Below are 144,179 nucleotides of genomic sequence, written 5' to 3' on the forward strand. Positions count from 1 at the left end.
TCTGCAATGCATGGGACAGGTCCACTTCCCCAAAAAAGAATTATCCAATGCAGAATGTCAGCAGTGCTGTTTCTAAACCTCAGCATTATTACATTAAATATGTATAATCTTAACTATTTAGAACTCAGTTGATTACTTAGAAGAAGCAGGATTACAAAACAGGCAGCCTGAAGTTTGGGCAGCAAATCATATACATCCTTAACCAGAAACCCTTCAAGCAATGACCTGGAACCCACAGCCTGAGGCGCATTCATCTATGATGCAGATTCACTGAAAGGAAGAGGGAAGAACCATGACACACAATGGAAGTCAAAAAGATATAGTTAATGGCCTGCTATGTGAGGGAAGAAGAAGAAGATATAAAAAGAGCCACAGTGAGCGCTGGCTGTGCCAGTCATGTGGATGGAAACAGTTCCTGGGACAGGAAAGATGGCAGCTGCAAGACATACGGACTCCAAGCCCAGGCCACCAATGACAACTAGTACATCTCATATTATGGATCTTTTGCAATTTTTTTTTTTTTAAAGACTCGAGACTGTCAGCTGAAGGAGACAATGAATATGGGAAGTGTGGAGAGAATCTGTCCTGTGACTTTTCCAGCATAAACGGTAGAAAAACCAAGTGAGTTTAAATGGCTTAATTCCGATGAATGGGTTCAGGAGGCAGGAAGCTGACCTGAGTATTTTTGCTTTATTCCATCTAATAAACATTTTATTTATATAAAAGACAAACAATGCATAGAATGAAAATAAGTGCTTGAGACATTTGATATAAGAAGAGTATATAGCATTCACATTCCTATTTTAATACATGAGTACTGCTGAAGTGTTCCATAAAAGAATAAAACTTTCCCTTTCTTTATAGTAGTAAAAAAAAAAAATCAGTATTTTTAGGAACTACAGAATGTTATTCCTTGGTCTTTTTCTTGACACAGAAAAAAGAAAGAAAACAAGCCACAGTATCATCTGACACTACATTCCAGTTTATGCTGATGACCACCCAGAAGTGATAAAGCTCTTTTGAATTTTGGAAAATCCCATTAATGCGCCAGTATTCTAGAAATTCACCACTAGAGGTCGATGAGCAACAGCTATTGGGACAGCATTAGCGAGCCCTAAGGTGCATGGAACTTCCGGGCACTTCCAGGGTATTGCTGGCAAGCTGTCCCGAACTCTCTCAGCTCACGCCCACTGAGCACGGTGCCTCCAAGGTTCACCTAATCCCAAATCTCCGCATACTTGCTAAAACCTCAATGAGATGAGATCTTCCAAAATCCAAATGGAACTCATCTACTTACTCATTGCCAGTCCTCTCTTGTATTCCTATTTGGCTGAAAATAGGTAGCTTTGAAAACATTTTAGAAAAAGAGTTTTTTGTTTTTTGTTTTTTGTTTTTGCAACATTAACACTTCTTTGTGGATTAACAAGTTCCTATGGATTATTAAAGCTCATTCTTTGTTCTTGCCCACATGGACACAGACTTCCTAACTGCAAATGGGACTCCTGTGTCCCACATTCAAGTCCTTATGGGCAAATCCTGCAAAGGGATGGTATGGTGGAGAGAAAGATAACCGTGGCAAAAGCTTCTCGATAAGAGCTTCCCTCCCTAATGAGGGGGGAGGGGCAAAGCTCTTAATATATAGACAAAAATAGATTTGGCTTACGTGGGACCGCTTAGAGGGGGTCCCCTTCAGTCTGAAAAAAGACCAACTTCAAATCTAACACCAGACCAGGAAGAGGGAGGGACTCAAGCTCATAGAGCCAGAGAAGGACTGAAGGAAAGTACATTTCTTACAAGAAGCCTTGGTTTGGGGGTGGGTTTAATATCCAGATGGGGGTGGGCAGTGGAAAAGGCAAATGTTTATATCAAGAAGTAAAGCAGCTTTATAAGTGTGTCTACACCTTCATTTTGTGAATGATGTGGACTGGGGAATCGTGGAAACCATCTGCTGTCTATCCTCACTTGCGAGATCCAGATTTTTTTTTTTTTTTCAAAATCTCCAAATATTTAAAAAAGTGGCTCGATTTTGTCAAATGCCATGCTGGCCAAAAAAAACACATGTTCAGAGTGCCTGAGGAAACACTTCTGACCATGGCAATGCTGTGCGGCTCAAATCCTCGTGACAAGGCCAAAATGTACCTGAGCATTCAGGAGTCCAGACAGATGGAACCCATGGGTGTTTGCATAGAAAGCTAGAGACTCGAACCAAGCCTGGTGAAAAACCAAACACAATGAACCCCAAGGGGGGAGATTTGTTCTCTTTAAGGAAAGGGAACAAATTTTTATAGTAGCACGGCAATATAGTAGCATAGGTATGGGGGCAGGGGGTAGGGGGTAGGGGGTAGAGGGTGGGGCTTAAAGAAAAGAAAGAATGATCTCTCCTTAGTAGAATACGTGATAATTTCCTAAGTGGGGAAATTTGTCCTGATTTTTATGCCTGTGACGCCTGCGAAGGTGAAAAACTGGGCTCGCAATTTTCAACTTTCAAAGATGGGATAGGGTTTCTGAGCTGGTTGAGGAAAGTGGCTCACAAACCAGATGTGGGCTTGAAGCTCAAGTGAAAAGTCCAGGAACATGCAGGGGCACACAGGAACCCCAGGATCTGGTCCCCAAACAGTGGGACACTAATTGGCTCCATAGCCAGAAAAGAACCGCCGCGCAGGGAATGACTATTTTGCAAAAGCCAGTGTGGCGTGGCCACGGTGGGCTCTGAGACTCGGAGCTCCTATCCTAAGGCAGAGCCCCCAACTCGTGCAGGCCAAACACCAGCGCCCACGTTGATTGTCAAGTGCTAATGCTGTCACGGATCCCTTCCTTCTGTGCCTGGTTCCAGAGCTCTCTAAACAAACCAGTCCTGGGATATTTGATTTTATTTTCCTTGTCTCCTTCCAGAGTATGGCTGTATATATATAGATATAGACATATATAGATATATATAAAACATAGCTATTCCATATTTATATACAGGCATTAATAAAGTGCAAATGTTATTGGCTATCTCATTTCCTGAGGAAGTGCTAACACAGCTTATCCTATGACAAAGTCAAAGGCATAGAATGCTTCATGTCACCCACTCCCCGCTGCTGGTGGTTCTGCTCAGCCCCACCAGCTTATAGGGAGGGCAGTGACCCCCCGGGCTTCCAGGAAGCATTGGTTCAGGTTCAGGGACAGCCTCCTGCTGCCTCTTGTTCTTTGGTGACAGGGGCAGCCTCTTCAGACGTAGGCCAGCCTGCCCCAAGAAGAGCTATTTGGTAGTGTTCAGTGAGCCATCTTCCGGAATCTTCTCCTCGGAGCAGCTCCTCCCTGAGAGCCTGTCCAGGTACTCCAGTTCGCTGAAGCGCTCCGCCACGCACTGGGCAGTGAGCCGGGCCTCGGGGTCGTGGTCCCAGCACTCGGTCAGAGTCTCACACACCGTCTGGATGCCCTGTGGTTGGGAGAGAAGGCGCAGACACCTTGAGCTGCTGTACCCATTTGCTCCCAGGCACCATCTGATCACGGCAGGTCATGAAATGGAGAACCAGCACGTTTGATCGCGACAAGGCCTCTCCTGGAGGCTTCTGGGGTACAGAAGCATCCCAATGCTGGAAAACTCCCCTGAAGAACGGCCCTCAATATCCTGTCACCCTTATCTCTTTTTTAGGGCACTTTGGGCTTTTTTGTTTCAGGTAGTTTTCAGTTCACAGCAAAATCGAGCGGAAAGCACAGAGGGTGTGCACATACCTCCTCCCCCACCACGGACATCTCGCATCCATGTGGTGTATTTGTTCCAATCAATGAACCAACACAGACACATCCCTACCAACCACAGTCCACAGTTTGTAGTGGGGAACGTGTTAGGGGTCCTGACAAACGTGCGATGACATGCATGTGCCGTTACCGTATCCCAGAGAGTAAGTTCCCTGCCCTAAAAATCATCTGTGCCCCCACCACCCCTTCCTCCCTCCCTGAGCCCCTGGAGACCATGGATCTTAATGTCTCTGTGGTTTTACCTTTCTAGAGTACCTTATGGTTGGAATCCTAGACACATTTCTGTTTAAAACAGCACTGAATACCGCAATCAGAGTCAAGTCTAGGCTTTAGTCTGGTTTCACCTTGGAAAGTCACAGGTTCTGTGGACAGCTTCCAACAGCTGCCAAGGATGGTCCCCTGGGCCCCACGTCCCCTCCCCCCAACCCCCCAGCAACATCAGGCTGCACTGTAGAAGCAGCTGTCTTGTAGGTCAGCTGGGCTAGATTCTAGGCTATGTCAGAGGGTTTTGTCCAACCCCACGAAGGTCCCATTCAAAGGCCCATCAAGAAAATGCTGCCCAGTATGGTGGCAAGGGTTTTCTCTCACGGCTGTCATTTTTATTTTGCATTGCAAATACTTTTTATCATTTCAAGCCCTTTTCTGACAATAAAACAGGCAGGGGTTAAATTGATGGGAAGAACTAGAGCCCGCTCCCAGCAGGTAGAGGCTGGTCTGGTCACTGGTAATCTTTCCCCAGAGTGGCCTGGCAGACCGGATACATCCCAGCACTTTTCCATCCAACATCTACTACCAATAACTTTCCCAGCATACCTAGGAGCCTCTCCCTCCCTTCCCAACCTGTGAGTGAATTCATGATGTTGAATTAATTGTATAATTCACCTAATTGACGGTATTGATTGATGGCCTGTTAAGAGTGGAGTGGTATTGTTGGTACACAAGTAACATTTATTTTACTCTGGCACTGTAATTACAGGCAGTAAATTAAATTAAATATTAAGCATTAACTTGAAATCAATAGGGCAACAAATCTCATTAAGAGAAAAAATGTATTATGCAAATTCTTTCCAGAATTTTATCATCATGAATAATGGCTTCATTACTAGAACTGTATGGCGGAGGAGGCAACAGAATCTGAGAGAAATAACACCGGTGCCTTCTGATTTCAGAGGTAACACAGAACAGCCTTGCCTTTTCAGTCAGAGAGGCTTTGCCCAAAACCCCAGGGGAAGCCCTGGGCCGCAATGGCCTGGTTCACGCTCTCTCCGCTGACTTGATTAGGGTCTGTCTGCTGAAGTGGCTCCAGGCCAGGATTGGCACAGACCGGGCTTCCTGCTCCATCTGTCTTCCTGATTGCGCGTGATTTGTTGTTTCTGTTTCTTATCTCAATTTGCCTGGCCCTGAGGAAAACCTAAGACTTCGCCCCAGCCTTCACTGGATAAGGGAATTCTTCCCAAGGAGGCAGTAAAACTCTTTACTCCATAGAAAGATCAGCTCTGTCGGTGAGACGGGAGTGCACTGTTCTCTCTCATTCCTCCTTCACGCTCTCCTGGGCATGTTACAGGGCCCTCTCAGCCCTCTCAGCCCTGCCACCCGCCACTTTCTTCTTTTTCTCTGACCACTGCCCTCCTCGAAATGCCCCCAAACAAAGAATCTGGATAGTTCTCTCTCCCTCGTCCTGTTAAGCCCAGAGCTGCTATCCTTCCAGAAATGGCCTAACCTACCATCTCTTGAAAGCAAAAAAAGCAGCAGCCAGGAAGATGTTCTCCACAGACACATTTCCTGTTTGTTCACTTGCACTTTCTTAATTCTCTTGGCTCTCTTCTTTCCTGAACTGGCCTCGTCTTTGCAAACTCTGTGCACCCAGCCCAATATGGCCCTGACCACAAGGCAATGGGCTCCCCCCACCCCAAGTCCAGCCAGCTCACAGACTCTGCTTACTTCTTACTCGCTAAGTATTTCTTTCTAGAGCTGAAGATTCCCAAGAGAAAATATCTGGAACCCAGAAGGCAACAAATCATAAACACTCTATGTAAAGTCTTAGCGGTGAGGGGCAGAGCCTACAAACAAAATATTTCAACCCAGAAACAAGCGGGCTTGCTAAGTGGGACAGATACCCCTCAAATGATTATCTGAGAGCAGTCTTTGAATGCCGTGTCTACCTGCTGCTTGGAACCCAGAACAACAAGTCCACACCATTTGACTGAAATTTTCCTTATAAACAAAACCCAACAGGACCCTAGAACACAAAGGGACCCAGATTAAAGCTCAATATCTTACAATCCTCTCCTCCCTTAGAGGCTACTTCAGAGAAATCTTATTCTCCCCTCCTAACAGCCGTTCCTTACCTGGTGGTTGAGCCAGGAGCTGGGAATTTCTGGTCGCCCTCGGTCTCTCAGCACGTTGTCTTTCATGCTCTCAACACAGGGATGCTCCCGCACCTTGGAACCAAATGGAGGCTCATAATCTTTCACTTCTGTTAAAGAGAACAGGTGAACACGGGGCCATTGAGAAAGGTGTGTGCAGCTGGGGACCTGAGCAGGTTGAGAGCTCTGGCTGAGTAGCCTGAGGCACTGAGCATCAAAATATATCTCTGATTACTCTGAGAGCAATTTTTAAGAACGGTCGATTAAAATAAGAAGGAAGGAGTGGTTGTGGAAAGAGCTTGAGAGATATTCAACAGATAATCATCGAGGGCCTCTTATGAGCTAGGTACTGTGCTAACAGATGTGGACAGTGAAGAACAAGACCAACAAGGTCACTGAGCTTTCATTTCATTTATTTCTTAAATTAATTAATTGATTATTTTAGACATAGTGAGAGTGAGAGAAACAGCACAAGTGGGGGTAGGAGCAGAGGGAGTGGGACAAGAAGACTCCATGTTGAGCTCAAAGCCAGCCTGGGGCCCGATCCCACAACCCTGAGATCACGAACTGAGCGGAAATGAAGACTTAGATGCTCAACTGAGTTGAGTCTGAGTCAACTCAGGCCCCCCATGAGGTTACATTTTAATGCAAGCTTTCTCAGTGGGGTGATATTGCTCCAAGGGGGACAAAACTGGTTCTTGGGAGGTAGAAAAATCCTACACATTAGTAGCCTAGTGAAGGTCCCAGTATATAAACAGGTTTAATATATGGTGGTAAACTTCATGGGGATATCTAGCTGAAAAGGGAATGAAATTGACACGACACAACATGGATGAACCTTAAGAATGTTATGTTGAGTGAGATAAGGCAGTCACAACAGGACAAATACTGCATGATTCCGTTTATGAGGTACCTGAAATAGATGAATTCATAGAGACAGAAAGTGGAATAGTGGTTGCCAGGGATTGGGGGATGAAGAGATGGAAGGCTGTTGTTTAATGGATACAGAGTTTCAGTTGGAGGGGAGATGAGAAAGCTCTGGAAATAGATAATGGTGATGGTTACACAACATTGTGAATGTACATAATGCGAGTGAATTCTACACTTAAAAATGGTTGAAAGAGTGAATTTTAGATTCACTCTTTAGATTAGTGTATTTTTGTATTTTGTATTAGCGTATTGTATTTTGTATTTTGTATTTTTGTATTTTGTATTAGTGTATTTTTGTATTTTGTATTAGTGTATTAGTGTATTTTTCCACGATGGGAGAAAAAAAATTGCTATGGAGTATTGATTAGAGAAAAAAAAAAATGTCAGGGCACCGGGCTGGCTCAGTCGGGGGTGGGGGGGGAAGAAAAGAAAGTAAAAGAAAAACAAACAAACAAACAAACAAAGAAAACAAGGTCTGTAAAGGCTCTTTACTACAACAATGATGACACAAATGTTGAGCAATGCTGTTTACTGGGATGATGGAGGAGAGCAATTAACAACACATCAACAAACAAAATTTAAAAAGGAATTTTCCTTTAGTGATCCATGGGACAAAGAAGAGAAGAGAAGAGAGGATGATATACCCCTTGCCTAGGGCTTCAGGTTTCTGCTAAAGTCAATCTCTTCACAGAAACTTCCTTGAATATCCCCAAGCCATTCCTGGCCAAAGGTCCCGGGCAGAGCTCTAGTTTAGCCTATCCCATATTGTGACAGGATCGCATGTTTATTTGTCTCATCTAACAAGATTGTGAATATCTGAGGGCAGGTTCCGACTCCCTTTAGTCATTCTTGAATCCCTAGCATCCTTGACAGAACCTCCTATACAAGAGGCTCTCAACACATGCTTTATTGAGGAATGAATGGATGGATGGATGGATAGATGGATGGATGAATGAATTTTAGATCTGGTCCTAAGTGGCAATGCCTCAATTCTAGTTGAATATTAAAACAACACACTAACATAAGTGGGGGGATCAATACACACGTCACGGCGGCACAGGATAACCTAAAAGATAGAAAACACGCCTGTATTAAAACGTGTCTGCGATGGAAAAGGGGGGGTGGGCTGGATCCAATATACTTCTCAGAAAGGAGGACCTTCCCTTAGCAAAATAATCTTGTATAATGAGTAAAACTTTCAGCAATTTGCCCTTCTAAGCTAAGAAGTGAAAAAGTTTTCAAGGCACTTTTTGAAAAGGGATGGCCTACTCTTCTTGGTTTATTTGTTTTCTCCCCTTTCCCAGAACCCCCCTTTGCATATTCATCTTCTGTGATACTCCCATTCCCACGCCCAAGTATAAGAGCGACCAGGATATCGTCTTTTCTCAGGAGATTTGAGATGAAGGCCTCCCATCACACTGAGACAAGCACAAACCATCCTTCCTTCTGTGTGTCTACTTTTGTCCTCGAGTGCCATAATGCTTCCTCCTCACTGTTCTAGGGGTGAGAGTGGAACTTTGATCAGCATAATATTCTTCTTTCTTTCTTCCATTTCCTTATCTTCTATAGACTTTAAATTTGTAAGGTCCAAGGCAGAGGCTGAGTCTAGGGTCTTTCAATTCTCCACTCAGTGCTTAAAACTGTGCCATATACATTGCAGGCATTCACTAGATAGGAGTTGGGTTGAATCCAAACAAAAGCAGAGGACTGGCAATCAGAGCTGGTTCTCAGTACAGCTGACTCCGACCTAACCCGTCTCTTCTATAAACGGAAGGGGCTGAATTGGATGACCTCCATATTCCTCTCCAGACTTATCTTGTAATCCAGTCTAATCGAACAATATGATGACCTCTTAGTACACTGACTTGAGGTATGTATATTCTAATACAGTATAATGGGATAGGATTTGTATAGGATATAAAGTGCTCTTTAGATAATCTATCAGTCCACAGAGTGTCCATTTCCAGCTGTTTTGGCTGCCATAGCTGGTGTCACTGGCTCTCTGCCTAGATCCCTTTACCCGGCCAGTAGCGCCAGAACCTAGCTGCCACAGGTGTTGAGTTCTGAAGGCTCACACCTTTGTCCTCTCTAGAGGACTGCTGCTGGGCCTGGAGATTTCCAGAAAGTCTCATCCCTACAGACACCCTGCAGCCAACAATAAATTTATGTGGGTGTTTTCATAGTCTAACCCTTTGCCTCTGCAGGGAGATAACTGTGGGGCAATTCATCCTCTAGAGTTCCCCCATGAGATCAGGCCGAGGCTAGAACTCTTGAAACTACAGGTTTGCTGAGCTTCTCCCATTCCTGCTTCTCTTACTCCCTTCCTCTGAGACCTATCCTCAATGAACCATTGCACAAAAATCTTTGTGTCAGGGGCGTCTGGGTGGCTCAGTGGGTTAAAGCCTCTGCTTTCAGCTCAGGTCATGGTCTCAAGGTCCTGGGATCGAGCCCCACATCTGGCTCTCTGCTCAGCGGGGAGACTGCTTCCCCCTCTCTCTCCCTACTTGTCATCTCTCTCTGTCAAAATAAATAAATAAAATTAAAAAAAAAAAATCTTTGTGTCAGACTAGTTCTAGTAAAGCTGGCCTAAGACAGCTGCCAAGGAAGTGCTTTCTCTTTAGGTCAATCTCTCAGCAAAACTGCCCCCTCTGTCCCTAGTTGCAAAGCCACCCTGAAGAAGACTTGCTAGGACTTCTTCTTGAGAAACTGAATGTACTAACCCATCAACGATCCTCACAGCACAGTGCTCAGAAAGGGGCAGGGGATGACCATGGTCAGGGAAGGAAAATGGCAGGATAGGAATCAATCCCAGGTGTCGATCTCATGGCTGAGATTCCTTCACAACAAAGGAAACCATCTAGTTGAGGTTATAACCCAGGGCCAATTTATTTCATTTCTAGACTTAATCTTCAAAGTCACATAAACCACAGTATCTAAGTTTGTAAGTTCTGTGGAGACCAAAGCAGGTTTCCATGGGGAATGGGAGAGAGTGCTCAAGAGATGCACAGGGCAACAGGGATGGGCTTGTTTTCTGGGTAAAGGAAAAGTCATGAACACTCCTTTGGAAAAGAAGACAAAGACGGCAGTCCTTCACCAGAGCAAAGAGAATTTTAACTGGATTACTTCCTATTTTCCTAAAACCTTGGAAAGTTGTGAGATTCTCTAGTATCCCTAAGGGGTATGAGGCCTGTTTCCATTATGTGACTTGTGGGAGAGTTCATAGGGAAGGGAGGTCAAGGACAGCCTGAAAGCAGCTGGCCCTGAGCCAAGCTGGGAGAACGTGAATCCATGAGTCTCTTTCTAAGTTCAAATTAGACAAGTCTGGGTGAACATCATGTGGCCCAAACAGGCACACCCCAATTCCTGAACAGTGCAGTAGTCTTTCAGGTGAGGAACCAAGATAGAGACTTCAAGCGCATGCATGTTTAAAAAAAGTAAAAAGAGAAAAAGAGGGGTGCCTGGGTAGTTCAGTAGGTCAAGCGTCCAACTCTTGATTTCGGCCCAAGTCATGACTCAGGTTCCTGAGATAGAGCCCCACGTTGAGCACTATGCTGGGCATGGCACCTGATTATGATTCTCTCTCTCCCTCTCCCTCTTCCACTCCCTCTCCTGTGCTCTTTCTCTTTCTTAAAAATAAATAAATAAATAAATAAATAAATAAATAAAATAAAACATATGCGTGTTTTAAGCTGACCTTTCTTCAACTCCCTGCGGATGTCATACTTATACGTATTTTCCAAGACAGCTAATTTTTGTCTTTTTTTGGTCTTACTATGGATTTTTACAATTCCTCTTTCTTTGCTCTTTGCCCACAGTTTAAGCATACTGTTCCCACCTATTTTTTTAGTCATGTTCTAGAATGATGACCTACGCTTGGCAGTGCCTCTCCATCACCAGCTTTAATATCTGATTGTGGCAGCATGAAAACCACCGTCAGCCAGTAATGTCTTTTTTTTTTTTTTCTCTTTTTTCCCCCCTTTCTGGCTGTGAAGGCAATGTCATTCTCAGACCTCCACCCCAATGCAGAGGGTAACTGCTGACAGACATTATGCTGGAGGGCTCTTCTTCCTGGAGGGCCTTGTGCTAACTGTTCCTCAGGTCTACCCAGAGGCCCTCAGGATACAGAGCACATCTGCCTCCAGCGGAAGGAGGTGGCCACAGACACCTGGGTGGAGGCCTTAATTCCGGGGCAGGGGTTTGAGGGCAGGAAGTCTCTGCCAGCCAGGTGGGCACCGATGGTCTTCCCTGGGACGGGATATCAAGCGCAGATACCCGGATGGTCCTGAGGTATCGAGCAGAGCGAGTTACCCGCCAAACCAGGGGCTAGTTTTAGCTCTCACTTTCTCCCATGGTTTCAAGCATTTAGAGGCTGAGATGCTTGAACTACTCTGGCAAAACTGCTGGGTCCCGATTCCATATCTTTTATCCCTACTTATCCATGGTCCTTATCTATTTATTTTTCATGTTGGTGCTTGAAGTATTTTTATTTTAGAAAATGCACGTGAGGGGCACCTGGGTTGCTCAGTCGGTTAAGCACCTGCCTTTGGCTCAGGTGGTGATCCTGGGGTCCTGGGATCAAGCCCGGCATTGGACTCCCTGCTCAGCGGGATGCTGCTTCTCCCTCTCCTCTTGGCATGTTCTCTGCTCTCTCTCTCACTATCTCTATCTCCCTCTCTTTCAAATAAATAAATGAAATATTTTTTAGAAAAACAAAAGGAAAAAAGTGCATGTGATTAAAACTCCAAAATTACTAAATAGACAGATACGGTAAAAGCAAATCTTTCTCCCACTCCTCATCCCTAGTTGCACAAAACTGGCTTAGGTTGAATGCTAGGATTAAAGGTGACTTAAATTTTCCCCTTACTGTTTACGATGAGCACTTCTCAATCTGCATTTTTATAAAAGATGAAGTGTTTTGCTCCCCAGTTCACTGAAGACTGAAGCTTGAGTAAAACACTGTGGAAACAAATCACAAGGCAAATGAAAGCTACTCGGGTGTTATGGGCAACACCAAATTGCTCTTAAAGTCACAAAACACCCGCTCTGTCCTCATCATATCACAAAGCCGGAACGACCCATCCCAGAACCAGCACCTTCCATGGAACAGGCTTAGAGTGGCACTGCTGTAAATGTTTTTGCAAGGAAGAAATAGGAGTTGCATCTTGACAGAGGAAGTGAATACAAGTTATTAAGCACACTTGAAGCATTTTAAATGAGTCAGACAGGGAATGTCGAAGAAGAGTCTCAGAAGATGTGATCCAACACTTCATTTTACAGTTGAGAAAAGAGAGGCCAGTGCACTGGATTCCGGGAAGAACACTCAGAATTGCACGCTAGATTACTGGTAACTCTGAAAATGGTTTTGCCTTTTTAGGAAGCCTTGCATGCTTTCTCCTCTCTCCTCAAGCATTGCAGTGAGCTCTTTCTTCCCAAGCCAGAGCAAGCCCAGCTGGGGCAGCCCCAGGTGGGAACATGCCTGTCACAGATGTGACAAATGTGTCCCTCCCTGCCTTGGCCAGCCTTGCACACCGCGTGACTCTGAGAAGGGGAAGCTTATGGAACCTAGGGGGTGGTGATGGTTTGTAATTTCTAAGAGTTATGCAAAAAAAGCACTGATTACTAAGAGCAGCCCTCTCCTTAAGTACTATTATTTACCGACATTAAACCCAAACAGTCGTCCATTTTGGGTTTAGGGAAACAAGTGGGATGGTGTGGGTGGGGGAAAAATGAGCCTCTCACAACTTGGGCTGCGAGCACCAGATCAGGACAGGGTTGGCAAAGGAGTTCGTGCATGGTTATCTAGAGTCCTCTTTGTGCATGTGATCAAACAAGGCCCAGGTTCAGGCCTCCCTTCTATGAAGAGCTGGAGAGCAAGCCAATTAAGGGGTGAGTGGGCTCCCCAACATTACTCAGTCTACTCCCAGAAGACCGCTGGCCACACAACTTTTCATGCCTGCTGGCCCGACTCCCTGTGGGACAGGCTGGGCAGCTTGTGTTCACCCTCCGAAACTACCCTAGGAGCTGCCCTCCACCCAAGATGGAGGGGGCTTGGAAGGTGAGCCCCCAGCTTCCTCGTGAGTCAGGTGAGGTGGTGTGATGCCGAGTTCAAGGTGTGTGTCTGCACCCGGGGTCCCTGGCAGGACTGAGCTCCAGCAGCCTGCAGTGGTGTCCTGCTGGATAACAGGCCATTTCTTGGCCTCCTTCCCTTTCCTGACTCACTTCCCGTTCCCTTACTAGCATTTCCTGAGATCACTTCCTGAATAAACTACTGAGGCTCAATTCTTTGTTCCAGGGCCCGAGGCATCCAACCCAAGGCAGATGCTCACACAACAGAATTCTTCAATCAAACCAAGTCTCTGTCCCGCCCTCAGGCTGCTTTCCAGGCCAGGCACACCAAGGCCCACCACCGAGCAATCCTCGCCGCCCCCCGCCCACCACCACCCTGACTGCCTCAAATAACCTCTTTTCTAAGAAATGCCTTTATTGGGAACAACTTGATCTTCTTTCCAGCTCCCCTTCTGCCGCCTTTCCCCAGTCTTCTCACTGGTGGAAGCCAGCCTGCACTCCCAGACCCTTGCAGCGTTTTTTAAGTTGTCTGGAAGGTTCTGAAGAGAAGCCATGCTTGCCTCTCTCCACCCACCACCCCTCCCCAGTTCTGTGCACGCAGAGGGCAAGGCCCTGGGACGCAGCGCCGTCCCTCTGGAAGTCAGCATCTGGAACACAGCTGTTGTTCTGATGTGGTGCCAACCCCACAGAGCAGCAAAGCCGTTGACACTTCTCTGAGAAGCAGCGCCCCTGAGTTTTAGATCTGCTTCCAGATTTGACTCCCCTGAAATCCAGGACAGCAAAGCCCTTCTCTCCTGTCTCTCTTCAGCCCTTCTCCCCGACCCCTGTTTGTTGCTGTCCTTGCTTTGGGTCTCTTTCCTTTCTTTTTGATTCCTGCGTTCTTCCTGTCTGTTCTGCAAGGCGGTGGCAAGCTGACAGTCCGCTCAGGGCCTGCGTTTCTCCTCTGGTTAGACGCTTGCTCTGCGGGCTGCTGTGTGTCAGTTTCTATTCAGAAGCCAAATGGCCAGGGATTTGGAAGTCAGTTTGCTTGTGGGCCTGTTTAGGCTGGGGTTTTGGCTGGGAATGATGTGAATATTGTGCCTGCTGTGCTGGCCACAGGGGGCCTTGAAAGGGTCCCCGCCTCCATCCGCCTCCCACACCACAGACACTTGCATGAACACCAAACAAACCGAGAGCTGAGAGCCGGACAGAGATTTCTTTGTAAGACAGAGCCAGGCTTTGCGTCTGTCCTTGCTGAGTGACGACTACATGACCTTCCTCCTTCTTTATAAGACAGGAACAGACCAATCACCTCCTTCTTCCAATGGCTCTGAGAGACCTGTTTTCTTCACTTTTATATTCTGTCAGGCGATCCAAGTGTCTGAAGTTAGGCCCTCTGTCGTAATCTGTCTCTAACTCTTTATTTTTTCTTCCTAAAATCATCATATTCGCCTCGTCCCACCGCTGGTATTGTATCATGTATCCGTTTGTTCACCACTTGTCTTTCTAGAATATTTGCTCTTCAGAGACAACTTGTCCCTTGAGGACAGAGACTGATTTTTGTTTTGTTTTGTTTTGGTTTTAATTTTTTCACTGCTGTGCCTTCAGCATTTTGAATGTGCCTGCCATTTAACTGGTACTCAATAAATATTTGTTGAGGGAAGGAATGAATAAATAAATAGATCTTCAGAGAAAAAAGGGTAAGAAAGTTATCTCAGACTATCAGGTGCTGAGCCCATAACATGCTTAGAAAGGAAAAGCTTTGGGATTCTGCTAAAAGAGATGCACCCAGAGGAGACGGCCTTGTCAGTCTCTGGAGACTTTCATGAGGGAGGCCGTCACCGAACGTTTTCGCCAGCTACTTCCAGAGAGGCACTCAATTAAAGGCCAGGATGCACAAGGTTGCACTGGCTGCCCAATCCGTAATGATAACAATAGTGAGAGCAGCTGTCCCTTACTTGAGATGTCCTTCGCTGGTCAGACCGGCGGTGTCCTAGGAAGGCCAGGGCCAGTGGGCTAGATTCAGACAGCAGGGCTCTGATCCCTGGCCACACAGCTTGCTCAACTCCTGGCACCTCAGTTTTCCCATCTGTAAAATGCAGCCAGTAACAGTGCTCTCTTCAGGGTCCTTGGTAGATTGGAGGAGTGGACCCTTGAGGCAAGTGCACAGTCACGGCGGCTACTCCTCTGAAGCTCTCATCATGATCACACCTGCATCCACCAGGAGGCCTTCCCCTTTTGACCGCCCTCTTCAATTATGACAGCTCATCGCTTGAGCTCCTGGGTGCGAATGGCGCTGGACCAGCTGGTTTCAGAAGAGTGTTATGACCCTCTGTTTTCATTTTCTCATCTGATAAGAGAGACTTCTCCAGTGTGGTGCTCTATCTTTCTCTGTTTCCCCCTGAGCTGTTCTGCACAGAGGAGAGGCTGATCAAGAAGGAACTCAAGGGGACACTCCTGAGTCTTCCCCTTCCTTCCAGAGCTGACCTAACCCCCTTGTGCCTGACCCTACTGTCGCACTCCCCTCAGCTGTCGTGGGCTTTCAGTGCCCTGCCTTACCTTCCTGCAGCACGGGTCACAACAGAATTGCACTTGCCTGTTCAAAAGTCTACTTCAGTTCCCGTTAATAGCATAAGACAAAGCCTAGTATTGGGACCTAAAAGACATTCATAGAAGACCTGCTGTGTGGTACGATGGTTCCTGGGGAGACGAGCCTAGAAAGGTGAGCGGGGGGTCAGATTTAGGATCCATGTGAGGAGTCTGGGCTCAACCACAAAAACAGAATGGAGTCACTTAAGGCCAGGAAAGCTGGGGTTTCTCATTCCCTGAAAGACAGTCCCTTGATGCTTGGTATCCTACTGTATTCAGTTCGATGTTTTGCTACGTAGAATAAAGCTGGAGGGAATATTAGCTGTCTTACATTGCAAAATAAAAATCTCAATCTACAAGTCATCAGACTAAGTTAAGCTTCATTTTTCACCATTTCCCTTTTCGAAATGAGACGGTCAGTGAAAAATGGTAATTACACACGTTTTATCTGAGATTGCAGAAAAGAAGGCTTAAGCTTCACGAAAACCTTTTTATATCCTGTTCTCTTTCTTAGACCTTCAGAATTAAAGCCTAACATTACCTGAAGGGAATTATTATACATTTTGCTTTTAAGGTAAGAGATGTGTCTGCATGCGTAAGGTTTTCTTTACTTTTTAAAAGTAAAAAAAAAAAAAGAAGTCCATCTCATCAGTAGGCTACAAACATCCTGAAGGCAAAACCTGTCCTTCTACCCCTGTTGGGAGGCAATGCATCTATCTGCAGGCTTTATGTTGTTTCCACGAGACTCCTAAAATACAGAAGAAAAGTTTCTGAAACCAAGACTAGGCTAAGAATCTGTCTTTAATATTTTTAAGATAGATCCCTCCTCAAACAAACAAAAACAAAAACGCACATACAAAAAAACAAAAAATGAAACAAAAACAACAAACAACAAAAACCAAAACAAAACCAAAACAAAAAAATCCCTAAACTAAAAAACAATGTTTTCCAAAGAAGGTTAACGAAAGGACTTAATCTGTGAGTTCACGTAATCAATCAACTGAAGGGCTTTCAGTGGGACTGAAGTGAGTGCAGATATATAACTTGGGTTTCTGCAGCATGAGTGGAGATGGGAGAAAAAGGACTGTGGGCTTAAGATCAAACAAAATGAGAAACGGGATGGCCTATTTCCGGTTCCCCAAAAGCTGTCTGTTCTTATCCTAAAGGTTATGAAAGGTTTTTTGAGCAAATGAGATCCTGTTCCTTCCTTGGGAAAACTTGTTGATACTGTATCCGTTTTTAGACCTTGTAAAAGTTGGTGAACTCAGTTCTTCCCCATGAGCCCGAATTCTTCCACACTCAGCAAATATCAACAGGAAAAGGCTTCAGTCATTGATAACAATGAGAGCAGGGAGCTCACACAGGGCCTTAATAAGCTGGCTGCGCCGACAGAGGGAAAGACAGAGGCACAATCTCCAGCTCATGTTTATGAATAGTGGGTTTGAAAAGAGAGAAAAGATACCGAAACCTAGGTAAATTTATTCTGACAGTGACAACAGCATCATCTCTTACACAATGCATACCGGTCTGAAGATTCATTTTGCAACTGTCAAAGCTTTTAAGCAGAAAATTATCCTCAGTGGCTAAAACTTGGTTAAACAAATTTCACTGTGCAAGGAAAAACCAAGTTAGTTTTGGAAGTACTATTGAGGAAGAAACTCAGCAAGACAGCCAGATAGGAAGTGCCATCCCTATGCAGGAACCCAGCCAAATAGGTGACGGGACAGTAAGCTTTCCAGTGGAAAAGAGTGATCTGGACCCATTCTGGAGGATCAGCTAAGGAAGTTCTAAACAGGATGAAGACTCAGAGCCAGCATGGTGCCAACCAGAGCCACCATGTTTTACCAATGGGTAGTGTGGCCCCGTGATCAAAGCTCTGATGATCTGAGCAACAAAATAAATTTTGATGATATTAGATACTCATAGAATAAAATAAATATTCATAGCTCCAGACCGATATAAATGCATAATGGAAAGAATAAATACTGGGGGTGGTGAGGGAAAAGACGGATCTCCCTTATAGCAGAAGACCTACTACCACATGTAGGAAGGCTAAGAAAACAGAAAATCACTGATAGGCAAACATTACAATAATAATTGTTGCCAACAAGGATGACTGATGGAACCTAAAATCAGCAGGTAAATTTATGATAAGAAACAGGTCTTGTATCTTTATGAATTAGGTATTGAGTACTTCTGAAACAGGTTAAGGTAGCTTCTTATAAGATATGTATTAACCACAAATGGAAAAAAATAGTATCTTTACAGGGGAGAAACCAGGCAGGTACCACCCCAACCCAGGGACCAAACTGAACAGGCACCCTGACGTCTTGTGCCCCCTCCCTGAGCTGCCGAGGAGGGCACAGCATCACTGCTGTATTCTTCATGCCCCAAAAGCACAATCTCAATCTAACCATGAGAAAACATCAGAGAAACCCAAAGTTGAGAGACCGTCTATGAAAGAACTAGTCTAACTTCTTCCTGGGTGTCAAGGTCAGGAAAGACATACAGAATGAGGAAGTGTCACAAGTTGACCAAGAAGCCATGGACGTTAACTGGAATATAGGATCCTGAACTGAATTCTGCTCCAGAAAAGGACATTGCTGGGAACTCAGAGACATGAATAACTTGTACGGACTAATTAAGGTATTGTGCCAATGTCAATGACCTGTGTTCAATAGCTGTGCTGTGGTTTAGGTAAGGTGTTAACAGTAGGGGAAGCTGGCAAAGAGTATATGGGAACTCCCTATCCTACTTTTGCAACTTCTCTGTAAGTCTAAAAATATTACAAAACAAAGAGTTAAAAATAAAACTAGAGTTGGCTTGACTTGACTTAGCCACCAGCCAAGACCAAGCTGAGATGCGTAAGTTTCTTAGGTGAGAGCTCAGTCATGGAAACTACTGAGAAGAATGCAAAAAGGATAAAAATGTAGACCTGAGCCATTCTCATGTCCATGGAGATCAGGATAATGCTTTCTAAAACAGCGGCATCCCTTCTACACCCCTGAAGAATACCATAGCATTCCTTAAAAACTTCTCTACTAGAGTTTTACAAATCTAAACAAATATACCAAATCGTTCCACTTGTTTTGCCCAAAAAAGTAAAGTCATCCCATAAAAATAAACTTTGAGCTAAATCCACTACATAGACCTTATGATTCTTAAGATTTAAAAAAAAAAAAAACCCTTAAAATAGAAAATGAAACAAAAATCAGATGTTTTCCACTGGATATTTTTATAATATAAATGTTTTTATAATATATATAAATAATATTTTCCATTGGATAAATAGAACTAATTCTATGAATTGTATTCATGTTCCTCTCTTGCCAGATATTTAAATATCTGGTGAGACGCATTAAAAGAAAAGTAATCATACTTCAGAAAGGGGAATAGAAAGCTTTATGCTCCAAACATGGCTTTCAGCTTAAAAATCTAGCCGTTATTAGCACAATTCCCAATCCTCTTGGAATGGCTGTGTACTAACAGATCTCATCTAGCTCCAACTGTGGGGTTAACACTATTATACCCCTGGAATCATGCCTGAAGTAAGCGGCATGACATCATTTTGAAGACGCATCAAGCCCTGCCCCATGATAGCGGTCCATACATACCTCCCACTGCGTTACAGCGAGATGTCATTTCCCAGAGTACCAGAGCCATGGAGTAGACATCCGTCTGCTTAAAGGATTCAACGTTCTCCAAATTCATCCTGGACTCTAGGACTTCTGGAGCCATGTATCTTGCAGTTCCCACCTAAAGCAATAAAAGACATTGAGGCCCATCATGTAATTCCAGCTGCATCTTTATTTTAAAAATATAACTGATGTTTGTCCTCTACACATGCAGATGATCTCTGAAAAGTGCAGTGCTCTTTTAAATTATGAGACAGGCAAAGAAAGTTAACAGCTTATGAAATTATTTTTAAAAATAGGTTTTCTCTCCCTGAAAACACTTTCAAAAATATAAACAAAGCATACCAAAATAAGGAAGTGCCAAACCCCAGAGCTGCTTTATCTAGTTTCATGATATATGTCATCGTATTATACAATAACATCCTCACAGATAACTGGGGAGACAATGTCTGTTCTACTTTAGATCTTTATTTTTGCTTCTGCAAATTAACTGTTTTTCTCATTCCTCAAACACCAAGATTTATGGGGAAAATAAGAATCATTGTCATTAGTTTCGGTCACTTAAGGACTGTCTTAATCTTCTTTGTTTACTCTATGATACATTCCAGTGTGCCAAGAATGTAGTATAATTTCATAAAATCTCTAGTAAAATAAGCTGCATGAAAGTATTTCTATAATAAAAGACTAAATCTAGACCATTTTATAATTTTGATGGCCATGCCATGTAGTTTTGTTTGGACTATGATAATGTGAAAAGACTGGCATACATAGGGAAAAAGAAAGATATTTTTAGGGAAGAGATCACTTAAACATTTGGTTTTATAGCATGTGTGGCTTCACTAAATAACAGTGAAGTCCTACCTTCTCAAGAAGCTAAGGAAGGTCAGGTAAATTGATATTATTGTCCCAAGGAATGTTTCGTAATGGTATGTAACAGAAGAAAGTTTTCTTCTTAATAGGTCACTGCATGACTCATTACCCTGTCATATTACTCCATCCATGTTTCACTCGATATATTTATTTGAACATTGGTTGTGCAGCCATGGACCCAAGAGGCCAGACTGAGCAGTAACCAAATGGTTCAAAAGCACACCGACCTACTTAGAGGAAACAATGGTGCTTTCCAGACTCTACTGTAATCTACATCAAGCTTCCAGTGTGTGAAAAGATGGGGCGCTCTTATTCATAAAGGGTGGCTTGGTACTTTCTAGTGACCTTCCAATATCTCCTTACCCAAAAAGATTTTTATTTTCATCTGTGAGATGCTTCAAAGGAACTACAGAATTGTGTGTTCACTCAGTCTGTCAACTCAACTCAAATATTGATTGGTCACTTTCGCTGTTCAAGGCATTGTGCTAGATGGGAGCAAAAATGCAAGTGGATTTGGGCTCGAAGGAGACTGCTTTCTAGAAAGGTAAAAAGAAAGCAAGGTAGCCACCAATAGTTCAGAGTAGGAAGGGCTGAATAGAAGCAGAAGAGAGGAAAAAGACAGAACCAAGCACGAATGGGGTTGTTCAAAGCAATGAAAAGTCATTTGCAAATGCGAGAGAGATGAAGGCTGACTTAAGGAGAAGAATATCTGTCCTGAATTAGATGGGCTTGGCAGAAACCAGAGGGGAAACGTTGTTCATTAGAAAAGCATGCCGGCAGGACAGAGTGGGGCATGCCCAGGGGCATGTCTAGGCAGGTGTCCATTAGCATCAGGCTGTTTGAGACAAAAGACATGAGAGATGGGTGGAGAGGTGGTGTAGGCCCCCTACAAGTAAGGCGATCCAGGTCTAACTTACCTGCCCACTGTTGGCCAGGTCATCCACAGACAGAGTTGGGTCAAGGCGCAGGGAAAGCCCAAAGTCACAGAGGCAGCAGGTCAGGTCATTCTTCACGAGGATATTGGAGCTCTTGAGGTCCCTGTGCACGATGGGCATCTTGGGCCTCCCGCACAGGGTGTGGTCGCTGTGCAGGTGAGCAATGCCCCGGGCGAGGGAGCTGCCCAGCTTGCGCAGGTCCTCCCAGCTGATGACGTGCCGTGTGAGGTACTCCTGTAGGTTGCCCTTGGCATGGAAGGCGGTGATCAGCCAATACTGCTTCCCCAGCTCGGTCTTCCTCTCCTCGGCAGTCAGGAACTGCAGGATGTTCTCATGCTTCAGGTTGATGTCTGAGAAGATGTCCTTCTCCGTCTTCCAGGAGGCATACTCCTCATAAGGGAAGATCTTGACTGCCACAGTCTCGAACTGCTCTGAAGTGTTCTGCTTCAGCTTGGCCTTGTAGACCTCAGCGAAGCGACCTTTCCCCACCAGGGTGTCCAGCTCAATGGGCAGTAGCTCTGTGTTGTGGTTGATGTTGTTGGCGCAGGTAGAGCTGATGTCAGAGCGGTCGTCTTCCAGAATGATGGCCAGGTGCTCGCTGAACTCCATGAGCTTCCTCGGCTTGCTGGTCTCCCAGGACGGGCTCAGCTTTTGCTGCCGGTGAACACGGTAGCAGTAGAAGGTTATGATGACGGCTATGGCAATTCCCAGTGGTGGCAGGAGGCTGACGCCTGTCACTTGGAATATGACTAACAACAGGTCAGGGTTGTTGGTGGCATATTCTGATGTGGAAACAAAAGGAAGAAGAGAAGAAATTGGGTTCAGTGGGTATGGACGGTCAGAGAATGGGTCCATATCTCCAGCACCTAGACGTTTTAACATCTGCATAGATTTTGTGGGTAATAAATTGTGACTTTTTATTCCACGGATGGATGCATATGTCCAGACTTCCTTGCCCCTGGCCACCTACTCAAGGTCTCCTAGTCTTCCCTCAAAGTTCAGCTTCAATGTCACTCTCTAAAGGAGATCCAGGAAAATGTGGGAAAGTGTTGTATTTTATATATTATCATAACATTCTACTTTTTCCTATATGACAACTTGGCACAATTTGAATTAAATCACTATGAGTCCAGTTATGGGGTCTTTCCCTATTTTTCCTACTTATCCCACCCTCAAAGGACTGACAACTCCATGCTGCCATGGGCCACGTCTTCCTTTTTTACTACTGGAAACAGCACTGAGCCCACATCAGGTCCTCAGTAAGTGTTGGATAAATGGATGAAGCAATTATGGAGTGTTAACTAAACCCCGCGCGTTACAAGAGGCTTTGGGAATAAAGAAAGAATGACAGCTCCTGCCTCCAAAAAGCTTGTATGGATGGCACAGGGTAAAAATGAGGAGACTGGCACAGTTCTATCGTCATCTTTGTGCTTTTCTATACTCCAGCTTGTCCTATTCTGACCGACACCCAGGCCACCCTTAAGCAGGTGGTAGGAAGAGAGTGGGGAGAGGAGTCTGTGCAAAAGGGTCTCTTTGGAAGTCACTTACCTCATATCACCCAATATCCCTCTTTTTCCCCCCAAAGGTATTATTTTTTCATTTGGGAAAGAGAGTGAGAGAGAGAACGCATGACAAAAGGGAGGGAGAAAGGGAGAATCAGGCTCCCGAGTGAGCAGGGAGCCTAATGCAGGCCTCGATCCTGGGACCCTGGGATCATGACCTGAGCTGAAAGCAGACATTTAACCGACTGAGCCACCCAGGTGCCCAACATCCCTCTTTTCAAAGTGCATGTGATCTGAAGTTTCGTAGAACAGGAAATCTTACTGGCAACAGTGGAAATATTACTACAAAGGTGAGAAGAGTAAAAAGAAGGACATGTAGCCAGTTTTCTAATTGGGACCACTGAGGCAGACCTGTGCAGTGATGGAGGAGAGTCCTTAGCCCCAGCCATCTGACCACACATAGTGTTGTGTATGTCAAACTTTACTTCATGCGCTGGCCTTGGCTGACTCTGGTCACATGGTTTTCCTTTAGGGAAGAAAAACACGAATGCAAACAGCGGCAAGAAACAGTGAAAGGCAGTTATGGTTCAGTGAGAGCTTTGTGGTGGGCTATCTCCACTGGGCAAGAATGCCAGAATCCTATTGCTTTTATGTGTCATTCATTTTCCCTCACAGGTACCTACTAACAAGGAGACCTCATGATCAGATGCTAGATTCGCTCATTCAACGTAGCGCTGTTGGGTGCCTACTATGGGTATGGCCCTGCCCTCAAAGAGGTTACAACACAAGGAGAGGATTAGGACACGCACACAGATGCATAGTAACACAGGGACACCTGGGACAGGCGGGGAATGTGTGCTGCAGTCTACACGCATTGGTGGAATGTAGAAAAGCTTAGAGAGACAGGGAACCACCGTGGCAAGGACTGTCTCTGAGGCGGTCAGTGGAAGATGGGAAAAAGTCAGTGATGGCTAGAAGGAATGTTAGGTTAGAAACTGCGAATATATGATCTGCTTGAGGAAGAGCAATTTTCCCAAACTGTCAACTCTAGCAAGGGAACTGAAAGGAAAAATGTGGGTGAAGGAACTGGACATCATGTCAGAGAAAGTATCTGTAATTGTTCAATAGGCAGTCTTCACCTACTGTAGGTGTTTGATGAGGATACAGTAGTAAGAATATAGTCCAGGTGAAAGGCAGAGAACCATAGCCTCTTGAAGAGGACCCATTACCTAGATCGTATTTGCTATCATCACTTAACAAAGCACAGTGAGAAATGAAGCTTGTGCTTTGCTGGTTTGGGGTGCTTGGGTTTTTATTTTAAGGGGCTATTTAGGTTTCACTTGACGCCCTGCCTGGTCTTAAGAACAGTTCTAAGTGGAAACACCAACTTCCACTGCCTATATATTCTAGATGAAAACCTTAGCTCTTATGTCTATCTGATGGCATTAAAAAAGTCCTGGAAAAGTAACCCCAGAACATCTGAATTTCAGCAAACAATAGGACAAAACAATTACTATTATGGGGAAAGATCTATTAGTGCATGAAAAAGAACAGGAAAGGGGAAACAATATGGCAACTGACTGAAAACCCAAACTCTTGCTCACACTGGGAGGCATGAATGGGACAAAGGACAGGTGGTGAGAGTGGGGGGTGGAAGTGACAAGGGGACAAGGCAATGACAGAGGGAACTGGAACTGCAAAAGTAGAAACAGTTCATGTGGACAAGTACGGACTGTCCCCATTGTTCAGCAGAGTATGAGCCTGGAGAGCAAGGGTAAGGGGCCAGATGAAGGAGGTGTCCAAGTGGGAAACGATGTTCCCCCTCAGTAACTCTGCCTCTATTTTCTGAAGGATCTCATGGATGGGTCTGCTTCAAGCACCCACTTGTCTGCCTCCACACAAGATGCCTTATCATCATAAATCGGCTTGATTCCGGTGTTGCTTGTTTCCCCCAAGAGGAAGCGTGCTCTATAGGGTAAATCTACACGTACTGATCACCACGCTATACCCAGCACCTGGTTCAGAATGGGTACCTACACCGAGTGAATGTTGGTCACAGAAGCTGAATGGATGATGACTTCCACAGGACAAGAGCCCTCACATGTGTTTCTGTTCTAGAGCAGAGCTGGCAAACCATGGCCCCAGGGACTATTTTGTAAAGTCCCATACGTTACAAATGTTTGTTTGTATCTTGAAGAGTTGATTAGAAAAAGAAAGAGACTAAGAAGTTCGTGCAGCAGAGACGATACCTGGCCCAGAAAGCCTAAAATATTGACTACCTGGGCCTTCCTAAACAAAGTTTGCTGGCCCTTCTTCTATAGATGTTATTTCTTTTAACAACCCCTAAGGCATTGGCAGAATGTAGGGAGACTTCACTTTGGTCCAAGATGAATATTCTCTTTCACATATGGGGCAATGACAGAACTAGAAAATTAAAAAAAAAAAAAATTAATGGCATAATTACTTGGCTGTGTCTTCAATGGGTTAAAGAGCACAACACATTCAAATGAACTGTTCACTTATTGCTGCTAATTTTATTTGTAATTCCTGGCCATAGATGAAAAGGATCTTCCTTGCTAACTGCTATTCTTTTTCAGGCTAAGGGAAACACAAAAACAGAAATCCCCTGATATTTATGTGTGAAGAAGATTCTAGAAATCACCCCCGCCCCTGTTCAATATCAGAAACCAAAGTTTTACTTTCCCCTCAAATTTCCTGTGATTTCTTTTTGAAAACCTACATGTAAAAATTTGGTGGGACAGGAATTACTGAATAACATCTGTCAATCTTGAAACTTCAAAGAGGTGGTGAAAACCCCTAACAATAGCAAACCTGGTTAAAAGGGAGGTTTGGGATGTGGTTTTGTCTAAACAGGAGCCACCCACACCCTCTTACAGTATTAACCCTTGGGCTGCTACTAGAAAACCAACAGCTGTAAGTATATGCACAAGTTGGCATCTCCTTCACTCAGAAACTAATAGGAGACATTTCTTTCGGCCAACCCCCCAAGTACACAAAAGCCCAGAAATCAAATACTCAGTATGAGCCTGGCTGTGTGCTAAGAGTTTTCTAGAATATTTGTATTTAATCGACAGACAAGCTCTATGAGGTAGATATGACTATGATTGTATGCCCCATTTCACAGACAGGAAAGCTAAGAGCTGGACAGATCAAATGATTTCTCAAGATCATCCATTTAGGTAATAGCAAAGCTGACACTTGAAATGAATTGCCTGATTGGAGACAGATAATTAATTAATCTTGCTCTTAAACCCATGCCATGTTGTCTCTACACTTCACACTGGTAACAGCCAATTAAGAATGACTTTATAAAACTCTCAACTTGGGGCACCTGGATGGCTCAGTAGGTTAAGCATTTGCCTTCACCTCGGGTCATGATCCCAGGCCCCACATCAGGTTCCCAGCTCAGCTGGGAGCCTGCTTCTCCCTCTGCTTGCTGCTCTGCCTACCTGTTCTCTCTCTGTAAAATAAATAAATTAAATCTTAAAATAAATAAATAAAACCTCTCAATTTGCTAAATTGGTTGTCTTCACTGAGGCCTAGGCTACGTGATTTTTGGCCATCGATTTAGTGATATTGGCTATTCTTAGAGAACGCATCCCAAAGGGCATGTTCTAGGTGAGTGGACCATTCTCTTTGGCTTCTAACCAAGAACCGCTATTGAGTAGTGTCCCTGCAAATATGTGTCTTTTCCCTGCCTGAGTAGAAAAAAGTCTTACGCGAGGAAGAACCCTAAAATCTCTTTTGTCAGAGTCTACCCCAGGGCCTATAATATAAGATGCTCGATTCAATTCAAATCCACTGGAATTTTTACATATACTGTTTCCTGGATGTCAGGCAACTAGCGCTCAAGACTTGACCTTCACATTATGCTCCCTTGTGACGTCACATCGAGTCAGACACAGGTATTCTCCACTTGTTAGACGTTCCTGTTATGCCACTCGCTCTTACAAAAGACTTACATTAATACCTGATTTTGCTAAGGGTAAGAAATCCAAAGAGGCCTGTCCCTTCCACGGAAGGAGGCAAGAAGAGAAAACAGCAGTCAGTGTCTGTTTTGCAGCAAGCTGTTACAGAGGGGGCTTCCGTCCCAGCAGCAAGACTGGCCCTACCAAGCTCCTTCCCTGAGGACTGCACTGGGCATCTCAACGTCCAGCCACCATAGCTTTGAAGTCTGTGAACATCTGTGCTTTATCTCGATTTATTTTGGGCATCCGTTAACCAGATGTGTCCCACAGTATCAGAAAATCCTCAAAGTGGTTATTTTGGGGGGGGTCTGGGAATGCTCAAAAAATGTTTCCAAATAAATTAATGGTAACTGCTTCCTTGCTTTATGCCATTTGGCTTGCAGAAAGTTTCATAGGAACATTCTCTTTTTGGATAGTGGGGGACACCTGTAAAGTTCTGGGAGGGAATGATTACAAAGAAGAGTAGAATTTCTCTAAGAGTCATAAAAAGTAAAGCTCTCCAGGGTAATAGCAAAAGTTATTAGCTGAACTCCATGGGCAGAATTCAGATAATCTGTGAATATAAATGGGCAAAAATCACATCTTTTTGTTTTTCCAGCCATTAGCTAAAATTTAACATTTCCCATTAGCATCTGTAGCTACAACTTTGTCACCAATAGGAACCACAGATATTTTCATGCCATGTTGCATTCATGGCAGATGTCTTGTTGTATCATTTATACTCATCACTGAGACATTTCGGTACCTTAGATCTGATGCTAGATCCTGTCATTTCAAACATAATTACAGAAGCACATGTTACTGTATTACAAATTTATTTTTAAAAATATTGGACAAGTATTTCTCAATATCAGTAAGTTTCTTTGAAACCCCATGTATTATATTTTAGGCATCTAAAAAACATCCCTTTGAGAAGGGGTCCACAGGGTTCACCAGACTTCCAAGAAGTCCATGGCACATGCACAAAAAAAGCGAAGAACCCTTGGCAGAGGGAAGGCACTGGAACTCGTCTCTGCCAGGATTTCCTAGAGCAGAGATTTTGAGATTCGGCTGTCTCTGGGAAGTTACTAAGGCAGGAAGCTTGTGCCAATGGCAGATCCTTCTGGCATGATGTGTTCTGTCCCCCAAGGGCAACTCTGAATTCTCTCAGAGCTTCTGTCCCTTCTGTCCTGCAAGCAGGGAGGTCTGCAATGGAAAATGGTGGGAAGGCTTCCTTTGAAATCCCAACAATAATAAAGATAACTAACATACAATGTGCTTTAGGGAACTAGGCAATTCCTTTTATAAGCATCATCTCACTTTATTTCTCTAACAACCAAGTCAGGTTCTATTAATAGCTCTGTTTTCTAGAGAAGGATATTGAGCCTGGGTGGATTCTACAACATTCTTATTTACTTAGCTTACTTAGGAAACGAAATAAATGTTGCCCTAGTATCAGTTTTCCTGCCAATTTTCCTTGGCGCAGCCAAAGTAGAATTGTAGTTGTTAAAGAGATAGTTTTTGTTTATCATCGTAACGCTCAGAATTTAGCACATAAATAAGGAGACAAGTCAAATTTATTGAGTGGATGAAGGAATAGATTTGATGAATCAATCTGATGAGGAATCATTCTGCAGAGCTGAGCCCCACTCCTCCAAAGGCCAAATTCCACGGATGAGCCAGGCTCTCTCTTCTCTCTGCTTGGTAAGTGCATGCTTCATAGCAAACCAGTTTCCCTGTAAGTTGCATATAGCACATGGGAACTATAAGCATGAGTACTTGGGATGTGGTGTGAAGGAAGAAACCCTAGACTGGAAACCAGGAGACTGAGATCTTATTCCTGTAACTGTAATTAATCGCCATAAAATCCGAGGGAAGTCATTTAACCTCACTGTGACTCAGTTTCCTATAAATGTTTATGGTTCTTGGTTCCACTTGAAGGAAAGAAAAAAAAAATCCTCATCAATAGAATACTTCCAAAGAAGAAATCAGAGCTTCTTGGCAAAATGGCCAATTCTAGGTCTGGGGCTAGCAATAATGAGTTTGGAATATTTTGTTATGCCACGTAATAGGAAGTGATCAAAGACTACTAAGGTCATGATGAGAAGACCCAGAAGCTACCTTGAAGGGATTCTCATTGGCCAAGACAGGATAGTTTGAAATTTAATGAAGATTTTAAAAAAGGAACACACTGGGATCTTAATGGATCCATTAAGATCCATTAATGGATCCATCCATTCTTAAGCTTATGATATCAGAATGATTTAAAAATAACAAGATGGGAACAAGAAATGTTGGTGAGGATATGGAGAAAGTGGCACCCTCTTACACTGTTGGGAATTCAATCTGGTGCAGCCACTCTGGAAAACAGCATGGAGGTTCCTCAAGATGTTAAAAATAGAGTTACCCTAGGACCCAGAAATTGTGCTACTGGGAACTTACCCCAAATATACAGATGTAGTGAAAAGAAGGGGCACATGGACCCCAGTATTCATAGGAGCAATGTCCATAATTCCCAAACTGTGGAAAGAGCAAAGATGCCCTTCAACAGACAAATGGATAAAGATGTCCATATACACAACGGAATATTACTCAGTCACCAGAAAGGATGAATACCCACCATTTGCTTCAATATGGATGGAAATGGAGGGGATTATGCTGAGTGAAATAAGTCAAGCAGAGAAAGACAGTTATCATAAGGTTTCACTCATATGTGAACATAAGGAATAGCGAGGAGGACCACAGGGGAAGGAAGGGAATTCTGAATGGGAAGGAATCGGAGAAGGAGATAAACCATATGAGACTCTTGACTCTTGGAAACAGACTGAGGATTGCAGAAGGGGGTGGGGGGATGGGGTAACGGGGTGGTGGGCATTAAGGAGGGCATGGGATGTGATGAGCACTGGGTTTCATGCAACTAACGAATCACTGCATACTACATCAGAAACTAATGATGTACTATATGCTGGCTAACTGAATTTAAGTAAAAAAAAAATAAAAACTTCTTAAAAAAGGAAAAAACAATACACCAAATCTGCTGGTACTTTGCTATTAGACTTCCCAACCTCAAGTACTATGAGAAATAAATGTTGTTTTAGCCAAAACAAACAAACAAAACCTCCCAAAACAACAACAAAAACCAAACCAAACCAAACCAATTTATCAACTTTTGAGGATAACAGGATGTCAGTTCATTACACTGAAAACTAGAAAATGAAGAGAAACATCAAGCATGCATCCTGACTTTTTCAGTGGAACCATAGCACAGGGTGACCAGAGACTTGAAGAAAGCATCACCTTATTAAATGATTCCAGCTAACAAATGAAAATTAGCTGATAGAAATTTTTAACCCTTAATTAATTAAATGGATCTAGGCAGCAAGCATCCATGCCAACTTATATCACAAAACAAGATAGTCAGACCTAATTATCTTTGATGGAGGAGCAGAACCCAACCTATAGACTTGCCAAAGAGATCTAAACTGAGTCTGGTAAAGCCTCCAATCCAGCTGCCAATTTGCAAACAATACAGGGAACACAGAAATGCAGCGAATTGCACGATGAATGCAATCAGCAAAATCCAGACTCTAAAGTAGTACAGATTAAAGGGGTTATGATGTGCTATAAGGGGCAAAAAAGGAATTGGGGAGGGCAGTAGATTAACAGAAACTGTAGGTATACCAAATTACCAAAATAATAATAATAATAATAATAATAATAAAAGTAGTAGTAGTAGTAGTAGTAGTAGGACAAGCTAGTGTCTACAGATGCAAGCTTGGATGATAAAGCCTTTTTTTTTTTGTTTAAGACTTTATTTATTTGTCAGAGAGAGAGAGAGAGGAGCAAGAGTGAGCACAGGCAGACAGAGTGGCAGGCAGAGGCAGAGGGAGAAGCAGACTCCCTACCAAGCAAGGAGCCCGATGTGGGACTCGATCCCAGGATGCTGGGATCATGACCTGAGCCGAAGGCAGCTGCTTAACCAACTGAGCCACCCAGGCGCCCCAGATGATAAAGCCTTTTAAGGAAACAATGGAAGTGATAATTACAAAAGAAAAATAGTGGTAACTCCGGAGGGAAGGAGAGCTTTGTGACTGAGTTGAGGAACATGCAAGAACTTCTGGGATATCTGGTAAAGTGATACTCTTTGGGCCTGGGCAGGGGTTACAAGAACATTAACATTACTCACTAAGTAGGACATTTGTTTTATGTGCTTTTCTGTACTTCTATTTTATTTTGGAATGTAAAGAGGTCTTTTTTCAAAAGAGAAATCACAAGAATAATTACAGAAGCCATACCTTGCTACTGGGCTAAGTATATTATTTTGGATGCTCTTGGGGGAAAAGGAAAGGGGAGATAAAACTAACTTTATTTTGGAGCACCTACTATGTGCCAGACATTTCAAATATGTAATCTCATTTGATATTCAGAACACCCCTTCAAGTATTTATCCTATTTTAGGGGTTAAGAAATTAATTTCCTTGTCTGAATACACAAGAACCACTACCGGTTCTTTCAAAGGTCCAACTGATGCTGCAAGACATGTTCTTGAAATGTGGAAGGAAAGGCAGAAGGGAGGCAGGGAGAGAAGGAGAGAGGAAGGAAGAAAGGGAAATTGAGAGTTTGATAAATCACTCAAGGGCAAATAGGGGAGCATGTTTCCCCCAAATTTGAGCAAATCCAAAGCCTTTGTTCTTTCCATACCACCAAGCTGTCTCCCTAGCAATGAACGCCAAAGTCTATTTAGTAATTCTGAAACTCTCCAGCCAAATGTGCCCCACATGCAGAGGCCAGACCTAGTTGCAAATAAGAAACACTTTGCAAATGTCAGAGCCTTGATAAATAAATATTTTTTAAAGACAAATGTCAAAGATAAATGTTAGTATGCCATAAAAAAAAAATACAAACTGGCAGAAAGCCTCAAGGGGAAATTTCATGGTATACATTCCTTTGGAGCCATTTAAAAGTAAACAAGTTGCCTAGTAACACACGCACACACACGCGCGCACGCAAATGACCATAAAAACAGGTTGTTCTCAGCCTCTTCCAAGTCCCTTTTTATACCCAAATCCAACACTGGTTGCTAAATGGAACTTCAAACTGAACCTCTATAATTCAGTTTCAAAAAAAAAAAAACCAACTATCTATCCATCTATCATCTATCTATCTATTTGTAAATATTTTTAAATTGTAAATATTGTAAAAAAGACAATAAATGTAAAAAAGACAATAAATGAAGATCAACATAGGAAAAAAGCCACAGGTGGGTCAGTTAATGTGTTTTGATAAAAGCTACATCAACATAGGTGAATTTGAGAGATGGGCTCCTTCTTTTAGTATTTGCAGTAGTTTTGGAAATCCCTCTACTTAATGAAGGAATTTGGGGCACAAATTTACCAAGATATTAATTCATCCAAGCAATAGAAAGGGATAGGGATGATTGGCTCCTGTATGCTTTAGTGCGTGGGTAAATAAACACCACATAACAGCCCAGAGATTCTTGAAGATAACAGTGACAGTCTAACCACTAAGCTTTCACACGCCAATACCATCTAAAGCAACAGGATATATATGCAACTGGCTGCGATCCAAAGAAGGAAACCATGCTTGAGAGAGAGGTTGTTGGGGAGGGGGTGGGGGGAGGGGAGTAGGGAGAACTTCCTGTCTCAAGTTATTCTGTTCATTATAATGTCAAAAAGCACAGCACTCATTTACTGAGCACTGACTTCATGCCAAACACTGTGTTTCGCATGGATTATTTTGAAATCTTACAGCCACACTGCTAGATATGTATTATTTGTTCCCATGTCCTAGAAATGGAAACTGGGAAATGTACATGAAGTGAGCTGAGGTCTGAGCAGGGGAGAATTGTGGTGTAGGTAGTGACACAGACAAAGGGGTGGGGCTTCGCTGAAGAGAGATGCTTATGGCGGCTATCAGGACCGTCAGCCAGCACAGGATTCAACGTAGAAAAGAAGACAGAGAAGAGGACAAGAGCCTTGGAAAGCAGCCAAGACTAGAGAGCTAAAGAAAAATAGAAGGAAGGAGATGGTAAAGATAAAAGTTGAAATCGGGGAGATAGAAAACAAAGACACAAGGTGGGGGGGCAACAAAACCCCAAACAATAAAGCAAAGGCACAGAGACGCATCATCACAGATACAGCAAAGATTCAAAGCATCATGACAACTTTTTGCTAATAAATTTAAAAACTTGACAATAATCTCTGAAGTCCTAAAAATATATATGTGTAACTTACCAAAACTGACCCAGGAAAATCTATGAAACTTGAATAATCTCATAAATGTTAAAGAAATTGAGTAATAAAACATTTCCCTAATATCTCAATTTTTTTTTTATCTTTCTCTCCCTCTCTCTTGTTTTGAGCCTTTTACTGTCAAATTAGGGTCTTTGGTATTAACATGTCTGAACACACATCTCAGAATTTGAAATTTGCAGAACTGTCAACCCCCCCTGCCAGATTTTCCTAAAATAAAAACACCAGTAGAATCCTTACAAAAATGTTAAGTCTGAATCTAATCAATCTGAGGGAAATGAAATCACTTCTCCAAAGAGATAGATGCATACCCATGTTCACTATAGCATTATTTACAGTAGCCAAGACATGGAAACAACTTAAGTATCCACTGATGGAAGAATGGATAAAGAAAATTTTATATATATATATATATATATATATATATATACACACACACACACACACAATAGGATACTATTAAGCCAGAAAAAGAAGGAAATCCTGACATTTATGACAACATAGATGGACCTTGAGTGAATTATGCTAGGCAAAATAAGTCACACAGATGAAGACTAATAATTTATCATCTATATGTGGAATCTAAAACAAAACAAAACAAAACAAAAACTAAATGTGTAGATTTGGAGAACAGACTGGTGGTTGCCACGGGCGGGGGTTAAAGGTAGGAGAAATGCATGAAGGTAGTCAAAAGGTACAAGCTTCCAGTTATAAGATACGTCTGGAGGATATAAAGTACAACCTAGTGATTCTAAAAATCCTGTACTTCATCTTTGAAAGTTGTTAAGAGAGTAAATTTTAAAGTTCTCATTATAAGAAAAAAATGTTTGTAACCATGTGTGGTGACAGATGTTAACTAGACTTATTGTGGTGATCGTTTTGCAATTTATACATACAAGGAATCTTATGCTGTACACCTGAAACTGATGTAAGGTCAGACGTCAATTACATCTCAATAAGCAAAAAGAATCTCATTAAGCAGAGCTGGCCTGTTCCAAGCCAATGTCATGAAAAACAAGAAACACACAGATGAGGCAAAACAACCCCAGGCAGCCGCTGGTCCTTGACTGGATTCTGAATTTAAACATCAGTGACCCCACAGCTTTGGGGACTTTTGAGTACTGACCATAATCTACACAGACACATGCTCACACACACAGAGGCACATAAAGAGAAACAAGGGTGTAGTAAAATGTTAACACGGTAAATATTGAGAAAGGGAAAGTATACAAAGGTACCTGCTGTACATGATCCTTTCAACTTCTCTACAAGTTTAAAATGCTTTTAAATAAAAAGTGGGGAAGAAGGTAACCCAAAACACTTGAGCAACAGTGTTCCCCCAAAAGCCCCAAACACATACCAGTCCCAGATGAAGCTGAGAGCTACCCAACTTGCAGGGAACCGGTCATTTCAATTTTATACAAACTTTCAGAAAGAAGAAAAAAAATGTACCATGGCTCAATGCACTTTATGAAAATAAGTACAACCAAGTGCAGACAAGAAAAGTATGAGCAAAGAACATTACTGAACAATGTCACTCATGTACAGTGATTTTAATGATTTAAAAAAAAATTCTAACTAAATAGCAAGCCAAATCCATCAGACCACATAAAACAAAGATAAACCAAGAAAGCATCTCTTAGTGCCAAAAACAAACAAAACAACCCACTATTTTTTTTTACCACATTAATAAATTAAAGCAGAAAAACTACATGATCAATTCAGTGGACACAGAGAAAGTATATGATGATGCTAAACACCTTGATGATATATACCAATGATCTTCAACAAAACTTATCCTAATGGGGAAATGTCAGATGCATTTTCTTTTTTAAAAAAAGATTTATTGGGGTGCCTGGGTGACTCAGTGTGTTAAGCCTCTGCCTTCAGCTCAGGTCATGGTCTCAGGGTCCTGGGATCGAGCCCCACGTCGGGCTCTCTGCTCAGCAGGGAGTCTGCTTCCCCCCCCCCCCCCCCCCGCCTGCCTCTCTGCCTACTTGTAATCTCCATCTGTCAAATAAATAAATAAAATCTTTAAAAAAATTATTTATTTATTTGAGATGGAGAGGGAGAGAGAGGGCGGGAGAGGTGGAGGGGCACAGAGGGAATCTCAAGCCAACTCCACGCCAAGTTGCAGAGCCTGATGCGGGGCTCGATTTCACAACTCTGACTTCATGACCTAAACTGAAACCAAGAGTCAGAAGCTCAAACCGCGTGAGCCAACCAGGTGCCCCTAGGTGCATTTCTCTTAAAAATAGGAACAGGAGGCCAACCAGAGCTATCTCTGCTGAATATGAATTGGAGATCCTAATCAGTAGAGTGAAACAAAATGCAAGCATCTGCATTACGATAGAAAGAATTTTTATACCTCGACAGTTTCATCTAGCTTAGTCTTTTACACCTGTTCTCAGTGACTCTTGGTGTCCGAATGTCCCTGTGCTGGCTCCTCTGCTATATTCCAGATTCACTGACATGGGGCTTCTTTTCTGATGAAATAATATGTTTGTAAAAGATGATACAGGTATGAGGAAGGACAAGAAGTTCATGTCGTGAGAAGTACTCTTGTTTTCAGTCAAGGAACTATTATTTCCAAACAGACCAACACTAAGTACATTTTGTTGAAACAGCTTATTCAAGGATTTTTATCCCAAGTCTCCCAATATAACCCAGTTATCTTTCTTCACCACGCTGTTTTGTTTGCTGCCTGGGATTTAAGGTCCCTTTACTTTGCTTAAACTATTTCGCACAATATTCTGCAGCAGCCACTATGTTTAAAGCCCTGAAGTCTGGGCTGCTCTTGGAAGAAGAGTTCCCTCGATTGTTCCAGGACTAAGTGATGTACTAATATTTCATGCTACTTCACCTCCCCACCACAGTGTGGGGGACACCACATTGAGCCAAGATCCAGTTTCATGACTTTTTCAGTGCACATCGAGAAGCTGACTTTTTTGGCAATTTGCGGGGAAATTTAAAAAACAAAACAAAACAAAAAACAAAACAAAGCAAAAACCTAACTCTAGATTCAAACTAGTAACATTTTATCAGGCAATAGGAATCTCCCAAAATAAAGTAGATCCTGAGATTAAAAACTTTACAGAAACAGTCCTGTGTACTTAGAAGCAGTATAACTTGGTTTAAACAAACAAACAAACAAAAACTTTGGAATCTGATTTTTAGATCTAGCTTTGTTTTTTTCTCCTTCCTCATCTGCATAATGAAGACAACCAGGGACCAGCCCCACTGGGGTTTTTATAAGGCTTGTAAGAGATCTTTGCCAAGCTCTTAAGTATTTGTCAAGTTCTCGAAGGTAGGGCAGAAGACACTCAAGAAATGCTTGTATTATTTTGTGATGAACCCTAACAAAAAACAATTCTAAATAATAACATATTATACAGATTTCCAACCAGGGGAAAAAAAAAAAATCCTGGTCTGGTAAAGAAACATTAAAATATCACGAAGTATGTGGTTTGATCGATGTCTTGTTGGCCTCTCTTGTGTCATGCTGAATGATAATGCAGCTTTTAGAGAACCTATCTTCCCCATGACCAAATGAGCTACAAGATTCTCTTTCCTGAAAAAGTGAAATAAGTCAGAAATAAGTTTAAGATAACATATATTTTGAGAGTTTGACGTGAAATAGCCATTCTAAAGTAGAAGGTTCATTTAGGAAAGTCAGGAGGTCATCTGGCTGTCCTGGGAAAATGGAGGCATGTGATTTTGGTTTGGATGTCATCCTCTGAGGGATATAACTCAGCTCGATCATATGCCTAATGAAGCTGGACCCAGCTACAATAAAGAAAATGATGAAAGTGAACCACAGATACCGCCATACATTTACTGAATATGTTTCACATAGATTCATTCAACATGCAAAGAAAGCATTATGGATCCACAGACCTCTTTAGGGACAGACACACTGGGATCCCCAGACAGCGAGATAAAGGATTTCATACGAAGCACAACAAACTGTCTCTCTTGATTCTGTTATATCCCAGTTTTCTTTTGTTTTTGTCCCACCACACACGCATACAAACACACCAAGCCTCCATATTTTACACACACACACACACACACACACACACTTCCCAACTTGGTAGTTCTAATATCTTACCAACATTTTCTGCATTTTTATAAAAAATTTTGGTGGTGAGAAAGCTCCATAGTTCAGTGGTTAGAGCATGGGTGTTGTAAACATTTTGGTGGCATGATAGAGAAAGAATCTCTTGGCAAACCTGCTGCTCACAGTTCCTCAGTTGTATGCTGGAAACTAATGTAACACTGTGTATCAACTATACTCAAATTAAAAAATATATATATATAGAAAACAAAGCGTTCCCTAGACTAACAACCTCAGCAGGCATTACATGGGCACTCATTTGAAATGCAGAATCTCAGCTCTCTCCTAAATTCCTAAGTCAGAATCTGCATGTTACCAAGTTCCCTGGTTGCTTCATTTTCACAGTCCAATTTGAGAAGCGGGGCTTTAGCAAACAGGGGCCAAGTTCCTTGGTGCTCCGCCATAGAGATGGACCTGTTTGCAAAGCCCTAGTAGAACTGCACTGAGTTCTAGCCAGTGAGAAAATGGTCCATTAGAATTTACGAAATCAACCGCTGCAGGAGTGCGGAGTGAGATAGGATTTCTCATCCATCGTCCCAACAAAAAGCAAACAACTAAATTCAGGCAAACAACAAGAAGAATGATTTTAACTAAACAACAGAAGGACAGTGAGCTCACTGGGCATACAAGATTGAATTTAGCTTCCAGAATATTGACAGAACAGTCTGACATTCTGGACAGACTCTGAGGATAATTTTTCCCAATATAATGGAAAATGTCTTCCCTCTTGTCCTTGTGATTGCTTTATTCCAATTACACGTAGTTTACACATTCCCTAGCCTGTGCATCCTATTCCATTGTCTACCTTACATTAGTTCCTTCCTACCTTTCTCCCCAACAAAAGTACCTTACAGGTGGTCCAGTCTGGTATGACAACCTCTTCTGGAATATTCCTGAGATCAAAACTCTGGTGGAAACATTACAACAGAGGGACCACACTTCTCTGTAAATCATCCCATAATCTAATCTCAATAGGTCTAGCTACAGATCTATTAGGATAAAGTCTAAACACTGGGATATTTACAAATTTATTAAGTCAAATGTGGCCTTCCTACTCATCTACTTACTGATTTTTATGCTATTCTTTAAAGCAAAAGACAACAAAATGGCTTCTTGTTCTGTGGGATGGAGGTCAGCTCTTGAACCCTTGGTGAGCATTTCATCTGTTTCCCTAAATCACTTATTTTTCAGGTTGCACATCTCTGTTTCTTTCGATCGCTCTTCAAAAGACTTATACACCAGACTCTGAAGTCTGTCTGCCCAGCACACAGCAGACCCCCACTAAATGCCAGGTCCTTTTTGAAAGTGTAAAGTGATCTATTCTCTGAAATCATTCTTGCTATTCCAGATTCTCCATGTTTCACTAGACCCAACTACAATACTTAGAATGTGATCTGTTTAGCAAAGATTACATTGGGACTCTTGCTGGCCCTTTGGAGGAGGGCAGTTGAAGACTACTGTTGGTCGGTCAGTTGGTTCTCTTGTTTTGTTTTGACACTCTCTGCCAGATCCCCTGAATTAAAAATGACCTTCACTCACTTGTAAACCCCTGGGTCTTTATCACATGAGCAGATGCCAAGCTTCTTTTGATGAGCTACTGTTCTGCAATCAATTGCCTAAAACTATATGCTCAATTTTCCATGAATCTGTTAAGTTTCATATCCCTGGTCATTCCAGGCCATTAAAACCCTGATTCTGGGGACACCTGGGTGGCTCAGTTAGTTAAGCGGCTGCCTTTGGCTCAGGATCACATAGCTCAGGTCATGATCCCAGCGTCCTGGGATGGAGTCCCACATCGGGCTCCTTGCTTAGTGGGGAGCCTGCTTCTCCCTCTGCCTCTGCCTACCACTCTGTCTGCCTGTGCTCGCTTGCTCTCTCTCTAACAAATAAATAAATTAAACAAAACAAAACAAAACAACAACAAAAAACAAACCCTGATTCAGTTTCTGCTGTGGTAGGCCTTCCTTTCATTGCACTTACCATCTTTCATATCCTCCTCGGAATACAGATTTTTTGCTACTTTCATCGCTGTGGCTTTGGGAGGGCAACCAACATAACAGAGAGCCTAAACCAAGCCAGGCTTCATCGGAGAAATGATCACATGTCTTACGCATGCTTATTTCACCACCAACAGAGCCGTAGCTTGACCACTTCGCTTGGATTTTGTTAGGCCTCCACCACCTGCCTTGATTCTTCTGTTCTTTTTTGGGCTGCCTACCTGGATGTCATCTTCTACTCTGTCTAGGGGTCCTTCATGCTCTCAGAAAACTTGAAAGCAGAAGTACAGTAAGTTATTTCAATATCTTCTCCAACAGGGAGACCAGCCCATTTTGGAAAACATGTTAATTATTCCCACTATCGATCCCCCTTTGGCCACTTGCAACACATCCTCATTTCTCCTCTGGCCTTTCAGGGGAACCATAGCTTGTTACAGATCCTCCTACCCAAGGATCTTCACCTCCTACCATCACGTACACCGCCTCCCCTCATTTGTCTTTGCCAAAGCAGTGATACCCCAAATATGCCATCCAACTTTCTAGTCACAGTTTGGGGTTAACATATGCCTGCTCTGATGTATGATTTCATCAGTTCTAAAACCTCAGATGCCTCCATTCAGTGAGGCACTTGTTTGGAAGCAATTGCTTCTAAGTTATGGAAAGCATGAGATTACCGTATAATAAAGAATCCTATTATTCCTCAAGGATATGATAATATAGGGTTGGTTGTTTTTGTTTGTTTGTTTGTTTGTTTGTTTTTGGTTGTTCTTCTTTTCCTCCTCTAACCTGGAAGGCTGAATTTCAGCTACTTCCTGTGGTGGTTGCCATTCTTTAATTGTTACCATCCTTTCCAGGTTAATGTGAGGAACATGATGAAAAATTTAAAAATATTTGGCAGAACAAACTGTCTTGAGTTCAGTGGTTCCCAACCTTAGCTGCATATTAGAATATCTTGGGGAGTTTTTTTTTTTTCTAATCCTGATACCAGACCTCAGACCAATTAAATCTGAAACTGCAGGGCTAAGACCCAGTTAATGAATAGTGTTTTTTTTTGTTTTGTTTTTTAGATTTTATTTATTTATTTGACAGAGAGAGATCACAAGTAGGCAGAGAGGCAGGCAGACAGAAGTGGGGGGAAGCAGGCTCCCTGCTGAGCAGAGAGCCCGATATGGGGCTCGATCCCAGGACTTTGGGATCATGACCTGAGCTGAAGGCAGACGCTTAACCGACTGAGCCACCCAGGTGCCCCTAATGAATAGTTTTTAAAGATTCTCAGGTGTTTCCAAAGTGAAGCCAAGGCAGAGAACAATGACTTCAGCTGGATGGGAGAAATAGGTATTCTGAATAAGATGGGACCTGAAAAAAGAAGGAATGGGAGGAATTTTAATGCCTACATTTAGGATCCATTCTTCTTGACACTGGAACCAGCTATATCCTCATGAGGCAACACGAGGTATATTTTTTTAAAGTAAAAATATGAATTATGTCCTTGAAATGATGAAAGGTAACAACAGAGAGATCCCATTCCTCTGTAAATCATTCTGTAATCTAATCACAAGAGATCTAGCTGTAGATCAATGAGGATAAGGTCTAAACACTGGGTTATTTAAAAATTTCCTCTTTACATTAAGTCCAGGTGGCCTTCCTATACATCCACTTACTGGTTTTCATGCTGTTTTCTAAAGCCAAAGATAAACAAAATGGTTCCCTCCTAATGACTCTATAATGATGGCTGGTAAAATTGATATTTTGCATAATTAGCACCACGCAGGAGTGATTTCAGGATCAGAAAAGGTTTTACAAAAGCATGTCCGCCAGATGTCTGAGCAGTGGTAAATACAGCCTCTGGAGTTCAGTATGAGCGGAAATGAAAGTCAATTTCATGGTGGTTAGCTAGCGCGCTGGTGTTTTTCCACTGGTGGGACCCTGGGACACTTGTAAAGCAGCAAAAGGGTCTCCGTGGACCCTTTTGGCCATCACCCACCCATGTGTTGTTTGTGGAACACGAGGAGGTGGTCACAGGGGTGAGGCGAGATGGCAGACGTACCACCTGATCAGACCAACTGTTTAGCTGGTCACTCACATCTAGTGGCTGGGATTCCAGACAGATCGTGTCCTGACTGGATTCCGCTTGGCCATGATTCACATCAAAATGAGGTTCCAGAGTGGAAAGAATCACAACGGGCAACCACATCTGGCCTCAGAGCTTCTTCGTTTACTATGCTACTTAGGGAAGAAAAAAAAAAAAATCTACAGAAAAGAGGTGCTTTGTCCAGAGATGCTACTAATACATTTTAAGCTGCACTCGACTGAGTCACAATGCCCTCTGGCATGGATGACCTTTATTATTTTCTTGGCCAGACACGGGTCATAATCACAGTTTCAGAGGCTGCTTTTGAACCCCACTCATTCACAGCCCAAGAACCCTGGATCCCTGAGTCATCACCTCAAATAACTGATTTCTCTTCCCAGGAATGAAACCAGGGACTTCCAGCCATAATTTTCTTCCTCTTCTAACAACTCTTCACGACCCTATTTCCACAGTTACTTTTGTCTTCTGCATTTTGATCGGAAAGTCAATCTGGTTTGTTTCTCCTAAAACAAAAACGCACATCTGGCAAGACAGCTCTTTTGAGTTAGTGTCTGCACAGTCCAAAGGCAGCACACCCAGAAGTCCCACAGCTGCCAAACCGCCATTTATTCTTCGTGTTTCTTCCACGCAAGAGCTAAGAGTTTCCTCAAGAAGCCAGTTCCATGATGCTGGGACGGAACCACCCCAAAGTGGGGTTTAAGAGAAAGGGGGCCACACTCCTGGGTCGTCTCTGACTCAGAAACCATTAAGATTCAATGTGGTGTGGCAAGGCATGTGACCAATACAGACTGGGTGGCTGGATGGCGCGAGGCCATGTGATTAAGGTCACAATAGGTCCAGGGGGAACCAGCTGGCTGAGATGTTCTGCTAGGAAGTTAAACATAGACAGGAAACCGCGTGTCTGATACTGTAAAAAAATCATTTGTCTTCCTGCCAGAGTTAGGCCTGCAAACCAAAGAGGCTGTTTTCATTTAAAAGAATTTCTACAATGAGAGAGGAAGGACTGGAACTCTGTGGCTTCTGGGAGCCCTTGTCTTTCTCCTCTCAGCCTCTCAGGTTCAAGGGCATGCGAACTGCAAAGGTCTGCACGTAGCAGGCACGTCAGCAGTGAACGCACACTGGGCGGCAGACCACTTTGGAAGGTCTGCTTCTCTGCTTAACCACATGGGTTGAACGTGGAGTCAGAAGTGGTTTCTAGAGTCCTCATGTCTAAATTGACTGCACATAACTGATGTATTTACTGATAGTTCCATCCTGTTTAACAACAACAACAAAAAATCTCATGTAACCTATAGATAAGTACAGTGGGGAAGGAGGACAAGAAAAGAAAAGGCGGGGGAGGGGGGGTGGGATGAAGACAATGAGAAGACAAATGTGGACTATAAGGCAAGCAGCGGGTGTTGTCAGGGGCCACGTACTCTCTAGAAGCACGACTTAGTTGGTACGGAAGAGGGATATACAAAAACCATGATGTACGTCAGGGGCTGGAGTTTGTTTTTGTAAATGAAGTGTTATTGGAACACAGCTGCATCCAATTGTTTATATGCTATCTCTGGCTTCTTCCACGGCAGGGCTGGGGAGCTGGGACAGGGACAGGCTCTAGGGCCTGCAGAGCCAAAAAATATTTACTAACGGGTCCTTTAGCAAAGACGCTTGCTGACCTCTACTCTGTACGTTTTAAAGTGTCCTTAAGATCAGAAACGAAGAGGACCCTGTGAGGGAAACACCCTTCCTAAGGGAGGCAGCTGAGAGAAATTTCTCCTTGCTTCCTCAGGGAGAGAACAACACAATGCAACCGCTTCCCCAACAGCATTCCCTACAGTGTACATATCACCCTGATTTCATTCCTCAAAGCTCCTTGCTTATCTGGCTAAATCCAACAAGACATCTGAATCTAGGGGAGCAACAGTAACTATTTATAGCCCAAGTTTATCAAAGACTTGCTCTGGGCCAGGTACTATTTCTAAGTCCCCTACATGAATAAGGTCATTTATCCTCACAAGAATCCTGCCCAAAGAAGCACGATTTTTCTCCCTACTTTTCAGAGGGAAAAACAGAGGTGAAGCGATTCACTCAGGGACAGTTTATTTGTGGCTTACTGGGGATTTGCACTCAGATCATCTTGCGGGGTGGGGGGAAACCATGAGCATCTCAAAAGATGAGCATCCTGCTGGCCATCCTTTACATTATAAACATCATTTCTCACAAGCCCGTGAAGAATGTCGGCCTGAGGTTGTACTTCTTGCCAAGATTTGTTGAATGGTGAGTCTGTACTTCAGCGACCCGTCCTGTGCCCACAGAACAGACGGCCTCTGAGGCGAGGGGTGCAAAATGTCACGGATATAAGCCTGAGGAAAAGCATATTACCCTCCCCCATCCCTCCTACCTGACTGTGGAAGGGTGAGGGCATTCCCTGAAGAAGACACAAGATTCTCTGGTTCTCTGTGGGCAAAAGGTGAAGAACCAACTAGGACATCTTGGGAAACTCACGTCACTCTCTGGAGACTCATTTCTTTATAAGTAATATGGCAAGTGTAGCTGAGCTTATTTCACGGGACTCACTTCGGCATAAAAAATTATGAATCTAAAAAGGCAGGAGATAACAAGTATTGTCAAGGAAGTAGAGGAAAGGAAACTCATTTTGCACCGCTGGTGGGAATGTTCATCTGTGCAGCCACTATGGAAAACAGTATGGAGGCTCCTCAAGAAATTAGAAATAGAACTACCATGCGATCCAGCAATTCCACTTCAGAGTAAATAACCAAAGGAAATAAAAACAGGATCTTGAAGATTGTCTGCACTCCCATGGTCACTACAGCACCATCCACAATGGCTGAGACACAGAAACAAGCTAAGTGTCCATTAATGGGTGACTGGATAAAAAAGTCATGGAATACACACACACACATAGACACACACACACACACACACACACACAATGGAGTATTGCTCAGCAATGGGAAAGAAGGGAATTCTGCCATTCACAACAACACAGATGGACCTTACGGGCATTAGGCAAACTGAAATAAGCCAGAAAAAGAAAGACAAATACTACATGGTATCACTTACACATGGACCCTTATATTAAAAAAAAGAAAGTCAAACTCATAAAAAGTAGAAAAGTGGTTGCCAGAGGCTGAAGGGTGGGAGAAATAAAGAGAGGTTGATAAAAGGTACAAACTTTCATCTGTAAGGTGAATAAGGTCAGAAGATCTAATGTAAAACATGGTGAGTGTAGTGGATAAAGGTCTTGTATAATCGAGATTTGCTAAAAGAGTAGAATTTAAATGTTCTCATACATACAAATAAATAGGTGATGAACATTATTGATTAGATGAGAGGAATCCCTTCATAATGTATGTGTAGACTTTTTTTTTTTTAAGATTTTATTTATTTGCTTGACAGAGAGAAAGAGCACAAGCATGAGGAATGGGAGAGGGAGAAGCAGGCTGTCCACTGAGCAGGGAACCCAACATGGGGCTGGATCCTGGGACCCCGAGATCATGACCTGAGCTGAAGGCAGAGACTTAACTGACTGAGCCACCCAGGCACCACTGTGTAAGAATACTTTAAATATCTTACAATTGTACGTGCCTATTATACTTCAATAAAGCTGAAAAAAATGCTAAAACATGATGCTAGAAAAAAATGGAACCTAGCGGCACCTGGATGGCTCAGTCAATTAAATGTCTAACTCTTGATTTAGGCTCAGGTCATGATCTCAGGGTCGCAGGATCAAGCCTTGCATGGAGCTCCACACTAGGTGGGACGTCTGCTTTGCATTCTTTCTCTCTCTCTTTCTCTCCCTTTGTCCCTACCCCCTCTCTAGAATGAATGAACCTTTAAAATATATATATATTTTTTTCTTTTAAAATTTAAAAATTTTAATTTTATTTATTTTAATTTTATTTTATTTTTTATTTTAGTTATAAAATAACATTTTATTATTTTATTTATGAAATGCTATTTTATTATTATTTTAAAATTTAAAAACTATTATATATATTGGGGCTCCTCGGTGGCTCAGAGGGTTAAACCTCTGCCTTCAGCTCAGGTCATAATCACAGGGTCCTGGGATCGAGCCCTGCATCGGGCTCTCTGCTTAGCAGGAGCCTGCTTCCCCCTCTCTCTCTCTGCCTGCCTCTCTGCCTATTTGTGATCTCTCTCTGTCAAATAAATAAAATCTTTAAAAATATATAAATATAAATATGTGTATATATATATATGAAATAAGACAACATATCTGTAAGTGGTTAGCACAGGTGACTAATCTATCACAGACTCCCAACCAAGGACAGTGATCATCACTGCTAATGTTCTAATAGTCTATGAATTTCCATAGCCTGGACCTTGGACAAGGTGTTAGCTTGTTGGCTCTTCAGTTAAGGAAGGGGCTGGGTCTCTGGCCTTGAAACCAGACTTCTCAAAGTTCAGGACTGGAGTTTAATGCTAATTCCCTTTCCTGCAGAGCTACGGGGACTCTCAATTTCTGGAATGAGCAGTTCAGCTCCAAGTCAGGAGAAAAGTGGAATGGCCAAGGGTCGAGTCATCTGGGAGCTGGAAGCTCCTGTAAGTCACCTTCTTGCTTTCCACATACCCAGCTCCAGCAGACAACCATAACAAACAACCAAGGAACAAACTGACTCAGGCAAACTTTTTCATGTTACTCTATTACTTGGCTAGGACTGGCTGCCCGGGACTACCAAACAGCTCCTTGGTAGACCCCATTCAGAACATCCTAAAAGCATTCCTAAATGTCTTCTTGCTTTGGGAAATATTAGGGGCCAATCCCACAGACAAATTAACATAAACATTATCATGGAAACAAAAGAAATATTACCTAAAAGGTGCTTGATATCTACATGCATCTGCTAGCACCAAGTTTGTGGGTTATATAAATGAATTTTTTACTTTACTAACATTATTCAAAGACAGCCACTTTTCATGGCAGAGTTCTGCTACACGGTATATGAATGGACTGAGTACAGTATCTTTAGCTCATTTCCAAATGCCCAGATTTAAGACCAAATGTATTCCTCTTGGGCTGATTAGCTCAGCAAGACACCAGCATGAAATTAACAAGACTCATCTCTGGTTCCATTCCTTGCTGGGTGAGTTCACACCAGGGCTTTTTACTCTTCAGTGTGCAAAGAAATCACCAAGGACATTGTTACAGGGAAGATGCTGGTAGGATAGGTCCAGGAGGTTGCATGTGTCTTACAAGCTCCCTGGTAAGCCTGCCACCACTGGGGAGCCAAAACTTTGGGTATGAAAAGTTTTCAGCATTCAGAATAGTTGTGTTCCTTGGCACGGCATTCCCCTTCCTCAGGGAGGAAAGAGAAAGACAGAAGGCACCTGCTGTGTGCTGGCTACTGAGCCGAGCTCTCCCAGAATCACCTTCTCTACCCCCCACAGCCAGCCTGGGCAATAAGTCCCCCTATCAGCACTAGGGGATTGAGAGCAGCACGGCCATTCAGTGAGAAGGGCATGTGGCCCAATGTGAGCTTTCTGCTGAAAAGAAGAAGAAGGAGTGCATCCCTTTAGCGAGGACAGTGTCATTACCCTCATTACCGATCTGAGTGGCACTTGTGAGTCTTTCCAGTTTTATTTAGCTGCTTCCTGCTGTGATTCTGAGTCAAAACAGGAACAAGGTGTCTCATTTGTCATATCATCCGGCGATGGGAGGGATGTGGTTAGCTGTGATTAGAAATCCTAGACTCGACATGCCCCCTTGCCTCTCTGAAGGCGCGTGGAGGATGAGGCACAGATACGCAGCGCGATCTCAACGCTCTGCTGGCATGCCCTGGTCGAAACATTGCTATATGACCTCAGTGCCAGAGCAGACCTAGGCTACACCGTCCCATCCATGTCTCACGCAGAAGTCCCAGACCCTATACAAAGAGGCCCTATAAAACCAGCAGCCATTGGTGACTCCTCCCGCTGGACTGTGCACCGATGCAAATGTTCTGCCTGCATCCATCTATCTATTCAATCCTGACAATATCACGAACCCCCCACTCCGCCCCTTTATTTCCATTTCACACCTGAGAGGACGGAAGCAGGGAGACATTGGGTAACTGGCCCAAGTTGGCAAAGCTAGTAAGTAGCAGGTCGGGCCCTCAGTGCTTCGAAAGCCATCTCGAGATTTCATTCTTGACCAATTACGTGACACTAGTCCTCTCTTTCTTAAAACTGCAACAATCACCTTGCTCAGCCTCTGCAAATGAAGAGTCTTCACTGCCCTTGGAAACTGGTGATGGAATTAATAAAACTAAGTGGTTTTCTTTGATTCTTAAAGTTTCAGTGGGAGATCAATAACCGCATAATGTCTTTGCAAAGTGGGTATGCCATCTGCAAGTGAGCAGAGCAGCTGCTGGCTCTGGAGTCCCTCTTCCTGCTCAGTCTTGGAGCCTGACAGGTCTCCTTTGACACACAGCTGTCACTAGGCCATCAGTAAGGACTAACACAAATGCCCACTTTTCTAGCTGGAATCTGAGGTCAGGGTGAGTCCAGGGGGCAGACCCTGCTTTCTTGGAATTCTACACAACAGCTTTTGGCAAAAGGGAGGCTCCATTCTCCCTGAATGTCAGCTGTCAGGAATCATAGCCCTGAAAATAAAGATTTGCATTTAAAAAGAAAATCCTGGGGCTCACCTCTTTCCCTTATTTATTTATTTTTTTAAAGATTTTATTTATTTGACAGAGATCACAAGTAGGCAGAGAGGCAGGCGGAGAGAGAGGGGGAAGCAGACTTCCTGCTGAACAGAGAGCCTGATGCGGGGCTCGATCCCAGGATCCTGGGATCATGACCTGAGCCTAAGGCAGAGGCTTTAACCCACTGAGCCACCCAGGCACCCCTCCCTTAATTTTTTAAAAAGATGACTTATTATTTTAGAGAAAGACAGAGATCATGGACGGCAGGGGCAGAGGGGGAGGAAGAGAGAGAATCTCAAGCAGACTCCTAAACTGAGCACAGAGCCCAAGGCGCAATCCCACAACCCTAATATCATGACCTGAGCCGAAATCAAGAGTCGGATGCTTAACCAACTGAGCCACCCAAGCACCCTTTCCCTTAAGTTTTTAAGAAAAATGGAAGATGTAAGTAATTATCATTTGCTGACTTTGCAGATTAGAAATCTGGTAACAAGAACAAAGTACTATACTAATAAAAATACAGCTTAAAACACTTTAGAGTGTTCATGTTTGACATTTTATTTGACTTGGAGAGGAGAAATAAAAACTGCTTCAAGAGATTTCATTTCTTAGTGTAAGAGAGAGATGGTTGCAATGAGAGGGGAAGTGGGTCCACAAATGTTGCTAATTATAGGGTGTTTTAGGTGATGGTGGGGAATTATTTCACTGCAGAGAAGGGAGATGTCTAAAAAGCAAACATTCCCTGGAGCATTTAAGGAGACTCTGAAGTCATCCAGCAACCGAGGCATTAGCTGCACTGGATTTCCTGAGCTGTACAATGAGAAACTGCCTTTATGTTGATTATCCTGCCTCACAGGGAAAGAAATACTCTGATAATGAGTAAGAGGGAAAATACAGAAATGAGCCCATGATTATCACCTGAGTTGAAGTACACTGAAAGCTGAAGTCATGAATATCTTAAGAGCTTAGTGTAATATATATATATATATATATATATATATATATATAATTTGTAATATATTATAAATTATATAATAATATAAATATAAGTAATATATGCTATATAATGTAAAATATATAATATATATTTATATAAATGTAAATACATATAGTATATATATTTAATTTATAATGTAAACTATAATTTATTATATATATAGTCCCTTTAGACAAAATAAACTCTTCCATTGTGGATAAGCCAGGACACAAAAGGAGAGAAAAGTTTCATGGATGATAATAAACTTGTTTGGATACTCTGCTATTAGAGATTAATTCCTTTGGCTTAAACTGGGAGTTCTTTGAAAAGGTAATCTACTTGGGGAAAGTTAACATGTTCAGTCAGGATATCAGCTATTACCATGCTGTAGTGTGATTTAATATAGTTATATCTTCCCCCCTAACCCAAATTATATTTTAAAAAATGAAAGAAATGGAGTATTTAGAATGAGAAATAGGAGGGAGGTGTCATTTTTGAAGGTGCTGCTCTGACAAGATGAACATGTCTGATTTTGTACACTGAACAGTTAACACTGGTAAGGGGTTGGACAAGAAGAGCAGAGAAATGGCAGTAGGTGATGGACACAGAGAGAGAAAAAGGTGGGTCAGCAGTGCGGGCGAGCACCAAACAAAAAACACAAGACATCATTTTCCATAGTTGGGATATACATAGTAGCAGGGATAGTGTATAAACCCAGAACTTGGTTCTAAATGAATTTCTTTTTTAATCAGACCTGTTGAGAGCTAAAATAATCTTTCCCCACTCTGAATTTACATTCCTAAAACCAAAAGAATATTATTTTCACTATCACACTGGCAAAATTAAAAGGCTTATGATCTCCAGTGTTAAAGTAGGGGCACGGAAATCCACAAACTCAGAGTATCTTTGTGGGAAGAACAACTTAATCGTGGTGATCCAGATTTAAAATGAGTCTAACTTCTGATTCAAAATTACATTTCTAGAAATGGAATGGAAGTCCTATTTTGCAGAAATATTAGCACAGACATACAAGAGATTTGTACAAAGATATTTAATTAAGCATTGAGTGGAAAAATGAAGACACCTACACAATCTACCAATAGGGGAATGTTAAATCAGTCAAAGAAGATAATCCATACTATGGAGTTTCTAGACAATAATTAAGAGGCATGTAGTATAACAATATGTATTGTTCTGTTTAAAAGGAGTAAAAGTGTTTGGGTGAAAAAAATATTGTCAAATAATACTGTATGATCAACTATTTGCACTGAAAGGTAGATGAGTATATGAGATGGATGGACAGACGGATGGACAGATGGATGGATACATGGATGGGTGGATGGATGGATGGATGGACGGAGTGGGTTAGGAATGAGGGGCTGAGGTTCATGTACTTCCATTTAAAAATTTTTACATACTATTGGACTGTTTGAACTTTTGATAAGGAACATACACTATTTTGTAGAAGAAGGAGTCTGAGACCACAGGCCAGGGACACAGAGATGCACACAGAGGAAGCTGGGCTCCTGATCGTCAAGGGAAGAAAACTCACCTTCAGAGAAGATGATGTGATCATTGCACTCATCGGAGCTACAGGAACACATGAAGAAAGTCTCACCCAACACCTTTTTTTCCTTCATAATACACTTTGGAGAAGCAGCATCTTCGAGAGCGATTCCATGGTAAGTGTCCTTGGGGTCATGACAAAGCGTCTCTAGTGTTATGTTCTCATCATTCTTTCTCCTACGGTGCAGAGGTTCGTGGCAGGGGAGAGAAAAGAAAAAAAGAGAATGGATGAATATGGCCTCCTGGACAGAAAAGTCATCTGGACTCTATACCCTTCCCAAAGCTGTTGAAACAATGGCAGCTGATTCCTGTTCTCCCATGTTAACAGGTTGTCCTCTAGTCTCCTGTGCTTTTACTATTGTGGTTTTTCCATTGCGTATTCTCAAAACCCACTTTTGAGTGTAGATGAGAAGGCTTTCCTTAGGGGCTGTCCGGCTGGTGAACCTTACATATTAAATCTTAATTAAACCAGGAGACAGAAAGGCATGGTCAACCGAAGACTGCAAGGTTCTCAGGGTTAAACCTTCCATATCCTGAACACCCTGCCAGGTTCACACTGCATTCCCAGTTTATCTCAGAGGATCAAGGTCACATCTAGCTCAACTGTGCTCCAAGACATTCCTGGGAACATCGTGGCAGTTCCTCACGTCTGTTTGCTGGGTCCCAGAGGGCTCTGTGTGAGGATGTATCCCATGTCGGCAGCTGGCTGTGTGGACAGCACAAACCACGCTTCCTAGATGAAACACTGGCAGTTTCCCTGACTCACAGAAAGGAACGGAAGGAGAAAAAAATGAAAACACATGGGAAAGAACGCAAGGTGTTCTTTGTTTATGGTTCAGTGAAATATTTTATGCTGTCATGAACAAATTACTTCTACATGTAGCATCCCTTCACTTCAGGTATCTGAAGCCTAACCCAGCTAAGGACTCCAAGAAGCTCTCTCGTGGCATTTTACTGAGGCCCTAGAAAGTGCTCAGTGGGATCTATGTGTACACTACATTTAAAAATGACATGATTAATGCCCACTATTATAATTGCAAAAGCCAAAAGAAAACTCTGGCATCCTTGGAAAAGTACATCGTTCTCTGCCTCCTTCAATCTGCTTCTCTCATAAACTTGCCCTCTTGCATGACTGCATCCAACACCAAGGTTGTGCTGACCTCTTTCCTCCCATCTCTGACGTTTTCAGAGGCAACCTGTTGTCTTAAATGGTCCTCTCTACCTCGGGAGGGGGAGCCTAGGGAAGGGCTAGTCAGGCCTGAACTATCTGAACAGAATCTTCCCGGGGAAGGTTTCTGAGTGCCCACATGCCCGCTCACACTCACCAGCCACTCCCCTCCCCCCGCAAGCTCACTGCTCGCCGCAAACAAAATGGCAGGCAGGCAGGAAGCGAGGAGTAGCGTAAGTCCTGCCTCCACCTGGAAAACAAGCAGGTCCATATCCCCAGAGAAAGAGTAATTTTGATGGCAACACCGCTAGAGTGCTTTATTCTGGGACACTAAAGGACGGTCTGTCAACAAGAGGATGAGAAGAGCAGGAGCGCAGGGCAGATGGAACAGACGAACTAGGACCAGAGTCAACATGGCTGACATCCATGTGACCCAGAGCTGGCTCCCTCAGAGGTAGGTGTGCCTTTGCTGAAGGAGTTCAGGGGTTCTGGTTCTTGAACTAACACTCCAGCAGGTGCAAGAGGGGCTAGCCCTAGCTAAGCAAGCCTCTACTGGAAAAGGAAGTGCCCAAATCAGAATCTTTATTCTAGCATGGCTAGCAGGGAACTATGTGACACTTGTCATGACCACACAACAAAACTATGTATGTTTAAAAATCCACTTATCCTTAACTCCAAAACTCCTGGGAAGTCTTGGCAAAATGACAGTCATGAAAGAAGAGCACCTTCCTCCCTGTCCCCACAGCGTGTGTGTGTTTGTCCTCACACACGTGCCCGACAGGGTTGTTTTCTGGTTTGGGTCAGAAAATGAAGGCTCTCTGCGTCTTCCATGCCCCCAGGCAAAAGCATGGTGTTTCTTCCTTGGGAGGCTTCTAGAAGCCAAGGAACGGAATGAGGAAGGAACTGTGCGCCCTGAAGTAGCGCTGCTCTATAACCACTGGGAAGCCCTTCCAGAGCCTCTTGCCTTCCACCCCTCACTGCTTAGAGGACTAACATCGCAGAGAGGAAATTCAGTTGGAATACTTGAGCCCGGAAAAGTCCTCCACTGGTTTCTCCACTCACTCCTACAACAGTGCTCCCTGGAAGGCAGAGCCAACTTTGCAAAATATCTTTGGATACAGCTGAGCCTAGGAAGGGAAAACACAATGAACCAAGCACAGACTTTTTCTTTGTCCTGAAACGTTTGCTCTGAGCCAGTGAAGAGGTTTGTCACGATCTACTCACAAAAGAACCACGATGATCAAATTAATTTTGGCTCCACAGGATTTTTATCCTTGGAAAGAATGGACACGATTGACATGGGATGGGTACCCAGCTGCCATCAGTGAAACGGACACACGCATCAGTGAATGAATGAAAAGAATGCTAAGACTCATAAAGACACTGCAGTGTACTCTCAGGGGAGAGCCTTTTTTCAGTTTCTACTCCTGGCTATTCCTTTGGGTTCCCTGGAAACAGACCCTAAGGCTGTGAGATTTCTGTGCAGAGAGTTTTCGGAGAGGCACCTGTAAGGGAAGCAGCACCGCACACAGTGGGGGTGGAACCCCAGTGCAGATCATAGCCATCGACTCACTGACGCCTTGGAAGATGGCGGGTCAGAGCTGTCACGAAGGAGGCCAAGTGGCTGGCATTTTGGACGCCAGTATCAACCAGTCATGGGATGCTGGCTGCCTATGGAGGGGAGCAAATTTGAGGAGGGGCCAAAAGAGGGAAAAAGCTCCAGGCAGTGGGGCCAGGGGATGGTACTCCCCTGGAGGGACTCGGAGTGATCCCTCGGCAGCTACTTGGGCCAGCAGCTGAGGGCAGAGCGCCTCATTGCTGAGGGGGATCAGCGAGGTGCACCACGGCACCTCTCGCTTCCCTTTCTTCTGACTGACATCCCACACCACGGGAGTATTTGTCTCTGCTGAGACAGGTGAAAACAACATTCCCCGTGTTAACTGTACAGTGGGAATGGAGAGGAGACGGGGCGGGGGGTGTTTTCCTCTCCCCTACATGCTCACATTTCCTGAGACCGCGAATAACGTAACGCCTCATTCCAGAGAGACTTGATTCACATTCCTTCAATGGGGTTTGTATGGTGGGTCAAACAACAACAACAACAACAACAAAAACGCCTTTATTGGATGAGCCTGTATGGGGTAGCAGAAGTAAGCTCTCACGCCAGAGTACATATTCACGTAAAGATGATCAGCAAAGAACAGGAGCAAAGAAGGAAGCAGGGAGGTCACCCAGTCTGGCATCTCAGTCTTTCCTGCACTAGCCTTCATCCTCCAACGTCTCCTGAACTTTGACTCCTCAGAGGAGGAAGCCTGTTTTGCTGTTAGGAAACCATGATGGTGAAAACGTTTAAATTTATACTGAAGTCTGTACCCTGGTAAACATTATGGATCCTTTTTCTGCCCTTCGGAATTCCACAGGATAAGTTTATTATATTTTCCACTTGAGAACCCATCCAGGATCTCTCCATAGTCCCCAAGTCTTCTCTTTATTGGACTGGCTGTATCTGACTCCATCGACCATTCCTCACATCTCCACTTCCTACGGGCCCCTTTGCCTCTGGACACGATCTTTGTCAAAATCTCTTTTGCAAAAGCAGTGCTTGGAACTGGACCTGAATGAAGCTGGCAGGGACAGAGAGATGTCACGACAGTTCTTTGCTATTAGCATTCTTTTAGTGCTTAAGAAACGAGTTCATCCACAGTGTGTGTGGAAATTGGCAAGGTTTTCAGATCTATCATCAAGGCTAACTATATGTGGTTAAAAGACTTATTCCCCCAACAAGGGGGGTGGGATATTTGGATTTATATTCTCAGTTGCCATCTGGCCAGGAGACACATAGGTTACTTAAAAAAAAAAAAAAAAAAGGCTGGTAAATCCAAAACATCAGAATAAGTCTGCAAATGTTATATTTCATTAATGAATTTATACTTTTTTTATATAATGGGAGCTCTTTTAATCTCTTTTTTCCTTTCATCTCTGTTCAGACTTCCAATCTGTAACTATGACAGAATCAAAGGATTTGTGAGCACCATATGTGTGTGTGTGTGAAGGTGAGGGGAATGAAAGGGAGAGAGAGAGAGACAGAGAGAGAGACAGAGAGAGAATATGGAGGGAACGTGATCTAAGAGAAATACGCAGTGTTGATCCAAGAAGATGTCGCATGTAGCCCGTGGTGCTGTGAGTGAGCTGGTCAGGGCTTTGGAGTGAAGAATGGGTTGTCTTTCTGGTTCTCCAAAAAGCTTTCCTTTTTTTTTTTTTTTTTTGGACAAAGGCTTTCCTTTTCCGACAGCCCACCTTTCATCTCCTCTCGTTCCACAGAACAAGACTGAGATTGCCTCAGAAGAACAAAACTCCTGGTGTCACTCTGGGGTACGAAGCAGGTGTCAATTAAAATGACAAGTGGCAAATGTCTCTCCTTCATAAAAGGAAGAGGCCCCGGATTTATTGTAAATATGAAAGGTCATCTTTTATACCGCCACACTCCCATATATAGTGATTCACATGGGTGTGTATGAATCTGAGACTGTACAGAATATCTCTGCAAATTACATGTGATCATTGAAAGAGAGACGGCCTGAAGGAAAGGGACATGTCAGAGGGCATGGAGACAGCCTTGACTCTAATGTACCATGGCGTGCATCACTTGCAAAAGGGGGAAAAGGGAGATTTTCAAAAGCCACCTTACCAGACAGCGAGACAGACTTCATGTGGCTTCTCACAGATGGAGGTAATGCTGCAATTGCTCATGCAGGATTTCTGGTTGTCACAGGTGGAAGATCTCACATCGCAAAATTTACACAATTGCGGAAATTTGATGACACCATTGTTGTCCGTGACCATCATGTCGTTATTAACTGGGGAGGGAAAAGAAAGACACACTAAATGAGTATCTCACTGCTAGGCAGCCTGCCAATGAATTCCTGATGATGTTATGCAATTTCAAATGAACCAAATAATGCCACATCAGATTAGAATTTCCTTCACGTACGCAATTTGTAATGAAAGCCATTACGGCGGGGGTTGGGGGGTGGGGGGCGGTGAAGCTGGGGTGGGGGGAGGTTTGAGTAACTTCTTGCTTTGTCAGTGGTTACCATAAGGCGCTCTATCTCCAACACAATTGTTCAATCAAGAACCATAGATCTGACGGGTCCACTGTACAGTGCTGAGTGGTAAGAGCACAGAGAATACTACCCTAAGGAAACGATCCTTTAGGTGGGTAGACAGACGAAGAAACCGATGAGGGTAGGGTAACCCAAGATAGAGAGAAGCACAGAGGATAAAGGGTCCTGGCAAGAGTCATGACCAAGATGGGCAGAGACAGGTCACAATGGTGTAGAGCTGTGCAATGCGAAAGGGTGTTAGCCAACTCAGAGGAGACACTGTTGGTGAGGCAGGGCATTGTCTGTGTTCTCCAACCTGCATAGGAAGAGCTCTAAGACCCTTGCTTGAAAGAGGCTGGTGCTGGGGGCCCCTGGGTGGCTCAGTCAGTTAGGCATCTGCCTTCCACTCAGGGTCCTAGGATTGAGTTCTGCATCAGGCTGTCTGCTCAGCGGGGAATCTGCTTCTTCCGCTCCCTCTGCGTTCTCTATCTCAAATAAATAAATAAATCTTGGGCGCCTGGGTGGCTCAGTGGGGTAAGCCGCTGCCTTCGGCTCAGGTCATGATCTCAGGGTCCTGGGATCGAGTCCCGCATCGGGCTCTCTGCTCAGCAGGGAGCCTGCTTCCTCCTCTCTCTGTCTGCCTGCCTCTCTGCTACTTGTAATCTCTCTCTGTCAAATAAATAATAAATAAAATCTTTAAAAAATAAATAAATAAATAAATAAATCTTAAAAAAGAGAGAGAGAGAGAGACTGGTTCTAATTTCTCCCATTGCCTTGCAGGAAATCAGATGAACACCGACTTAGTGTCTCTGAGACAGAATCGCAAACACTGGTGAGGCTCAGAGCACTGGAGTCCTGCAGGTGAGGAAAAGCTGAGTTCCACCTTGGGAGTCTGCTCTCTGTCACCTCTCTGACTTCATTCCCCACCACAACCCATATACTCCTTACTCATTACCTTTTAGGACACATGGGCTTTCGCTGGAAGAAGCCAAATTCCTTCCTCGTCAGAGCCTTTCCCTTACAATCCCCTTCCTCACCTTTCTGGTCCCCTGTTAACGTCGCCTCTTCATCCTAAAGCAGCCCACGGGTAACTAGCCCAGGATTCTCTTTTATCTCCTGCACAATGACCTCACTCACTTACTTGTTTATAACCTATCCACCAAAATGTACACTCCACGAGCTCTGGTCTGTCTTGTTTACATACTGGGTGTCCTGTGTCAAGAAGAGGACTTGCTCCATAGAAGGTATCTGATAGTATTTGTTGAGAGAGTGGGTGAATAGAGACTGAATTTAAGAAGTTCACACTTGGCTCTGTATGTCACGTGGGAAAGGATATAGAACTTCTTCACTCAGATGGGGAGGGTGGTGATTATAAATGCAATATTCATTCACAGTCATCTATAGTATATTACAGGCAGGACCGTTCTTAGCAAAACACATGCTACATGTTGTGAGACCATTAAAAAAGGTATAACACCACCTTCCCCATCTTCTTCCTCCAACAGATCCATTTCTACTGGCAAAAGTGGAAATTAAAGAGTTGAGTTTGGAGAATCAAGTGAAGGAAGACAAAGCTACGAGGAATTTGGTCAACAGACATGAACTTAGAGACACTTACAGGCTAGTCTAAGAAAGATTACGTGCCTAGACAGGTACAGCACTGGACCAACCACTGGCTATTAGGCAGCTGGGAGGTATGCTTCTGCCAGGGATCTCCCTTGGAAAGGCCTGAGGAGAGCCTCCTCATCTCCTCCCTGTGTGAAATACGCTCCTGCTTAAAGCCAAACAACTCTAACGCCCTCCCACGGTCTCTCCCTGTCTCGTGAATTTTTGATTTCTGTCATCCACATTTTGCCACACAACCCTCCTTGTCACTTGGGCATAGCACCTGTTTCCTGGGTCTCTAAAAATATAAACAAATATAAATTTAAGATTTGCTTTCTTGTGGTAACATTAAATATAGAAGAAAAAAAAAAAAAACACCCATTCATCCCTCTCAGGCCTCAAGTTCATTTCAGGAAGTGTATTTTTAGGCAACAAACTATTTTGAAATTTGTCTCCCAGACCAAGAGCTCTATGCTAAGCTAAAAATACAGGCCAAAATGCTTTCTGAACTTTGTGTTCAATTTGGGACTAACACAACAATGAATATATATATATTTTTCAACAATAGTTAAAGTTGAATCTATTTGTGAAACAACTAAGTTAACCCCTTAGGTTTCCCTATAAGACATGGGTAAAACAACAAAAATCTGGGTCATGTTTTGTTTATGTGAATTTTTTTAATAGAGTATGTTTCACACAAACATATATTTGCTTGCTAGGAAGCTTTGTTGTTTTTAAGTATAAAATCAAGCCTCCATGAAATGAAATGCAGTCTTCTCACATTTTAGGATTTTAGCCTGTCTTAGTAGTTATCAACTTTGAGGGCATGTTAGAAGCAATCACCTAGGGAGGTTTAAAAAATAATGAGGCCTGAGTCCCACTTCCAGATACACTGATTTAATTATTTTGGAGGGTGGCCTGAGCATCGAGATTTTTTGAAGCTGCCCAGATATTCTAACATGCATCTAAGGCAGAGAACCCTGATCTGGAATGAGCTGAAAACAACCTGACTGGCTGAAAACAACAAGCGCCTACCCCGCTCCCCCACCCCCACAAACACTTTCTGTGACAATGAAGGAGCAGCCCTTCAATAAATCTGGAAGGAGATTCCTTGTGAACAACAGGGTCCGAAAGCTATGTGATGAACTCTTTTACACCTCAGATGGAAAGGGGTCCTCTGCTGGGCTGGCCAATGCTTTTCTAACACAAGCTAAGAAGTGTGAGAAAAGCGAGAGGAGTCAGGAGTGAAATGAGAGAAGTGCCACCAGTGAGTCTGCTGCTGGAAGCCACAGAGGCTGCCACAGACGTGTTGACAAGCATAAGTGGTTTAGATCTGATGCCTACAAAAGACGATCAACAGTGAAGACACCAAAGGAGGCCATGGAAAAAGGAAAAATAAAAAGGAATGGAGAATGGCCACCAAACTGCACAGCTCCAAGGGCGTCACTCAGACCACAGTCTGCAAACGGGGCCTGAACGGAGCCCCTGGAGACCTGCAGGTGTATTATGGCGGCTGCCTACAGCAAGGTCCAGAAAGAGAAGACCTTTGCAATGAACTCTGGGAGAAAGGCCAACAGTGAACTTCACTCCACACTTGGAGGCAGAGGTTTGTGGGGGACGGGACAATGAGAACTCATACACACTAAGCACCTACTGTGTGCCAGTTAAAGTACGTAAGTCGTCACATATCACGTCCTAAGTACCCAGTGAGGCAGCCTCCTTTGTCTCTTTATTATCATTAAAGTGACCACTGCTATGGTGAACAGACTTTTCACCTTGACCAGCTTCTTCTTCTCCTTCTTCTTTTCGAAAAATGTGAAAGCCTTTACCCAGGGTGTAGTCGTTATAATTTTTCCCCTCCCTTCCCCCACAGCCTCTCCTTAACTAATTGACCTCAGGAGGCTACCCACCTTCAGTAACAGTCAACCTCTGGTTTAAGATTCCCTCATGAATATGTGTTGGTGGGATAGGGTGAAGTGTAAGGGGCAAAGCTACCTTTAGGCTGTGCTGAAGATCACAATTTGGATAAAAACTGATGGAGTCATGCTGGGGAGAAGGGACTGAGAGACCTACATACAAAGCTTTGCTCATCATTGTGGAGGGCTGACTTACAGACACCCTGAAGACCCACAAACCCCCACCGAAGAATCCAAGGACTAGCCCGGTGTCCTCTGGGATCACAGATAACACCCTAAGTAGTTCCCGCTCAACAGAGTGGGGTGGAGGGCTCCTGGGAGCAGGAAGGGCAGCGATGGCTACTTACTACAGGCATGATTGCATCTGTGTGTTCCAATCAGCGGGAAAAGAAGTTACCATTGCAACCACGGGCATCAAGCACCATCTGTTTAATAATGTTCGTGAAGCCTAAGTCATGAAGAATAAATGCATGTATATGAATAGCCAGGGACAAAGATATTACCCTCAACGGCACAACAAAAGTCATCTCATTAACCCCAGAGTAGACCCTAACCAACTTCAAAATGACTTCCAGTGCAGGTTAAATGACTCTCCTGTGTCTTCAGCTCATCTGTTCTCATATTAAGGTAGTGTATTTTAATGTCTGTAGGCCCTCTGTGCCCCGCTGACCATCTCCAGGAAATTTTCTACCCATAACAGGCAAATCAGCTCTTCATGACGTTCCCCCAAGCAAGAGGTTCCAATAAGAATGTCTCTCACCTAGAAAGTCATGCGCTGAAGGAAGTGAGCCTGGACAGTTTCTTTTCAGCATATGATAGGATCACATGGTTCATCATAGTTCACTTCTCTTCAAATAACCCCGTGAGTAATATCAAGCCCTTCAGTCTAGGTCATGCTGCCTTCCTCATTTTAGGGCACATTTTCCCCCAAACTCATTGCCTGGAGACACAAGTTCCAGGTCTTGAAAATATGAATTAATTAAATGCTTAGCTGTGTCTATTACTGGAAAAGTACTGTTGTCTTTGAAGGTCAATGATGAGAGCTTAGTAAGGCTTAGCTTTACTCCAGATAAATATAGGGAATTTTGGATATACATTCCTAGTCTGTATCTTTAGAATGGTGTCAACTATTAACTGATCTAGTAGGTAAAAATCTCAAGACTCTACAAATAATCTTAAATACTTTGCCAGAAAGGCATTCATGCCCATTTGAATTCATGCATCTACCTACTGTTGTTTAGTGCTGTGTTTTGGGGGGCAATGAAGAATTCATTTATTCTACACACACCTGTGGCTGTCTTGCGGAGTGCTATATGTTTCAGAGCAGGACCACGAAAACTGATCCAGCTATGTGCAGCCTCTCAAAGAATAATCCATGGCAACTGGTGAACAGAACTCAGTATGCTTCTCAGCCGTGCTTCCCAGATGTTAAGAGGGACACAGAGCTTTTGGGAATACGTTTAACTCACAGGTGTGGGGTAGTGCATTGGCTCATGCAATAGGGGGCTGGCAAGTCTGAAATTTATAGAGCAGTCCAGCAGCCTGCAAAGTCAGGCACGAATGAATGCGGCAGTGTTGAGACAGAAACTCCTTCTCTGGGAAACCTTTTCTGCTCCCAAGGCCTTCCAACTGATTGGGAGAGGCCCAGTCACATTACCGGGGATAACCTCCTTTATTTCCACTGAGCCAATTGCAGTTAATCACTTTTGCAAAGCACCTTCACAGCAACGCCCAGGTTAATGTTTGATGGAAGAACTGGGTCCTGTAACATGGCCAAGTCCTCATTAAACTGAGCATTCCAGGTAGGAGCCGAGACCGGTCCGGGCTCTGCCCATGCTGCTGGTTCACGTGTTGAGTGGGAAGGCAAGGGTGAACCCAAGTCTTTGACTGGCCACTATTTCCCTTTCTCCACTCATGCTGGATCCAGCAAAATTAAATACTATTCCTCACCCCTTTTTTTTTTTTTTTTTTTTTTTTTACGGGCATGTCTCATCTTACAGTTCTTTCCATCTGCTTTTCTCTTGAGTCTGGCCTCTTAAACGATCACAGGCCCAGAGGCTCTGATCACCATATGGGCCCAGAATTGAAAGACTTGTTCTCTGAAAGAAGGTTTTTAATTGCAGTTGGCATTTCAGAGTCAGACACTGAGGCAACCATCTGGCAGACAGCCGCCATGGTCTGTGATGCTGGCAACAAACACCCCAAGGCCCCCGAGACCAGGTGGGACAAGTGTATGGGCCCGTCACACGTCCTCCCCTCCAGAACAAAGCAGCAAGTCAAGCAGCCTCAGAGGAGTCCCTTCATCTTCCTTCATGAAAGAAAGACATTTCCAAGTGAATAAAATACTTTGGCCAATTACTATGAACAAACAAAAAAACACCTCATGATTAAGTCAAAGATATCTCCGGCATATTCTTCTTCTCTACGGCATACCTGGAGATTCTAACACAAAGTAATACCTTCTTTTTCAGTTTTAAAAGTGCTTGAACCCTCATTCTCTAATTATAAACATCTTGGGAGCAGGGGAGGCAGGCTTTCCTTCAAGTGATGGTTCCACATGGTCTCTGGGCCCCAGGATCAGTCTAAAGCCATCACATAGTTAACCTGGAGACCAGGGTTTGGGAAGGAAAGAAATAGAGACAAGCAGTCTGAACCCATCAATTCTTTCATTTTATTTCAGAACATTTTCATGCAAATGTTCTGTAATAATAATACTTAAAAAAAAAAAAAAAAACTCCCAAAGATGACCTGGTCCATATGCTAAAATCTCTTCTGAAATGGCAGAAAAATCATTCCAGTCAAAGCCTAATAGAAAAGATATTTCCTGAATTCTACAGATGGGAAGGCTGAGGGGCCCATGAATGTTCTGGTGTGCATGCCATTCATATGCCTGGTTTGACCCAGATGAGATTTACAAAAGGCAAGGAGACTTAAGAAGGCAGAGAAAAAGTCCCAGCAGAAGCACAAGGGCCAGGAACAGAATCTCAGACTTTGTCCGCCTACACTTATAATAGAAATAGTCTACTCTAGAAATGAACTGAATAAACTCAAGGTCTGGTTTAAAAACTTAAAAGTTAGGGGTTGGCAAATAAATTAATGAATCTGGACAGTTGTCAACCAGCCTAATGAAACTTCCCTGAAACATAGGTAACTCTGAACGAAATGGAGGGGGGGGGGGTGTGCCCACGTGTGTGCCCGCGTGTGTGCTTGCATGTGTGTGTGTGTGTGTGTGTGTGCGTGTTTCTCTTTGATTTCTTCTACTGAGGAATTTAGCTTTGATGGTTTTAGTTTCTTTCTTTCTTTTTTTCTTTTTCCTTTTTAGCTAAAATGAGTTGAATTGTTCACTATGGATTGCTTTAAGGAAACTGTATAAACAAACATAGAAATCTGTATTCGCCCAACAAGCAAATCAAGGGATTAAGGCATGTTTCGAAGGGATTCATCCAACAGGGTACTTTAAATTGAAAACTTGACTGTCTTTAAAAGACGATTTTAAGATTTGATTTACAAGGAAATTTTTTAAAGCCACATATAGAATAAAACAAGCTGTAGCTGAATGGAAAAGTAATTAGCATTTTCTAGTGACAAACATAAAATAACTGAGCTGGGGTTTCAATAGCAAACTTCTCAATTGAACACTCCCCAGCCCCTAGAGCTCCAAATAGCTCCCAATATGCACACTCTGTTTTCTTGCTTAGCCTTGAATTTCTTGGATCGCTGAGGATGAAGTGCAGCTTGAGTTCTCCCAACACTTGCTGAATCTGCTTTCTTTTTTTTGGATATATGTCCCAGAATCAGGTCACATATCAGGTGACAAAACCCAAACATTTAAAATGACTCTTGCAGACGGAAATATCTCTGTTATTGCCAAAGTCAGTATTTCAGAATGCTAGCATTTTTGCCATATTCAAAGAGATGCAAAACTGTTAGCATTCTCAATTGTTCCTCTTCATCTTTAATAGGGATCTAGTAGAAAAACAGCCCCCAGAGAGCTGGGCAGGGGTGAGCAGTCAGCAACAAACACCACCATCCATACATGTAAATTTTAGTTGATCATTGAGAAAGCTGAATTTCACAGTGTATTCATCTGGCAAGTCCTAACTGTAGAGACTCTGAGATGAGCCAACCCCAGGAGCATGCAGGGGTGGGGGCTGAGGAAAAGACGAAACCAGCCGAAAACATCAAGCCACATCAATGTAAATGGGATACCATACCAAGTGAAGGAGTATAATTTGGCACTATTTCACGTACTGTCAAAATATTAACTGTTCTTCTGCTGGGAAGTGCTTGAAAGTTGGTACTTTATGTAAAGTAATAGTAACTGAAAAAAACAATTCTCCCTGAGGCAATACAACTTGGATGGTATACTGTAGCAACAAGCAAAAGGACCCAGAGATTATTGCAAGTAAATATGATTAACTAACTCCTTGGTGACAGTCAAAACAGCATTGGTAAATAGCCTGATAGAGGCAAGATAATGAACACACGATTTATGGAGTGCTATCGCATTCCAATTCAGCTCAAATAATCTGTTACCAGAAAAATTAGCCAACATAAACCAACAGTATTACATATTTGCTCTATGAGCAGCCTTCTATTAAACCGTGATCGCAAAGGCGGATAGCATAAGACATAATCCTTTCTCCTCAAGATGCTTATGCTCTTGCAGGGAACCAAAAAAAAAAAAAAGAAAAGAAAAGAAAAAGAAAAAGTACAAAAATGATTTTTATTAAAAGAACCTCGGAAATGGAAAGGTTCTTCATGAAGATGTGCTTTTTAATGAAGTTATGCATTTTAGATTTTTAAATAATACTTTATCTCGAAGTGCTGAGGCAGCCTAATGTCAAATTCCAAAACTAATGGAAAATCTGGGAAGGGATTTTTTTTTTTAAGGTAAAAACTCTTAGAGAATCAGAAAAACAGGCACTTGAGATGAACCATTTGCTTCAACGAAGTAAGGAATTTGGCCTGCATATCAATTTCCGGTGAGAGCAGGCTTTTCATTTAGAAACTTCTCTGTAGAGGTTTTCTCCCCTTCTCTTCAAAATGTCCTGCAGTGTCCTGGTGCCTGGCTGGTGCCTGAGAGATGTTTCAATTACAGTTATATCAAGTATGAGAAAATAATGGTCAAAGCAGATGATTCCCATATTCCCGCTATGGAAAAGGACAGGGAATATCTCAGACGAAATACTTTTTTGAGGGGTGAGGCCTCAGATGCTTGGTTTCTGACCATCAAGTAACCCAGGAGTAGACCCATCTGGGAGACACTGGAGCAGGAACTGTATGAGCCACGTACAGTCCCCAGAGGTCCTCTGTCCCAAGTGTTAAAATGAGGATATTTTGCATGAAAAGCTGTATTTCCAACTCCATTTAAGAAAATAAAGAGATGTGGCAGCAGTGGGCCTACAGGGTCCCTTGAGGAGAGCCCGCAGTCAGTTGGAAAGGGGGGCTGGGCCCTTGAAGTGGCACGAGGATCCGTGTTTGTCCTCCCTGGTACTCCTTCTGGCCCCTGCAGCCATCTGAATTTTTACCATTAATGACTTTTTTTTAGCATGTTTATTCAATTATTTCTTCCACTCTTGGAGGTCTATTTAATTTCTTAAAGATTTTATTTTGTATTTATTTGAGAGAAAGAGAGGTGGGGGGGGACACAAAGGAAGAGGGAGAAGCAGACTCCCTATTGAGCAGAGAATCCAATATTGGACTCGATCCCAGGACCCTGAGATCATGGCCCGAGGCAAAACAGAATCATACGCTTAGCCAGCTGAGCCACCCAGGGGCTCCCAGTATTGGAACTTTAACTGGAATGCAAAAATTCATGTGTAACTCTCTAATATGGATATATTCCAATATGTACTTGATTCATGAATATGGACCCTCATATTTTAGTTCAAGGAAAAGGAAAATTTTCTACTTGAGAAGTCAGATCTGCATGGGAACATCATCATCACCATCATCATAATGCTAGTAATCATAATAGGTATTTCTACACCATTTATTGAATGCAGACCAAATGCCTAGCCCAACACCAAGTGTTGTGATGATTATTTCATTTACTCATCACAATCACCATGTAATTTTGTCATTGCCATTTTATAGATGGGGAAATTAAGGGTCGAAGAGGTAAAATAACTATCGAAGGTCAATGAGAAACAGCTCATGAGAAACAAAGCCAAGGGTCAGAAGAAAATCATCAGCCCTCCTGATCCTAGCAGAGTGATAGCCATCAGCATTGTAAAGGTTCTCGGGCAGAACTTCATGCTCCCTCTGGCAGAAGGCAAAGACAGAGTGTGGCCAGAAGGAGTTTGGGTAGAGGGCAGGTAGGGGCAGAGGAGTAATATGTTTCTTGGAAAAGAGCTTTGGTTCTTTGCAATTACTTCACTCATTTGGGGAGACATATATAATAGAGGCAGCTTGGTGAAGTACAGTGGTTTTAAAGTCAAAGACTTCAGAGTTCAGGTTCTGCCGTTAATCAGAGCCATGGGACCCAAGGCAAACCACCACACTTCTCAGAACCCCATTTCTTGATCTATGAAATGGTACTCTCTAGGGTCAGGATGAAGAGAAAGCAGGCTTGGACTACATGTAAAGTCGTCCAGACAATAGAAAGTGCCACACAAGCACTCTGGTTAGGAAAGTAACACGACGTGCAACACTCTCTCTCAAAAGAAAATTACAGGAAAGGCATGACAAGATAATTAAGAGTTTGGTAAATCTATTCCTACTCATCAACAGAATGCAGCAGTTTGATGACTTCTACAAAATATTTCAGGAAATTTGAGTGAACAGACAAACTGAAATATAGTAACTTTTTCTTACCACCACGATCCGAAGTTTCAAAGAAATCTAATGGAATCAACCACTGTTACAGTCAAGTTCCCAAGAGTGCGGGGATCTTTAAACACCCTACCAGAGCCAGATCCTCTGGTTTTAAAATATTGTTCATCGTCAGCTTATTAGGTCTGGCAAATAGCTAGTAACTTGAGGATTGAGTTCGATTCTCGAATCCTCTGCTGACTCTTGCACAATATTCACCAGGGAGAGCTGATCTGCCTTGGTTTTGAGGCGCTTTGTGTGTTATTTGGCAACGCGCTAGTAAAATTATTGAGTTTGACAAGCAGAGATGGGGAGGCACTGAGGCGCCCGAAGATCATGGAGTTCTAAAATGTTGAAATGAAGTTACGGGTGGCCTTCTTTCTCAGGGAAATAAAACCCGTACAGTTTGATTCACAGATGATGAGAAAATGGGAGAATATGAGCAACAATTTGACTAGATTTTTAAGTATCTAGTTAAGAAGTGTTCTGTGTCATTCAGATATATGGAAAGCAATATTCCTTAATCTCTTCTCCTTGAAGCCATTTACTGATGTAAAAATTAATTATGTGGTATTGCTATAGAATTTCCACTGGAGGAGAGCTCACACTGGGAGTCAGAAGCAGCCTGCAGCAGAGAAGGGTCTGGACCCACAGTGAGAGGCTTTGGGTCCTCCAGGAAGCTACTCAGCCACTCTCTGTGGCCAACCTTTGACGAGTCAAAGAGGTGGGCTGAATAGGATGATCTTCAAATCCCTTTCATTTTGGAAAATGCTCACATTTCAACCCCCAAAAGTCAAGAGAGTTCAATCATTCAAACGTGCCCCAGCCTGACCTGGCAGTTCTGGTTAAACAGAACAAGATGCTATTCTTTAGCTTATAAGAAAAATGGCTTCAGGACAATCAAGCAGGGTGGCTTAAGTTTTGTGATCTCTGCACATTGAGAAACCCACTCTTTGCAATTGTGGGGGGGTCCACATCCCCTGTTCACAATCGGGCTTAAACCTGATCACTGCAGTCAGTCCATGGTGTAGAATGAACACTGGTGCATCCCAAGGTTGGAAGGAAGGAAAAGGATGTCTGATGACAAAGGATCACTTTCCATTCAGCTCTTGTAGGCATCTCCTCTAATTTTATGGAGGATGTGGAAGAAATTCTGGTTTTGAGCATAGACATTCACTCTAGCAGTTTTAAAAAAACAATCTCTAGCATTAGAAAAATCTCTGTTTACTCTGAATCCATTTCTGGGTCCTGCTTGAATGATATGTCATCATAACACATATGATTGTACAAAAACATCCTATTACTTGATCTGTACTTTGATTACATCTGACAAATGGCTATGAAGATTAGCATTATTGCTTCCATTTTACAGAAGAGGGAAGCATTTAAAATAACTTGCTGAGGTGTGCTGACAGTGGGCTGTAAGCTTCATGGGGTCAGGGACCGTCATCTATCTTGTTCCAAGGTGGACAGCCTTGGCCCAGGGTGTGTCACAAAACAGGGGATCAATAAATGTTAAATTAAAAGCCAAAAATTCCAAATCAAGCTCTTTCTACTATGCTATCTATTTAAGGCTGATTTTCCCTAAAGTAAAAATTAAGGCAAAGAAATTACAGTCAGTTTTAAGGAAATGAAAGTAAAACCCACTCCTGGTATAGTTTTAGCATTATATTAATAAACTGTGATCTACTTCTAAAAAAAATTGGGGAGACTTTTAACTAATGAGTAGCAGCCAAACTGCCCTTGCCTAGTCGGCATAAGAGAACTAAAAGGCACGTTCAGATTCACTTTGGTTTGTAAGATAACACCAAATACTTTGAAACCTCCCCTTCGTGTTTTTCAAACAGAGAAAGTGAAATAAAAAAGAAACGTGTTTTAAGTATTGTGAAGCCTTCAAGAAGGGACAACAAAGGGTAGGAAATTTGAAATGAAATCTGAGAATCTGCCCTTAAACTGGGCAACTCTGCTTGTTTTCTCACAGTGCAATTGGATGAGAAAGTGTGAGGCAGACTTGTGCCTTTCCTGGGCATTACTCATCGCTGTCATGACCTTAATGTTATTTGCGGTAAACAGCAGAGAGGGACCTCGTAAAGTAGAGGAGCTGCGATTTGCGTGATGCTCTTCTACACCGAGTAAAAAGTCAACCTCCCTCCACGCCATAACAACCCCATCGAAGTTGGTGAGAAGACAGAATTTACATAAGGATGTTGCTTTCATTGTCAGCAAGCTGTGGAGGAGTCAAGATACACTCCAGTAGTCATTTCGATACAGAAAATGAGAGCCATACCCACAGTTGTGAGCTGCCTTGTTCTTGCCACTGGTACTGGAATACAGGGGGCTCCTTCCACCACTGGGAACAGTGATATTTGCATACTAAAATAACATTCATTACTAGGGCTAAGCTTGTAGTAAGTAACTCAAACTCTGAAATGTTTTGAATTGTTTTTGGGAGGTCAAATGACAATACCTTTGAGTTTTTCAGAAGACTTTTGAAACACACTCTCATAGGCAGCAAACTTCTGCCCCTTGATTATCCCCCCCCACTCAAATAATCTGACTCGTTCAACCTCCCTAGTTCTGGAAACTACCCAGTGCTGGAATGAGAGCTGAGACATGTAAATTGCTGCATGGCCCCTAGTGGTGACCAAGAAAGCACATTTGGACCAATGGGGTTGTGGACTGACTCCTTATCTTGAGGAGTCTAATCTAGAAATATGTACCTATAAATGTAAAAAAAAAAAAAAAAAAGAGAGAGAGAGGGAGAGAGAGAGAAGAGAAGATGAGAGACCATGGGGATATGGAGATGGTATGAAGAGGTAATATGAACACTCTGGTTTTAGGACATTAGGACTTGCTATTCCCTCCAATTGGAACATTCTTACTCCAGACAGATGTCTTCTTCAGATAGCAGTATGACAACCCTTTCTAAAATTACTCATCATCAGTCTCTGCTCCTCACCCTGCACTTAACTTCCCCAACATATTAGTAGAATCTTGTTTGCTAGCTTGAGCACAGGAGACTTTGTTTCGTTCATTGCTTTACTCTAGAATCTTCAATGTTGACTGGCATGTGGTAGTTGACACACAAAAAACACTTGTTTTCAGTTTTTCATATCCCTCTGTGCTGCGATGCCATGTTTCATATCCCTTCCCTTAGGTTCCTGGAGAAAACATCTACTTTTCTGACAAATTCCTCTTATTGGTAAAATAATAATAATAATAATGCAAATTTACAGTTGTTGGACAAGGAATAAAGATATGCTCACAGAGAAAATAGGACAATGGGGAAAAATAAGCATGTTGAACCCAGTTGTGCAGAGTGTGAACAATCTGTGCAGCATCTAACAGTATAAAAATAAAAAGCTCAAGATGGGATTGGGAGGGAGACAAACCATAAGTGACTTTTAATCTCACAAAACAAACTGAGGGTTGCTGGGGGGAGGGGGTTTGGGAGAAGGGGGTGGGATTATGGACATTGGGGAGGGTATGTGCTTTGGTGAGTGCTATGAAGTGTGTAAACCTGGTGATTCACAGACCTGTACCCCTGGGGATAGAGTATTATGCCTCCATCAGAAAGGATAAATACCCAACTTTTGTAGCAACATGGACGGGACTGGAAGAGATTATGCTGAGTGAAATAAGTCAAGCAGAGAGAGTCAATTATCATATGGTTTCACTTATTTGTGGAGCATAACAAATAGCATGGAGGACATGGGGACTTAGAGTGGAGAAGGGAGTTGGGGGAAATTGGAAGGGGAGGTGAACCATGAGAGACTATGGACTCTGAAAAACAATCTGAGGGTTTTGAAGGGACGGTGGGTGGGAGGTTGGGGTACCAGGTGGTGGGTATTATAGAGGGCACGGATTGCATGGAGCACGGGGTGTGGTGCAAAAATAATGAATACTGTTATGCTGGAAATAAAAAAAAAATTAAAAAAAAAAAAAAAAAAAAAAAAAATAAAAAGCTCAAGTTTCCATTAATCAAAATTAGCAGTATAAAGAAGTCAGTTCAGAAGTCAAGAGAACTTCTTTTCTGGGAACGACTGGTTCACAAAGGTAGATCATGGGGCAGGGCACCTGGGTGATTCAGTCAGCTAAAGATCTGCCTTTGCCTTAGGTCATGATTCCAGGGTCCTGGGCCCCAGTTCCACATCGGGCTCTCTGCTCAGTGGGGAGTCTGCTTTTCCCCCTCCCTCGGCCCCCTCCCTGTTCATTCTCTCTCTCTTTCTCTCTCAAATAAATAAATAAATAAATAAAATCTTAAAAAAAAAAAAAAGACTTCGGGGACTCAAAAAAAGATGCTTTCTGAAGCCAACAGTCTGGTGCCGCACTGTGTAATATGTGTAATGTACAATAATATGGTGTCCAGGAGTACACATGGACCTTGCTTTCTAAATTTAAATAACTTAATTCATAAACATTAATATCTAAAGCAAAATATAATCACATATTTGGTTTCAAATAGCACTAGTCATTTTCAAGCGCTTAGTAGCCATGTGTCACCAGAAGAGATGTAGAACATTTTCATCACAATAGAATGTTCTATTGGACAGCACTGATCTGAAGAAATCCTGAAAAACCTGGGCTTCTCAGCTTCCAGGGAGCTCTGACATCAGTGGCTACAAGGCACATGGAAGGAGCAGTAGGGCAGAGCTAGTAAAGAAGTGCCACGGAGGAAAAGTCTTGTCTACTGGCTTGGATGGCCTTTGTAATCAATGTTCCATTCCGATTTCTTAAGGGATGTATTATGTAGGAAATGATAGGAGATCTGTAGTATTTACTGTTGAGGTAGGGACACAAGACAATTACGGACTAGGACTAGAGTTCCCCAGTAAACTCATAAACCATGAGTGGCAGCAACAGAAGTTTCCAGAAGTGAGAAAAATGGGCCAAAATCAGTTTGCAACAAGCTAAAACCTGTGGGGGCTCAAGTCAGCTGGCAAAGCCTCTCAAAATGCAAATCCCTGCACCTAAGATAAAAGAATGTTAAAAAAAAGGGGGGGTTCATCTGACTCCTAAGGTATCAAGTAATTCTTACTAAGCCCCATTTCAATGACTGAAACATAAAGCAGAACAGAGGCACACAGATTGAGTTTCTAGTCAAAGCCTACATAAGCCTAAAGCAAGGAAATTAACATTTGAGAAAAAAATACTGGCTTATTTTCCACGGTTTTCTGGAAGGTTTAAGTCACGGCATGTCAAGTAAGGGTGAGTGTGCAGAAGGACATAGTAGAGGGATGGCCGACGGGGGAGAGAATTTATTCACAGGGGAAAATCCCGATGTCCTCAGGGAAAGCCACTTTGCTAGACTCTTTTGGGGGAAGCTAAATCTAATTAAAAGCATTCCTCCAGGACAAGTTTTCTCCCTGGAGACTTCTACCTGCCTCCTTAGCTTCTTTTTTTATCCAATATTTCCAGGATAAGTTTGAATGTTTTATAATCCCTACTGCTCCATGGCCATCGACTTTAAGCATTTTTTTTTTTTTCTTGCAAGACAATGCTATTTTTATAACCCTTTTAAGACTAAAACTGAAAACACGATGATAAAAAGAGGCTTGGCTAGATCTTCCCAGAACAAAGTATTATAATTAAAGTGTACTACTAAAGGGTATTTCCATAAACATTAGAATATCATGTGTCCAGGACAGAAACAGCCTACAATTCCCAAGTACAGGGATGGAAAGATAGAAATAATGTAATCGGCCCCACTAGGACTACAGAGGCTAAGAAATTACCTGACTGTGCTCCTTCAGAGGACCTGAAAAGAAAGAGGATTTTAAAGGATCTTCTGTAACTGTTCTGTCCATTATGGTAGCCAATAGCCATGTGTGGCTATTTACATTTAAGTGTAATGGAAATAAAATAGTATTTTAAACTCAGTTCCTTTGTTACACCTGCCACATTCCAAGCCCCAGGTGACTAATGGTTAGCACAGTGGAGAGTACAGATATAAGATACTGTAATCACTGCAGAAAGTTCTAGTAAACAGCGCTACTGCCTAAAAGGGTTACACAATTTGTCCCGATATTGTCATGGTGATTAAGAAGTAAAAAGCTCCCTAAACACCACATTTCTGGGCTATTGGCATCGTTCTCCACTCTAGTAAATTCCTTGCAAAGGTTTATATAAGTTGTCCAATCAACCCAACCTCCCTAGCCTCAAGCTCATTAAAACGGCATTAGATATAATAAAAGTATTCCACTGAGGCTCTACCCAACTGAAACTCTAAATTCTTCAGATTTCTAAAAGTATGAAGCGTATGTTGGAGATACTTGGGGTGTGAACATGTCAGGAAGAGGTCTACGAGTGAGGCCCCGGCAAAAGCAAGCACCCCTTTGGAATTAATGCATTTGCACCCTTGCTTGTTTTGTTCACACCTCATTCCAGAGGAGTCAGCAGACGCCTTCGTACGAAGTGAGAGCTGTACAAAACCTAAACAGAAGGTGGAAACGTTAGAAGTTCTGGGACACTTCCGAGCTTCCCCATATAGCTTTTGAGGTTCCATGAAGGAACTGGTGTTCTAAAAAATCATGAGGTGCTGACAGTGGACCCCTAAGAAGGGCCCAGGGGCCGACCAGGTGCATGGGCAGGATGTGAGGGGCGCCCCTGCCCTCGGCTAACTACAGAGGCAGCCACTGGGGGCAAAGAGGAAAGGCATTCACAGCCTTCACATCACAAACTCTTGGTTTTGCGATGGCTCCATTATGCCATGTCCCCACTTAACTTGCCAGTGACTCAGAGAATTAAGCCACCACAACATGGCCTGGTATTTAAGGCTTCCGTAGTCTGATTATCTTTCTGCTGCCCCTAACCAGAAACTCTATGGTACGTTAACTCCTTCTGCCTTCCTCACCCCAGCATTTCCACCTCCCCACAGGACCTCCTATCCCCAGGGTGGTCTTGCCAGGCCTCAGAAAGAGTTCAGTGCCTCTGCCAGCCGCTGTGGGGGTTATTCTGACTGGAGAGGCACTCAGAAAACGGCTTCTCCAAGGACACTGGTGTCTGCCATCTTCCACGAGGAGAGGCCCAAGGCAGAGAGTGTGCTGACTGCCCACGTCGGCTGTGGCTTGGGAGAGCTGGACACCTCCCCCGTGTGGCTGGTGGGCGTGCATCCCATGCAAGATTCTCCCCAGCTGTGCCTCAGTTTCCTGAAGCAAGCACAGAAACACCACTGCTGACAAGTGGACAGTGAATGGTACCAAGGAGGGATGTCCAGGCTTTCCGAGCCAGGTCATTTTCAAACACGAGTACTGTGAGACAGGCTTTTACATGAGCATTTAACCCTGCTCTGCTGGTGAGTTTCCAGAAAGAAAGGGATTTTTGATTCTCCCATAGTTCTGTAACAAAGCCTTTCTTTTATTTGCTATACTGGATTTACAGTCAGAAGGTGGGATCTTCTGACCCTAATCAATGGTACTGCTTTGCTGAGGGGCTTTAAGTGAATACCTTGACTTCTCTGTTCAAATCCTCCATTTGTAGCAATCAGTGTTTCTCAATCTGGGTTCCACAACAGAACCATCTGGGGATTTTTCCAAGCAATACTGATGCCAGGGCCCTACACCAGGCGAATGATTCAGAACTTCAGGGGTTTGGCTCGGGCAGTAGATTATTTTAAAAGCTCCCTAGATGATTTTTATGTGCATCCAGAAGTAGAAAAAAAAAAAAATATGGTTCAGGAAAGGATTTATTCTGTATGGAGCAAAGAACTAAACAGGAACACACTTGGGAGTTAGAGAAAGTGGACCGTCCCAGAGAGAGGAAGGGGGGCAGGTATACTACAAACCATGTTTCGCAGCTTGGTTTGGCTGCTAGGAAAGTCACAAAGGGCATTATAACAGAACATTTTAATCAGTGTATATCTCTTTTATATACCCCTTTTTTTAAAAAAAAGTTTTTCTTTATTTGAAAGAAAGAGAGGGAGCATGAGCAGGGGGATGGGCAGAGGCAGAGGCAGAAGCAGGCTCCCCACTGAGCCGGGAGCCCAGTGCAGGGCTGGATCCCAGGACTTTGGGATCATGACCTGAACTGAAGGCAGACGCTTAACTGACTGAGCCACCCTGGCGCCCCTCAAGTGATTTTCTTATGTGACTAAAACTCTAATAATGTTTTGGGATGAGGCAGGAATCATCAACATAATTGGTGTCAAGGTATTTGGTTGCTATTGTACAAATTCTCCTTGGAAGCTCATTTTTAGCTTAATTTTTTAGTAGGAGTTTCATGAATTCCTATATTTTTAAAGGGTAGAAATCCTTTGCCAATGGCCAAGAGCACAATAAGTTTGAAGGAAGATCTGTCAGAAGACCTGAGGCGAAGATTTCTTGAGAAAGCTGAATTTTTAAAGGGTTTTGATCCCACATGGCAAAATGAATAATGATTTCAGAAAAGTCAAATGTAAGAAAGTGTATCTCCCTTTAGGTAAACTACCAGTGAAATCAGTAATAAATAGTTCCTTAGATCAGAGTTAACAGTTGTGGATAAGCCTTTCCTTCAGAAAATCTCGAAGCTAAATAGATACAACACACACAAAAAAATAACTTTTAAGTCAATATAGTCCTAGAATTTAATTTCTCTTCCTAGTCTCTGATTTTTTTTCTTTCTTATTCCATTTATATATTAAGCACCACCAATGTACGACATCCGAAGAAGGACCATCTCTGAGATGTTCAAAATTCGGATATTTTTCAAAATATAATTATATCTGCCTTAACAGAAAACAGTATATACAAATTACCATTTTTAAAAGGATGATATAAAGGGTAGTCCTCTAGAATATTTACTATGGCATCCCTTTTAGATAAGAAGTACACAAAAAGGTAACACTGAAATCTATTCTAATTTGAAGGTCTCTCCACTTTCCATATAAATTCATGAACCTAGTCATTCCTTAAAGAAGCTGATCTCTTCTGGGAAATTTTCACAGAGGTGGAAGGATCAGAATAATCCTTAATCCTGGGGTGCCTGGGTGGCTCAGTGGGTTAAGCCGCTGCCTTCGGCTCAGGTCATGATCTCAGAGTCCTGGGATCGAGTCCCGCATCGGGCTCTCTGCTCAGCAGAGAGCCTGCTTCCCTCTCTCTCTCTCTCTCTCTGGCTGCCTCTCCGTCTACTTGTGATTTCTCTCTGTCAAATTAATAAATAAAATCTTTAAAAAAAAAAAAAAAGAATAATCCTTAATCCTAAATCCACTGGAAAATCATCCTGATGAATAATGGTGGAAAAGAGGAGAAAGAAGTCCATACTATACAACACGGGAGCTGATTTAACCTCTTTCCTTAACCAAAATGGAGTAAATGACATCATGACTCAACTTCCCTTTTGATGCTGTGGGGGAAATGACATTCTATAGAACAAATCGCAGGCAGGTAGGAGTATCCGTTACCTTCATGTGGCTAGCAAACAAATGCAGTTTCTGCTCATGAAGGTGATTCTTTACCATTGCCTTTGAAAATGTCAGTCAAATAAGAAGGCTTTGCTATGCCTCAAGATATAAGTTCTTTTATATAAAAGTAATTTAAATAAATCCTAGATGTCTGTGCTTCTTCTGTTCTGCCAGTCAAAACAATCGTGTTCCTCTCCAAATCTTTATTCAGACATTCATCTTTAAGAAGTTCTGGGAAAGGAAGCCAAAGACAACACTTGACCTCCAGGCCTATATGGCGAAGACACACCCTTCCTGTGTAAAGATGTCCATCTCCCTGATTATGTGAAGGACCTTGAAGCTCTGGAGAAGAGCAAAACGACAGGGCTGTGGCAACTACCACAGTCTTTTATAAATGGCAACCTGTGTCTACTGGTAGGCATGACATGACCCTCAAAAAGGCAGACCACACAGTGTGTAAAAGAAAAACTGCCCCACAAGAGAAGGAGAAAAAGAAAAATGACTCATTACATAGCCTTGAACTCTAGTAAGACTCAGGGACAAAGTCCTCAGAGAAGTGTGTCTCGAAGAAGGGAATTCTCCCGTCCTCAATATGGCTTCTGATTTTTGAGGCAAAGAATAGGGCTTCTGATGTGAACCCTACCATCCCCTCTTTACAAGTTAGCTATGGAAATATAAAAACACAATAAGACCGTAGTGTTTGTCTTACATTTACCTAGAAAATTAGGCAGCAAGGGAACATGAGATCAAAAAATGGTAAAATGACAGAAACACAAATTTGTGAGTCTTTACAATGCCTCAGACGGTTTCATCTTTCTGGGCTTCTGTTTCTATATTATCTGTAAAACAGGGTAATTATACCCACTCAGAGGGTTGTTTCCAAAATTAAATATGACATCCAGGTGAAACAGTTTACATAAAACACTCTATTAACATAAGGGACTATTAAAAAATTATTATAGCCAGACATGGTCAACATGTTTTCTTCAAAGTTATCACACCAGCCTTTTTTCCTTTTTTCCTACGGGTGCTCTTTCCCCCATAAGCCTCAAAAAGAATAAAGTTATTCAAATCCCTGCTCTTTTCTGTTTTCCTGACACTAGTTTTTTATCTGCCTGGACAGGCTGGCAAATGACTATTTTTACGATGTTTGTTGTGCTTTTCATATTCATTTAACAGCCATTTTAACAACAAAGGACATTTTATATGTTCCCAAGAGATATGTGCCAGAGGGGGCTGTGGGCAGAAATGTTCCCAAACATCTGGATCTTCCACTGCAGCCCTGGTCACTGCTGATAACCGGCACACAAGTGGCTGCTTTCAACTACCACCTCCAGCCCCTTCAGTGGCTCTTAACTTCAAGGCACTTCCATTCAGAGAGCACAAGTGCCAAGGTGGGCTCCACGGTCACTTCCTGTAACTGGGAAGAAGTGACACTGGATCAGTTTTTCCCAAGATTTTCAGGGACTCCCTCTAAAGACTCTCTTTTCTCATTATTATTACCATTAATATTAACTGAAGTACAGTTGACATTCAATATTATATATTAGCTTCAGGGGTACAACAGAGTGATTGGACAGTTTGCACCTTACAAAATGCTCACCATGACTTGCTTTAACATAAATTTTATTAAAGTACTGATGGTACATTGTGTCAGAGGTCAAGGTGAAGATTTCCCTTCCAGAACTTAAAGATGAATGTCTGAATCAAAGTAGATAGAGAAAAACAAAACTGTTTGGACTGGCAGAATATGAGTCACACAGAGATCTACCATTCAGTCAGTCACTTTATTTTTTTTTTTTAAATATTTTTCTTTCTTTATTCGACAGAGAGCACAAGTAGGCAGAAAGGCAGGTAGAGAGAGAGGAGAAGCAGACTCCCTGCTGAGCAGAGAGCCCGATGCAGGGCTCGATCCCAGGATCCCGAGATCATGACCTGAGCCGAAAGGCAGAGGTGTAACCCACTGAGCCACCCAGGCGCCCCTAGTCAGTCGCTTTTAAGAAGGAGTTATACCTTGAGGAGTAACAAAGTCAATAAGCTTGGAGCACAGGTAACTGTAGTTCCAACAGTTATTCAAAAAGTAAAAATGAGACTATCAAGAAACCAGGTTCCTTCCTTACCCTGAAGATACAAGTATTACATTAATAAGCTGGTAGCTGGTAACAGGAGACACTCTTGAGTTGGCCAAACGTTTCACACAGAGCTGCATAAGTGATTACGTAACGGCCACAAACATCCTCACCAAAGGCATCATCAAAATCTTGAAAGAGAAATGTTTTCAGCAGTTCTGAAAGCTAACCAACAGTACATCAAATTAAAAGTATTCTATCTCAACCATTTCTCTTTATAATATGCCACAGAATATTAAGACAGAAAATTCTTGTTTCATCTCCTGATTCCCCGAGTAGTGCAGATAGGGCATTGTTAGTCCATGCTTAAGTAATGTTATGAAGTCAGGAAAGCTCCCCAATTCCCCTGGAAGAGGGGCTCCCTGGGTGACAATCTGGCTGGAAGAGAGGCAGGAGCCTGTCTGGAAACTGTGCCATTAAAGTCAGGAGTCACCTTTGCAACAGGGGATGTCTTCCCTCAAGCAGGTAGAAAGGTGTCTTCCGACGCTCTCCACTGCACATAAACCCCTTCGTTCAACTAACCCTCCTCCAACTATCCCAGTGATAGGAGATAATCTACAATTCATAAAAAAATGAAAGGCAGGAGTGGCACAAAAAAATCTTGAGTCAGATAATATGATTTACTTTATGACTTTTTTGGGCGCCTACCGGCATAACACGTTGGGTCCTCTACAAAAGATTCACACACAAGAGGAGAGATGAATCAAAGACAGTCTGTGACGGATGGAAAAGCAACAGGCCTTAACACCCACAGACTGCAGCTCCCCCAAATTCACAGAAGCTAAAGACTGAAGGCACAGGGAACCTTCCCTGCAAAGAGAAACTTACACGCATCAGATCATTCAAAATTTCCCACAAGCTCATTGTTCCCTCAAGGTGGCTTTATTATGAATGACAAAGCCCCTGATGACACACTTGATGGTGAGAAGGTAAACAGTCTAGAAAAAAAAAAAAAAAGCATATACAAATTTAAATATAAATACATAAGTAGAAATATAAATTATTTATATGTGTGTGTGTGTGTGTGTGTGTGTGTGTATAACCTATAATCCCGTCTTGGATTTATAAGCAGTTTCTCTGGCCTTTAAAAGTAATGAATTCTAAACAGCAACAATCTTTCAATGAGAACGCACAGAGAGTGCCAGGGAACAATCAGATGGGAGATTCTCCATTAAAGAATTTTCATTCTAATAACGGGCACATGCATACAGCCACACACATAAAGTCACCTGAGTGTGGAAGCCAGGCCTGTTGGTGAGGCTGTGAAGAGGAAAAAGGAGGGAAATCTGACTGGTATAACTAACTGAAGAGCCAAGAGAGGAAATGACATCTACTCAGGTGTTATTTCAGCATGTGGAGGATTGTAGGGCATGGGTAGGGAATGGGAAAATTGGGATAACAGTCACCAGTTAGAAAATCTAAAAGCAGAAGCATGTGTGAGGATGTCCAGTTTAAAGGGAACTAGGGCCTGAGACATGTATAAGAGCAGAAAGGGAAATGGGGGAAAGGCTTGGCTTCATTCATGCATGGAATCATCTAACTGGTCCTGTGACCCCAAGATGCATCTTAAGAAACAAGGATATTGACACAACCCCTGACCTCAAAGAGAAAGTCAGGGCTGTGTAATCAGTCACCTGGGATCCACAGAGAAGATCATGGAAGGCTCTCTATCAGGGGCCAGCTATTCAAAATGTTATCTGGGGAGAAGATTTAACTGATGGCCATGGATATGTATTAAAGAGAATAGGGACGTAAGGCATCCATAGGCAGAAATCGAAGAGCTTCTCACACCAGACAGAAAACACGAGTTCAGACTTGCATTGTGGTAGCATGATTTAAGAGTAAAAATGAAACCAAATGGTTATGTATTTCATGTCTCGGCATTCCTGTTGTAAAAATTTGTCTGGTTCCGAGATTCTAGGTAATAAGATTTACAGTTATTATGATGAATAAGTTGAGATTTGATGCAAAAGGCAGCAACATGAGATACAGGTTTCTATGGAAAGTTTTTTCTGTTTCTTTTTTTTCTTTTTTTTTTTTTTTTGCCGAGTACAGTTACAATGTCAGAAGGAAAAAAAATACATAATAAAATCATTTGAAAAAAGTCAGAAAGAGGTGTGAGAACTGATTGCTGTTACTGGCTGAGACCAATAATTCTTAAAGGCAAAAGTAACAGAGGTGCAAAAAATTGTCTTATAATGAATAAAATACCACTCACCGAAAAACCCACTGGTAGCATGATCTGAACAGACTAAAAAAATGTTGATGGATTCAAGAAAAATTCAGTGAGTTCTCACTCAGCATCAATGAAATAAGTTCCTCAAGGTAAAAGATAAAAAGTTTTTTAATGCCGAAGACTAGAACCATGTCCTGAAAAACCTGGCATTAATTCATTAATTTATTGGGTACATATTTTGTACACAGCAGAGTGCTACATGCTTTAAGAAACACCAAGGTATAATAGCTCTTAATTAAGGCCTACAAATGGCAAGGCAGTTCTATGATTAAATGTCTAATGAGTAAACGTGTTAAAAATGTTACGGGTTCAGCAGAGAAAACGGATCTCTAGGATCTCTAGTTTTGGGTCAAGGGAAAGAACCACGGAAGATGTTTTGGATAAACAGACAGGATAAAACTGACTCACTAATTGACTTGACTTGCTGTCAGAGCATTTGCTTCTGCTAGCCTCAGTGTGTTCGTTATATACAGTTAAAAGGGGGTCTTGTAGCTAGGGAGGAGTCAAAACGCCCTCATAATACTAGAAGTTACTCTTCCTGGAATCCCTGTCTTCCTCGGGGACAGAAAGAAGTCTGATCTGATTCACCAACACTACTGCAGGTCCTTCGATTCCTCTGTGGAAGATGCTTTAAGGCTACTGGGGCAGCGTGTCACAAACGTCCGGGTATATGTACACGAATCCCCTGGGGATCCTGTTAAAATGCTGGTTCTGAACAGGCCCAACATTCTGCATTTGCAGTAATTCTCAGTGATGCAGGTTCTGCTGGGTCTGGACCACCCCCTTTGGGTAGCAAGGTATTAGAACCTTCAGCTACTGTTATCAGGGGGTGATATGAAAGCATCTTGTTGGGGCCAGAATGCTTGAGCTCCCGATCTGAACCTCAGTGCCTATTCTAACGCACGATAGGTAGATGTTAAGTGAGGCTCACGAAGGGGTGAGATGTTGGAACAAGCCGGACTTCCCAGAGGTGATGGAAAACAGAAAACCGCAAAAAGGAAAAGACGGGCTGGTCTGGGGCTCCTTGGAATAAATTAATAGGTGATGAGAGAGGCAATATAAATTATATAATTAATTATGACAGAAACTATAAGAATAAAAGAGTGCCCAGGAAGGGCTGCGATTGTTAGAAACTGTTTTACAACAATGTAATTTTTGGGATTCCAGAATAGTGAATGCACAATGCGACGCCGGTTGTTGTAATTGTTGTTTTTCCTTTTCACACATCTGAGGTCAAATTTTATCATTGTTTTCCCCCAATACAATGACTTTTAGAGAACAAAACATAAAAGTGATATGAAGTAACAAGACAGTCATTCAAAGCAATAGTTAGATTTCTCCTCTGTGATAACTGGTGTATGCAGACCATACAGAAATGCAATTATGGGGCTTATAGCTACTCCCCTGCCGAAAAAAGCAGTCTGCAATCTGCCAATCTGTAGCAAATTCTGTCTTTTCTGAGAATATTTTAAGAAAAGTGGTGGACAGATCTTTGAAAGGCAAGAGAAGACTAATTATATTCAGACGAGTTTCTTTTCTTTTCCCTAAAAACACAGAAGCTCCTTTAGGACTTTCTTTTCCTAGACACAGCAAAGCATTTCATAATTCTCTTCCTCAGGAAAAACTTTCACAGATTCTTCAACCAATTCAGAGGAAGGGGAGAATGAGAACACCATAATTAACAAAAAAGAAATGGTATTACCACCAAAACCAAATAAACCTTTTTTTTCAGCAAGGAAAAAGTGCTAGCTCAAGTAAACATGCTATTTAGTCAGGGTGTATGCTCAGGCACCTGTAGCAGGAAATTTTCAAAATAACTATGGCTTCGTTCTCTTTTTTCAATAGTAGTCATCTCCGACAAACTCCAAGTGGATGTTTGCAGTATGTGTCTGCTCTGTCCTGTTATGACTTTTGAGTTTTCTACTTCGATTAGTTAAGGATTATGTTTTTACATTAATTTCAATGGTTTCCTCCACTAAAGCTACAAAATGAAACATTTCAGAACAGAAAAAAACTGAAAATCTCATCTAGTCCAACTCTTGGCACTGTACCTAGACAAAAATGAGAACCAGTGAGGCCAAGGGACTTGGCCAGATCACCCAGACACCCTGGTTGCCAGTATAACACACTTTAGTCTTCACCAGCTCTCTTGTAGGTAGAGTCTTCATCTCAAACTAAGGGTCAGATCTGGGTTTCATTCAAGATCGAGGTTCTGTGATAATTACATATTTACAACTTCTTCTCTACTTGGCATGGGGCCTCTGAACTAGGAAAAAAAATGAAGCGTTTAGCTAAACCTGGAAAAAGAAGTTTGTGTTTGGTGATGTAACAATGCAGACTTCAGTCTCCGTATGGGAGTGGGTGGTAGAAGAGGAGGCATTTCTATTTATTTTTCTAGGCCAAAAAGCAAATCCTACCATTAAGCATAGATTTGGGTCTTGTGAATGTTGAAGCTTTTAAATTTCAGGGGCACCCTAAGAAAAAGAATATAAAAATTAAGAATAGAAATTAAGGTATGAAAGTGAATATTTAAAATTTAAAATGTCGTCTAACAAATTGCAAATTTTAAAAAGCTACAAATACCACAAACATTAAATTTGAAAAGAAACGATTATTTTTATTACTAAACTGCCTGACATGCCTCTGAGATATTTTTATTACTTTTTTTGATTGCATACTCTTTGATTGCGTCTTCCAACGATATTTTGTAATAGTCTATATAGAGAGAATCGAAAAATAAATCAGTCTTTCCTCTAGAACTGTTGATCCGAATTCATAATTTATTTTTGAATAGCTTGGAAAGAGTTTCAGCTTTATCATTCATTTTAAGTGATATACTATAAATGTTCTGAATTGCCTCTAAATTTGGGAAAACCTCTATCAAGTTCCTTTTATATGGTGAGCTGTAATAGTCAAGGCACAGCAAGATTTCTTAAATATTCTTGGACTTGATTGACACTCACTAACCACATTGCCAGTCTCCCTTCCAAAGCCAGGATATGGGTCTACACCAGGCATAAGCCTTAAAAGTTATATTCCATTCACTTATGGTGAATCCACCTTGGCATTCTATATATATCCCCCACGTATTTATGCATCCTTTAATTCCCCCAATCCTTCCAAACAAGGTTTGCTCAGAATACCTAAAAATTCCTTGACGGCATAAATACGCCACGATTTGACAAGTGATGTATATATTTCATTCTCCCATTGAGGTCACTAGACCGGAATGACATTTGATTACCTGGTGTAGGAATCAAACATTATTTTATTTAGCTAAAGAAATTAAATGGGATAATAATGAAAAACAATATAGCATTAGAAATATGTTGGATATTACCATTATTTTTCTTAACCCCTATGTTCTCCCACCACCCATGCTACAATAGAGAACAGTTTATGTCAACTGAGGTGACCTAGTCTCAGTATAGTATATAACAATTGAAGGCCAGGTCCCTAGACCAGACCATCTTGGGTCCAACCCCAACATAATCACTTGATAACAGGGCAGCCTTTGCTAAGTTTTCTAAACTCCAAAGTGCTTATAATGAGTATTATAAAATCTACCTCTTGGAGTTGATTTGAAGGTTAACTAAAGAGAAGAAGTGTTCAGCACAATCTAGGCAGTGGAAGATCTTGGTAAGTGGGCTCCATACATTAGTGGGAAACTGGTCCAAGAAGGCTCACGAATGCAGCTTCCTCAAGAGAGGGACACAGCTCCCCGGAAGCATGGAGCCAATTCAATTTCCCTACGTGGAAAAGTTTCATAGAGTTTTAGGATGACCACTAGTCATCCACAAAGCAGCAGAGTGAGTTTCCTCCAAAGTTAGTGAATCCTCTAATGATTTACAGCTTTCACAGATAAGACCTGCTGTGGCATAGGCTCAGAGCATGCACCTGACCCCATATTTTCCTTTGAAACATTCATGTTTGTTCTGCCAACTCCCTGGCTCTCTAAAATGCATAGTTTTGACAACCTTATACCTTTTATAGTGTCAGAAGGGCTTTTTACTTCTTAACACTGTTCTAATGTTCTTGTTTTCCTTACAGAGCTTGAGAAGGCCATGGATCACTCAAATAAACATTTACAATATTAGAGAAAACATCCAGAGAAGTTTCACCTTGCCTAGTGTTTCCAATACATGTAGGAAATGCCAATACAGCACTGGGAAATCTTTAAAAAAAAAAATGTGTTAAGTGAAATAACGGACAGGACAAGTCAAATTAATAGAACTAAAGTTTCCTTCAAGAAAATACAAACTATGAAAAGCTGAATTTCTCAAAGAAGATACAACGTTATGATTACAGAAGGAGTCTTAGCTTTTTTGCTAATGACCAGTCTCTCCAGGAAGAACAGAATAAAATCAACAAAAACCAATCTGGTGCCCCACACCTCTGCAAAGGAATGTTGTTCCAACGGCACTGGAAGACTCAGGGTGAGGGCATACGGAGGCCCACATACCAAAGATCAAAATACTGGAAATTTATAAATCAAGTGGAGAAAATGTCCCATAAAATAGGTTTTGTCCTACCTTGACCGGCAAATGTATCTTTGTGATACTTTGGAAAGCCTAGTATAATTATGAAACTCGTAAACTACTCAAGTCCTTTTCTGGAACTGAATGCTTTGGGTAAACATTATCCCAGGCCTGGCCAGTAATACCTTCCTCTTTTCACTGCCTGCTCCATCCTATATCAAGTGGGGCCTTGTGAGATATGCATGGACACCCAAGTTGTAACACATCCCTGCACACACCCCACATATACACAGCTCCCCCGTAGCCACCCCTTAGATGCACAGAGGTACCCCAAAGTCCATATAGCCTGTAAAAGTTAACCCAGGGCTATTTGGACAGTGAAGTGTTGTTCCCAGGTACCTGAAATGTGATCTAAAAAAGGGAGAGATTTGGACTCAGAGGCCCAGAGTCTTCTTACCCCATGGACAGGGGTCTGACTTGAGAAGACCAAAGGCAGTGCCCTAAGATCCAGGGCAGAGGTCCCTTTTGCCCACATACTAGGCCTATATTTTAACGGAGTTGAAAAAATTGAGGGGGGGATCTCATCATAAAAGAAGAAAGAAAAGAAAAGAAGGGAAGGAGAAAAGGGAAAGAAGGGAAGGAAGGGAAGGAAAGGAAGAAAAAGAAAAAAGGAGAAGAAAGAAAGAGAGAGAGAGAGAGAAAGGAAGGAAGGAAGGAAGGAGAGAGAGCTGCATGTCTTGACAGCAAACAGCCTTTTCCACCTATATCCTCACATCCTCAGAAGTCACGGGCATTTACTCTGCAACTAAACCCATTCTAATGAACTAAGCTTCAGCCCTGTAAACAAAACAAGGATATTAGGGAACCCTTAAAAGCCTAAAGAGGAGATCTTGAGTTGACTACATCTAAGGAGGCTAGCTTCATGTTGAGTGCCAAGACCTAAAAAGCTGATCACAGCAAGTAAAAGGCCAGATCTTATCATGAGGAGAAGAATCTTAACCACCTACAAGTTTTCAAATTAGTGGGACCTCAAAAGTCAAATCATCCCATCTGCCTGTTATGTTGGATAAATTCTGTTCTTTCTGCCCTCACCAACGGTTGTTTGAGACCTGTACACAGATGCTGGTCCTACGTGCCTGGAATGTGGGATGTACGATACACAGCTCTGAAAATGGTGCTTGTCCCACTGCTGTAAACAGTCTAACCATGGGGTCACATGAGGTGGGTCCCGCCACCAGGACTCTGTGATCAGATTAGGAAGAGTAGAGTTTCCTTCTAAAGAGATAGCCCTATCGTGATTTTCTATGGTACAGAGATGCTCAGGAAGGAGGCAGATCATGCAAGCCAAGCAAATCGTGAAATCAGGAGCACTGAATTGATGGTATCAGATGGTAAATTTCCCCTTCTCAAACACGAGGACGCCTTAGCCCCTCCCTAACTTCCATCTCAACATAGGTGCTCACAGATGGATTTTGTGAAAGAGCCTAGCTGAATGCAAACAGGGCAAGCTGAGAACGCATGCACACCCACCCACACGCACACGCACCCATCCCGCCCCAACACATGCACGCACAACCACACACACGCACATGCACGCATGGGCAAACCTCAAGAGACCTTGAGCAGACTCCACCTTCCCCATCTAGAAATAAAGTTAACAAAACTTATCTTGCAGACTTCTTCTAAAGATTAAATTAGATAAGTCATGTCAAGCAGCTGGCTCAGAGCAGATTTTCAAATGTTGGTTTCCCTTTTCCCCCCACTCCTCCCTGAAAGGAGCCAGTGTGCCTGCTCAGCATTCTAAACCTTTCTGACATGCCAGGCAGGAAGGGAGAGTCATCGTATTGTCTCGGTTAGAAGCAACACACACCTGGGGAGCAAAATGTGACATGAAAAAGAGGTAGCACAAAATAAGTGGTGAGCATGCACACCCCTAGTGCATATCTGCTAAGCCACTTCCACTGAAAATCATGTGTTAATTTGGCCGAAGCTACACGTGAGGAGCTGGAGGGCAGAAGCTAACAAGGTGACAGAGTTATGCCTTTATGTGGAAATTGGCTAAATAATGCCATGCTCTAGCCAGGAAGTATGTTTCCTCTGCACCCTATTTTAAACTGTTTTGGTGGTTTGCATCAGACCTAAATAATACCCACACTGCTCTGCAGCAGACAGAAGCTGCTTACAGGGCCCACACTTCCCTTCGACGGACTCTGCTTCACCGCTTATAAACCAAAACATCAAACCCTGATGAAAAAAGAAACTTAAAAGCTAAATTTAGATTTTCAGCACTTCATTTTTAACTAAAGTCTCCTTTCGACAACCGTCTAGAGAAGAAAAAGAGAAAGAGAGAGAGAATTCAGTATTTACTGGAAAATTTCTTTGGTGAAACCCTAAAGTTCTGGAATGGCTTAGAATGTCTTACACCAATTCAAAATATATAGCTAAAGGGACTGCATGAGAACTTTCCAGCATGTTTGTCAGAAGCGGAAGCATCTTTTTCCATATCTCATCAGAATAAAAAAAAAAAAATACACACCAATTACATACTATAAAAACAGCCAAACTGCTTACATAGATCAGAGTCAAAACTAGTAGCTAACTAGTAGAGTAGTTAACTACTAGTAGTTTAACTAGAGTAGTTAATAATAAACTACTAGTTAAATTACTCTACTAGTTAACAACTAGAGTAGTTTACTACTCTAACTTAGAGTTACTACTAGTAGTTAACTACTCTATGTTAAGTTAGTAAAAGGAAGATTTTACTATTCAGAGCAAACTCCCAATAGATGAGGGCTGCCTGGTTGTTAAAATGGTTGCTCTGGATTGTACCAGGAGCTCAGCTCAACGTTTCCTGGGTGCTAGGTGATGTTTCTGGTCCTTCCAGAAACCCTGGATATGGAGAAATTAATAAGACACGCCTCCTGCTTTTGAGAGGCTTGACTGGCAAGGGAGTCACATAAAGATGTAATTTCAGCTATTGGAGGGGATGTTTAGCTCAACCACTAGGCATTCAAAGGGGTTTCCTTGGGCAGATGACACTTAAGTCTGAAAGATGAGGGAAAATTATTCAGGTGGTTGGAGTTCCAGAATGACAGCAGCTTGAACAAAGGCCCTACTAAGCTGCCCAGGGACTGTGTATATAGGATGACCAGGATACAGTGGGAAAGTGTGAGCCTTGGTGGGATGTGAAGTCTCAGAATCAAATGGCAACCAGGTCATGGAGGATCCTATTGAGATCTGAGTTCGGAGTTAAAAATAATAATGAATGGGGCGCCTGGGTGGCTCAGTGGGTTAAGCCTCTGCCTTCAGCTCAGGTCATGGTCCTGGGGTCCTGGGATCAAGCCCCGCATCGGGCTCTCTGCTGGGCGGGGAGCCTGCTTCCCCCCCCCCCCCCCCCGCCTGCCTCTCTGCCTGCTTGTGATCTCTGTCTGTTAAATAAATTCAAAAAAATAGTAATAATGAAAGCTGGTATTTACTGAGCATTTACTATGTGGCAGGCACTGGGTTAAGCACTTCAAAGCATTATTTCATTTAATCTTCACCATAACTCCAGAATCCCAATTTTATAAATGGGTATGGGGGTTAGAGAAGGAAGGGGACTGTGTCCCCTTACACAGCCAGTAAATGGAAGCTGGGTCTGGAACCCAGGAGGCCTCCATTCCAAAACTCGTATCTCGAAGCTTCTCCTAAAAAGAAAGATTAGATGGGCACATTGGGTCCACCACACTGGCTACAGAATGGAGGACTGGGGTGGGGGCCTATAACATGGCAGGCATAGAAAAGAACAGATGAAGAAAAAGGAAGACATTCAGAGGGACTGAGAAAAAAACATTCAACTTGCTCCCGTCCAAGTGCATTCAACAATCAAACAGCTCTTGTAAAAGGGGAGTCTAGAAAATAAACCACCAGTATTCATTAACGCTCCCAAGCACACAGGGTTAAACTATGTGCCCTGGTCTTTGCCTTTAACACCCTTCCATCCATTCAACTGTCTTATTCATTTGGATAGTGTCTCCAGGTCTAAGTCTCCTGCCTGGTACAAGAAGATGCTCTTTAAATACGCTGAGAAGGACCAATTAGTAATCGCTGTTTTTTTACAATGGCACCAATGAGGTGTCATTCTTAATTGGAAAAATGGGGTTAAAAAATAAAGAAAAATTTTAAAAGTTGTGTTGATAACTAAGGATTATAAAACTAAAATGGAAATCATGTAGCAGTTGAGGCAGCTACACAGACAATAATAAGGACTCATCACCATGGGGTGCTACCTTGTAAAAAGGCAATAAATCCAAAACAGGATTTTGTATAGACCACAACTGATGTTACTAAAGGAAGTAGCCAGGGGGGTCAAAATTTGTTTTCCGAAAAGCCATAGACTAAAGATCAAATTCTAGTCCTAGTAATCACTAGTCTCTGACCTTGACAAAGATAAATACATAATTAATATGATTTTAGGTAAGAAGTTTATCTGTATGTTACTGTTACCAACACTGAGTCCTCAACAGAAATCTCTTGTTAGGTATTTGATAAGTACCAGTCACATTTTCCAGATCTGAAGAGTTTTCTAACATTTAAGATTTCCCCCTAAAGAATCATTACTTAATTTGGGGCATCGAGGAAGGGTGGATCTACAAAACAAAACAAAACAAAATTAAAAAGGCTTTAAGTACATTTCTTAGTGAAGTTTGTTCTTATACTGAAATCCTTGGCCCACTTATCAATCTATGGAACAGAAGATGGACTTTTTGGGGGGGCCTAAAAGGATGTTGCTAGGCATCTCATTTCCTCATATCTTATCACACAGGAAGATATTTTGAAAAGTGTCTTGACGGTTTAGCAGTTATTTTAGAAAAATCCTGAAACTGCTTACTTATATGGAAAATTAAAATGGAAGTGGAAGTAGATATCTCGTTTTCATTATAGCTACCTTCAACCTTCCAGTATCTTTGAAAATTTAATTTCAAATGAATGCAAATTCCAAAATGATTCCTTAGTTCAAATTTGGAAACTTTAATTCCATCAAATATGAAATCTGCGGGTTGTTTAAAACTGTTCAAAAGCCCAAATAAAAAGCCACTAGGCTTTTAAGTTAATTGTTTAGAAATGTGTATATAGATGAAATGAAACTGACTCATGAACTATTGAGTCTGGAATTTGAAAATGCATAAATCTTATCCTTGTAAACAAAATCTAACGAAATCAAGGTCATTTGATTTCCTTTTTTCCTAGCTTGAAACAAAAGTTTTAATGATTTTTAACATATTTTTGTTGTTTACAACAGTGTTTCTTCCTCATGCCATTCAAAACTCCCATCTCCATGCCACCTTCAAGAAGAAACGTCATTTTAAAAAGTTCTCAATTCACTTCAAATACTCCGGGGCCTACCATTTAGAACCTGGTGCTTATTTCTTCTAGACAAACCTAAAGGTAAGTCTGTCCGTGGCCCTGGTAAATAAAGCAAGCTCCTCAGGGTGATGTGGGCTATCAGGGCATCTCCAAGTCACCAAAGGGGAAAGAGAGCAACAAGATGTCACAGATGAAGGGGATGTAAAGCTATCCAAATCTAACCATTTTACAGATGAGGAAGCTGAGGCCCTCAGGTTCCAAGTACTCAGTTAACCCAGGCCCTAGCTGCAGATAACTGGGTTATGCAGATCACCGCTGCCAAAAAGTAATAATTTTCAAAGTCTCAAGGGGGTTCGGTACTTTCCATAACAAATAATTAAGAACTCAATTCTTGCATTTTTCACCTCCGAAAACGTCCAGAGATGGGGAGCTCAGGGACAGTTAGGAATTTAACCTTTCCTTTTCCCTCAAAGGACAGTAGCAGAGAACAATCACCTCCGGCAAGGCAGGGCTGTCTGGCTCCAGGCAACATCTCCAGCACCCAACACCTAGCACCTAGTGGGCACCGAGTTAATAATTCCCTGCCTGCCACCTGACAATCCCCGCTCCCTACCCCACCTACGCCCAGTCCTTGGTGGAGCCAGATAACTTTCTTTTGGAAATTGCCTGGTTCCGTGAAACTTTCTTACAGTGACTTAGGGCCGAGAAGCGGGCCTCGGGGAACGTGCGGCGTCTCCCCAGAGCCCAGGCTGGAATCGCGGGCCACTGAAGGGGGTGTCTGGCCGAGAGCTGGGTGGGCACGCAGCATCGCCCCGGGCCGCGGCGACCCCAGGTGCGCCAGCTGCTTTGGCGGCCTCGGCGGCCTCCGCTCCGGGCCGCGGCTCCCCAGCCTTCTTCAGATACCCAAGCAACTTCTCAAACTTCCCTTTCCGGGGGTGGGGGCTCGCCTCGAAAGCGGCCGGCACAACGCCTTTCCTGCCCGCACAAAGGGGGCCCGACGTGCCCCGCGCCCCTTCCCCTTTAACTTTCCTCCTCTTTTGAAAGAGAAACTCAGAGCCCGGCGCCTCGGGGAGCCGCGCTGCGTGGGTGCTGCCGAGGGAACTTTCCCGTTTCCGCCCGAGCGCCGGGCGCCGGGGGCCGACTGTCAAAGCGCAGCGGGGACCCCCCGGCGCCCTGCCGAGCCCACCTGGAGGCCACTCACCCGACTTCTGAACTCGCGGCGGGATCGTGCTGGCGATGCGCGTCCACAGGATGATGTGCAGCGGCCACAGGCCCCTGAGCAGCCCCCGACCCATGGCAGCCCCCGCCGCTCGTCATAGACCGAGCCCCGAGCGCAGCGGACGGCGCCTCCCGGAGCCCCGGCTGCGCCTCCGCGCCGCGCCCTCTCGGGACCCCGCGCCGGCCGGCCGGGCAGATGCGCGGGCCAGATGTGGCGCCGCTCGCCTGCCGGGAGGGGGCCTGGAGGCCGGCGGGGCGCGGGGAGGCCCCCGGCGGCCGAGGGGAGCTGCGCAGGAGGCCGGCTCCTGCCCCTGGCGAGCGCGCGCGCGGGGGTGTCTTCGGTCCGTGCGTGCGAGTGACTCACTCAACTTCACCCGGGCGCCGCGGGGGAAACAGGAAACTCCTCGCCAACAGCTGGGCAGGACCTCTCGCCGCCCGAGAGCTTTCTCCCTCCACTCGGCTTCCAGCCCTCCTCTCTCTCCTGACTGCCAATCATGTCCCTGAGACCGGCCCCTCCGAGGGCTTTGGCAAACTTTCAGCTGCCCCCACCGCCCTCGGGAGTTCCTGGCTCCAAGTATTTACCCTGGCGTGACTGAGGGCACGCGTTTCAGAAAGGAGCTGAACACACAAAGTGTATACACTTCCAGAGCTCCCCCAGGGAGCATCTTCCGCCTCCCCAGGACCTTCTTTGCATTGTTCCCAGGTGCTCCAGAACTATGTTTTCCAGCTCCCAAGAGTGGATGCTGAAATCGGAGTTGTGAGTACATTTCTGTTTCAAATCGAATAGTAAGGATTGCCTCACTGAACTTTGGTTTCGATTACATAGACACACGCCGCCACATTGTAAAATGTTTTGCTTACGGTAGGTCGAAGTCCTGAAGTTTTTTTGTTTGTTGGTTTTTGTTTTTTGTTTTTTCCCAAACTTTACTGTTCAAATAGACTACCTGAGTATCTTGTGAAAATGCGGGTTCTGATCCTGGACATCCATGGTGCCACATTTCTGAGGCGCTCTGGAGCACTGCCTCCCTTTTGGAATTGCCTCTGCAAGAGTAAAAGAACAGCTGCCACAAAGTGACAGTGGTGGGACATTTTATGTTGAGACTGTATGGAGTATGGCAGAAAATGTAAATGGAAAAGTGGCCTGGGAGTCAGCTCAGTGCCGGGGTTTGCATTCCAAACACTGCGACCAGAGATAACCCTTAGTTTCTCCTCTGTAGAAGGGGAAACAAAGGCAGCAGGACAGGATAGACTTTCAGCCCTCCCTTCTTGCTAGGGCGACCAAGTTTGCCCTCAGAGATCCTGAGGTTTAAACCTTTGAGGTTTAATTATTAAAGAAGCCCCTTCTTCTTTCCCATGCACCTTGGATTGGTAAAGAATTATATGCTCATCTTACTTCCAACTCTCAAAGACTTAAGTTCTGTATGGTTTGTGGCCAGGAGATCCTCCAGTAGGCTACACAATGAACTTCCTTTATCTGAGAGAAAGATTATTTGCCAAGGCAGGTGTCCAGGCTGGCTGGGAAGAAAAGCAAATAGCTCTCCCCGGAAACCCAACTCCAAAATACGTCCCTGTCAATCTAAGCATTCATTTGTTTGATCCCGGAAACTTCAAGTCTCCTCACCACTGGTCCCCCCAACACTGAGGGGCCCCTGAATGTCTCTTAGGAAAAGACTACTTTCCAGCTCTTGAGTTCAGGAAGGGCAGGGAAATCAGGAGCGCTGGGCATTTTCTTGCTTACCAAACAGGCTTCCTGCTAATGCAGGAGCCACTTTAGTCAGAGAGTTGTGCTCAAAATCTGCTTCTTGCCATTTCCTCCACTTCCACCCTGTCCCTACCACTGCCATCACTAGGGCGGGAGATCTCCTAACCACCCATCCCCAGTCATGGGCATTCTGGGCCCAGTCACCCAGTTTCTTAGCTCAGGGCTGAAGTCCGCTTTTCAAAATGCAAACCTAATTATACCAAGCCTCTGATTAAATTCATTCAATGGCTTCCCACTGCTCTTGAGATGGAGGTTCGAAACCAGATCCTTCAATGCCCTTCCTCTCTGGTAACCTTTCACTGGGCTTGTCTTCCTCTCCAGCTGAGAGCCTTTTCCAGATTCATAGAGCATACCCACGATTCCTCCTGCACAGAGCTTTTCCCAGGGCACCCCTCCCCTTTCTCCTTCCTTCCTTTCCTCTTTACCCAGCCAACTTCTGATCTTGCTTGGACCCATCCTAACTTCCTGGATGAACAAGCTTTCCCTGATCTCCCTGAATAGATCTTTTATTACAGGTTCTCTTAGCACCTTACGCTTCTCATTGCAAGCCCTTAGTACAGCTTTGGTTTTGTGATGATTTTGTGTCATTCTTTCACGTCTATTCCTCTCCCTGACTCAAGTCCAACTTTTCTGAGGACAGGGATTACATTTTCCCCCTCGACTCACTGTTGTATCCTTAGTACCAAGCACATAATAGGTGTTTAAAAAATACCTATTGGATGAAGGAAAGAAGGAGGTCGTAAAGATTCAGAAGAAAACTGGACTTCATCGTCCTTATTTCACAACTCTGGAGAGGGCATTCTGTTACCTACTGAATTGAGATGTAAACAGGCTAGATTTTAGCTAAGGGTGATGTCACTATTACTTCCTTTTCTTTAAGAAGGAGAAGTTTGTGGGGTTTTTTCTTTTTTTCTAAATTTGCCCAAGTTCCTCCGGGCAGTATACATATACTTCCTTATTCCCCCAAACACACTGAGAGGTAAATAAAAATGTCCAAGGGATTCTAAAGGCTTTCTTCTCTATACTTATTGCCAAGACAGATGTTTTTTGCTGTTAGAGGACAGGTTTCAGATACTCAAGTCCATGGTGGAGTATTTAACTGGTGGTCTTTGTCATCATGTATCACGAATGTTGATTTTAATTTTGTTTGCCTTTAGCATTTCTGACTTAATCCCCAATCTCCTGTGAAATCGAGAGTCTGAAGTCAGCATTGCCAAGTGCAAACTCATCCCTTAGAAGCCATCACAATGAAATCAGAGACGTGTAAACACACATATTGCAATTTGGCGATCTGAAAAATTTGTCAATATGACCTTCCTTTTGGGATTCTCACTGAAAGAGAAGTCTGATACTCTCCATTAAAACTTTGTTTTCAGAGGCGCCTGCATGGCTCAGTTGGTTAAGCCACTCACTGCCTTCAGCTCAAATCGTGATCCCTGAGTCCAGGGATCCAGTCTGGCAGATGCTTCTCCCTCTGACCTTCTCCCCTCTCATGCTCTCTCTCACTCACTCTCTCTCTCAAATAAATAAATAAAATCTTTTTTTAAAAAAAAAACAACAACAACATTGTTTTCACACAGAGTTATATATTTGATGCAATACCATTTTCCGCTAACATACATATGCAAAAATTGGGCCATGTGCAGATAGAAACAAAAATTAAAAGCTCAACTCAGAACTTAAAAAACAAAGAGAGTAATTTTTAGGCCCTTACCAAGTTGAAAAACAATAAGACCCAAGTCAAGCCAAAGTTGAACAGCTTGAGTGTCTCCGTATTTCCAGTTCCATGAACTCTGAACTCACGAGACAATTGGACTGAATCAAAACGTAGTTAATCTAAGCCCTGCATTTTCCAGTTGTGATGAGGCAAGAACTTTCTACTCCCCTGAACTTCTTGACATGCAGCTGTTGAGGTTACTGGCAACCAAAGCAGTTGATGGGAGACTCCTTTCCATATAAATCAAGCGTTCTGCATTCTCAGCTCTTAGCTCCTGACCAATTTTCCTTCTCTTGTGAAGCAGACCAGATGAGCACTGAGACAATAGTGAATGTGGGAGGATCACTCCCCTCCCCCTTTCAGACTCCTACACAGGTTCGCTCCTCCAGGAGATAGTCTGTGATTCCTCCAGCTTAAACTGACCCCTCCTCTCCCAAAGAGAACTCTAGGAGCATTTAGTTTATTTAGTCATATATATTTTTTAATATGTATCCCATTCTGATATGGTACGTTATAACTATTCGTCAGTTTCTGGAATCCTACCCCACCAATTATAAGGCCCTTAGAAACATAAATTATTCCCTTTACAACCTTGAACCACACTTGGTGCCCGACAGTACTCCATGTATGTTTCCTGTCTTCGATAAGGGAAAAAATGAGAGGAAAAAAGGGGGAAAAATGAGAGTATTTGTTTTTCTAATCCATCCCCTTGCTTGCAGTTCTTTACAGATTTAATAAAATCTGCAAGTACACTATTTGTTTAGAGAAAGCATGAATAGTTTCTTTTGGAGAAAACATAGTTTTGTTTCAAGCTACAAAAATAATATATGGTAACCACAGGTAGAAAAAAAATCTGAAATACAGATAAGCCAAAGGCAAAAAATAAAGATCCTTTACTCTCTCACCCAAAGATAATCACTTGTTAACATTTGGGAGCACGTCCTTGCTGTACTATTCTAAGCTTTGCTTTACGGGTGAAGAAATTGAGGATTACAGAGATTAAGAAGTTGGCAGAGGTCACATAGCTAGTGAGGGACAGAGCCCAGGTTTAAACAGAGGCCTGTCTCTAGCTCCAGAGTCCACACTAGAGAAAGCTGACAAAGGGGTTGATGGTAACCAGCGGACCACCAGCCTGATCACCACAGTATCTTGGGTGACTAAAGGTTGATTAGAGCCATCCCTTACTGTCACTACTTCCTCATCTCTTATTCATTAATCAACCCATGGCAGTCACTTCTCCCTTGGAAAGTTCTTTAGTTCAGCTCACATCTTGTCTCAACTTGTACAACCAGTGGGCACGTTCCAGTCAGTGGCTTACCTGCCTTCTTTCGCTATTGCCTTGGATACCACTCGTATGCTCACCTCTCTTCCTTGCATTCTTTCTTCTTTGACTTCCATGTTGCTTTTGCATTCTTATGTTACGGACTGCATAATATTACCCCCCCAAATTCATATGTTGAAATCTTAACCGACAATATGACTATATTTGAAGGTAGGAACGTTAAAGAGGTAATGAATGTTAAATGAGTTCATAAGGTTGGGGCCCTAACCCAGTGTGACTGATATCCTCACAAAAAGAGAAAGGGACACCAGGCAAACACACACAGAGAACAGGCCATGGGAAGATATACTGGAAGGCAGCCATCTGCAAGCTAAGAAGATAGGCCTCAAGAGAAAACAAACCACTAACACCTTGATCTTGAACCTCCAGCCTCCAGAACTGTGAGAAATAAATTTCTGTTGTTTAAGCCATCCAGTCTGTGGTATTTTATGACAGCAGTGTTAGCAGACTAGGACACACCATTTCCTGCTTGCTTTTCCAGCTGTTCCTTCTCAATATTTTAACAAGTTTATTTTCCTCCACTCACTGGTCGGAGGCTAGTCCTTACCACTTCTGTTCTCTGCCCCTCTCATCCTCCCTGGGAGCACATCTATTTCTATTGCTGCACTAATACATGATTATTTCAAAATCTAATCATCAAGCTCTATTTTCTCACCTAAGCTACCATTATTCCAATCACCTACTCGACTCTTCATAGATGTTATACTGGGGTTGCACACACTCATTATTCTAAAATTGGACTCCAAAATGTATGTACCCTTGGTACATTCCCCGTATTTAGAAATGACTCTATCTCCATTGGGTAACCCAGTCTAGAAACATTAAAAATCAGCTAAAAGTTTGCTTCTATTTTACCCTCCTGAACTAAGTAGGCATTGTGGTCTATCTATTCACTTTCTATGTATCTTTTGAGTCTGTGCTGTTCTCATACTACCACTGACATATTTTAGTTCTGTCTCTTATAACTTCACAGAGGATTCCTTCAGTTTCTTCAACTGTTTGCCTCTCTGGTTTTACCACATCCCACTACATCCTCCACTGCGACCAAACAGTCCCCTCCTAAAACACAAGAATAACAATCACATTTAAAATTATCCAACAGCTTCCCATTGCCTTCAGGATAGAATTTCATTTATGCCGATCCATTTATGCATCCCACCAGCATTTGATCCTCCACTATGACCCAAATACTGTGTTAAGCACTGAAAACATGAGGGCTCAGAAAATGTAATCCCGGCCTTAATTGAAGGGCATTAGCCTGTCCTTATGATCTAATGTGAAACAGAGATAAGGAGACAAATAATATGAATAAATCTGATAATATGATTGTCACAATGGTGATAAGCTCAGGGTACCTCAGGAGCAGGCACTAGACTAGAGATTCTAAAGAAGCCTGAGAGGGAGAGAAGGCTGCCCAGAAGCAGTACTTTTTGGCCTGAATCTTGAAGTATAGTCACGTGAAGGCATAAAGAAGGGTGCTGCAGACACACAGATCAGCAGCGTAGAGACAAGGAGGGGTATGATCATAGAGTGGGTAGGGAAATGTAAAGACTTCACAATACCCAGGGTCTAGATTTGAAGGGATTTTAGGTTGTATTTTTTGGCCCCAATTCTGCACCCCTCCCTGGATTCATGCTCTTTGCCTTGTGAGTTGGAGTCCCTTCTGCTAGAAGCGAAGAGTTCTTAAAAACAAAATCTATCATGGGATTTGTCATGGGGCTGAAGATGAGGAGGGCAATGCAGTTCTAATTTAGACTTTTGGTATTATCTACAATTTGGTTGTATATACAATTATAGAATATGGCCAATACCATGGGTTACTTGCACAAAATTAATTCTTCCCCTTCCTACTTTACTAGTAGAGTCTAATTTTGTTTAGGATATGGATTTAACCATATCTTTGGGAAACAGCCCATCCTTGGTTGAGGGTTAGTATGTAATCCAATTCTGGGCAAAGAAATGCAAAAAGATATTGGATTGGGGCTTGTGAGAAAGGTTTCTTTCCAAGGAAAGCCACTTTGCCCACTCCTGTTTCCTAACTTTGAATATGATTGGGGAAAGGTAAAGCAGTTAGAAGTGATATAATCACGTTTCAACAATGACAGAAGGCCAAAAGTATCGCAGAGTAGAACCACTGAACCAATACAAGCAATCACCTCAACTTGGTCATTGTCCAAGTATGGTAGATAGTATTCACAGGTGGTTATGATACCTTCCTTCCCTCACTGATTTAGAGTTGCTCCTCACATCAAGAGTTGAGATGGAAGGGGGTGGGATTATGGACATTGGGGAGGGTATGTGTTTGGTGAGTGCTGTGAAGTGTGTAAACCTGGTGATTCACAGACCTGTACCCCTGGGGATAAAAATATATGTTTATAAAAAATAAAAAATTTAAAAAAAAAAGAGGTGAGATGGAGCCCATTTTCTCTTTCTCCTCTTCCTGAATCTGGTCTAGGTTTATAACTTGCTTCCACCAATAGAACATGTCAGATATGATATGATGCCTATTCTAGCACTGGTCTCAAAGAGAGACTTCTTCTCTCAGAAACCACTTACCAGGTGAGAAAGTCCGAATACCCTGCAACCATCATACTTTGAGGAAGCCCAGGTTAGCCACGGGAGAGGCCACATGGTAAATGAGATAGCCAGCCAGCCACCACTTATTCCAGTCCTCCTGCTTGAAGCACCAAACATGTGAGTGAAGAAGCCATCTTGGACGTTCCAGTCCTAGCAAATGCTGGAGGGCATAGAATTAACAAGGTGATCTCAGACCAGATTGCAGAATCACGAGACATCCTAAACTGATATTACATAAATTGTTAGTTCCAGTCAAAATTATTTCTAACTAATAGGGAGAAGTCTGCCAGGGAAATGGAAAGAAGGAGATGTTCTGGTCACCACATGGCTGTCAATCTGTGTACCAAACACAAAACCGCATCAAGGATGAATTGAGAATTGTACAATGTCTCCAATTATCTTGTGAGTCACATGATTATATCTTCATGTATTCATATTCATAAAGAAATACATATTCACATGTGTTTGTATTGATCATACATTGCAAACATGTAAATGTATCAAAGTTTCGTGAATTCCTTTTAATGGTTATCCATTTTTGCATATTATTAAAAGGGAATCTCAAAGCCCAAGAGCAGCTCAGAATACCTTGAGATTTGAGAAGACCTTTTTTGTGTGTGTGTCAAGCTAAAGAGTTTGTACGTCATATTTCAGGTGATAAAAGACATTGAAGAAGATTTAGATCAAGGCAGGGAGATGATCAAAGCTAATCAGATAAGATTCTCAAAATATGATTAGAAAGCCTGAAGGAAGCATCTGAGGGCATAAGACTATGGTAGGAAAACAAGTGTGAAATAACACATCTAAGCCCAAGGAGCGTGGGAATGGAGAGAAATCAACAGCTAAGAAAGAGCTCCATTTGACAGAACTGGTATCTGTATTGAGATGCGATGAAGCAGAGGGATATTTTTGCCGAAGCTGGGTCCTGAGGCATCCACACTCAATAATTGTAACTCACATGGGCTGTCCTGCCCACCTATTACTATGGGCTACCCACTTTTCTGGGATTTTTTTTTTTTTTTTGGTATAAATAAATGCCTGTAGTCCTCACAGCAATCCTGTCACATAGGCAGTATCATATTCACTTTATAGGTGGGCAAACTGAACCACAGAGAGGTAAAAAAGGAGCCAAAATTCCAGCCCAGTGGAGACCTAGTGCAGAGCCTAGGCACTAAGCCACTTTGTCATCTGCCACCATTGCCCTAGTGACCCTCAGTTTCCCCCACCAGACTGTGACATTTTGAGGTGGGGACTGTGTTTTTCACATCTTTAGCTTCCTGTGTGTGATCTGTATTCATTGCTCAATAAACACCCATGAATAATAAGATGATTCAATGAATAAACATAACATATAACATTCAAGAACTGAGATGCAGCTGACTGGGAATCTGGGAAATAAAATCTGTAACCCGCTCAATGCCTGGCTACCCGATGAGGCTAGAAATGCTTGCCATGGAATGTAAACACCAGCATAAACTTCTTAAAATGTTGAGAAATGTTTCCTATAAGTGAAAATGGTACAAATATATGAAAACAGGTTTTTACCTCCCAAGAGAAGTTTTTTTTTTTTTTAAGATTTTATTTATTTATTTGAGAGAAAGAGAGAGAGAGAATGAACAGTGGCAGAGGGAAAGGGAGAAGGAATCTCCCCACTGAGCAGAAAGCCTGACAGGAGGCTCTACCCCAGGACCCCGGGATTATGACCTGCGCTTAAGGCAGACACTTAACTGACTGAGCCACCCAAGTGCCCCGAGATTTATGTTTTTGATAGTTACATTAATCAGTTTCAACCTGGTGAGTGTTCATCTTTAATTTTTAAGTGTTTTTTAAAAAAAGAAAATTGCAACAAAATTGCAGAAATGCTGGATAACTTCAGTCTCGTTTTAACATTATTTTCTCAGCTCCAAAATCATTCAGTTGAGTAAATAGTTATAAACTGAATTATATTATAAGACTTGAAAGTTAGACACTTAATCAAACGTAAGTTATTGCTTTAATTACAACAAACTGTTTTAATTGTTCATTTCACAAAAGTACTAAATCACTTAATAGTACTGGTTCATTGACTTAAAAAATTAAACCTTAAGGTGGATTTATTCAGTTGGTTTCAGAAAAAAATAATGACATAACCATATTAAGAGCTACATTTAATTTGTAATTTGATCCCACAGTATTACACATCTTAGAGCATGTAATATGCATGTGTGCTAATTAGATTCAATGAATATTTGAGATTTTCTGGTGAAACTTTTGTACCCTAGTCAAAGATAAATATTTTGAGAGTAGTGGTAGCATTTAGGAAGCTCTTATCAAATGATTACACTCAGATAAATTCCAGAGGGTCTGTTAAGTGTTATCGTGGAGGTCAGAAATTGAATTTTCATTGGTGAAATGATTACTGCTCAATGTATGTAAATTGGGTTAAAGGAGGAGCCCCAGCCCTAACCCAGTATACTGTGTTTGGACACTTTTGGAAGATTCTGACCCTTGATCTCAGATTAACTGAACCCTACTGTTAAAAAATGGTCACATTTTCCTGGAGTGACTATTTCCTGCAAAATACTTTCAGGGTGTGTGAAAGGACAGAGAGCAGAGTCTTTACCTTTCCGCAGAGGAGATCAATGTCGGTTTGCTTAATAAATATGTGTACGTGTAGCTGAATTCAATCTGAGACTTACTTCCATTGTTAAGTGTTCCTGGGGGGCGAGGATCTGGGGAGACCTTCAGTACTCATCCCATCTCTAACTTCTTCCATCTACCAAACATAAGCAAATATTTGGCAATGACAAAATGCCTTGAGTCAGTTCACAGCAGTTCTATAAACCCAGAAGCTTTAGATTAACTGCTAAGGACGATTGCAAAGAATATTTGGTAACAAAACACTTAACGCTTTAGTGTATCTGGGGTGAAGAATTCACAGTGTGATATGTGCTCTTGCATAATCATTTGCGAAAGTCTTGAGAGGTTATTAATTATTAACTCACTGAATCATTGGAAAAGCATGTGCCACTTGTGCCTTCAGGCATTTCAAAGGGTTGCCTTCTTCCTGAAGTTGACAATAGACGTCCAGGTTCTTGTTTAGAATTGCCATGGTAAATGCTTATCTCCAAGTCATGAGAACATCAAACCATCTGCTCCATGCAGTCTTTGCTCACCTAAAGCCTATCAGAATGCTCCTAGTTCTTTAGGATGCTGGAGGAAGTAGTTCAGAGTGGCTGCCTTTGAAACTTATCATTATCATTTTGCCTCCGCACACAAAATAAACTCCTAAAAGACAATTAAAACATTGGGCTATTTTCCCAACACTTAATGTTTTATTTGACTGATTTTATAGACACCTTTTATTACGCTCTACTTTTTTTTTCATCTCAGCCATCTGCTCCCGTGAAACGTATTTGCTTCTTTTATGGAGAACACCCCTATTCCCTAGGACGTTTTTCTCTAAGTAAAGAAAACGAGATCATGGTTTTACCACAGAACTTTTATAGGGTTTCGAATCAGGTCCTTTATGTAAATATCTTTTACAGAAAAATAACAATTCTGTACGTAAAAATTCTACTTCTGGGTGAAGTGTACAATCTCTAGTCAGCCCGAAAAATAACATTGGTGTAGTATTTTCCAATTTACAAAGAGGTTCCGCACACACGATCTTATTTGTGACTCCGGGAAGCCATGTGAGGTAGACGGGGCAGGAATTGTTAACTCCATCTTGCAGATGATGAAAGCGACATTCCAAGACATTCAGTGACTCGCCGGAGGCTGCACAGCTAGTGAAGGATTATATATTGCAAAGGTTTACAGCTAGTAAAGGCCAGAACACAGATTGGTTACCTGACTCTTCTTTCTTCTCTTCCTCAGGGACTTTTAAAATACTCTTTTTTGCTGACTTCCACATCTCTATACTGGGTTCTCATCTCTGCTGATATACCAAAGTCCACCCTTGAAGTCCAAGTACTGTCCCTTGCTTCCAGAAGGGTCCAGAAGTACCCTGGGAACATTACAACAGCCCATGCAGCATGGTGACTGAAAGTTAGTGGAAAGTAGCTTTACACACAGAGGAGTCCTGGGGGACTGTCTGTCCAGGACTGTCATCCCCAAGGGAGTCAGGGTGTGGGGTGGACAGTGGAGCCCTGGTGAGGGGAGAGGAGGAGGATGCCATCCCATCTAACCCCTGCTCTTTGCACTCCCATAATGCCCAAAGGTTGCTCTCTCCTTGCTCCACGGCCTCTGACTCTACTGATCCTGAGGTCAGTTCTTGAACCAGTGAATGGCCTTTTGGAATGTAATTCTTTGCTGCTTCTCATAAATGTGGCCTCTCTCTTCCCTATACACAAGGCTACAGCATACTTTTCTCCAAAACAGGAGATCTTAATCTGGAATTCATGGAATTTACCATGATGTGCAGAATTTTGTACGAATTTGCATAAACATGTTGTTCAAAAGAGGGGATCATAGCCTTCATCAGATTTTCAAAGGGGTTTGTGATATAAAAAACTTGCTAATGGTGTTTAGAGTGAGTGATAGATCTGGGAGACAGACCCAATCCATCTCACTCTAGAGTCTTTATTCTTGGACCTTTTCCTGATCTTGCACCTTCTAACTGGGAGGCCTGAGCGATTCATCCAACATTGCTGAGACTTATTGATTTCAAGGTCAAAGTCAGGTTGATAATCACACCAGACTTCCACATTGCAGAAGATGGCACATAACTACTTTTCCCTATTCCTCCTGATAAGTACTACTAAAAACCTTGGATACTATATGTAAGAAAACATAGGAAGACTATGGAAGGTGGAGAGAAGAAGTAAGATGATCTAAGGACTTTGAACCTGAGGACCACATGGTGGCGAATTTCCCAATTCCTGCCTCCCCTCCTCCCCAACTTCTCCCTGAGTCCCATAAAGCTCACATTTAGAACTAAAGAAGCCCACAGCCTGAAACATCAATAGGTAAGACGAAGAAGAAGAAGAAAAGAATTCTTCCAATCAAAGACTCCTCTCTCTAGCCAAAAGACTAGAAAAGAGACAAAGTATCAAGAGATAAATTTCAGGCTCCATCAAATACTACATAAAAATATTGTGGCTCCACCTGCATCCATGCTGGCAAAAACCAAATGGGGAGCATAGATCTCCATGCTTGTGAAGTTGGAATGAGGTACCCCAATCCCCTCACCAAGGTGCTATTAGAGAAGGCCGAGTAGAAAGATAGGACTTTTGTTCAAAAGAGAGGCCCATTCTGTTCTTCCTGCTTCTGTCCTATCAGTGGAGACCATGTAGAAAGCCTGAACTTCTGCTTCCATCCTGTGGTAATAAAGTGTCTCTACCCATCCCCGGTGAGGTTGTGCCAGAAGAGAGCTCCTGGAGATTCAGAAGTTTTACTGTTGCCCTAAAGTAATAAGGCACAGCACTAGATACCACATGGGGATTGGAATTTCCACCTGCACTCAGCAATGAGAATCTCCCCACCCCACATCAGGTGTCAGTGGATGTCAGTTTGGCATGCTGGACTCTGACTTCAGTATTGTTACTGTAACTGTCAGCAACAGCGTGGTGCCGCTCAACTTACTGGAGCAGTATTGAAAACAAAGCATACACACACACACACACACACACACACACACACACACCAATCTTTACACAGAAGATTTAAATAAAAGCCAGAGTTTTATAATATAATTTAAAAAGTTCAGGTTTCTATAGATTATCACTTATACCATGAACATCAAAATGAATGAAAAAGGAGAATTAATAAATGCCAACACCAGGATAATGGGCAAATGATACAATTCTGGCCGAACAAGATGTTTGCTGGTAGGGTAAGAAATGTCTTCTGCCAAAGAGTTGTGTTGTTCTCCAAAGAGATGTACAACTTCTATTTTTGGTCTTATGGGCATGGCTACTTGAGGAGATGGTTTAAGCCATTAAGGGGTAATATTGAAGGAAACCTTCCCCCCTCCCTGCCCACACATAAGGAATTTTGGCCCTTAAGGATGTCATCAAGTGACTGGGTTAATTAATTCTGGTCTTCTCGAAGGTGAAGCTCTTGTTCTTACTGTTAAAGAATTTGAATTGGGATTCATGTTACTTGTAGCTGAACTCACCATGAATGAGAAAATATTATCCCCACTTTGTTGCTGAGGAACTGTGTCCAAGGCCTCCACAACTGAGCTATAACAGATCTTGGATCTGAGCCCCCATAATTCCAAGGATTTTATCACTCACAGTACTTATCACACAGTAGTATACTTACTGGTCACTTCCCTAACCCCTCTCCTAGACTATAATTTCCATATAGGTAAGTTTTATAACATCAAATCTGTGAGTCTTTTCAGTGTTGGGAGTATATATTGTCATGGTATTATACGATGAGTCATGGCATTAAGGCAAGTAAATAGTACACCTTAGAAATATATATATATTTTTTCTTCTTTGGTAGTGGATCTTCTGGTGGCCTCCGAAAAATTTCTTTCATCTCCTTTCCCCTGCAGAACAGGCATAAGGTTTATATGAGATTGGCCAGGCCACTAGTTCTAGAGGTCAGACCTGGCCCAGGTCCATCAAAATAATTCCAACTTCCTTGGGGGCATTTATAGTTTTAGAAATTGTAGTATGATGAGAGATGATACAATGTGAAGGTTAACACTTTAAACTCTTGGTTTGGAGAAAAGTAGTATCCCTCACCCACAAGGGTAGAAGTCAGGAGAAAGCTCTGGAAACGGCTAGCAGTCATCTTCCTACCATGAGGAAAGCCAGCCTAAGGATGAGATAAAAGCACAAAAGAGGGAAAAGCTGAAAGAATTGAAGGGAAATGAGCCCTGATGATATTGTGAGTCTTTAGGTCAAACCAAATGTAAAGCCTGCCTTAATTCTGAGCTTTCCAATCTTGTGAGTCAATACTTTCTTTCATTATATTTGAGTTGGGCTTTCTACTGCATATAATATAAAGACTCCTTACTGATATAATCTTAATTACATTTTAAATTAAAACCTATTCCAAATAAAAGATCACATTGCAAATTGTGTAAATATAGACTCTAGTCTGCATTATTCAGCTATAATAATAGCATTTATTACTTGTGCTCCTTTTCAGTTACATTTTTGAAGTATTATAATTCTAAATCTAGTTTTGTATTGCTTGGCTATAAACCATTTAAGAATTTTAAGAAGTGAAGTGTGAATATTAACCTAAAAAGACAAAAATGAAATTTTATCTCTGTACAATTAATTTCCCTTTGAGTATCTGTCAAATCATGATTTGGGCATAAATACAAATCCTATATAACAAAGAGAAACAAGATCAGCATTTCACTGCAGTTAGGGCTGGGATTCTGAAATCATGACCCTCCTAGCCATTATAGAAACTTAAATCTAATAATCCTGGGAGCTCTGTTCCTTTTCCTCAGAAATAAAATATCTGTGAGGAAATCTATTCTTTTACCTCTAAGCATCATATACATATACACACAAACATATCCACACACATGCATGTATAATTATGAGGTTTATTTTTCCTGGGGAAGGCAGAAATGAGAGGTTTTAAGATCTTGATATTGTACTTGTTGAAGGAATTACTGAGAGCTGGCAAAAATTTCTGGCAGATCTTATAAAGAGTTCAAGAAGCCTTAAAATCAGTTTATTTGGGCAATCTTCTTTTGGAAAAAATTAGAGATTTGCTGGGAGATGAAGTGGAGATGCTACTTGAATATTCTGTTCAAAAACTGAAATCCACATATAAAGCTTCCAGGCAAGGAATAGATATTTAAAAAGGAAAAAAAAAAATCCATTCTTTGGCTGTTATGTTGAAAGTGAGTTCAATAGCCATAGGACTGCTGTGGAAGTTAGCAACACAATGCTGAGAAACAAATGGACTCTTCTCTTTGTCTTTATGAAAACTTGGCTCTCCTCTTATGAGAGCTTTATGACCTTTCACAATCAAAATTTAACCATAAGCCATTAATATGACTACTTGGTCTTGCTCACAAGTGGTAGTTAAATGACTTAATGGCACCCGTCTACTTTTATCTGCTTTTATCTCTGATTCTTCCACTTGACTTTGGTCTTGAGAAAGAATTAATATTTGAGCAAGCCTTGAAAAGGAATGGCAGAACAAAAGAAAGAGTGAGTGGCAGGTAATGAGACCAGAGAGGTAACCTGGTCTTCTCATGAAGGAGTTTTATTTTATCTTTATCAAGACAGCTCTAGGGTCCCCCCCCCACAAAGAACTTATGCAAAAAAGACCCCCTCGGTGTCCTCACGTTGGATTATTCCCTTAATGGAGGTTGGTGCAGTTCTAAAAGAGAGTCCTCCTTCTCCCAAAACCCTCCCCCAGCTTCCTGTGGCCTGGTTGACTTTCCCTCTGCTCTTCATCTCCCACCACCAATCCTGAACATTCTGTCTTCTTTCATAGGCCAGGGATCTCCAAAAAATTTTAGTTACCTTTATCAGCTAGAAAAAAAGTGAAAAACTAATTTCCTCTCACGCAGAATAAACTCTGAGACTGACCTTCAAGGGCTAGCGTGAGGGATCCGGTGTCATAAGCTCTTTCTAGCTTTCTGCTCCTATATCTTTTCTGTGGCTTTTATTCTCAAAGCAACAAGATGGCTACCAGGGATCTAGCCATCAGTTCTCTGCCTAAGAAGGAATAAAAGGAAGATCAAAAGGGCTATAGTCTAGCTTTCTACTCTCTCTTGCAAGGAAGCTTCCCAGAAGTTCCATCCAACAACTTCATCCAATTTTCAAGACTGTAGTCACTTGACCATACATAGCTGCAAAGGCAGCTGGGGAATATAGTTCCTTAGCTGGATATGGTACTACACCCAACAAATATGATAGAAGGAAATGCTTTTGAATTTTTTTTCCTCGTCAAAACAGCTACAGTTCCTCTCTAAACTATTGGAAACAATGCATCATCTCTTGCACATCTGTCCGTTACTAGTTTCCCAAAATGTATTTCTTCATGTATCCCTGTATCACAGAGGAATTTAGTAAATAGTGTAAACAGAGATGAGTATTTTTACACAACAGCACAACACCTTCCCACACCCTGTGTCATGTGTGTTTAGTTTGTCTCTTTCACACCTCCATTAATGTCTTCTGTGCCTTTCCTGAAAGTTTGTTGGCAAACTCCTCTTAGTTTGTTGTCAATTGCACTTTAATATCATTTTAGCCATTTTTACTCTGGAAATAAAAAATTAGCAGCTATAATTGTTGAGTGACATTTTGTAAAATACGAATTGAGCATATGGTGACTTAAACCTTACTGGATAGCCTGGATGTTTAGTTCTTAGTTGTCTCCTTAGTCATGTTTTCATACTAATATTAGCTCTAAATTCAAGCTGCTTCTGTTAAGGAATTTTTGGCATGTAGCTTTATGTTGTTAGCATGACACATCCCTGTGCCTTAAACAGTTCATATAAGTACTGCCAGTGAGTTAATATAAGCCATGTTTGTGCTTTAATATTTCTTGTAGCCACATTGATAAATATAAAAAAACAGGTAAGATTAATCTTAATAATATATATTTTTTAACCTAACAGATCTAAAACACAATGCATAACTTAAAAATTATTAATGAGATATGTTATACATTTTTTGTACTAAAGCTTTGATTTTCATTATATATTTTACACTTATGATACATGTCAATTTAAACTTCATTTTAAGTGGTCAATAGTCACATGTGACAAATGGCCACTTTATTAGTCAGCACAGGCCTGTAACCTGGGGGATATATGCCTAGCTATATCCTAAAGATAAGGACATCAGTCTTCCTAAACTCAAGGTCAATTCCAAGGATATATTTCTCAGATAATCCTGTTTAGGATTAAGTTGTTTCTCTGTTTTAATGAAAGATGGTGATGCAACTATTTGGCTATTTGACCCAACTTCTCCTCCTGGCCCCTCCCCCTCAACTCTTAAATGTGTCTCAATGGTCATACAATTTCATTGGTAGATATGAATCTTACTGACCTGGCTTAACTTCCTGGCATATGCAAATAAGACCATATATTCAACATAGCCTCGATAATTTTTATCCCAGAAATGCCCATGTCCCTTTCTGAGTCCAAGATCACTTTGCTCTGGTCTTACAGTAACCATTGAAACCTGACCTTTAAGTAGTAGCTCATGTTTTGTGCTTCTCTGACCCAGATTTCCCAATAAAGTCCATTGTCATAACTCCATCTCATAACTCAGGAAGTTTCAGCCAAGAGTACCCATAAGGTCTTCAAACGCAAGGACTTACACTGGTTCACACAATGGGAAGAACAGAGACAGGGAAGGTATCAGGGATGGTCTAATCATGCTTTCAGGCACTGTTTTGAGTTGGGTTCCTGGGAAAGAGAATGTGAGATAGGTGTTTGAGTCCACATGGTTTATGGAGGAAGAACTCTCAGGAGAAAAGGCATCAGTAAATAAAGAGGCAGGGAAAGGAGCTAAGCAGAGGCATCATATCAGCTGGATTAGCTTCTGCCTGGTTGCTCAGGGAGCTCTCCCTGAAGCAATAATTGTACCACAAAGCAGTCTTACTGTGAGTTAAGAAGGTAGCCTTTCATATCACTGTGCTAGTCAATCATTTGCTGTAAGTTATTTTAGGGATGGAAGGGTGCATAACTTTTGAGACAGGGCTCTTGGGTACCTCATTCACCAAGGGCAATTTTCAGGAGAGAAGGACAACTGTTAGCTCTTTGCAGACAACACTCCTAGCAGTGGCATATGTCAATGTGGTAAAGTACAGGGACCAGAGCAGGGTACGCACAGCATCCACTGGCTGCATTTTTCTGTGCTTCTCCAGTTTATACTCTTCCCTGTGTATGGATTTCATCTTAGCATTTGTCTCATGCTTTCATAATGGCTGCCAGCAACCGCTGGGGAAGCCTACTTTTTAATTCATATTCCTGGGGAGTCAGAGCATTAGAGTCCCTCTGGGTTTCTCAGATGAGTTAGGAAAACTCCCAGAAGCCCCCCAATAATTTTCTCTTGTTGCTTATTGGTCAAAAAGTGATCACATGATTGTTCCTGAAACTTTCATTAACAAGAAGAGTAGGATTACATTGAAACCAGTCAGGTTCCTGCTTGATCTGAGGTCACTACCCACCTAAGTAGAAGAGGAATAGATAATGATGTACCAGCCACCAGGTACAACTCACTCTGAGAGAGAGCCTGAGAGATCAATTTTGGTCAAAATATAAGGAACTGTTAATGGTTTCTAGGAAAGTGATCATTTCAGGAAATTTTTTCTTTAATGACACAAAAAGGGGAAGATTCAGCCCAAGAATATTTTCACAGAATTTAGTGTCACATGGTACAAATGGGAACCATTGCAACTTTATGTTTGTAATAAGTTAGTAAAAGAAACAGATAAAGAGGAAAACTTATATAATGTAATATTATATATAATCATTGTAATAATTATAACATTAGTGTGTATTATTATATATAACAATGTGTGTATATATATATGCAAGTCTTGTAGTTGATGAACTGAAATTGTCAATGATTACCAGATGTCTATAATGTAAAAAAAGCATATAACTGTACACATATATTTGAGTACATTTATTCCCATTCACTCTACAAAGTAAAACAGATTGCATCATGAATTAGATATCTTGGGTTTTGTTCCCAGATATCCTATTAGTTGTGTGATCCTGGGGAACTTGTTTACCTTCTCTGACTTTCATTTTCTTTATTTCCGTAATATAAAGATCTGTATATATTTCTCCTACTTAGATAGAGGTAATGTGACATAATGAACTACTGAATATAAGTCTTGTGAAGCATACACTCACATATTTTATGATCTCTTTACTACGGTACTATTACAATAGGAAATTGGCTTGGGGACATTCTGTTCTAGAATATTTCTACAACTCCAATAATGTTCCAGGTACTGAGTCTGATACTTTTAAATATAATACACTTAACTACTAAATATAGTATCTGTGTGTGCTCGGTTTAGATTCCATTTAGCTTTCACCTGGTTTCCTGGAACATTTGCCGTTGGAATTCTGGGCTATCATGTAAGAAATGTGTTCACCCTGCAGCCATCATGATGGTGAGGTCTTGGGAGAAGACCTCCCACAGAGAGAGGCCCCAAGACTGCATCAAGAGGGATACTAGTGAGCCCAGTCATTTGGGTCTTGCACCAGACATGTAAATGAAGAAGTCTTTACAAAGTTCTAGCCCCATCCATTCAAGTCAATCCCAGCCACTGGGGTCTTCCCAGTCAACGTTCCAGACAATGAAGCACAAACAAACCATAGTGGCTATACCCTGTCTGAATTCCTGACCAGACAGTTCATAGGCAAAATAACATAGTCATTGATATACCCCTACATTCTCGGGTGGTGTGTTAGGCAGTAATAAATAATCAGAACAGTTTTTTACTGGTTTCTACAAACTCCTGTATACTCCCATTTTTATGGATGGGAACTAAGAGAGAATTTCAGTAACTTTAGTCTTACCATCGATAGTGGCACAGATCTAGGACTTCAACTCAAGCTGGGCAGAACCTTTGTACTTCTAACCTCCACGAAGCTGACCTTTGAGGGAGAGCACACGTGTGGCAAGCTTGCTGAGTCCACAGGGTGAAGGGTCAGAGGAGAAACATGTACTCCCGCTTCCATGCTTGTTGGTTTCCAGGCTGTGGGCAAGGCGATCATTTGGGGAGCCAAATCCCTCACATTTGTTATTATCTGCCTCAGACATCTTAATTAAATGCTCTGGAAGCCTAGACCATACAATCAAAACTCTAAGCGCTTTTCTTTCCTTGGGAAAAAAAAAAAATGTAAACTAAAATTCCTGTCCAGTCTTCAAATTCCAGCTATGGATGTCTGCTCTTGATTTAAACATACTTTCTCTCTGAGAGTCCAAGTCCCCCAACAAGATAAGAACAAATAAAAGGGAGTTGGTGTCACCTGTGTGAAAGAGGGACGGGGAGATGAGAATGCCCTGATAAGGGCCTGGGTTGATGGTTCTGTAGGAGAGGGGTTAAGGGACCTTAAGTTAAAACTTGTTTGAACTTGAAAAATCCTTTCTTAAAACCCCAGGAGAAGGTCTTTAGACTCACACAGTGCACGTTACTCTATAAGGCTCGCACAATAAAAATAAGAACAGTTACGAGAGTGAGAACAAGAAAGCAAAGGGAGGGTGTGTGAAATAGTGCACATTTCATCCACTAATGTTTTCGATGAAAAAAGAACTTACTCCCTCAATTTTATTAGATAGAGAAACCAAGGCCCAGAGGGCCCGTGCGGTGTTGCTGAGGTGGTAGGTGGCCACTAGAAGCAGTGCCTGAAGAATTCTCCATTCTGCACTCTTGCTCCCTAAGAGTGGCCCAGCTTTACTTTTATATTATTCCTATTTGTTTTTGTTTAATGTGATTGTTATGACTGATGTTTACTTTGCATTCAGTTGGGCCACTTTGGTTCTGTGTGGCCATATGATTGAGCAGCTGTGATTGAGCTTCTAAATCATCTATGGAAGGCTCCATTTAGGTGCTTCACATACGTTATTTCATTTAACCCTCACAATTCCCTGGGGTCAGTTTCCATATCTCTCTATTTACATGAAGAATTGACTTTTAAAGAGGTTAAGTTAATCTGGAAATGGTAAAGCTTTGGCTTGAATACCCATTCAGCTTCTTCCAAAGTCTATGTTATTTCCACTGTGCCAGTGTTTGCTGGCATACAAGATGACTTTAGATAGTTCTAGGATGAATGTGATATACTGCAATATTTATCTGTCGATTTTAGTGTGCATTAGAAAAATAACAGACACATAAATCTCAAATATTCACAGATGTTTTTTTCTTAAAATGGTGTTAAGATATTTATGTACACTTAAAGTGTGTGAAGTTAAAATATTTACAGAATAATTACATAGATAATCTAAAATAGGTGAGGCAAAAATAGGAAGTGATATGCAATGAAGCTGAAGTTTGACAAACTGTAACATACTAGGCTGTCATGATATCATTGATTAGCTATTGACTATTGAAGGGTTTCCAAAGAATAAATTCAGATTTACTGATACTTAACACCAGTAAGGAGTGGTTTTAAAGTCTACCAGTTAGGGGCACTTGGGTGGCTCAATTGTTAAGCACCTGCCTTTGGCTCAGGTCATGATCCCAGGGTTGTGGGATCGAGCCCTACATCGGGCTCCCTGCCCAGTGAGGAACCTACATCTTCCTCTCCCTCTGCCTGCTGCTCTCCTTACTTTTGCTCACTCTCTGTCAAATAAATAAATAAAATCTTAAAGTGTATCAATCAGATTAAGGTTAGCGTATACCCTTAAAGAAAATGTATGGCTCCTTTCAACATACCTGTTTATTTAGTCAAATGTACATCTCACGTATTCACAAAAGCATTGTTCTCAGATGAGAGCATGATTCATCTATCCATTCATCCAGTGGTATTTATAGGCACCTGAAATGTAGTAGGAATAGTATAATTAATGACTATTCCCCATGTTATAGGAACTCATGCCTACTGGAGGACACAATCATGTAAATGTTTATTCATAACATATTTATTTGTGGGCAAAGTGCTATGGGATCGGCTAAGAAGCAGACAACCCTCTAACTCTCCAGGAGTGGGACCTTTGGGAAAATATCACAGTGCAGAGAATTCTATTATTTATAGTGAGTTGCCACTAAATTCTGTCCAGGTGGGGGCCAGGTGAAAACCCGTTACCCACATCTGATAAATCTTGGGAATCTAGTTTGGGATAAAGGCAGAACGTGGTACTTCACAAGGTAAAAGATTTAGCATAATAGTCACCTGGAGCTTGTCCCACTTTAACACCACTTTCCTTCCCTAGGTAAGATTATTTCTGGTATATTGTGAAGTAAAAGGATTCATAACAGCAATGGTTTGAAAAGAAATATATAGTAATTGTTAATACTTTTTAATTACATTCATGTATTCTTTGAACAAAGAAGAGAATGTGTACAATCATATCATCCACTACAATAATGAATAACAACATGACAGTTCATTTTTGAGGCTTAATTTCTGAAAATTTATCTATGACTTCATCAAAATTAATTTTCTTCATGCATGCCTGGAGAAATGAGTGTCATTACAGTTTTCAATCTGTTTTGTTTTGTTTTGTTTTTCAAGATTTTATTTATTAATTTAACAGACAGAGATCACAAGCAGGCAGAGAGGCAGGCAGAGAGAGAGAGAGAAAATAGAAAGAAGACTCCCTGCAGAGCAGAGAGCCTGTTATGGGGCTCTATCTCAGGACCTGGGATCATGACCTGAGCCGAAGGCAGAGGCTTTAACCCACTGAGCCACCCAGGCGCCCCTCAATTTGTTTTATTCACTGTTGATTAGCGCACATCCTTTATTAAATTTAGTTTCCAAGAATTGGTTTCACATTGAGCAACATATATGCAAATAATTAGGAAACACCTTAAATGTAGGGATAAATTTGGCAGAAATTATAAAAATTCCATTTTATAGGAAATCCCCCAAAATACAACTAACCATATATTCGTTTCTTTAGGACAGTGTGACTGCTTCTAGGGGCTTTAAACAAATGTCCCTGCAGTTGAAGAATTATAAACAGAAATGAAAATACCATACAATGACAGAATAGGTCGCTCAAGTTGTGTTTCTTATCTTTGCAATCACTGGACCATCATTATTTATTTCCAAGTTGCTGTTTAAATACAGAAATATGTAGTCCAGCAGATGTTGGATGCAGGAAATTAGCCCCAAACCAGCTCAAAGGATTTCAAACTGCTGCTTATTCTCAAAGTGTATTCCTACACAGCTGGGTCTAGGTGTTCTGGATCAGGCTGTCTAACAGACTCCCTCAGTTTCATGTAGAAATAAAATAAGCAAATTTTCTCCTTACACATATATTTTAAAAATTCAGTTACAACCACAGCAATAGTTTAGAACTTAATGTATTTTTTCAGGGAAGAACATCTCTACATACCCAACATTATTCAGATTTGCTAGTGCATGTACATTTGCTAGTGCTAGGGCACAAATACAAAGTAAGCTGACTTTCAGTCAATTTTAATATTGTTTTAGCATGGTCTATAGACACTACATATGTTTTATTGACCATAAAGAGGACCAGCACCTCCTAGGCCTACCTGCAGTATGTCACTGCTTTTGTGCAAGCTTTGTTAGTTGGTAGAGTGATAGCACATCTAATCAGGCCCTGGGAATTGGGCCTGGCCTTTCCTGTAAGAATAAAGTGTCCTTAGTAATAATAACAGGACGCCACTCCTCCTTGGTATGAAACTCCCAGTTTTTTGGGAAATAGCAGAGGCATTCAAGGTAAGGAATTCTGCCCATACATTCTGCCCTTTGAGATTCTCTGTCCCTTGTGTCTGGAATGACCCACATCACCTTCCCAGCACAGGGGAGTTTGATCCTCTGATTCAGTAAGCTGACCTCAGTAAGCTGACGTCTGTGGTCAGACAGCTGGCAACGCCAGTCAAGGCCTGCGATTCTTACAACCATGTCTCCCCATCAGGAAGAGGGCAGATGTTTAACTGATTCCAGAGAAACACAATCAGGTGGCCGGGCAGGCGGCGATATGAGTGAGGAGGGCAGGGCACCCACTGTGGAAACCAGAGCACCCACAGTCTGTCTAAAGGGTCTAGCACTTTCTTCTTTCTTGCCAATGCCATCACACACAGGTGTGGTGTTGCCAGATATTTAATGTTTCTCCAAAAGATTAGTTATCTTGTTTTTCTATGTTAAATCTCATATATATATATATATATATATATATATATATATATATATATATGTATGTATTTTATTTGAGAGAGAGAGAGAGAGAGCACGAGAGAAGGGGGGAGGAGGGTCAGAGGGAAAGGGAGAGGCAGATTCCCTGCTGAACAGGAGCTCAATCTCAGGACCCCAGGATCATGAACTGGCCGAAGGCAGATACTTAACCAACGGACTCACCCAGGTGCTCCTAAATCACATATTTTTAAATGTTGGAAATTAATTATAAACATTTAAAACCTAAATGAGTCAAACACTTATCTGCAGGCCAGTTATGATCTCCAACCTTTGAGAGATTCTGGATCTTTGGGACTCTTTCATGATCCTACCTTGTTGGAAAAGAAGAAGCTTGGTGGTCTTTCTTGGATAGGGCATCCAAAAAATGACTTCTGGTCTGATGCCAAGCTCACAGCTGGGACTTTCATAAATCGATGACTCCATTGTTGGTTTGGTCCAAATCTATTTAATCCATCCAGATCTCATCCACCAGGCTGGGAGAAAAGGGGATTACCTTTTATCAATGGTCTCCATTCCACATCATGGCTCTGAGGTCCATGGGGGATCAAGTTGACTTTTTCTATTAAGATATAAATACAAATCAAAATGGAAATGAAGCAAATAGAAACTCCCAAACTAGACAGACAAAATGAAGGTACGCAATCTTTTCATGCTAAGAAACCACTTTATTTTTTGTGATGAAAGTGAGGTCATACCCTTTTCAAAAGGGTAAATTAAGTAAGATCTATCTTTACAGTTTGCTTTTTATGTATTCTTTGTGTGTGTGTGTGCGCACACCAACATTTCCAGCTTAATTCGTTTGAACACTTCATTATCAAGGTCACTTTTTTTTTCCCTTGAAATTTATTGCTGTCATTGCCTGTTTTAGTTTTCTCTTATTGCTTTGGTATTTTTTTTTTAATGCACAAAATATTATTTTAAAGCATTCTACAAAGGACTCTTAAAGATTAACAAGAGATGAAAGTCATTGAAATTAAGAAGGAAGAAAGGGAAGCAGGGGACCAGGAGAAACCAAAGGCAGGGGATAAAGAGCCTGAACAGAATTATTACTCATTGTAGTCATTAATCAAAACCATTGCTCCGTATTATCATGTTGGGTCCTGGTAGGCTTACCTCTGGGACAGAAACCTGTGCTCTCATTCTTTTGTTCAATGTTTCCATTGTAATGGGAGAGGGTACTTATTCAAATAGAATACCATTTCCGGGGAAATTATAAAAACATATTGAAAGTTAATGTGTGAGAATTCTCTTATCCCCAATTTTCCATGCCATAAAAGATATTTTCATTTGCATTGTTTGTTGTGAACAATTAAAGTAGAGGAGAGAGCATACTCAATTACAAATTAAGCCTTTTCAGAGAAGGATTAAAAATGATCTTATAAACAGGCTTTTTAGTGCAAAAACATAAGCTTTAACTTTGAATTGAAAAATCAATGCCACATAGAAACAGAAGCGAGAGCATTTAATTAATCTACAGTTTATCCTTTCATATTGTGATAAACAAAAGGAAACTGTAATTTTCTTAGGACCTTTCTGTTGACTTTTTAGGAACAATTACATTAACTGAGAGGCTAATTATTACTGCAAAGGAATGCATGTGGCTGCTTTGCAATCACAGGAACAATACTGAAATGAAAGTCTCCATGCTTGAAATTTAATCTCTCACACTGCTGTGATCTAATACCAGAGTACCTGAATTTCAACCATTTGCAAAGTACTTCTTGCCTTTGTCTGTACTTGCCTGTTTTTATTTAACTCTTGGGGAAAAAAAAAAAAAAAAGCTTACATCAGTCGTTTGAAACAATTATTCCAGAATATTGCCTCATTGATGAAAGGAACAAAACATTCCTGGCAGGGCCCAAGGAGTGATTTATATATAACACTTTCAATGAATACTTCACTTTTTACTTTGCATACATAGACACAAGCCAAGAGAAACCAGGAATGTAATTTCAGAATCTGTATGAGCATTTCAGGGCTAAATGTCCAACAAGAATTTAGGAGAGAGAGGAAAAAAAAAATCATCATTAAAGACAACCAGAGATCATCATCCTTGTAACTTAATCTTTGCTCACATCTTTAATTATTGAAATAGGTGTCTTTTTAGGGTGGTATTGGTTATATGGGATCTTGGGAGGTTTCCAGTTTTAGATCTTGCTTAAAATACAGAAACTTGGGCCCTGGCCCGAATCAATGAATCAGAATATGTAATTTACGGGTTTGGAATAAGATGTAGGAAAATGAATTTTAGACAAGCATGCCTAGGGGATTCTGATGCAGATCACATTTTGGGAAACCCTACACTACAGCTGCGACAAATTACCTGTGTTTATCAGACATTTTGCTAGCAGCTAACTGCTTTTTAAACTCAGTATAGAAGGAGAACAAACACAGAGCTACTCTGGCAAGGGCACACGGTCATTCTAGGTACCTGTGGCCTTGACCTGCCCTTTAACCTGAAGAGGTTACCCAGAGAGGTCTCCTTGGACTGCTGACAACCAGTACACCTCTCTCCTCAAAGCCCCATTCAACAAAAGCTCTTCTATTTCCTTCCTGGGAAGAACTACAAAGTTGACATGAACATTCTTGTGAGAATCTCACTAATGTTTTTGGGAATTTGTGTGTAATCAAGACTAATAGAGACCAGGCAGCCCCTGCTCCAGTCTATCCAGCTGTTCAAGGCCATCTGATGGGTTGTTATGCAAGCCATCGACATTGTTAAATATTTTATATCCCCCGTGTTTTTTGTTTTATTGAATTCTTGGGGCAGGCAGCAATATCTGGTTGCTTAACAACTGTTCCCAGCCCCATTTTGCTTTCCTGCATTCTACTACAAAGGTTAAAAAGTCAATGTTGCCTTTCCCAGCTTCCCCTGCAGCCACGGATGGCCCTGCTACATAGTTTCGAACAAGGAGATGGGAGGGCCGTCTTCTGGAGTCCTTCTAAGAAGGATTTTTCCTCCTTGATGAAAGCAGAAGAGTATCTAAGGAGACCTTTCTTGCCTTTGGAAGCAGTCCCATGGAGCAGAAGTGGCAGGGGCCACCTAACCACTCAAGGCAGAGTCCAAGAGGATGTCAGACCCTAGTCCTCCACACCATCTTGGCAGAGCTAGAAAAAGCTGTCTCCAGGCTTCTTATTCAATAAAAATCACTGTGCTTAAATTGTAGGTCTCCTTATGGTTTATGCTTACTGTTTCTTTTACCTGAGAACATTCTCACTGATGTTGTCTATCCCAAATCTTTTTCTTCTTCTTCTCTGGGTCATCTTCTCTTAGCAGAATATTTTCCCAGGTACTGTCTTTTAGTAATATTCTAGAATTTCCAACAAGGTGACCAATGATCTAATTTGTACACACACACATACTTCAGATTCAAGATCAGAATGCTCAAAGTTACATTCCATAACTTGTTCAAGAACTCAAAACTATCTTCATACTTAAGATCTTATTAATTGGTTGATCACTACCTTGTCTCACTCTAGAATGTGTTTAGAAAAACACATAAGTTATAGGCACATTAAATTAAGGAGTTAGGACAGGATCTAAAAGGGAGCAAAGGTGAAGACCTAAAATAAAGCCTGGAGAGGGGAAGATAAAAAATGCCTAAACTCAGGTCCTTGTCGTGGGGCCATACATTTGTTTTTAAACCAAATTGTAGTTATTCAAAGCCAACCAATTGTTCAGAACAATTGTAACTATTCCTGACCCTAATGTCAGGAAGAATATTTTTTTCTGGAGATCCTTATAAATAGAGCATTGTGTAATATAATCAGGTTCTGTGCTGTGGAATCCTTCAACATTTACCTATGGCACTGCACCAGGCTGTTTAGTACTTTGTGAAGCCATCAGCACAGCCCAAAATGAAGCAGAGAAGAACAATCATCTGCCTAAAGAGACCACCTAAAAGGACTGATGGAGCACACTAGGATAACCCTTCCTCAGTCTGAATAAAGGGAATCAAATTGTTTAAAAAGAGTGTTGTGATTTTAGTGTAGGTATTAACCTACACTGACTCTGAAACCGGGTTGCCTGGCTTTGAATCCCAGCCTTGCTGCCTATTAGCTGAGTGACTATGGACAAGTGACATAAGTTTCCTGTGTGATGGTAATAATAATACTTAATTCATAGATTTTGTGAGAAATACATGTGTCATAATGCCTGACAATAGTAAGTACCATGCCAGTGTTAGCTATTGTCCTATTGAGGGCTTTGAACCAAACTGTGTAAAATGCTCTACACCCAATTCCAATGTGGACAGTGGGGTTTTCCCACATGAAGCAGTTCTTGGCCACAGCTGGGTGTCCCACAAATCAACTTCATGTTGACACTATCTACCTGGAGACAATGTCAGATCCTACAGGTTCAGGATGCAGTCCTACAAAACTGACCCGTTCCCCCACCACTACCAATAAGAACAACTTGGAATGCCAAGTTCAGGTTGTTCCCTTTTCTCTGACTGACCATCAGCTATAGACGGAAGTTCCTATGACCCTTCCTTGCGTTTGGTTAATTTGTTAGAGTGGCTCACGGAACCCAGAGAAGTATTTTACTTACTAGATTTCCAGTTCATTTTAAAAGGATAGAACTCAGGAAAAGCCAGATGATATCTTAAGATATGAAGATATCTTAAGACCTAACCCCAGAGGTTTAGAATATAGCTTCTCTGCATTCTGTTGTTCAAGCAAGCACGGAGGTCCATGTAGATGCGAGTACAAACGGATCAGACTCCACATCCTTGCCACAGTAGCCAGTTTTCAGGCTTTGTAGGTCAAGTGAGAAGTGAATCTCCTGTGTTAGAATCTGATAATAAAATATTATAGTGGAACCCATTGCAAAAATGCCTACAAACAGAAGAAACCGTGAGAAAGACAGAAAGTTGGATTTAAGCTATGTAATAAAGGAAAGTGCAGAGTTTTTGAAGAACACAACTGGTCTTAGGTTTGTCCTCTACTTGGTAAAAGTCTTTTAGTGGAGGATCCTAGACTGAATTTGTCCTTCACACTATCCAATGAGCATATTATTGTGTTTGTTCATGTTTTCTTTGTTTGTTTATTTATTTATTTATTTGGTGAATTTGAATGTGTTTGGGTACAGTCCTCAGTACTCCTTCCTGTCACACATTGATCTGTTCCATTTATGGATGTTACTCATTTAGTGCCTGCAAATTGAGGTCTTCTTCACTCTATAGATTTCTCTGGTTGTTAACATCTTTTGGTTCAGAAACTAGCCTCTAACATGAAGGGAAATGAGTATATATATATATATAAAACCCAGCTTTAGCTATTGAGGTATGTCCTAGAACTGGGGCCCAATGGAGCTAGGGGTAAAATAGAATGATGCCTGCATACCCCAGACTGGTGTGGGGGGCAGGGTTTTATATACCAATGGCATCACCCTCTGATTACTTTGCTGACTGTCTCATTGCTTGACCACTAAGGTTTCAGTCCAGTACTGACTAGATTGATCCTTATTTTCACACTGCTTACTCTGGTGTATTATGTCATCTGCTGTAACCATCATCATGCCAATGGTCACCTCAAAAATAGTGGGAAAGTTGCCATTTTGAAAGATGTGCTCTGGTGGGCAAACTACTCTCTATATAGTTATTTTTACTTGGGCTGGAGTCATTTTTGCCCAGGGTCTGAGCAACCTCTTCCAGCAGATAGCTCAGTAGCTAATATTTGTAGGGAGGACAACTCCCTACAAATGAATGTCATGAGATGGCCTTTATTAATCACAAATCAACCACATCAGATCAAGTTTGCCCTTGTTTTGCAAGAGCAAATTCAGAGTACCCTGAATAAATGATTCTATTTTGTTATATATGTTCGTACTTTTTAGAAGATACATTTTTCCCACTATGGACATGCATAATCTCTACATGTTTCTTCATTTATCCTCATTATTAGCACTTTAAGAAATTTCAGGTTAAACAACAAGAAGGAATGTTCCACAGGTCCCAGAGAATGCGTATTGCTGTTTCACTCAGGAAATTCTAGAGTTGAACTACAAATCATGGTTGGCTTTTTAGTTAAAAAGTCACCCTTACTCTTAAACCCCCTGTCCAAATATGATGCAATTTGAGACCCTCTGAGTTTTTCATTTTCATATACGTATTGCCTTTTGGTCCTGTGTCAAGGAATTATTCTCATTAGAACAATAACAACAAAAACCCTTTGTTCTTTCATTGGTCTCTTGGGTGGTTTTAGTGGTATTGAACTCCAACATATATTTGCTGCTTCTTGAAAGCATGAATTCCACATCTCAATGGGATCATTACAGTCCTCTAGCATGAGATAAATCAAATTGTATGGCATTTGTTTGAGAGATTTCTAAAGAACAAAAGGAGTGTATGTGTCTGGAGGAAGGATGGGGGTGGGTGGAATCTATTCATATCTCCAAGATCATGGAAAACTCCCTCTCCTTAAAATAGCTGCCCTTTGTGGCAGGTACTGCTTGTTGCCTACCTTAAATCCATTTCCCTTCTTCCTTCCTAGCAGGATCCCTGATGTTACGGAGGGCTGCAATGTATGCAGTTAAAAAGACCCATCCCCTGGAGTTCCTTTGTGTTATGGAACTGTTCTATGTCTTGATTGTGACCACAGTTATGTGAATCTGTGATAAAATATCAACAGAGTTCATGAAAAGACCTAGTGAAATCTTAATGGGGTTGATAGTTTAGTCAAATGTAATCTGTCAGTATAAGTTTCTTAACTTTGATAATGTATCTATACAGGTATAGAAGACATTACCATTGAGGGAAGCAGTGTAATGACTAACTGGGAGCTTTCAGGATTTGTGCAACTTCTTGTGATTCTATATTTCCAAATAAAAATTTAGACTTCTTTACAAGTAAGGATGACTCTGTGACCCAACTTTTACCAGTGAGAAAAAGCAGAATTACACAGATGGTGGTCCTGTGTAGGCTACTTTATCATATTTAAAGGGGACAGACTACTGTTTATATTTTCACCTTTGTTTTTTTTTATCCTTCTTCCCTCATGAAACACACACATGGGACCCAATATATAAGTATGAAATAGAAAGTTTGCATATGCAGGTGAAGTAGAAAATTAGAAGGAACTTGGGTCCTTGCCTCTATTATCCCAGGACAGCCTACTTTGGGGTTTTGTAACATGTGAGAAAAATACACCCTTTGTATTTAAGACTGTGTAGTAGGGTTTATGTTTTTTGATGTTGCATATAATCCTAAATAACACTTTCTTATTTGTTTCTTATTTGGAACAAATAAGAAAGTGTTAATTTGTTCCAGTTACTGGGGTCACCAAAATAAACTTTTATTTTATCATCCTGATTTCAAATGCCCTAGACAACAGTTTAGGAGTCCTGTGCTCTTGTAACAATTTATTCATGAGTTATTGGTATGCCTTTGGACAAGAAGCCCATTTTCCTTAAGATGAGAGCATCGGACTTAAGAACACCAAAATCTCTTGTTTGTGTAATTAAAGAAAAACCTTGAACCAAGACATGAATAATGATGGAATCTAGGGACATATTAAATCAGTACCTAGTAATCACAGAGTATTGGTAGAGTAAATAATGGGAGAAATAAATGGTTATTAGAAGGAAGGAGGCATATTAAATCACTTTCCACAATTACTTATACTCCTTTCTTTTGTAGGAGAAAAATCACTCCTGCCTATTCTTATATATATCTTGTTGGGCTTCTTGGAAGAAGAGTAAACATGTCTCATTGACTTTGGGCTTGGCCATATGACATGCTTTGGCCAGTGCAATATGAGGAGATGTGATGTATCTCACATTCACACAAACTTTCAGAGACATCATAAGTTTTCTTCAGAGTTCTTGCTCTTCTGTGCTATATACACAACCATGGCTCACAAGAAGCTTCTTTCCCCTTCTAGGGCACTGAATGGGAACACACACATAGAGGTAGTTGCAAAAGTGCAAATGCTGTAACTCTAAGGAGGAGTTTGTGATTAGAAGCTGAGAAATCCAGTCAGGCATTAAAGAATGGAACTTGGGCTTGGTTTAGTCCATTTTCTAAATTCCATCAAACATTTTCTTTTTTATTATATGACATAATGTTTATAAGCTAGGGCTCTGAAGCCAGTTGCCTGCATTTTAATCCCAGCTTTTCCATCTGCAAATTGTGTGTCCTTGTTCAAGTTACATAATATCTTCTCTAAAATAGGGTGGTGAATAGGATTTAACTCTTTGGTTGGTATACAAGGAGGATTAAATGTACCAAACAGTGTTTTATCTATATTGTGTGCTCAATACTACTATTAGTATGAGTGGGTTTCTTCCCTCCATTATGTATCTTTACCCTGCTTTTGGCTAAGACAATAAGACAACTACCACAGCTGTGAACACAAGCACTGACCAATGGATAAAGGTCCGGAAGGACTTAGGGCAAGACAAACAAAAGTCAGAAAGATAGGTCTATTGCAAAATGCTTTATCTATCTATCTATCTGTGTATTGATCGATCGATCATCTACCCATTCTTCCTTTCTATTTCTCTCTGGATTAGTCTCCAAGGAAGAAATGCATTCATCAAAAACAAATGCAGAATTTAAAATGTTTTTGATTTTTTAGCTGATTTGCTATTTTGTCTAATTGGAAAATTTGAAGCTTACACAAAAAATAGACAGAACTCCCCTGTATCTAGCTCCTAGGTATCATATTCATCCACAAAGATCACGCTTGTCTCATCTATGCCCTCTCTCCCCGTATCCCACTAGATTAGGAAGAAAATCCTAGATGTCCTAGCATTCAGTTGAATAACTTTGAAAAATCATTTACAATTATCTTTTTCTAATAAAAGATTGCATGTTTGGACTCTTGGAGTATTCTCATTATGAGTTACGTAGCATCAGAAAATTAGAATGTAATAATTAACTAGTGGGTGACATATCAGCTTGTTAAAATATAAAGTGTAGGCTGTGACCATGGCCTGGAGCCAAGAGACTGCCACACGTGCTTCCCACATGGCTGATGGTTTTTTTTTTTTTTTTTTTTTAAGATTTTATTTGACAGGGATCAGAAGTAGACAGAGATCACAAGTAGGCAGAGAGGCAGGCAGAGAGAAAGAAGTGGAAACAGGCTCCCTGCTGAGCAGAGAGCCCGATGTGGTGCTCAATCCCAGGACTCTGGGATCATGACCTGACCCTAAGGCAGAGGCTTTAACCCACTGAGCCACCCAGGCGCCCCTTCAGGGCACTTCTTTCTGGAGTGTGCTGGCATGAGAGAGATTTGAAGAGTGACAATTTGTAAAGCCTTCAGAACAAACCAATGCAAAATATCAATTCACTTTACTTCAATATATATTTAAAGACTACCAAGTGTACAATGTGGTTTCATATTTAGGAAAATAGGTGAATTCAAGATGGGTCCTGCCTTTAGTGAGGGTTAGACACATATATAGCTAATTATAACCCAAGGTAGTTTGAAGATTTTAGTATAAAATTCCAAACCAAAGTCTGTATCATCACAGAGGGAGTGTGAATAATTGAATTTGGGGAGATGAAGTAAGGAGAGACAGTTTCATAGAGAAAGCAATTTTTAAATTTAGCTTTAAAAAAATAAGTAGCATTTTGACAGGCGGACTAGGACATGGGTGGGTAAAAGCCAAAAAAAAAAAAAAAAAGGAGAGAGAGAGAAAGAGAAAGCAAGTAAGAAATTTGAAAAGGTGTGAAAATATACACATCTTAATCCAGAAACCAGTGATGTTTTGGGTTCCAATTCTGGAACCTTCTTTCCAGTGTTATGTAAGTCCAAGCAGTGTCCCAAAAACTTGTTTTTTAATAGATGCTGTTTGCTGGCATAACGCATTTTCTGCATACTGATGAAATATAATAGGCAAATCAAATAATGTAACATTTATATTAATTTTAAATATTCCCATAAAACTGGAGTCAGACAAATTATAACCCTTGAGCCAAATCTGACCCACTGTCTGTTTTTGTAAATAAAGTTAAATTGGGACATAGCCACATTCATTTGTTTAGTATTGTCTTAAAATGTATGGTGCTACAATGGCAGACTTGGGTACTTACCAAGAGACCACCTGACTCGCAAGCCCTAACAGATTTACTCAGGGTCAGGACTAGGGTGAGATGAGTGTGGTATCTGTAGTGGACATTCATGTTCAGGGGTGCCTGCCTGACCCTGAGAGCTTCTTTAAATTTTGCATCTTATATGCCTCCTTTGCCTTTCCCTAATCTTGGCTTGGTATTTACTCCCTGGCTCTCTATGGAAAAGTTCTTCTAAACCTGCTATAAAATAAAAAGGTTTGTAGCAGATTATATTCATAAATTATTTAGTAGTGTTCCTGGGATGAGATGAAGTCTGTTCATTCTCCAATGGGCAAGAAGAATGGGAAGTGATGGATTTAACATTCATTAACTATTATTCATTATTATTCATTATTTATGGCAACACATCACTGAAGGGTACCAGAATATGCCATCAGAAATTAGGCCACTTTGGCATAAGAATATTTTGAGTTACAGGCAATTAAGAGCCAACAGACACAGGAAAAGCTCTTTACCTCCCACTAAGTGCCTAAAAATAAAGTATAAATTTCCCCTTTATGAGGAAATTTACATTTCTAAAGGAAATTTCCATTTGTAGAGATGTGTCTGTACCAGGAAGAGAGAAAACTTTTATCACCTTAGAGACTCTAATCTGCATAGCTAGAAAACCCTTATTTATCATACATTTCTTCCCCTCATCTTCCCAGAACTTACCTCCCGTGCCCAGAAGCCCTTCCTTTAGCCTTAGCCTAAGATGGTATTAAGCCTTAGTCTTCTGACTGCCTCTCAGGAGCCAAATTTTCTTATGTGAAGACTAGGGCATTTGTACATAGTTACAACTATTTTTTTTTCTCTTGTTAATCTGACTTTTTTTAGTTTGATTTGCTGGCCCCAACCACTGAACCTAGGAAGGTAGAGATGAAGGGGTTCAAGACAAGTCTTCCCAGAATGTGCCATTTTGGCATGTGGGATATTTTGAACTAAAGGCAGTTGAGACCCTGTGGACTCAAGAGGAACTTTGCTTCTAGTCTTAACTACCTAGGAGAATCTAAATGGAGGCCTTTTCCCATAATTAGAGTTATTAAGCAGAGATCATTTCTGTGTGAGTGACCCAACTGCATGACAGGGCAAACATCTAATCACCAAACATCTGCCCTTCTTATTGCTCTGTGAATTGCCCTCCTCCCATTTGAAACTCCAGGCCCCTATTCCATTTCTTAGCTCAGGATGGCATATATACTTCATTTTACTTTTCTGTCTTTGAATCTCCTGTGTATATGGTGTTCCCATGCATACAAAATTAAACTCTATTTTCTCCTGTTAACTTATATCATGTCAATTTAATCCTTAGACTAGTCAGCCAGAGGAATCTCTGAAGGATAGAGGAAATTTATTCCTCCCCAGTAGACAAAAAGAGATTTTTCTTCCCTTACATCACCAAATAGAAACTCTACTTCACCATTTCTGCAAAGTGTGCTAGGTCCAGGACTGGTCATTCTAACATGTTTTATTTAGTCAAATAAGATTCCTTGTTGGTCTTTTCCCTTTCTTGTTTATCTCATATATGATTTTCTTTTCCAGATATTTCCCTAGGTAGCTTGTGTTATTTTAAACTTCAGGTTATATATACTGCTTTGTATTTTATGCATTTTTAATCATTGTATGCATTGAGTTTACTGAAATTGCTCTCATAAAATGAAAATAATAAAAATATGTTTTAAAATAAATTTAATTTATTTATATAAATGTATTTATAAAACATGTATTTATAAAAATATAAATAAATTTAAATATTTTTAAATAAACCAAGCAATGGGAGATTGGCCAGAATCAGCGAAGGCCGAAATGGAATAAGAATGGCTCTTAACTCTTTATCCTTTGTTGATTTTTCATCCACTCCTGCAGGCTGTTCTACAGAGCACTCTCAATATGCCCCACTTTCCAGGGCTTCTGGAGCATTTTGCCATGTGAATCCTCTTGTCACATCAGTGAAGACATTCCTTTCAGAGAAAATTGCTTTGGCATAATTTTTCATGTGATTTTTTTTTTTTTAATCCATCTTCTCATATCTCTTAACCATGTAAAAGATTTCAAGTTGTATAGTTTGAAAGCCTCACATCACTCATGCTACAAACAATGGACAGAACCAGGGACCCGGAAGTAATGAGAACATGTGAGACTTTAAATCTCTTCCTATAGAATATATAACTACTTAGGTAAGAAATGAATATTTTTGGTGTGTTTTCAAACCTCATGGATATATATAAAATATTAAGTAATAAAAAAATTCATTGAGTCAACATTTGAGTCTAACCCAAAAAAATGCAAGTGGTGGGTTTTCAAAGCATTCCAGAGTGAAAACAGCTTTTTTAAAACAGCTGTGCAGAAGAGTAAATATCAAGTAGAGATAAATAGAACAAATGTCTTGGTTCTGTAGGTAAACTTAGAGATCATAAATTTTTAATAGGTTTAATCAATATGTACTACTAGAAGTTATTAGGATTCCACATGCAAGTATAGAAAATTGAATACATAGCATTTACCCAAGGTCAAAATAAAAAGCTTAGAAAAGGTGGTAGTGTGCTCGGCTTTGGGAGCAGAGGAGGCAAGGCATAGAGAAACAAAAAGGTGATTGAAAATAGCTAAGCACTTAGTGAGTTGTCACCATTCATAGTGTATTTTTGCAGCTCAGAAGTCCTGCTTACCAAGGTCCCTAGAAATCCAAATCTGGGACAAATGATTGGGTATTGTTTACACATCCCACATGCTTCAGGAAGAAAACCACCCTTCCCATACTCTCCAAAGGGCCCCCACTCCATACTCCATCAAGTGGTACACAATAGGGTGCTTATGTGGTGTTTAGCCCTTCCTCAAAAGAACCTGGCATAAATCTCAGTAGGAGACAGGATATCAGAATAAATAGGTCATTGTTCCATTTCATTAGGGCGATTCTGCTGTTCCTGTTGCTTGACAAAGACACTAGTGCCAGGAAGTGAGGTTGATTGTTTCAAAGAGCTCACATTTTAAAGTTCTCCTCACTTGCTTCTTTGGAGTAGTTCCTCTGTTACAACCCCATCTTGGAAAAAGGTCTTGATAACCACTCCACTGGGAGGTAGTTTTTCTTTTATTCTACTCCAGTTCACCATCTGTTATTAATTACTTAGTAGTTCCATTTGCTAGGCATTTTAAAAGCAGAAAAGTGAGCAAGCAGCTTCAGGTCTGGGCTGCGGAAGGTCTCGTGTTTATAACTGGAATAAGAAAGACTTGTCAGCTCCAGGAGACCTATAGAAGTCAGATCGTGGGTTGATGATATTTCTTCTTTTCGTAGTAATGAGGACACATTTTAACCACTCTACCACGTGTGATTTGATCTACGAACCAACTGGATTTAGAAGTTTTGGAAAGGTGCCTATATAAGTTAGCCAAGGCTGCCATAACAAAGTACTATAGACTGGGTGGCTTAAAGAGCAGAAATTTATTTTCTCACATTCTGGAGGCTGGAGGTCCAAGATTAAGGTGTTGGCAGGTTTGGTTTTCTCTGAGGCCCCTCTCCTTGCCTTGTTGGTGGCCATATTCTCCCTGTATCTTCACACGGTATTACCTCTGTGTGTCTGTGTCCTAATCTCCTCTTATAAGGACACCAGTCATATTGGATTACAGCATTATGACCTTCATTGAACCTTAATCACCTCTTTAAAGACCCCGTCTCCAAACATAGTCACATTTTGAGATCCTAAGGGCGAGGGCTTCAACGTACAAACTTGGGGGGACATCATTCAAAGGCATAAAAATGTCTTTTCCACCTCTTACTAGCAGAAAATATTTTGGTTTATGATTGGACAAATAAGTATCTGGTTTATAAACCTCATCCTAGCTGCTGAGGGCCCACCTTATATAAAAGAAATGTCTTTTGACAACTCAGGTTAACTCAGGAGGGAGTGGGCTCCCTCCTCTTGAATTCTGGGTTTATTATAACATGTTGTTTGCTTAAGTTTCCTCAGAATGGGGTGGGAGGCTGAAGTGCAGATTGTTCTGTCACATGTGGGTCAGAATAAACAAGTTTAAGTTAAATGTTGGAAAAATTTGACCCGTGATTTGTAATATTATGTGTACTTTACTATTTTGACATAATTATTTTATATTTCCCCTGTCTATATAACTTTCCTTTTCCATCTTTCTTTTGATGGCAGTTTAGAAATATTTTATTTCACTTCTATCTTTTATTATGTCACCTCAATCTAATTAAGGAAGCAACTTAAATCAAAATTTATTTCTTTATTAATATTGTTTATCAAAGCCAGCCCTCATTTTTTTAAATCTGTCTTCATTTTAATCATCACTATTAGTGTTCCTTGAAAATAAAAAAAAAAAAAAAAAAAAAAAAAATTTAAATACCTCTTTCATGAGTGTATATCAAATGTTAATTTTCCATTAACCCTAAGAATTATATTTAAAAATTTTAAGTCAATAAATTTGAAATGAATTTAGAATATTGACAATGAAAAATATAACATGACTGCAAGCAAATAGCAGCAAGATGTCTGAACAAAGTTATCCGTGGGGATTAAGTCTGATTTTGTAAAAGCCAAATAGAATAAATGCTTATTCTTTTACAAAAGCCCAACACATTCCCTCTCTCCAGGCCACACTTGGTGGCTGGAGAAGTCACATTCCACTGTCAGACTGAGACGTATCCACATGGAAGGGAAACAGTGATGTAGCTAAGAAGTGAGCTCAGGAATTTGGGTCAATTATTTCCAATTTCTTGTTGAACTATGGCAATCTCTCTAAAACATAAATGTGATAACTGGGTACAAATCAGTGTCCTGTGGTTGACAGCACATTCTAGTCTTTAAAACTCTGTTAAAGATAGAATTATCTTTTCCTCTCATGATTGCCCTGTGACAGCAGACCTTGTGTCCCCTGAGTTCTAAACCATTGGGAAGTCATGCAGGTGTCTAATCTTCATTTGAGAAGAGGAAACTAAAACTCTGAAAAAAAAAAAAAGATTTCTTCATCTATTAGTCAGAAATCTGGTCGAAAATATGAAGTGTTGGTGGCACACTTGTGGGTTATACTTACTACAGTTTTAGATAGAGCTACACAGTTTTTTATTACACTACCATGATAGACAGATGTGAGCCTTTACTTGAGAAAAATAAATAAATCTAGGGTTATATAAATCTTTCCATTTTTTTTTAAAGATTTTATTTATTTATTTGACAGAGAGAAATCACAAGTAGGCAGAGAAGCAGGCAGAGAGAGAGCGAGGAGGAAGCAGGCTCCCTGCCGAGCAGAGAGCCCGATGCGGGACTCAATCCCAGGACCCTGAGATCATGACCCGAGCTGAAGGCAGCAGCTTAACCCACTGAGCCACCCAGGCGCCCAATCTTTCCATTTAACAGATTTCCTAAAAAGCTCTTTTATTAGAGAGTCAATTTTTTCCTGCTACTCTTTTGTCTACTGTTATAAATTTGTAACACTTTCATCATGTCCAATAATGGGAGGCCTAAAGATTATACACATACATAAACAAAATTGGAATCATGCTGAATATATCTGTTCTTACAAATAGAATGTTATAAGAATTTCTCACAATTTCTAAATGAAGTTTATCATCTTAATCTGAATGATTTGTTTTTTTCTTAAAAACTTGGGATACTGGTCAGAGAAAATCAAATCAAAAAATCAAATTTAAGAAACAATACAAAGGAGCAAAGAAAAAATAGAGAATGTGAGAGATAAAAAGAGAGAGAGAGAGAGAGAGAGAGAGGAAAAGAGAGAAACCAAGAAACAGAATCTTAATTATAGAGAAAAAACTGTTACCTGAGGGAAGTTGGAAGGGAGAGTGGGTGACATAAGTGAAGGGGATAGTACATTTATCATGGGGCGCCTGGGTGGTTCAGTCAGTTAAGCATTCCTCTTGACTTTGGCTCAGGTCATGATCTCAGGGTTGAAACGGAGCCTCCTGTTGGGCTCCACTCTGAGGGTGGAGCCTACTTAAGATTTTCTGTCTCTCTCTGCCCCTCCCCTACTTGCAACCTCTTTCCCTCTCCAAAAAAAAAAAAAAAAAGAGTACACTTATCACGATGAAGACTGAGTAACATACAGAGCTATGAATCACTATGTACACTTGAAACGAATATAACTCTGTATGTGAAGTATACTGGAATTCAAATTAAAAACTTAATAAAAAAAAAAAAACTGGTGATATTTACCCTTGAACCACACTGACTGAAAATGTCTTTGGAGGGAATACAAACATCTTGATACTATTTCTTGATACTTTCTGCTCTTATTGGCTACCTTTTACTGAATTAATTAATCAGATAAGTGAGTGGCAGGAAAACATTTTAGAAATGGGACACAGAATAAGTACATTTTGAAGGATGGGAGGTGGTGAGAGGTACAGAATGTAGAGAGTCAAATTTAGTGGGTCTCCCATAGAGTTAGAGATATTTATAGTAATAATCAATAAGTGACATTTATGGAAGGAATCCCTAGCTTTCTCCTTTGGTCAACTGGTAATCTGAAACCTATTGGATCTAGAACCTATGTTACCACACAGGCAGTGCCAGTCTGGAACGTTTCCGTCATGCAACACTGGCGCTGTGGGGAAAGGAAAGAACTTCATGAGGAAGTAAATAAGAGCCAGAGAGGAGGCATCAAAAACATGTTATGACTGCATCTGATTGGACCCTGGCTGAGTCCTGAGATTTTATGGGACATGAGCTTCTCTGCCTCTTGAGGATGTTAGGGATTGAACACAGCACAACTAGATTTCTCCAGATGAGTCATTTGCTTTTCTGTCACTGCCTGAACTCAACACTGAAGCCTCCTTGCAATGGAGCTGTATTATTACTACCTTTCATTGAAAAAGTTATTTTTTGGTATTTCTTCATGGGGTTTCAACTCAATTCACCTATTCTCAAATTATATTCTTCTATAGCCGATTCCCACTAAATTTAATAAAATTAAATGGATATAGTTCCCATACCCTCCAGAAGAAATTTTTTCTACCAAATATAATTTGGGTTAACATTTAGTGTAGCACCATGTCACAATGTTTTAGTTTAAATGCTAAAATCTTTTAATCATGTGCTTAGAGTAAATGGAAAATAGGTCATAGGATTCATGAACATAATTTTATTTTGTTTTGCTATCTCGCACATTCTTAATTTTCATATATGACAACCATTAATATTATACTTTAATTGAATCTCACTTTTACTTCCCTTTTTATACTCAGTATTAGTGACTTAAAAAAGTCCTTTGAATTCATTTGTCCTGGCATCCAAAAGTAGGACATTTCAGCTCTCATAATAATTGCATATAGAAGAGATGAAATCATATGTTGGTTTTAAATGTTTTTAAGTTGAAAATAATTTCCATATGGCTGAATTAGGCATGATCCACACTTATAAAGATCCATATGGCTGAAATTATATATACATCCCTTTAGATGGAATGGAGAGATATGAAAATTTTACCACCAACAGCTTGTAAATTAGCAAGGATGGATCACTTTTCCAGAGCCTCTAAAATCAAATTGCCAATAACAAAGACAATAGCAATCAAGATTTGGTTTTAAAAGTAAAACTAAAAACATCTATAATTTATTAACACTTACTACATGCTAGATATTGTATTAAGTACCTTATTCAGATTATCAAATTAGGGGTTGACAAACTTCCTCTGTAAGGAAGAGTACAGGGCCTTAGACTGTGGGGGCCATGCAGTCTTGGTCACAACTATTCAGCTCTGTCATGGAAGCACTGAGCCAGCCAGAGATGATACTGAACATGGTAGTGGCTGTGTTCTTTTTTTTTTTTTTTTTTTTCCTTTCCTTTCCCTTTCTTTCTTTCTTTCTTTCTTTCTTTCTTTCTTTCTTTCTTTCTTTCTTTCTTTCTTTCTTTCTTTCTTTCTTTTCTTTTCTTTTCTTTTTCTTTCCTCCCTCCCTCTTTTCCTTCCTTCCTTCCTTCCTTCCTTCCTTCCTCTCTCTTTCTTTTTTAAAGATTTATTTATTTGAGAGAGGGAGAGCATAAGTGGAAGGGGCAGAGGGAGAGGGAGAGGGAGAGAGAATCTCAAGCAGATTCCATGCTGAGCATGGAAGCCAACATGGGGCTCAATCCAATGACCCTGAGATCACAAGCTGAGCCAAAACTGAGTGGTTTTAGAGTCGTCGGATTGAGCCGCATGTTGGGCTCCATGTTCCACTGATTGCATCATCCAGGCGCCCCAAGCAGTGGCTATGTTTCAATGAGGTTTTATTTAAAAAGATGGGCAATGGGCCTAATTTGGTCCTTTGGGCCCTGGTTTGTCAGCCTTTGATCTAACTGAATTCTCCTAAATAACTGATGGTGATCTACTGAGGACATACATCTAAGCTATTAGAGCTTGCTGCTAACACAATGGATAAAATGAGAAAATCTGTACCACCTGGATAGGTAGGATCCACCTCTGCAAATAGTCTCGGGCTCCATGTCTTTGGGAGTCTCAGAATTACTCTTCATCCTGGCTTCTCCTTGGGACACTGAGCATAGGCTAAAGACTATGGTCTAAGACCACAGTCTGTGGGGTTATCAGGCTTCTGTTACTACTTGGATTTAGGACACTGGCTTACCTATACAAAAAATCACAAATCTCTAGAAAATCATTTGAGAAAATTCTTTTCTTAAAGAATTACCAGTTTCTGAGACTCAGGGACAGGGGATCCTACCATGACACTCACTTCATTGTCAGCTACCCATAATAAGGCAGGCATCTCTGATCAACTCTCCTCTCATATCCTTCCACAGTGTGCTTTCTTTGTACCCATCCAACCTCCTCCTCAGGCTTTCTGTTGTGACCTGTTGCACCTTATTCCATTGTAAAGAAACAATCTTTCATCCACAGACTCCCCACAGAATCACTCTTCTACTTGTTCTGTCTCTACTATGCTTCCTAGTTCCATACTGGTCCATTCCAACTCGTATGAGAATATAAAGTTATTCCTAACCTCCGCCCTCAGAATGGCCACATGAGGATTGTGACAGCCTATGTCTGGGATATTGCCTTTACCACATTCTCTTTAGGCTGTACTAGAAAAGAAAAGGAAAAAAAAAAAAAAAGCAGAGCTGACACTATTCATTCACTCCTTTGTCTTTAACCAGTCACTGTACAGATGACTCTCGAATCTTCATCATTATCTGGAAACTTCTGAGCTCCATAAATTTAAATACAACTGTTTAAATACATTTTCCATATGGTTGTCCCACAAGCATCTCATGGTTAATATGTTCAGAGGTGAATTTGTGACTTTCCTTATAAACTAGTTTTTTCTTAGATTAGTGAATGAAACCACCATCCATCCTTTCAGCAAAACCAGAAACCTGGGGCACTTCTTGACTCTTCCCTTGGCATGAAGCTGAGCCTGTAAGATCAAGCTTTCTAATCTCTCTAATAGCTATTTCCAAGTGGTTTCAAATAGTTGTCACCTAAAATAAACATTTTTTAAAATTTAATAATCATATATTTTTAATTAATATGTTTACTTGGGATGAAGACCACATTTTTCCAGACTAATGATAAGTTCAGATAAGGAGAGACAAGCAGAAGTGTTATGCCTGACTTCCAGGAAGTATTCTTAAAGAAAAGATGAACAGACCTTCTTCACCTTCTGTCTTTTTTGATGTCTGGAATGGAGATATGGTGCCTGCATCTTGAATAGATATCCTGGATCTTGAAGTGGAATCCACATTTTTGAGGATGGAGAAGCAGCAGGATGGAGGGGTCTTGGTCATGAAAGAATTTGAGAATTTGCCTTATCAACATCCAGCCTGGGATTGGGCACAAATGGATTTCCTTTATGGGAAGAAAGAAGAAAGAGAAAGAAATATACATATGTACCAACACACACACACACACACACACACACACACACACACACACTTTTATTTTGTTTAAGCCACTCTTACTTTGTGGGTTTTTTTCCTCTAACTCACTTCAACAATCTCGATCCACAAAAAACTTTTCTAAAGAAAGACTGATCCTTTCATTCTCCCCTTTTCAACCCTTCAGTGATTCTTGTCCTTAACAAAGCATAAAGCTGATTCATTGTGACTTTGTCTACCACACTGACCCCTAGCATCTACCCTTATGGATGGAACTAGCGGCAATTATGATGATAATGACTTCTCCTGGGTTGAACATTCTGTGAGATCTCCTTAGGTAGAATTTAGGTAATTCTAAAATCAAGGCTAACATTTATTAAACTTGTACTATTGTCTAGTTCCAAGAGCTTTCTGCAAATTAACTCATTTCATCCTCAAGACAACTTTATATAATAGTATTATTATCCCCACTTGATAAGAGAGATACTGAAGCACAGAGAGACAAGCTGAGTTTCCCAATGTTGCCCAATAATGCATTTTACTGTCAGGGTTTAATTCCAAGCAACCTAATGTGAGAGCCTGCTTAACTGCTATACAATATGTCACCCACAAGTGCTATAGAAGGCTAATTCTAAGGGCCCCAAAGATTTTCCAGGGGTCCCTTTTTCCTTCCTATAAACTTCTCATATAGAAGCAGAGGTGTGTGTTTTTCCATCTTCCCTAAGATCTTTTCAGTAAAAGTGAGGGAGAGGGGTTGTTTCATGATCCATTCATTAATTCCTAAGTCATTAGAAATTTAAGCTCTTGTCTTGTCCACTTGGATACTTTCCATTGTTCTAGGAAACATCCAGCATTAATTATAATGCACTCTTACAGTTAATGCCTACCACGAAATGCAAATTCATCTATAATGTATTACCTCCAAGCTTCTAAATACTTTCAGTTTAGCTTTTACTTTCCCCAGGTGAACTCAATGATAGCAACCAAGAGTAACTAGGAATTTCCTCATCCAGTAGCAAAGTGTAACCCATGCATTCCAACTATGTGAAAAGAGGGAATTTGCTCTGTAGAGGTGCTCAGAGAGGCAGAAATATTTTAATTGAATCTTGGAGTCCTGTAACCTTTATATTATTTTTATGCCTGAGCATACATAAGTAAACAAGATTAAGGGCAAAGGAAAGGGATTTAAAATTGTAGGACATTTTTGAAATTCTTCCCTCAATAATTCTTTGGAAATACACAGGGTCTATTATATTCTACTATGTCCACTGATGAGCCAAGTCACAGAACATTGTCAGACCAGTTCTTGGTGTCAAAAGTTGAAATTCTATCCAATTAATTAGTTTCATCCTTACTAGAATTACTTCACACAGCGATCTGTGCAAAGGCATTTAGAATACACTGGCAGGAAATATTTGTTTACTATGAGAATAGTTCATTGACGTCTTGGCTTCATCAAATGTCTGTCTACTTGTTCATAACTGGAATGCATTTATTGATACCAGTCTTTTTCCAGAAAGGTTTTAAAGCAACTTATTAAGATCCACATGAAATAGCAAATAAATGAGAACAGACGAATCAAGAAAATCCAGTAGAAGGATGAGTCAGGACCCCAAAATCACACTATGAGGTCATGCATATTTGCTATAGGTGTGCCAACAACTTGATTTGAAGTTTCTCCTGGCCAAGAAGAAGGAAATTTAATAGGTGGGTGATTCACACTCTTTATAATGTTAAAACTATCTAGTTGCTCAGGAAATGAACAATGTTATCTGATTCTGAGATCGGAATTTTCTCCCTGTAAATCTTTACAGAAAAAACAGCATATGACGTAACATCATAACATCATCTCAATGGTAAACACAGACACAATCTGTGCAGAGGAGTTTCACACACATGCACCACAGCATGGGCTCCTGACATCTAACCAAAGTGCAGTCAAGTGAAAGAAGAGTAGTGGGGCCAATGTGACAGACCAGAAGCCCTGGACTCCTTGTGACCTGGGTCAAAGCAGAGTAGATTAGAGGATTTATAATAGGAGCTTTCCAACATTTAGATACAAAAGGATCAGAAAACTATAAAATATGAATTGCCGTGCTTCTTCCGCAGACATTCTGGGTTAGTTGGTCTGGAGTGGGCCCCTCCTATCCTGAATCAATTCCAATGTGGAAGGTAGGCAAAGCCCAATGGAAGGGACAGAGACGGAAAGTAACAAGCGGCATTATTTGATGTAAATTAATAAAGCATCTGGAGATATCAGCAAGATATTATTGTCTCACTTTGGGTTTAATTAATTTATAACAACTTGTTTTGGAGTAAGGTTAAAGCAAAATTAGTGGGCTTACCCTACTATGGAAGTTGTTCAACTGGAAAATGACCTTGTGTTTTAACTCTTCTCCACAAAGTGAAAATGCCTGCTGCATCAAAAAAAATGGAAGAGAATAGGACATCACTAATGATTTTTGAGTGTGGATTTCTTGAAGGTGATATTCCTTAGATGTGTGGGTATGGAACGAAGTCTTCTTGGAATCACCTCTGGGGGTGCTGGGCATTTTTCAGGAAATTGTGGCCACTATGATGGCCTCCAGATTCCCACTTCAGGACTGAGACACTCGATTGCCCACTGCCAGGACTATTTCCTTCTGATGGCTTAGAAATATATCTCTGCAGGAGTTGTCCTCCTCCATCAAAGTCACCTGTGGGCAGTTAGCAGGTGCAGACATACATGGCCTAGACAGCCTGCAGGTTACCCAGCTCTGGAACTTCCTGTGGGATCAGCAAAGGTCTCTGTTGAACTTATATATCTTGCTTCAGAGGCTTCCTCCACCCAATCCTTTGTTCCTCACTCCTTATAGATGTGGATCCTTAAGGCAGTCTTTCCAGACCTTTTCTGTACAGATCTCCATCTGATAGTCTGTGTGTGTGTGTATATATATATATATATATATATATATATATATATGTGTGTGTGTGTGTGTGTGTGTGTGAGCGCACACACACAATAAAGAAGATGTATATATAGCTATAATGGAATACTATGCAGCCATCAAAAGAAATGAAATCTTGCCGTTTACAACGATGTGGATGGAACTAAAGGGTACTATGCTGAGCAAAATACGTCAATCAGAGAAAGACAATTATCATATGATCTCCGATATGAGAAATTTGAGAGGCAGGTTGGGGGGTTTAGGAAGTAGGGAAGAAAAAACTGTCCTTGATATTTCAAGGTCCCCTACTGTGGATCTCTTGTTTCCTCTGTCACTGATTTTATTAGGATACACCTGCTTTTTTACATGTTATCTCTCTCTGTGCACCTGACCCCAAACACACACATATACTCACAAAATCCTGAGGTCTCTGTGATCCAAGGCATTTGATAAACTCTTGAGTTAAACGAATCTGAGTTGCTGCAAGAGTTCTAAGTCTTTAAAATGCTCATGTAACATATAATTATGATTTCAAAGCACACAATTCAGTAGTATTTAGTACATTAATGGTGTTGTGCAAATACCACCCCTGTCTAGTTTCCACAATATTTCTATCACTCCAGAAAGAAATCCTGTACTCTTGAAGTGGTCACTTTCCACTGAACCTCCTCCAGTTCCCTGGTGACCATTAACCTGCCTTCTATCTCTGGATTTACTATTATGGGTATTTCATATAAATGCGATCATATAACATGATATGTGATCTTTTGTGTCTGACTTCTTTCATTTATTTAGCATAATGTTTTTGAAGTTCAACTATGTTGTAGCATATGCCAATACCTTGGTCCTTTTTATGGCTGAATACTATACTATTGCATGGATATAACAATTCTATTTATGTATTTATTACTTGGTGGGCTTTTGGGTGGTTTTTACCTTTTGCTTATTGTGACTAGTACGGCTATGAACATTTGTGTACAAGTTTCTGTTTGGATATCCATTTCATTTCTTTTGGATATACACTTAAGAGAGGAATTGCTGAATCAGATGATGATTTTATGTTTAACTTTTTGAGGAACCAAGACACTTTTTTTTTTATTTACCACTTTTTTATTATAATTTTTTATTTTTTATAAACATATGTTTTTATCCCCAGGGGTACAGGTCTGTGAATCACCAGGTTTACACACTTCACAGCACTCACCAAAGCATATACCCTCCCCAATGTCCAAGAGCATATTGATAACAGCATACCTAGTAATAATATACTCTGAAAAGCTCTCTGTATTCATTCACTTTAAGATGTTAATGGTTTGATGAGTTGATGTTTAACCTTTAGAATTATTTGATGCTTCAGGAAACCTTAACTCCAAGACCTGAATGTACAATAATGGAATTTTAGGGCCCAGATCTACAAAGGGGAAACAGTTTTGAGAAAATATGGCTTTTAGCATGCTATGCCAGGGACCCCTTATTCCTCCTATATTTTTTTTGCAATCTATTATTGAACTCTTAGTTTTCCTTTATCTTTTTTTCCTTCTGAAAGGAAATCTTGGAGTGTGGGAACATTTTTGGCTTTATAGTTTTCCGTAGTGTTTAGGCATTCATAGAAGTATACCCCTTATTTTTTTGGGTATTTCAGAGGAAGAAACTCTAAATGTTTCCATGATACACAAAAATTAGCTCAGATAATATTTATTATTTAAATAAATCTATTATAAAAATAAATAAATAAATTTATTATATATAACGCATTATATATCTTGTATATAATATACGGATAGCTATAGGTAATATATATGTGCACATTGTATGTAATAAACTGTATATTGTCCATAGTATTTTCAAGGAATATTTTTGCTTTTTTGGAAGTCAATTAGAAATGATAATACTTCAAAAAAATTTTAAATGCCTCCAAGAAACTGCTGAATACATTTCAGTATAGCATTATGTACTGTGTCAAGCCTGGTCTGTGTAAAGATCACATGAGATATCTCATTATTATGGCAGACTGAGCAGATATGGAAGAATTCTATACTACTTTGAGCATATAGAATGCTGAATAAATAATTTTCCCCTAAGATATGTAGTTAACATATCTTATATCTGAAATATTTAAACTGCATATTCAAAACAAAGAGTGGCAAATCACATACCAAAGTAGATGAGAGAATCCAAGGGTTGAGTATGAGAGGGGTTGAAGACTTGTGGCCCATGTGTCTACAGGGGATGGTGTTATGGCACCCTTATAGGGACGAAGGTCACAAACTATGGTCAGGAAATGACTTTGAAAGTATGAATGAAGGGGCGCCTGGGTGGCTCAGTGGTTTAAGCCTCTGCCTTCAGCTCAGGTCATGATCTCAGGATCCTGGGATAGAGCCCCACATCGGGCTCTCTGCTCAGCGGGGAGCCTGCTTCTCCCCTCTCTCTGCCTGCCTCTCTGCCTACTTGTGATCTCTCTCTGTCTATCAAATAAATAAATAAATAAATAAATAAATAAATAAATAAAAGAAAGTATGAATGAATTGGACTTAGAAAAACTCTGTTTCCAAACTTGTTACATGGTACCCATTTGAGATTCCCACTATGTACAGAACTTATTTTGAAAATATATGTTATATATTTCACCTAACATTTATGGGTGTTTTGTATTGGAATGTTTCCCTTCAATATTCTGGTATATTACTACATATTTGAATCAGTGATAACAGTAGATGTAAATGAATTAAACTTTCCTATTAAGACTAAGATTCTCACATTACATTAAACGCACATGAGTTACTATTAATCAACTACATGTATATATCAACATGGATAGTTCTTTATATCATATTATTAAAATGAGTAAATCATGGCTGCATGCATTAACATGAGTCAATTTCTAAAATGGAATGCATTTTGTGTAACTTTATATAAAGTGCAAAAGCAAGCGGTAAAAGACATGCATCACCATTTTATTGATTTTTCTTTAACTATACTAACATACGTAATATATAGTCAAAATTTTAAAGAGTAAAAAAAAGCAAATTACAGACTGATACACACATATATAAAAATTTAATAGCACAATAATTTGTATTGTTACTGGGTAAATAGATATATAGAAAAAAATATTTTAAAATCCACTACAACGATCGATGCTAAATTCACAGAAGTATTACTTCAGAGATGGGGGTTTGGAAATGAGACTGAAGAGAGAATAAAAAGGGGACTTTCTAAATTTCTACAATGTTTAAACTTTTTAAAATTGAAAGTATAACTTGAAAAACGAAGTCATGATAAAAAGTTTATATAATAGTGAAGTGACAATGAGCACTCAAAACCAGTTCATTGCTGGGACTAATTCCTCCTGTGACAGTTTAGAAAGTAGTTGAACCATCAAGAGACATATAAAGGTTAAATTTTCAGAAGTATAACAAAAGTCCATATTGCCAGAATAGCCCACATTTGATAAAAGTTTTAATGGGGAAGGAGCTCTGAGGGAAAAAACAAAAAACAAAAGCCCAAACTGCATCTCTACAGGGAGCCAAATCAATTGCATAAATTATCCTTATGGTTTGCTACATAGATAGGTAGCCAGAGCAGAGACTGAACCAGTGTCCATTGCAGTGAGCAGAAAAGCAGACCCTGGAAGTTCACTTCGCATTATCTGTGCAATGAGCCAATTATGTCTGTCCCACCCCCTTCTCCCAGAGGGAGGGCCTGAACTTAAGCTTAGATTCCTATGGGATCAGGGTTTCCCTCACCTTCCTAGGTAGAATGCAATGTCCCATTGACTCCAAGATCACTAGGTTCTGGACAGTCAACATTCCCAGGCAATTGCTGCCCACCACCCCCCCCACCAAACCACTGAAATTCTGAATGCCTGGCTCTGAAAAGCATGTGTGCTCCCCATGGGCCAGACAGCTCAACATCTTGTCTACACTGCAGAGACCCACAGGCTGAAGAGGTTTGTGTCCTGAAATGCAGACCGGACTTCCAGCCCCAGCAGTGTCCTGGCCTAGGCAAACCTCTTATGGAATAATGTGAGGATTAGGTAGACCTGAGCTGACATTGTCCTGTGTAAATTTTCCCATTAATGGCTATTCTTAACCCTATGCTCTCTGTATTGTAGAATGTGTCTTGACCTCTAGAATATAACATGTGAAGACCTAGATGGCCCCTGATCTGCATGATACAGAGAGAAGCGTTGAAAGAGAATTTGCAGATATTATAAATATGTCCTTTGTTTCCAGTTATAAGAAATGAGGAAATCAAGGAAAATACTAGTAATAGAGCAGTGAACTTCAGAGATTAATAAAATATTCTTTGATGTTCATGATAAGACAGCAGCCCTAGTGACCTGGTCATTCTGTTCCTTGGAAATGATTTCATTTCTGGCCTGTACATTATTAATAGTCTCTGACACTCTCCTGACTCCCACTGCTTTGACTATGGCTGCTTCTGCTTCTCTGCGTGGATCTCAAGCTCAGAACTACTAGAAAGAAGATCAATTAATCCTCATACAATTAAAATCCTATTGAGTGATGTCCCAGTGCTATATTTTCTGGGATTGATTACTAGTCTAAATAACTGTTGTTGGAATCAGATTGCCTCAAATATGGCGATTTGCATGCAAGGGGTAAGACTAGTATTCCAGTAAAACCTATGGGTGGGGCAGCCCTTTCTAATTTGATGCATTCTGCACCAGTAGAGGCATGTGAGAGAGTTAGGATGCCCCTTTATCTAAACCACTGCTCATGTGAGAGCCAAAGGAGGGAGACATTAATAATTAAACCAGGGGCACCAGGGTGGTTCAGTGGGTTAAGCCTCTGCCTTCAGCTCAGGTCATGATCTCAGGTCCTGGGATCAAGACCGGCATCGGGCTGTCTGCTCAGCAGGGAGCCTGCTTCCCGCTCTCTCTCTGCCTGCCTCTCTGCCTGCTTGTGATCTCTCTCTCTCCCTCTCTGTCAAATAAATAAATAAAATCTTTAAAAAATTTTTAAAAAATTAAAAAAAAATAATTAAACTGAAAGAATAAGCTAGTACTGTTTAGGCACTGCAAGGAGACATGTCACCTTAGAGCAAAAAAATTGATAAATAGCAGATTGAGCTATGGACCAGTGGCAGGTCTAGAGTTAGCTATATTTTTTCTGTTTCCCATTTATAATGCATTTTCCCACCTATAAATGTGGGTGTAATGGTTTCCTATAGTAGTCTATGATTTTCACATTGTTTTGCTTCTTTATAATTATTTCTTCAATCTGACTTCTTTGTTAGCAGCATGAGGACAGGTTTCTGACTCTTTTAAACCACACATCTATTTATAACAGGGTTTAGCATAAGGTGGACACTCAGGGGCCCTTTACTGAATGAGAGAATAAAGATATATACCAAGGCATGTCAGGTATTATCTGCTTTCTCAGTTAAGATATTCTAGAGAAAGTGGTTCTTTGCTTGGCTTGCTAATACCGACCACAGGAGTAATGGATGTTGATGTCATCTAACCAATGCTTGGAAGAGGCATTTTCTCCAAATGTATTATGTTAGTTCTCAAGTTGTTGTAAATGTTGGAATTAAGAATTTCCATACTTTAGCTTGAAGAAACACACACGCGCACACACACACACACACACACACACACACACACACACATGCACACCACTTAATTTATACTAACCAGAAGTGAAAAAAGCATTTTTCATTAAGGAAGTTGAATCTTACAGACAATCTCAAGTATTAACCCATTCATCAAATGTTTATATAATGTCGACTATGTACCAGTAACTCTTTTATGCATTGAGGATACATACAAAAGAGATATAACCCTTACTAACACAGGGGGAGAGAAACAAACAAAAATAAGAAACTAATAAAAGTTGAGACATATAATTTTTATCATGATTTTAAGAAAAACGTAACAGATTATGTAGACCAAAAAAGGTTGAGAAATGAGAAAGGATCTCCAAGGAGGTAACAATGAACTCAAAACTTGAGTCACGATAAGAACTAAGATATGTAAAAAAATGACAGGAAGAAAATTCCAAGGAGAGGAATAGCATGTGCAAAGGCAGTGAGGTAAGAAGTGCTTGGATATGCAGGAAACTGCAAGAAAATGTATTCAGAGTTGAGCATGGAAAGCACAGAACATTAAAAGACGAGGTCAGGGATGGCAGGGACCAGATCATGCAGAACTTTGAAGTTAGGGAACTTAGATTTTATTCCAAGAGGATCACATGATATTATTTCCATTTTAAAAATTCAACTGTGTGGGGTGCTTGGGTGGTTCAGTTGGTTGAGCATCTGACTCTTGGTTTTGGCTTGGTTTCTTGATCTTAAGGTTGTGAGATCAAGCTCCAGGTGGGACTCTGTGCTCAGCAGGAGTCTGCTTGGATATTCTCTCCCTCTGCCCCTTCCCCTGCTCTCTCTCTCTTTCTCTCTCTCAAATAAAGAAATAAATCTTTAAAAAAATAAAAATATAACTTCCTAGGATGAAGGTATGATAGACTGAGGAAGACAAGACAGTAAGCAAGCACACAAGGCAGAAGGTGATTGTAAT

The 144,179-nt window shown here is 41.3% G+C and overlaps 1 protein-coding gene across 4 annotated transcripts; it reads right to left on the reverse strand.

The window, feature by feature from the left end:
* Positions 1-689: 689 nt before the first annotated feature.
* Positions 690-91,036, reverse strand: TGFBR2 (transforming growth factor beta receptor 2). 4 transcript variants are annotated; one of them, XM_032321834.1, is made up of 9 exons: positions 90,123-90,324; positions 83,731-83,783; positions 82,271-82,324; positions 55,117-55,285; positions 50,247-50,437; positions 21,100-21,899; positions 19,292-19,433; positions 6,096-6,223; positions 862-3,424 (listed from the first exon to the last, which is right to left on the reverse strand). In XM_032321834.1, the coding sequence occupies exons 1-9, from the start codon at positions 90,239-90,241 to the stop codon at positions 3,245-3,247; spliced, it is 1,836 nt and encodes a 611-aa protein (XP_032177725.1). In that variant the 5' UTR covers positions 90,242-90,324; the 3' UTR covers positions 862-3,244. The 4 variants fall into 4 exon arrangements, with proteins under 4 accessions (XP_032177969.1, XP_032177725.1, XP_032177801.1 ...); XM_032321910.1 differs by lacking the exons at positions 83,731-83,783; positions 90,123-90,324 and adding an exon at positions 90,635-91,036; XM_032322078.1 differs by lacking the exons at positions 82,271-82,324; positions 83,731-83,783; positions 90,123-90,324 and adding an exon at positions 82,027-82,051 and having other exon boundaries at positions 690-3,424.
* Positions 91,037-144,179: the final 53,143 nt, after the last annotated feature.

The sequence above is a fragment of the Mustela erminea genome, chromosome 1, assembly GCF_009829155.1.
Source record: "Mustela erminea isolate mMusErm1 chromosome 1, mMusErm1.Pri, whole genome shotgun sequence".
NCBI lineage: Eukaryota > Metazoa > Chordata > Mammalia > Carnivora > Mustelidae > Mustela > Mustela erminea.

Coding starts and splice junctions, on each gene's coding strand:
- TGFBR2 (XM_032321834.1), bottom strand. CDS start 90,241: ATGCTGCGTGCCCACCCAGCTCTCGGCCAGACACCCCCTTCAGTGGCC. Junction 50,438..55,116: donor GAAGTCTGTCTCGCTGTCTG/GTAAGGTGGCTT, acceptor TCTGCACCGTAG/GAGAAAGAATGATGAGAACA. Junction 6,224..19,291: donor TCGCTGTAACGCAGTGGGAG/GTATGTATGGAC, acceptor TCTCTTTAACAG/AAGTGAAAGATTATGAGCCT.